The 144179-nt window shown below is 44.3% G+C and overlaps 1 protein-coding gene across 1 annotated transcript; it reads left to right on the forward strand.

Annotated features, from left to right (window-relative positions):
* The first annotated feature begins 24417 nt into the window (after positions 1-24417).
* Positions 24418-75504, forward strand: LOC140719990 (E3 ubiquitin-protein ligase TRIM39-like). Its single transcript, XM_073034900.1, has 5 exons — positions 24418-24492; positions 26848-26884; positions 41067-41144; positions 62712-62858; positions 74422-75504. Exons 1-5 carry the CDS (start codon positions 24418-24420, stop codon positions 74970-74972), a joined length of 888 nt encoding a protein of 295 aa, XP_072891001.1. The 3' UTR covers positions 74973-75504.
* Positions 75505-144179: the final 68675 nt, after the last annotated feature.

Consider the following 144179-nt stretch of genomic DNA (forward strand, 5'->3'; position numbering starts at 1 on the left):
GACCTGATAGATGTGTATAAGTTAATGAGAGACATTGATCGTACGGATAGTCAGAGGCTTTTTCCCAGGGCTGAAATGGTTGCCACAAGAGGACACAGGTTTAAGGTGCTGGGGAGTAGATACAGAGGAGGTGTCAGGGGTAAATCTTTTACTAAGTGCGTGGAATGGCCTGCGGGCAACGGTGGTGAAGGCGGATACGATAGGGTCTTTTAAAAGACTTTTGGATACGAACATGGAGCTTAGAAAAATAGAGGGATATAGGTAAGCCTAGTAATTTCTAAGGTAGGGAGGTGTTCGGCACAACTTTGTGGGCTGAAGGGTCTGTATGGTCCTCTAGGTTTTCTATGCTTCTATGAAACCTCTCTAACACCTCCTCATCAAACGCCTTCGTAGATATATAGTGCTCAGCTATTTTCATCGTAATCTCTGGCTTCTTCATACCCCGATTTATCTCAGTAGTCGTCAGCTCATTAGCAATGTCCAACAAGTCATCCTTTTTGGCTTTCCCTAATGCCTCAGGGGCTGGGAATCGCAGAAATTCCCTAAGATCCATTGCCGCTGATTTCCACACAGAAGCAAATCAAAAGGGATTGGGTATTTCCCTTTTTCCCAATCAAATCGATATTTAGTCAATCAATTGTTATGTGGTCGACAACAATGAATATAGAATTTTGTTCAAACAAATATATATATGTTTGTTCAAAAATATAGAATATATATTTTGTTTTATAAACAAACATAAACATTTATTAAACTCTCCTCAACGATAGTGAAAAGTAAATAAATCACTAACCTATCCGGAAGTTAACTGCTGTACGGCATTTGAATAAACAGCCAAACTCTGGAATAGTTCTTAAAGTGGTAAATTCGAACACAGTCTTAAAGTGGTAAATTCGAAAGTCCAAGTGATTTATACAGTCAGTAAATCAGTCTTCCCTGAAGACTGATTTCTTCGAAGACGTGACGAAACTGCTAATCCCAGCCGAGATATGTCTTGTCCAAAGGATTCACGACGAAAAAAATAAAGCAACTTAAAGGAACTGACCTTTTTGCAGGAGGGTGAACACTGCAAAAACCTTCCTGATCTTGCAGGGGTTTATGTCAGATGCAGGTCACTATTCCTGAACGAAGATTCAATAAGGTCGGTCCTTCATAAAACCGCCGAACGACACCAACTTCACTCAATCCTTCGGGTTCCCGTACTTTGGTAAGGTCTTCACTCTCCAATACTAGGCTGTAGAAGTACAGCAAAGGTGCAACAAAGGAAAACTGGCAGCGATTGGCAAAAAATGCCAGCAAAAACCTTTGCACATTAAAATAGAAAAACTCCACTTCAAAACGAAACTGCGTCATGAGACAAATACGCAGCATAACGAAGTGTTATGCTACTTCTCCAGCAACAATTGAGACAGTTTTTTTTATAAGCAAACAAACATTTATTTAAACACTGCTCCATAAAATGAAAAGTAAACAAACGACTAACTTAACAGGAAGTTAACTGCTACGGCAACTCGAACAGTTCTTAAAGCGATAAATGCGAAAGTACAAATGATTTATAAAGTCAATTAGGAGAGACTTTCCTGAAGTAACGATTCCTCGACGACGTGACGTTACCGCTGATCCCAGCCGAAATATGCTTTGCCCAATAGACTTACGACGAAGGAAATAAAAACGACTTGAAGGAACTGATTTTTTCCTTGATGAATAACGCTGCCTCAACTCTTTCTACCCTTACAAGACAGGGGTTACCTCGGATGCAGGTTACTAATTCCGGAACGAAGATCCAGTAAGGTCGATCCTGTTTTATTGCCGTCAAAACCAACTTTACTCGATCCTTCGGGTTTCCGCACTTCGGTAAATCTTCACTTTCCAACGGAATTGCAAAGGTAGAAACCAAGCCACAATTGGCAGTGTTTGTCGAAACTGCCAGCGATAACCCTTGTGACTTAAGACAGAAAGTAAAACTCCACTTTAAAACAAAACTGCGTCATGAGACGAATACACAGCTTAACGGAGCAGCTGACAAATTAACAACGAACTAAGCTGCGTCACGGCAAGGCTTCCCCGTTTGATACCTGTTGGTACAGGCCATCACATGACCTCACACTGGCGGGAAATTACATCACCCCACCATCACCAGTACATCATGCTCACCAGATACTCAATTATATCATGGTCATAAGACAGTCACAAAATACCCACGGGTTATGTAACAGAACTAACTAGATAACAAAAGCTATCAAAACCTAACCGTGACAACAGGGGTTTCCCCTTATATACCAGTTGGAACATGCCATATCGTGACCTCACACTAGCGGGAAACTAACATCATGTGACCTCACACTGTCGGGAAAATTACATCACCCCACCTTCACAAGGCAATTACATCATGCTCACAAGGTACACAATTACATAATGGTCATTTGACATTCACAAGATACCCACGGGTATATAATACAATAAGATCCAATTTGTTCATTTTCGGAATGAGCCCCCAATTTTTGTTACGTAATTGTAACGTTTTAGAAACGTACCAGCATGGTTATCATATACCATACTACAGACTAATACAACATACTGGAGAAGCGTATACATCAAAATATATTGGAGGCTTAACATCTAGAAACCCAATCCGCAATTATATTATCTTTGCCTTTAATGTGACTTATCATAATATCATATCCTTGCAGATTCAAACTTTGTTATTGAACTGGAGTTTAATAAGTTTAATAAGTTTCATCAACCCAGGCATCTGAGTGTTTTAACCATTGAATTACAGAAGTAAACATTCTCCAGAATATTCCTGAAGCATTTTTGATTTCAAACGGCAAAGCATAGTATTAATTCAACCCAGAAAGCAGTACAAATGCAGACATTTCTCTACCTTTATCCGTCGATGGAACACGCCAGTACCCTTTTTAACACATCAATCTTTGTAAGAAACTAAGCTTTTCCAACCTTGCCCATGCAATCATCCACTCTGGGGATGGGATAAGCTTCTGTTTTTGTTACAGCATTTACCTTTCTATATTCAGTGCAAAATCTAACACTACCATCGTTTAGGCACAATAACACATTCGAAGGCTGACTAATACCATTTTTCAGCACATACTCAATTACTTGTTCAGCAATTTCACACTTTTCAATAAGGAAAGGTTTTTGAATCGGTTTAGCATCCCCGACATCGACATCATGGGACGCTATTGTTTTTCGCTGTGGATAGCAGAAAATAAATCCTTAAATTTCATAATTACCTGTTTCATCTGCTGTCGCTGCTGTGGCTGTATGTGGGCCAATTTTTCATCAATCAAATTCAAAATACTCGAGTTCGATAATATAGCTGAAACAACGTTTGGTTTACGATAAACCTCAGATGGGTCGTTCCCAGGGTTTCCAGTCTCATTGCTATTTTCCACCCTGGTCACAGGTGGGTATTGTTTAACAAAATATGGTCTAAGCATGTTGATATGGCACAATTGAGTTGGCTTACGATGGTCTGGTGTTTTGACTAAATAGTCCACATTATTAATCTTAGACAGAACCTCATAAGGACCGTGGTATTTTGCCTGAAGTGGGTTCGTTAAAATCGGTATAGACATGAATACTTTATCACCCCTTTGGGATGTTCTCATCGTGGCTTGTTTATCAAAACATGTTTTCATCCTGTTCTGAGAAACTTTCAAGTTCTCCCTTACCAAGTTACAGGCTTTGTACAATATGTCCTTGAATTTCAAAACATAGTCCAACAAATTGATATGCATGTCTTCGCTTGTTCACTGTTCCTTTAACAGTGTTAAAGGTTCTCGAACCCTATAACCGAATACAAGTTAAAGACGAAAGCCTACTGAATCCTGTATTTTCTCTCTTACTGAAAATAAAAGGCAATGAACTCCCTCATTCCAATCCTCTTCATTTTAAGTACGTCTTAATTTTGGAGGAAAACGGGAAGATCGACGGCATCAGCTCATCTGAAGAACTAAACATTTCTCTCTCTCTCCATCACTACTCAATTCCATACCACGAACTGAACTGAACTTTACTCATCACCGTAAGACTGTATCTATTCACCCCTAGGCTTGAGGAAGCTTGGTTTTCATATATTTCCATATATATATATAATTGTTAACCAGTTTAAAATATCTGAATTTTTATTACCATATTGAGTAGTTACTAATAAATACACTTAGTTAGTAGCAATACTGGACTCCAAAGTGTTTTCTATTTCTGCTGGTTCTTTAACCCGTTATTTAACCCGTAATGACAAGGCAGGAACCGGGTATTGATAGTAGATGATCAGCCATGATCTCAAAATGGCGGTGCAGGCTCGAAGGGCCGAAAGGTATACCTCTGCACCTATTGTCTATTGCCTATTGTCTATAAATAAGGTGAAGCCTTATTAAGACCCTAAGATGGTACCAGTGAGTACTGTTATGAAAACAAATGAGGTTGCGGAATTTGATAATGAGGGGCAAGAACTTTTAACAAGTTGAATATCGCATCAACAAGGCTTGAGAATTCCACTATTTTGAAATACCTTACTGATAAACTCTGTCATCTAGAGCTCGCACAGAGCAATTGCAAGAACTAATCAGCAAGCATAATGATTTATTTCCTGACCTTCCGAGAAGGTGTACAGTTGCCGTACATGATGTCATTGTAAATCCAGCCCAGCCCATTAAACAGCATCCTTACAGAATGAACTTGGAGAAAAGCAAGTTGGTTGAAAAGGAAATTGGCTACCAGCTGGCAACCGGTATCATGAGGCAATCTACCTCAGACTGGGCGGCGCCCTGCGTTCTTGTGCCTAAACCGGACGGTACATGAGATTCTGTACTGACTACAGGAAAATCAATGCAATAACCAAGACAGATGCTTATTCTATCCCGAGAGTGGATGACTGTATTGATAAAGCGGGAAAGGCTAAGTAGCTCACAAACATTGACTTGCTGAAATGATATTGGTGTGTTCCTTTGACCGACAGGGCCAGAGAAATCTCAGCGTTTCTCACACCTTCTGGGCTGTATGAATATAATGTTTTAAGCTTCGGGATGAAAAATGCTCCAGGGACATTTCAAAGGATTTTTGATTCTGTGATTAGAGGTTCAGAAAACATAGTGGCTTATATCGATTAATTAGTGGTCTGGAAAGACACGTAGGAAGAGCATAATGTGGCTGTAGAAAGACTGCTTGAAAGGCTGTCCAAGGCCAGTCTTACTGTGAACCTCGCTAAAAGTGAGTTCGGCCACGCCACTGTCACGTATCTTAGCTATTTGTTAGGCTTGGGCCAACTGGTTCCTGTACAAGCCAAGGTCCAAGCTATTGTTGAGGTTGCCCTTCCGACCAGCAAAAAGCTTTAAGAAGGTTTTAAGGGATGGTAGGGTATTACCGAAAGTATTGCAAGAACTTTGCAGATATCTCTCCCCCCTCACAATACTCCTAGGGAAGAGTAAACGATTTGTATGCAATTACCTTTTCCAGGTAATTGAACGTCTGAAAAATATCCTGTATAATCATCCTGTGCTTAAAGCATTGTTACGTACTCGTGACACGTGACAATGGTACCCTTGTCACGTGACTGGGATTGAAACTATACTGAACTTGAGGTAATGGTCTTGTGATGGTGGAGTGACGTCATTTTCCCGCCAGTACAGGTCATGTGACAGTTTTTTTTACAAGGTATAAAAGGAGGACCCCTCCCTGTGAGGAGGGGCAGCTCGTGGCTGGATTTGCCATGTTGACTTCATGCCACTGCGTGATTTAATGTTATGACGCAGTTTAGTTGAAAGATGAAGTTTTATCTAATGCCTAAAATTTAAAAGGTCATTGCCAGCAGTTGCTCTACAATACTGCTAGTTGAGAATCAGTGGAGAGTGAAGATCGGAGTTCGGGAGTTAAAAGATCGAGGAAAATCGATTTCGAAGGTGAAACAGGTTCAACCTTGTTTGATCCTTATTCGGAAGGAATTCGTTGACTGTTCTCGTGTTAATCCCTGCGAAATAGCAGAAAGGATTGGGAATAGTTCTGTAAAGGAAATGTCAGTGCCATTAAACCGTTTCGTTTCGTAAATTCTTCGTGGGAAAAGTTCGATCTTGGGAACCGAAACAACACGACGTGAAAGAGAATTTAAATCGTGTTAAAAAGTCTCTCCCTTAAATGGACTGTGAGCATTCTGAACTTTTGGCAATACTACTTCGAAGAACTGTTTTTGCTGCACCGCTTTAAGAACTGTTTAAGCTGCCGCACAGCAGTAGATTTCCGGTTACGTTAGTGATTTGTTTACTTTTGGGGGTTTGTTTTCAGTGTTTAATAAACATGTTATTTGTTTTAAAAACCCCTGCCTAACTCATATATTTATTGTTGCCTGAATCCGTAACAGCATCCGATTTTTCAAAACCATTCTCTTTAACAACAGACGCTAGTGACGAACCTGCTGGGGCAGTATTGTTACTGAAAGGTGTGGATGACATTGAACACCCAGTGGCTTATTTCTCAAATAAATTTAATGTGCATCAGAAAAAAATTATTCCACTGTTGAAAAGGAGTTGCTATTACTTATTCTGGCTTTACAACGTTTTGAAGTCTATGTTTTTTCCTGCCCAGAAACCACTTGTGGACTACACAGATCATGATCCGTTAGTGTTTCTGACTAATATGAAGGATAAGAATAGAAGGTTATTAAAATGGAGTCTGATATTGCAAGAAATCTTCCTCAAAATAGAACATGTGACAGGTACTGGTAAAATTATAGCTGATTGTTTATCCAGATGTTAAGTTGGAAATGATTGAATTCTTACAGACAGAGAGAGAGAAAGCCATGAGCAACCAGTAGTGACTGAGGGCGGCGTTATTTGATGGAGAACTAGTGTTCAGCATGGTGAGATAAATAGAAGGTCAGATGATAGACTCACAGGCACACGGTTTTGGACACTGGATGAGGTTTGTTGTGGGTTTTTGAGGATCGATCAGGAGAATCGACCAGTGGCTCTCTCAGTGTGGAAAAGCTTTGACCGGTGGGGAGTTATTCGTGCGTCGAACCCTCGCCTGGGTTGATAATTCCACCACAGAAGAACAGTCACCTTTGTTGTGGTCACATTCGGTGACTTTGAAAGGATTTCGGAGGACAACGGGAAGATCGACGGCATCAGCTCACCTGAAGAACTAAACATCTCTCTCCCTCCATCACTACTCAACTCAATGCCACAAACTGAACCGAACTTTACTCATCATCTTAAGACTGTTTCCCTTTACCCCAGGTTTGAAAAAGCCTGTTTTTTTCTATTTCCACACACACACAAACACACACACGCACGCATGCACACACACACGCACGCACGCACGCGCGCACACACACGCAGATACACACACATATATATAAAATCATTGCTATATATCTGCATTTATATTACTGTATTGTGTAGTTACTAATAAGCACCATTAGTCACTAGCAATATCAGACTCATTTGAGGATGGGCAGAATTTAGGGGTGGGTTGTCGAGTATGGAGGTCGACACGGATTTGGTGATGTGCGCAGATTGAGGGGTGTTGTTGAACATGGGGTGCACACGGATTTGGAGATGTACGCAGATTGAGGGGTGTTGTTGAACATGGGGTGCACACGGGTTTGGGTTCACACTCAGATTTGTGTATCTCGGCGTGTCAAGATTTGCACACGGGTAAGACTTGGGCTGTGTGCGGATTTTTAATGACGAGGCGATCATTTTCCGAACTGTTTGAAATGATTCTTCCTTTGGGTACTGTGCTGCCTTTATGGCAGTTATTTAGTTTATAATATTTTCGCGTAGTAATTTGTTAGCATTTTTTAGTTAAAGTTAGGATTGTTTAAATCAATTGATTTGTCTGTAATACATCGCGGCTGCGATGACGTCACATCCGGGTTCGCCGCGTCTTGTGGGGAATTACCGGTTTGAGATTCACGCAAGGGCGGGGGTCACTCACATGTGCGACCATAACGCTGACTAGGGTCTCTCTATGCACCAAAGACACAGTGAAAGCAACGCTGTAAGTCATTAGATAATCGGTATTTTGAGTTAAAATGTTAACGCCGATTCTGTTAAAAGTAACGACGGTCGGTAAGGTTTACCTTTTCGTCAGTTAAAGAGTCGGGATAGTTTGTATTGAAGTGTATCTAAAGCAGCCAATGGAGCAGCTAGATTCTGACTGTATGCTGCACTTTAGTGTAATGTAGTTACTGTAGTTTTACCTTTGCAAGTATTCACAATGTAAATGTGATATTTAGAAGGGAACAAACACTGTACCAATCTTGTATTGTTTTTCAACAGTTTTCACCATGCGTTAATGTGAAGAGTGAACAGTAAATGGTTAATCTTACTGCGGTCTCGTTTGCATTGATTCTGGTTTATCTCGACGTTTACCTCGGCGTTATTTCACACCCGAGCGAGAACGTTACAGGTACATCTAATGTACATGTGGGGATGGCAGTGGGATTTGGGTGCGGACGGTTTGGGGATGCCCGCAGATTTGGGGGTATTCTCCTGAATATGGAATGTGCACAGATTTATTGGTCTGTTGTCGAATATGACAGTGCACGTGGATTTGGGATTGCGCACAGATCTGGCTGTGTCGGCGAATTCGGAAATATACAGGAATGTTACCCGTTCCTATGTCTCTGCATGTTCCGTCTGTGTCCGTGGAAAAGCCTCCCATCGGTCACCTGCGGGATTGCTTCGTCCCCGACTTGGTCGCACATCGCCCTAGATTTCGTCACCGGTCTACCCCTTCATACAGAAACACCACCGTACTCACCGTGGTAGACCGGTTCTTCAAGACGGTGCACTTTGTAGCCCTCCCTAAACTCCCTTCTGCGCTGGAAACCTTCTCGTCCGTCACGTCTTCCGCCTCCACGGAATCGCCGCTGTCATTGTCTCCGATCGAGGTCCCCAATTCATCTCGCAGGTACGGAAGGCCTTCTGTCAAGTCTTAGGTCCCTCGGTCAGCCTGTCATCCGGCTTCCACCCTCAGGCGAACGGAATCAACAAACTCATTCGTCAGGCCAGTGACGTTGTGGGGGTGGAACTGGACTCTCTGACGGTGCTGTCTGAAAAGAGGATGCTGTCCAAGTTGCATGCCATCTTGGACAATGTCTCCCATCCACACCATAATGTACATTCAGCCAGATGTAACACTGCGCGTCATAGGATGTCATTCCTACCTGTGGCCATCAAACATTTCAACTCCTCCCTCGGAGTGTCAGACACCCTGAGCCAATAGGCTGGTCCTGGACTTATTTCTACTTGGCATGATTAACTTATTATTATTTAATTATTTATGATTTTATATCGTTATATTTCTTCACTATTCTTGGTTGGTGCGGTTGTACCGAAACCCAATTTCCCCTCGGGATCAATAAAGTATGTCTGTCTGTCTGTCTGTCAAACGGAACGGGTTAAACTGGACTTGGAGTCGATCTGGAGTGACCACCTCGCGTGGGTTGAGTACGCCCACAGCTCTCTGGTTAGTGCTGCCCTCGGAAGGTCTCCCTTCGAGTGCTCCTTTGGGTACCAAACCCCCGCTGTTCCCCGCGCAAGAAGTGGAGATCGCGGTGCCGTCTGTTCAGGCCCAAATCGATCGGTGCCGCAAGCTTTGGGAGGACACACGCATGACCCAGCTCAGCTCAGCCGATCGCAATAGGAGGATTGCCGACCGACACCGGACACCTGCGCCTGAGTATCGACCTGGGCAGATGGTGTGGCTTTCATCCAAAGACATCCCTCTCAAAAACGAGCCTAAGAAACTCGCCCCTCAGTTTTTGGGATCTACTGAGGTCTAAAGTATCATCAACCCCACAGCGGTCTGACTTAAACTACCAATATCTATGCACGTTTCCCAGTTAAAACGACTTTCCGTCAGCCCCTTGTGTCCTCCGACCGAAACCCCTGCACCCAGCCGAATCACCGAGAACCATCTGGCATTCACCATACGGCGGGTACTAGATGAAAAGGATACGGCCCTGAGTTCCCCGCTCCTTCATCCTGGACACTTCATTTATCCAAGACTCCCACCCGGACCATCCGGACAAGCCTGGAGGATCTTGCCTGGAGGTTTCCGTTCAGGGGGAGGGGTACTGACATTGTCCCGTCGGGCAATTCCCCACCTTACATTTACCTCCTTAATTGGGCCTGATCCCCACGTATCCGTCTGGGGAGGCCAGAATGAGCATAACACTTTGGCCACGGTCGATGTCCTCTGATGCTTTTTATGGAAGGTTTGAGCACATCCGGTGTAGTGTTCAGTAATAACCAAGATCGCCGTGTTGCTGGAACCAGGCTGTATTGATAGGAAATCCATACACAACAGAACAAGTGGCTCCATTCACTGCAAATGTCCGCTCTCAAATATTGGGGAGCATACGTGACAGCACGTGATGGGCTGCGTCAACACATCAAGATCTCCACACAAATTTTGGACTGGTTTGGGATTTTTAATGTCAAGGCAGATTTTCAATGTGTGGCTCGATTTTTGTTCTGAGATAATCTCATGCAGGTATGGGGATGTCAGCAGGTCTGCTGTGCGCACTGATTTGGAACGACGGATATGCGTGTGATCGTGGTCCTTGGTGGCGCGCACGCGTTTAGGGATGCGCACAAATTCATGGCTGTATTCTCGAACATGTGGGGGCGCACTTATTTGGGGACCAGATTTAGCGGTTTGTCGGCAACTGTGGAGTGCACACTGCTTTGGGTGGGGGGATTTGGATTTGGGGGTGCACGTAGATTTAGGGTTGTGCTGTCGGAGTACACACGGATGTACGGTTTTTAATGTTGATACGGCCATTTTCTAAACTGCTTGAAATGATTCTTGCTCTGAGATAAGCTATTATGCATTTGGGTGTGTCAGGTGTTTGGGGTGCGCACTGATTTGGGGCTGCCACAGATTTAGTTGTGTGCTCATTTATTTAGGGCTTTATGGGGATGCGCACGGATTTCGGTGTTCTCACAGAGTTTTTGGAGACTGCGGATTTGGAGTTGTGACGTGTTTTAATTTCCGATACTTTTATAACCTCTGTACTTTGCTCTTTCAACGGGTGCACGTAGATTTGGTTACTGTGAATAGATAAGCGTGTAAAAGATGAACTGATCTCCAGAAGTCAGAAAGTTTAAGATGACGCGTTCTTTTCAACATTTTAAGAAAGATTAGTGTACTTTTCACAAGACTCCCAACAATCAGCACCATGGGCTTCTCTAAGCAGCTGCTTAGCATTCTGAAAATTAAAATAAATTATGTCCACAAAGCAGCAGAAGGCTATAAGAAGATTGCAAAGCGTTTTCAGGTAGCCGTTTCTTCAGTTCGTAATGTAATTAAGAAATGGCTGTTATCAGGAACGGTGGAGGTGAAGTTGAGGTCTGGAAGACCAAGAAAACTTTCCGAGAGAACTACTCGTAGGATTGCTAGAAAGGCAAAGCCAAACTCACGTTTGACAGCAAAATAACCTTCAGGAAGATTTAACAGACTCTGGAGTGGTGGTTCACTGTTCTACTGTGCAGCGACACCTGCACAAATATGACCTTCATGGAAGAGTCATCAGCAGAAAACATTCCCTGTGTCCTCACCACAAAACTCAGCGTCAGAAATTTGCAAAGGAACATCTAAGCAAGCCTGATGCAGTTTGCAAACAATTCCTGTGCACTGATGAAGTTAAATGTAAAACGTATTGGCCGCAATGAGCAAAGGTATGCTTGGAGAAAAAACGGTGCAGAATTTTATAAAGAGAACACCTCTCTAACTGTTAAGCACGAAAGTGGATCGATCATGCTTTGGGCTTGTATTGCAGCCTGTAGCACGGGGAACATTTCATTGTTAGAGGTAAGAATGAATTCAATTCAATACCAGCAAATTCTGGAAGGAAACATCACACAGTCTGTAAAAAAGCTGAAGGTGAAAAGAGGATGGCTCCTACAACAGGATAATGATCCTAAACACACCTCAAAATCCACAATTGACCACCTCAAGAGGCGCAAGGTGAAGGTTTTGCTATGGCCCTCAGAGTCCCACGACCTAAACATCATCCAAAATGTGTGGATAGCCCTCAAAAGAGCAGTGCATGCAAGATGGTCCAAGAATCTCACAGAACTAGAACGGTTTTTAAAGGAAGAATGGACCACAGCCCCCAAAGAAGAATTGAAAGACTATTAGCTGGCTACAGAAACCGTTTCCAAGCTGTGACTCTTGCCAAAGGGGCTGCTTCGAACCACGGAGGGTGCCTAAACCTTTGATTCGGGCCCTTTTTCTTTCTTGTTATTTTGAAACTCTAAAAGGCGGAAATTAAAAAAAAAGTAATCTTGCCGAAAATATTAAAGAAATGTGTCATCTTTAAATTTATGCCTTTTGGAAATCAGGTTATCATTTACTCGCTTAGCTATTCACAGCAACAGAAATTTTAACCGGGGTGCCCAAACTTTTACATGCACCTCAGTGGGACTTTCTTCACACAGTAGGCGGTGAGGGTGTGGGAAGACATGTCAGTGGAATTTATGGATTTCATTGAAGAGAGGTTTGGATAAGTACATGGACGGAAGGGGTATTGAGGGCTGTCTTCCAGATCCTGTTTTGGAACTCGGCAGAATGACAATTCTGTAAATACAAAATGGGAAAAGGTGCTTGTATCTTTGTTACAGTGCTCTCTGTCTCCAAATAAAGTGTAGATGAAAAGGGAATTAGTTGTGTCCATTGTCGGAAAGAGAGAAGTGTGCTTTAAGGCCTTCTGGTTGGGGATAACATTGTACAGGTACTGACATCCATGGTCTATGTGAGGCGATCACACACACACACACACACACACACACACACACACACACACACACACACACACACACACACACACACACACACACACACACACACACACACACACACACACACACACACACACACACACACACACACACACACACACACACACACACACTGCCTCCCCGGGTCTCCACCGTGTTCGATGTGCATTCGATATTCGATCAGTTTCAATATGATTTCTCCCTTTGTTTTCTTTTAAACTCAACGAATTCAAGGCCGGACAATCAAACGCTCCTCATACTCTCATTCTTTCATTTCTTATCAAATCTCCTCGAATACATTGAGTAGAGACTGTCCGAGCTCTCTCCTATTCAGAATTAAACCCATGATATTGCTGTATCCCTTACAAACAATGCAATGCTACATAGTTCCCCGAACCACTGTTCACACTCTCGTCTCTTGTCCTGAAGGATTTCTTGCGCACTATCCGGGTCTTCTCAGTAGCCACACGGTCTCGACAAACAGCTAGTGCTGTCTGCTCTGGGATAGTCTAATATGCCTGTGGTGGACTCCGTGGGTTTGTGGTGCGCACGGATCTGGGTATGTCGCTGTATTTCGGAGTGTTGGCAGGTTTGGCGTTGCGCATAGATTTGGGAATGCCCGCAGATTTGGGCGTGAACACTAAGTTGGAGGTTGCATATGGATTTGCGTGTATGCACAGATTTGGGAGTGCTCACGGTGGATTTTGAGGTATGTCGAATCTTAAAGGTTGTTTCATACAAACATATTTTAATAATATATGCAATCTGAAATTTGTTCTTGCTATTTTTTTTAAGGTGGAGACAGATACTTTCATAACTGCTTGAAATGATTCTTCCTCTGAGATAATAGATCGATAGATAGATAGATAGATAGATAGATAGATAGATAGATAGATAGATAGATAGATAGATAGATAGATAGATAGATAGATAGATAGATAGATAGATAGATACTTTATTCATCCCCATGGGGAAATTCAACTTTTTTCCAATGTCCCATACACTTGTTGTAGCAAAACTAATTACATACAATACTTAACTCAGTAAAAAATATGATATGCATCTAAATCACTATCTCAAAAAGCATTAATAATAGCTTTTAAAAAGTTCTTAAGTCCTGGCGGTAGAATTGTAAAGCCTAATGGCATTGGGGAGTATTGACCTCTTCATCCTGTCTGAGGAGCATTGCATCGATAGTAACCTGTCGCTGAAACTGCTTCTCTGTCTCTGGATGGTGCTATGTAGAGGATGTTCAGAGTTATCCATAATTGACCGTAGCCTACTCAGCGCCCTTCGCTCAGCTACCGATGTTAAACTCTCCAGTACTTTGCCCACGACAATGTGCATGTGGGAGATTCAGCGGGTCTGGGGTACACACAGATCAGGGTATGTCGGCGGATTTGAGGGAGTGGGCAGGTTCGGATGCGCAGGGATTTGTGGGTGCAAACAGATTGCAGGATTGCGCTGATTTAGGGATGTTTTGGAGAATATGGGGGTGCACAAGGATTTGCGAATCAAGGCAGACTTACGGGTTTGTCAACGAATAAGGGGGTGTTCGGGGTTTGGGGGTACACTCTGCTGCGGGGGTGAGGGTGAAGTTGGGGAGGTGCCCAGATTTGTAGCAATATCAGTTATTATTTTGCGATGTGTTTGAAATGATGCCTGCTTTAAGCTGGTCTAATATGTACATGCATGCACGGATTTAGCGCTCACACGGATTTGGGGATATGCGCAGATTTCGAGGTTACTCGGTGAATCTGTGGTGCAGACGGATTTGGTGACGGATGTTATTTTGCGGATGTTCACATATTTAGGGATATGGCAGCGACTGTGTGAGTGTACAGGGATTTTGGGGTGTAGGTTGCTTTGGGGGTGCACACTGATTTGACAGTTGAATGCGGGTTTTCCCGTGAGCATAGATTTGTGGGTGCACAACGATTTGAAGATATGTGCTGAGTTGGGTGTGTTGGCGGATTCGGGGGTAAACGCTGACTTGGGGGAGCCGGTGGATTTGGAGTTGTTCCCGTTTATACAGACTTTAATAATAAATGCAATATGAACTTTGAATATCCTTTATTGTCTCTTTCTGCCCAACGCTTCGCCTGCCTCTCGCCTTCTCCCAAATACCCCCCTCCTTCTCCCAAATACAACCTACAGACACAGATGACCTCTCCCGCTCTCAGTCGTGTTCTTTGACACATCCGGGGTGATATGATTAAAACGTACGCCCTCACTCAAGACTGCTGAGTTTGATAGTCACGTGTTAGCATTGGGGGTGGGTCCAGGACGAGCCCCTAAATGTTCTGATTGTGACAAAGTCACTGAGGACGTTTGGGGTGGGTATTGCGGATATGTAAGTGTTTATTCATCACCACAGACACTTTCTTGGGAACACCCTCGGTAGAGTCCGCAAAACACAAACTACATTAAGAGTTTATACTCTGGAGGAGAATGGCAGCAGTAGGTGATTCAATACAATTTCACAAAATACAACCACATAATTTACTTCAATAGTCTGTGTCTGACCAATGGTTCCTTTGAAGTACATATTCACATAATGAAGCACGTTTATTTGATCAGTCAACGCGGAAGGTGCAGTCACCTTTGTTGGGACAAAATAACACCCGCAAATGATCAAGTTATGAATTCATTAATTTAACCACAATCTGTCACCGCGGGGATTGTACCTGTCTGACGTAATCGGTTTGTAAATAGTGTAGAAACCTTTATTTTTAAATCTGTTGAAATATGTCCCCGTGGAGTCGCTGAATGGTATTAAAATCCCCGGGCATGTGCTGCCTCAAAATTTCATTCCAAGAGATCGTCTGTAGCACAATGGAAATGGACAGTTAAAATGTCTGCAATGTGGGATAAGTACGAGAGTGTGGAGAAAATATTGTACGTGTTCATTGCCGTCATTGGAGTTCCTGGTGAGTGAGCAGAGCAATTCATGTTTGCTATTTTTGTGTGTTAACCACGTGAATCTGTTTATGATCATTTGACAAGCTTTCAAATTGATGATCTTTGTACAAATGTCCTTCTGAGATATGGAAACTGTCAATTTAACATTCCGATTTTTTATCTTTAATGACAAACGGAACTAAACCTCTGTCTCTCCTCTAACTTATGGGATCGACTCAGACGTTTTTCTTGCCTTGAATGACACCTTGTCCAGATTTGTCCCAGTGCCGGGGACAGGCAGCTCTCCGGGAAGATGTGACTGGCAAGGGTTTACATTGTAAAGGTCACTAGATGTGAGTTATGTATCAGAGTGGACCCTTGGTCTATGTTTCAAGTCTCCCCGTGGGGTCAGTCACAGTCGAATTCCTTTGCCTGTTGATCACCAATTGTGTCTGATCACCTGAACCAGTGCCCACGGATCTCCTGCCGTGTGTTATCGAAGTGAACTGTTCTGCGGAATTAATCCATCAACGGAGCCACTCAGCCTCAGGTTACTAAGTTATCCTCGCTTTGCCCCTGAGACCCTTCGCAAATTGGGACACCTCTTCGTTCTGAAGAAGGGTCTCGGCCCAAATCGCGAGTTTTGTACAATTCCGTGGATTCTGAGCTCCTCCAGTGTTTTGTGTGTGTTGCTCACCTCTGTATCCCGTCTCGACCCCAACCGACGCCGAGTTTCCAGAGGTCTGGTCAGTCACGGTTAAATCAGTGAAATCGGCTCCATCAGCGAGTGGAATCGAGATCAGCACTGATCGTTGTTGTTCATGCAGCTCGTTTTTATTCCCGAAGATTGCCCACACATTGCCTTATCTCCACACTGAAGAAGGCAGGTCAGAGTCAGTGTGACCCATGCCTGACGTTAGATTAGTAGCCGTTCACAGATTCCAGCACACCTGAAACCCGATCCCGTGTTAATTCCTGGAGAATGTGTTCAGTAGTGCACAGTGTATTTTTCTCCTTCTATCTTTCTCCCACGCTCTTGTACTCTCTTTATCTCACCCTCTCTCTCTCCCTCTCTCATTCTCTCCAGTGAATTTAGTGGCGATTGTGATCCTGTCCCGGGGAATGTGCGGCCTCTCTACCTGCACCACTCGCTACCTGGTGGCCATGGCAGCGGCCGATCTACTGACCATTGTCACCGAGGTCATGTTGTTTCGGATCAATAGGTATTATTTCCCGTGGAGTTTTCTGAGCATCACCCCGGTGTGCACGGTTATCTATGCACTGACGTTCGCAGCTACACGCTGTTCTGTCTGGTTCACCGTCACTTTCACCTTTGATCGGTTTGTCGCCATTTGCTGCCCGAAGATGAAAACAAAATATTGCACCGGGAAAACAGCGGCTGTGGTTCTAACAATAACTGGTTTACTGTTTTGTCTGAAAAACTTTATCCGCTATTTCATAACCAAACCCGTAGTGATCATTGACAATGTACCGTGGTTCTGTGTGATCAAAGACAATATTTTCACTGACCCCGGGTGGGTTGGATATGACTGGCTTGATACGGTTTTAACTCCGTTCCTCCCTTTCGCTGTGATCCTGCTGCTCAACGCTCTGACAGTCAGACACATTTTAGCGGCCAGTCGGGTCCGTAAGGGGCTGAAGGGTCAGAGCAAGGGGGAGAACCGCAGTGACCCGGAGATGGAGAGCAGGAGGAGGTCTGTGGTTTTACTCTTCACCCTCTCCGGCAGTTTCATACTCCTGTGGATGCCGATCGCTTTAAATTTCGTATATTATCAGATCAGAGGGAAAGGGTTTAATTTCAATGATTCTGAACGGATCTTCCAACAGGTCGGGAAATTGCTAATGAATTTCAGCTGCTGCACCAACACATTTATTTACGCGGTGACTCAGTCGAAATTCAGGGAGCAGGTGATGAGCGCGGTGAAATATCCGGTCACCTCGGTGCTTCAGTTCATTAATAAAGCCGCGTCCTAAGCACAAGCCACATGCAGACGCAATGTCTCCGGCCCGGGATCTCAGTTCCTCAGATTCACTGTCTGATCTCACAGGTGTTATTCCCGGGCGGATTGTCCCATCGACAAGGCAGTCCGGAGTGTGTGTGTGTGTGTGTGTGTGTGTGTGTGTGTGTGTGTGTGTGTGTGTGTGTGTGTGTGTGTGTGTGTGTGTGTGTGTGTGTGTGTGTGTGTGTGTGTGTGTGTGTGTGTGTGTATATATGGGGGGGGGGATGCAAAGCACCGTCCTGGAGACTCAACACCTCATTGTGCTCGCCAGATGACAGTTAAAGATCTTCCACAAAATGCCGCACGTTGGTCTGTGCGTTTGTCCATCTACTCCCGTTCCCATCCAACCCACCTCAGACTCCGATATTCCCACAAGACTGAGGCGTCTACTCTGATGCTGGTTTTCTAATCCAATGTCAACCTCACCAGTCGAAGCCTTCCCCTTGAACAACTGGATAACGTGCAGAAATTCTGTGGTGTTTGGACCAATGGCTGTGGGCACTCCACATTAAATGCGTATTCACGCCATGAACTGGACTGGAGTGCGGTGCAGAGAATTAGGAAAGAAATCCCTGACGGCTTCTTCTTTTTCTAATGAAAGCTATATTACCCCAAAAGCCGGATAGATTGTATGTAATGAAACACAAGTCCGTGAATTAAATTCAAGTCATACACTCGTTTACATTGAGAACGTTTTTTAAATGAAAGCAATCAACCCACAAAGACTGCAATGAAGCCTGTATTTGATTTATTTCTACCTGATGTGCTTCACCCTGATATAGTCTGTGTTGCACTGTTTCATAACGACAAAAAACTGCACGACCCAGAATTATGTTTTCCAACACAGCATGAGGAATAATTTAGCACAGAATGGCCAATTCTAAGTCGTGTCAATATTATTCCTTCCGTTTTATGTTTTACCCCCCCTTCTCCCAAGTATTCTGTAAACGTGTCTCCCCATGTGCCCATTATCGCACCTGTCTTACCATAAGAGCCTGATTGTCAACATTACAATCCCTTAGCTTCTGATTTGCTAAGTGGAATCGCTATCTGCAGATAAACTTTGAACAGGTTTTGTAACTAAACAGTCACCCACTTCACTGATCTGCTCTGTCTACAGGGTCCTCTAAGACGACGATTATAAAATATTACCTGGAACCTGAGATAATTTGATGAGTTTCTTACAGTAAATCTGACCAACTGCTAGAATGACCTGTTTTGAGACTCACGCAAACCGAAAAATAATCTGAACAAATTAAAACTTTAAATCAACAAAAATCTTCCACCCACTCTAAGCCGAAAATAATGATAAGTAATTCTGCTGAATGTATTGATAAATGGCTGATCAGTTGTTTCTTTATCGTTACCTGTAATTCAGGCACAAAAACAGCCACACCCGCATCCCAGTTAAGTTATCCTTTAATTCCTCTGCAACACTGGTTAAACCATCATGATAATTTTACTAAATACACTAATGAACCAAGAGACTCTCAGACGTAACGGAATTCGTGGGACTTATTAGAATATTATACCTAAAGTCTACTCGTCACAGACAGAACTAGGGTGTGTTTCAGAGCATGTGATAGTGGGGCATATTGCATAATCCAACATTCCCATCTTCACAGCGTGATAAAATCCCAGCTACCTAAACCTAAACCTAAAAGCACTCTTATTGTGACGTTCCCGATACTCCTCTAACAAAACTTTCAAACGATGATCATTTCTTTGTCCCCCAAATGAATCCAATATGTCAACATAAACTGCATTCTCCGCAATTGTACTTGTCCCATTTCAACTAGTAAATTCGAAACATAGGACGACCTTACTGCAACCTTAAAGCCTGCGCTTGCATCGCATCCAAACAGATTAATGTTGAAGATAACGCTGATCTATAAGCCACACAACCATAATCAAGAACAGATCTTAATAAACAAATATAACTGGTCAACGATAAAAAAAAAAATCCTGCAGCACCCCAAAATCCACACATAGACACCTGAGAATATTTATTGCCCCTTTATATTTATTAATTATTTTACTGATATGGTGCTTCCGTGGCAGTTTATTATCCATGCACAAGCCTAGAAATCTTAGCACTGACACGTCCTCAAGAGTTTGATCATATAATTTCAATTCAAGTGCAGGTTTACTAATCATGTCTGTAAATTACATAACTTGTCTTTTAGAGACTGGAAACCTAAATCCCATCTATTTGCTGATGTTCAATCTTATTAATTGCTAATTGCATCCTGGATACAGTAAAATTGATACTGCCTTGTGAGAGTCCAATCTCAATCTGATAGAAGCCCAAATATATCTTGCCCACCCAAACCTGACACAAGACGTCTGAGTTATAAAACTCAGAAAAAAATATACAATTCCCATCCCCAATCGTCATTACATCAAAAGTCAGTTCTTCCATAAATACCATATGCCTTTTCAATTTAAAAAACAAAATGTATATTCAACTGTGTATTCCTAATATCATCTTCCAACCATAAAACAGAATCCAATGTCATTCTACACTTCCGAAATTCCCTCTGATAAAACGTGAAATCACCTCTTTTATCGAAAATATTATTCAAATACTCGATTACCAGACGTTCCTTCAGTTTACATAAATGAGACCTTAATGATATAGGCACATAACCAGGAGGATCAAGCGGGAGTTCCTAGGCTTTAGAAGAGGCACTACTACAACAGTTTTCCAAATAGAATTCAGAAATTTTAATATTATGTCAAGAGAGATGTCAGTCATATATCTGATCATACAATTACATGTCATCCTTTCCTGGAGAGGTCTGACCTGCCAATCCCTTCCAATATTATCACAATATGACCTCCAGAAAAACTCTTTTCACAATTTTCACCACTCCCCTCAGAACAGTCTGTGCCCTTTTATACATAATAAGGTCACACGAAGACTGATAGTTCTTAACGGTCCTAAACGCTTTATTTCTCTACCTAATCGCCTCTGCACGCTCCTCAATCCCCACCATAGCACAACTTTTCTCCTATTAATTCCGTTTGCAATGAGAATCACTTCCAATGCAGTTTGCTGAATAACACGACATACCCCTTTTCACCTCAATAACACACATCTCCCTCAACATTCTGTAGCTGTTCCAGAATTACTATGAGCATTAAACCTTGTGCCCATTCAGACACACAAGCTGAAAAACTCTTCCACAATCAAACCATGACCATCATTAGGCAAACAACCCCACAATGAACTATGTGCATTAAAATCCCCACACCATACAACCCTTAGTGAGCGAGAACTACATATACTTCACTCACATTCACAACTCTATACACTGTTCATTTCCTTCTAAAACTGGAAACACCACGCCTCTACCAACTAACCTGTCACACCTAATAACAATATAACCCTCCACAGAAGAAAAAAACAGATTTAAATGAGGAATTAAGAAGGTTTCCTGAATCTATATAACATCGGGGGAATCTGACAGATCAGAAATAAACTTCGTTAAGTTTTGACCATGAGAAATCAGTTTTCTCGCATTCCGCAGCATTATATTTAATCCCATTGTGTACCTTCACAAGTAGACTGTGATACAGATACCCCACCCATCAGAGGTTCATTTACAGCTTCCCACAGAACAACGGTTACACCAAGATACCCTTACTGCAGCTTTCACGATAATTTTAATTTCCTCAGTAGGATGAGATGGCTGAGCAGTACAATTCACCACATCCGTTATAAACATCACAAACATCATTTTATTCAGCAATAAAGTATCTTTACTGAGAGAACTGTGATGACAACATATATCCATTGACGTCTCTGCCTGTTCTCTGACTGGAAATCTTTATCAAGTTTACCTGCTGTACTTGCACATGAGCTAGTCAATTCATGCCTTACTGAACTACGTAATCCCTTCTACCTGCACAAGGTCCACATCCCTCCATTCTCCTCACCCTCATGTGGTATCTAATAGCCTCTATAGCATCTGCCTCCTGTTACGGTCGACCGCTAATTCGCCATTGCCTCCTAGTTCTCTTTGATTGTGTCCCTGTTCCGACCGTTAATTCCCCATTTTCTCCTAATTTCCTTTAATGGCGGCACACCTGGTTTTCATCAAGACTATAGCATAAGAACCCAGGCTTTGCAATCACCAGTTGCCAGATCGTTAGTTTTGACTGTGTGGTAATTAACGCTTCCCGGCCGCTTATGATTGCCTGTTTTAAGTTTTGCTCCAGTACCGAGATTTAAATGTGAAGTTCAGTCTCTCTGTGTCAAGATAAGTTTCCTAAGTTCTGCTTCAGTACTGAGATTTACCTGTGTAACTCCGTGTCTCCATGCTAAGAAGTTTTGTCTCCTGCTTCCCCTTCTACGCTCCATGTCACGATCAGTTCTTCCTGCTTCCCTGCACTCCCTCCTGTTTCCCGTTCAAGGCTCACGCCCTCGTCTGCATCCTAACTTAATCTCCGGGCCTGTGTCTTGCGTTTGGGTTCGCCTCATTCCTTGCAACACTATGGATCCAGCGGACACAAATACCCTTCAACAAGCCCTTGCCAGCAAGGCTTCCCTACCGGGACAGCACGACCAACTCCTCCTGGAGTTCCCTGTCTGCTCACGTCACGCAGATCGGTGACAGCCCAGACAGTCTGTAGCGGCAACCCCCTACAAGTCAGCAACACCCCCGCCAAGAGAGCATCATGTACCTCAACCGGAGCACCACGCTGGAGATTTGGGGAAGTGCCGGGGTTTCCTTCTTCAGTGCTCCTTGGTGCTTGAACAGAAGTCGTCCACGTTGCCCACAGGTAAGTCAAAGTTTGCTTATATCATGGGTTTGTTTCGGGAAAGTGCTTTAGCGTGGGCCACAGCTGTTTGGGATAACCATCCGCATCTCGGCCCTTCTTTCGCCACCTTTATCACGGAAATGAGAAAGATCTTTGACCACCCCGTCCGTGGTAAAGATGCCACCACGCGTCTACTCACTCTCCGCCAGGGCTCCCGCGGTGCTGCCGAATATTCCGTGGAGTTCCAGACGTTAGCGGCTGACTCGCGGGGGAATGATGAGCCACTCAAAGGGGTGTTTCGGAATGGCATCAGCGACCTGGTGAAAGACGAGTTGGCGGCGAGAGACGACACTGACAGCCTGGATTCTCTGTTCTCCCGAGCCACCAGGTTGGACAATCATCTCCGAGACGCCATAGAGAAAGAACAGTCGTCCACCACCGTTGGCCACTTCTCGGCACTCATTACCACCTCCCGCCTGAAAAAGCTTCCATCATCCTCCTGCTCTTAGGGCAGCTCCCAGCCCAGCCGTTTCCACCGCCCTGGGAGAGGGAAGAACCGTCTTCCTTCCACAGAACCACCCCGGAGACTGAAAGTGGGTGAGAACCGATATTGCAGCCTGTCCGGCCTCTTCCGTACTACCTGTCCCTTTCGGCCAAACGGGGAGTCTCAGCAGCAGAAAGTCGGACCCTGGAGAGACAGACAACATTCCCTTCCATCCCCCGACCCCGGATGCAGCTTCAAGCTACTTTGTGTTACAGCCAACAGTCCCTGTCTCTGTTAGCAGTAGTGGATCCGGGGCTGAGGGAAACCTTTCGGATGAAAACTTAGCTGGGCACTGGACGGCTGAATGTACTTAATTCAATGTGTTCATAAAAGGGTTTTAAACAGAGGGGAAACGCTCGGGTTGGCTTTGTGGTGCGGTTCCCAACATACACGGTGGAATATTTAATGTCTCTGGTGATGGGGATGGGTAAATGTGTAAATGTCGTTTGTATACTGGATACAGATAGATAATTCTGTTTATGCAAGAGCTCTTGTATAAAGATGAGAAGTGATTTCAGCCATTTTTTGTCGAAATGCTTAACGGGAAGGTGAGATGTGGAAACTTCACTCAGGTAGTGAGAGTGTGGAACGAGCTGCCAGCGCAAGTGGTGGAAACGGATTTGATTTCAACATTTAAGATTAATTTGGATAGGTACATGGATGAGAGGGGTTTCGGGTCGATGGGTCTAGGCACCATGGTAGTTCGGCACCAGTTAGATGGGCCGAATGGTCCGTTTCGGTTCTATGATTCTATTTTCACCACGGTCAGCAGCGGCTCTCTGACAGTGGATCCCGCATTTCTGCCCTCTCACAGTGATTTTCCCAAGGTAAAGCGGATATGAACCAGTAACCGACATGCAGCACCGATTCAGATATATTTTAATTTGATTTTTACTTTGTGTTTTTGTTATTTAAACATGTTGTCTGGCTCCTACATCACAATGGTAGGATGTCTGCTGATGATCAGCCTTCCACCCTGAGTGTGGCCAGTCTCACAGGTAACAACAATCCAGCTCATCATTCCAGAAGATTTTATCCACAGCGTAACCATTGGGGCCCGGTTTTGTACAGAATCCTCAAATGTCTTCACATTCAGAAGTGTAGTAATCTGCCGCGGGAAGAGGAGGGTTAATGTAGAGCTGGCTGGTTTACAGTGAGGGATGTTTACATTCCAGCAGCCTTTCCCCGACCGCTTCAGGTTCAAGATCCAGCTTGTCGTGATTCAGCCGGACACCAGCACACAGCAAAAACTAAGCATGCCCTGGTAAAATTCCTATGCCTCTCGAAAGACATCCACGTCTTTCCTATCAGGAGGAGACGAGACCCGACACAAAATTCTCAGTGTTGTCTAACTAGACTTTTGGAGAGCTGCAACATGGTTCTTGAGATAAATGCCACGACTGATGGCCAGCACACCATACGCATTCTGAAACACACCACCAGCTTCATGGTAAGGATGTGATGATGCAGCAGCGGGAAAATATCCCCCATGTTTGTGACCTCCTGGTGGATAAACGGTATCCCTTCATCCTGCCACTTTGAATTGGCTCACGTCCTCATTATCCAGGAATCCCACGTGTTTTTATTGGGATCTTCCACCTCGTTAACCCCATTTTAATGTTTAAAGTTACGTGTATGTTCAGTATGGGGTTATTACTCGTGGACTGGGAGAGCCCCACAGTTACAAACTGTCACGGAAATCTGCTTTTCGCCCCTCAGGTGGGCTCCGTGTAAACATGTGATTCTGTGCCACCCCCCCCCCCCCCCGAGTGTTCGGACAAACCCCCCCTCAGGTGGGCTCCGTGTAAACATATGATTCTGTGTCCCCCTCCCCCACCCGGAGTGTTCTGCCCAACCCCCCCTCAGGTGGGCTCCGTGTAAACATGAGATTCTGTGCCTCCCCTCCCCCCTCCCGGAGTGTTCTGCCCAACCCCCCCCCTCAGGTGGGCTCCGTGTAAAAATGAGCTTCTGTGGCTCCCCCACCTCCAGGAGTGTTCTGCCCAAACCCCCCCTCAGGTGGGCTCCGTGTAAACATGAGATTCTCTGTCTCCCCACCCCACCTCCCCCCCCCGCGGAATGTTCTGCCCAACCCACAACAGGTCTCGGCATTGTTTTACCAAACCTGTTTGTCTGCTTCGGCTGCAAGTCCTTACTGTTGCTGGGATACCGGCCTGTGTGTTGGTTTATTCCGCTCGAGGTATGTAAGTGGTTCGGGTTTAGAAATACAATTGGATCGGGTGCTGGTGAGGCGGAATCTTAATATTGATTTTGTTTCAGGACCCCCTGTCTCAGCAAGTGAACAGTACATTAACATTAAACACACTCCAACAGAGATTCATTATTTACAAACAAAAACAACTAAAACAATTAGCTCCAGATTCTTCGTGTCGTTTAGAAGAATGTTTCCCGATTTTACCGAGCGGTACAAAACCCCACCGGGACGTGAGTGTGAGTAGACGGAGTGATTCAGGGGCAGAATGGACACAGTGGAAGCAGACCCCTTTCCGAGTGATGGCGGCTACAGTCGATGATCCTCAAGTTCATCTTGAAGTGTAATTGCCATTCGACCGTACTCCGGTTTACGAGACGGCACGGTAGCGTAGTGGTGACAATGCTTTACAGTACCGGGTCCATACAGTACAGGGTTTCAGATAGGACGCTGCCTTTAATGGGTTTGTACATTCTCCTTGTGTCCGTGTGGGTTCCTCCGGTTGCTCCGATCTCCTCCCACAGTCCAAAGGTGTACTGGTTGTGTTACGTACCCCGTAACTGGGTGTCTTACCAGCAAAGATAGAAGAATCCGTTGGAGTCTGGTGGTACTATTTTCAAACAGTGTTTATTAGTAAAATATACAAATCAATATCAACAATGCAAATATATAGATAATACACGTTAGCAATATTAAACCTAAAAGTGTGGGTATAATAATAATCAATAATAACGTGTGTCATGTTTGACGGACCCTGAGGTTACCGATAGACCTCTCCTTATCTCTTCCCCTGAGGGCAATCTCACCTGACGGTATCCGTGGTTTTCATAGCATGGTCCCGTTATGGTCCAATGGCAGCATCCTGGGCTGACTCCCAGAAGCTCACCGAGTTCCCGAGACTGTAATCCCTGTTTCCGAGTCTGCCTCTGACATTCCCAAGTTTTTGACCTATGATGATCCCGGGAAATTTACCAGGACTATTCCAACGATTGTCACAAAACTGAACCTGAGGAACCCTTCTGACTGAATTTGCATTCATAAAGGGGATGCGTGGAAGACAGCTTTTAATACCCCGACAGGTCAGTATGAATATCTATGACTAACTATCGCAGATGGGAGGTATTGTATTCCTGGACGGCCTCCTGTCATGTTTACTAAAGCAATCTAGTGAAGGGAAAGTGTAGAGAAAGGGGTGGATACAGCCCAGTCCATCACAGACAAACCCGTCCACACCATTGTATACATTCCCACGGAACACTGACAAAAGACGCCCACTATTCAGGACATGCCCTCTTCTCGCCACTACATCTGGGAGAGGGATACTGGACCCTTATGGTCCGACGCCACCAGGTTCAGGACCAATTGTTCCCCTACAACCATCAGGGTCCTGAACCACTGTGGCTAACTTAAATCACCAACAAATCTCAACTCGTTCCACATCCTACAGACTCACATTCAAGGAATTTACAACTCAATTTCATTGTCATATATTTTGTATTTGCAAATTTATTTTCCCTGTACGTTGGTTGTTTCTCCATCTTTGACTCTCCCTGCGTAGTGTTTATTAAATTCTGTTGTGTTTATTTTTCTTCTAAGCAGCTACAAGAAATGGAATCTGCCCATGAGGTATGTGGTAATGTATGCGGGTTTTGATAATAAATTTGCGTGGAACTGTCAAGAAAGTATGTAGGTTTGATTTATTGCTATGAGGGTGTGGATGGTGATGAAGATTTCACAAGAACTGATATAATCAGCCGGATTTGCTGTATCCAGTCCCCGGGTGGAACAACATTCCGATCAACATCGAACACTGAGCAATGCAGTCCAGAAACATATCATTAAAGTATCATTTAATGCCCCACTAAACTAATGCCATTGGCTGATATAATACCCTCACTTGTCCATTCCCTGATCATTCAAACACCTATTTAAAAGGGACTTTATCGCCTCTGTCATACTTGCCTCGAGTATCAGCCCTGGAAGGGCATTTCATGCACCCACCAAACTATGTGAACAAAAACTTGCCCGGCATATTTCCGTTCAGATTAACTCCCCTCAGTGTAAATGCATGCCTGCTAGTCTGTGATATTTCAGTCCTGGGACAACTACGCCAGTTGTCTATTCTATAACTCTGTGATCGTACAAAGATTTGTTAAATCTCCCTTCAGCCTCCACAACTCCAGAGAAAACAACATGTTTGGCCAAACTCTGCTTATAATCAACGTCAGATCTCAGCAAGTGCTACAAATGCCTATTCACCTACTCACACACCAATATTCAAGGTCAGAAACAGTACCGCCAGGAGAGGTGACCCTTCAGCTGTGAGATTGTTGGGGACAGGGACTCTTTCCAGTCTCCTCTGAAGTGACCAGACCTGATACCTACTGGGGAAAATTTTGTTCAGTAACTTTGCTATATTCACCATGGCATATGATTCCGGGTTCACGGGGATGATTAAGGGATATACGTATGAGGAGCGTTTGGCAGCTGGAATTTAGAAGAATTCAGGGTATCTCACTGAAACGTACCGAATGTTGAAACGTGGTGGATGCGGAGAGATGTTTCCTGTGGTGGGGGTATCCCGAACTAGAGGTCTGAGCTTAAAAATTGAGGGGAGACCGTTTAGAACAGAGGGAAGGAAGATTTGTTTCTTTTTAGTCAAAGTAATGAATCTGTGGAATGTGGTGGAGATCAAGTCCATGGGTACATTTCAAGCGGAAATTGATATTTCCAGACTAGTCAGGACCTCGAAGGATATGACAAGCAAGCAGGCGTATTTTAGTTGATTGGGATTTGGGATCAGCCATGAAGGACTGGCGGAGCAGCCTCGATGGACTGAATGGCCTACTGCTGCTCCTATGTCAGGCGGTCTGATGGACAGCATCTCCTGTTGGCTACCTATTGTAATTCCACATCCCATTCCCATTCCAACATGCCTGTCCATGGACTATCCTTCTGCCACGATGACCCTGCTCCCCGGTTGGAGGAGCAACATCATACTCCGGCTGCCTACATTACAGCGTGAATATTGATTTCCCCAACTTACAGAAAATTCTCCCCTCCTCCAGTTTGGCTTTCCTTTCGCCTCCTGTCTTCTCCTCACATCTCCAGCACCTTCCTCAGATACCTCTCCTCCTTACGTTTCTGCAATTGTCCGCACTCCTCTCCTCTCAGATTCCTTCTTCAGATGTTTATCTCTTCTCCCTATCACCTCCCGTCTTTTTACTTCATTTCTCTTCCTTCACCCACTTACCTATTACCTGTCTGCTTGCATTCCTTCCCCTCCCAAACCATTCTCATTCGCCCTTCTGCCTCCTTCCTTTCCAGTCCGCAAGAAGGGTCTCGACCTGAACCGTAGACTTATCATTCATCTCCATAGATGCTGCCTGATCTGCTGTAATTCCCCATTGTCATTAAAACATGCCTGTTCATGGTCTCCCCAGTTGGAAGAGTAACATCACACTCCGTCTGCCAAAACTCCAACCTTCCAGCATGAACATTGTCTTCCCCAACTTCTGGGAATTTTTCCCTGTCTCCACCTTCTCCTATTCTCCACTGCGGCTCCCCTGTCACTTCCTGTCTTCTCCTCACATCTCCATCGCCTTCCTCTGGTAGCCCCCTTCCACCTTCCCATTCATCCATTCCACCCTTCTCTCCCAGATTCCTTCTTCATCTGTTTATCTCTTCTCCCTATCACCTCCCAGCTTATTACTTCATTTCCTATCACCCAACCACTCACATTTCAACTCACCTCATCCCTGACCCCTTCCGTACCCACGGCATTCTTATTTTCGCATCTGACCCCTTCATTTTCAGTCTGCAAGAAGGGTCTCGACCTCGAACCATCAACTCATTATTCATCTCCATAGATGGTGCCTGACCTGATGAGTTCCTTCAGCACTCTGTGTGCATTTGTCTGTTATAAAAATTGCAAAGAACAATGGTTCAGCGCAGATACCTGCAGAACACCACATGTCACTGACCTCTATGCAGAATACCCTCTATCTACATCCAACCTCCAATTCTGGGAGACAAGCCAATTCTGTATTCACACAGCCTTGTCTCCCTGCATCCCATGCCTCCTGACTCTCTGAATACACACATCCACTGCTCTAACTTCAATACACTTTGTCACATCCTCAAAAAATTCAATATCAGAGATGATAGTTTAAGGGTGAAGTGTGAACAATTTGAAGGAACTCCTTCACGGAGAGTGTGGTGTGTGTGGAATGTGCTGCCAGCGGAAGATCAATTTCAACATTGATGAGAGGTTTGGATGACTACATGTGTAGCAGGGGTATGGGCCAGTACAGGGCGGTGGGACAAGGCAAAATAATAGTTCAGTAATGACTAGATGGGCTGAATGGCCTTTTGCGCTGTAGCGCTCAAATAAATGGTACTAGGGTTATGTCAAAGTGCAGGTAACATTATGTTGGTACAGTGACGACCCTCAAGTTTCAGGAACTCCACTAATGACATTATAGTTACACCAGTTGTTGTCATAGAGAATTTGTTGTACTGTTAGACCTCTGCATAAACATTTCATTCAATCATCAGGACCTAGACTGTTACTTCATGAATTCTTTCTGCTATCAAAATGGAGCTTTACTGGTAATTTTGTTAAATGGGAATGTAAAAGCTGTATTAACTTCACACTTGGGTAGATCAGCTTTCACTGTTCTCCTGGTGTGCTATGGTCTGCATGAGAGACCTTTCCCATTTCCACAGTACTTCACAAACCTCCTGTTTACTGCCAACACCATTCCTTACAGTGTCTACAATTCCATTTCCCCACACCTGTGTCTCAAGTAAAGCGGGTTAGATAATTGTTTTCCAAAATCAATGAGAGCACTAAACCATAAGACACAGGAGCAGAATTAGGTCATTTGCTCCATTACTTCTGCTCAGCCGTTCCATCATGGCAAATTTATTAGCCCTCTCAACCACATCCTTCTGCCTTCTCCCCATAATTTTCACCCATTGACCAATCCAGAAACGATCAACCTTTGCCTTAATACACTGAGTGATTAGTCCTCCGCCGCCGTCTGTGAAGAGAAATTTCATAGATTCACCACACTCTTCATAAATAAATTCCTCCCCATTTCCATTCAAATGGAATGTCCCTCTATTCTGAAGCTGTGTCCTCTGGTCATAGGCTGCAATACTACAAATGTCCACTCTACATCGACTTTAGGCTTTTTTAATCTTCAGTAGGTTTCAATTAGCACCCCCTCATTCGTCTAAATTCCAGTGACTACAGGCCCACTTCAGACACACTTCGTAAAAGTCTTTCATTTCTGAATACTTATTGTGAACTTCCATTGAAGCCTCTCCATCGCTTCTTATATTATGGGCCTAAAACTACTTACAATTGTGCACCGATTCCTCAGTTTATTAATCTATCTAATTGCTTTTGCTATAACCCTGTTTCCTCAACACGACCTGCATCCCACGCCCCCCTTCCTGCCTTCGTATTGTCTGCAAACTTGGCCACCAATCCATCACTCAAATCATTGAGATGCAATATGATAATAAACAACCCCAATACAGACCCATGTGGCAGTGAACCAGGCAGGGCTCCCACTATTCCCACTCTTTGTCTGCTGCCAGTCAGCCAATACTTTATCCATGCTGGTATCATTCCTGCACTCTTACCTGTTTAACAGCCTCACCTTGTCAAATCCCTTCTGAAAATCCAAATAAACAACTTTGTCCACCTTGCTTGTTATTGGCTCAACGAATTCCAATAGATAAGTCAGGCAGGAATTTCCCTTACTCAAACTGTGCAGCTATTGGCCTATTTTATAATGGGGCACCAAGTACCCCGAAAACGTTTCCTTATTAATCGACCCCAACACCTTCCCAACCACTGAGCTCAGGCTATTGGCTCCATCGCTTCTTGAAGAGCGGAGTGACATTTGCAAATTTCGACTTTCAGACTTTTGATCAACTCCCAAGTCCCTTTGCTCATCTGATTCATCAATTTGTTCCACGTTATGATATTCAGGCACAGCCTACAGTAATGGTAACTTCAGGAACCTGGTGAAGAGAATGTGATGGATAGAGGCCAGTCCATCACAGGCAAACCTCTCCACACCATTGAATACATTCAGAATGACCACTGCCTCAAGAAAGCAGCATCTATCATCAAGGACGCCCAGCATTCAGGATATGCCCTCTTATCACCACCACATCTGGAGACCTTTTGGTCTGACACCACCAGGTTCAGGACCATTTGTTATCTTACAGCCGTCAGGCTCCTGAAGCAGTGTGGATAATTTCAATCAGCAATAAATCTCAACTGATTCCACAATCGACAGACTCACTTTCATGGAGTCCACAACTGAATCCATAACCTACAGACTCACTTTCACAGAGTCTACAACTGATTCCACAACCGACAGACTCACTTTCACGGAGTCCACAACTGAATACATAACCTACAGACTCACTTTCACAGAGTCTACAATTTTTTACACAGCCGACATACTCACATTCAGAGTCTGCAACTGATTCCACAACCTACAGACTCACTTTCACAGAGTCTACAACTGATTCCACAACCTACAGACTCACTTTCACAGAGTCTACAACTGATTCCACAACCGACAGACTCACTTTCACGGAGTCCACAACTGAATACATAACCTACAGACTCACTTTCACAGAGTCTACAATTTTTTACACAGCCGACATACTCACATTCAGAGTCTACAACTGATTCCACAACCGACAGACTCACTTTCACAGAGTCTACAACTGATTCCACAACCGACAGACTCACTTTCACAGAGTCTACAACCGATTCCACAACCGACATACTCACTTTCACAGAGTCTACAACTGATTCCACAACCGACAGACTCACTTTCACAGAGTCTACAACTGATTCCACAACCGACAGACTGACTTTCAGTCTACAACTGATTCCACAACCGACAGACTCACTTTCACAGAGTCCACAACTGATTCCACAACCGACAGACTCACTTTCACAGAGTCCACAACTGATTCCACAACCGGCAGACTCACTTTCACAGAGTCTACAACTGATTCCACAACCGGCAGACTCACTTTCACAGAGTCTACAACTGATTCCACAACCGACAGACTCACTTTCACAGAGTCCAGAACTGATTCCACAACCGATAAACTCACTTTCACAGAGTCTACAACTGATTCCACAACCGACAGACTCACTTTCACAGAGTCTACAACTGATTCCACATCCGCCAGACTCACTTTCACAGTCTAGAACAGATTCCACAACCGACAGACTCACTTTCACAGAGTCTACAACACAATGTAGCCTTCTTATTTTTATTTGCATCTTTTATTTTCCCTGCACATTGATTGTTTTGTCCGTGTCTGTCTCTTCCTGCATCGTTTTTAATACATTCCGTTGTGCTATGATTTGTTTTGTGCAGAATCCTCCAATATCTGCACATTCAGAACTGCAGGAATCTGCCGAGGGAGAAGGAGGGTTAATGTTGAACTGGCTCGTCTGCAGTGAGGGATGTTTACATTCCAGCAGCCTCTCCCCGACCGCTTCAAGCTCAAGTTCCTGTTTATTGTGTTACAGCACACAGCTAAAATTAAACAATAATTTTATATGCACCCTCTCGAAAAACTGCGTCTGTCCTATCAGGTGGAGACCCGGACTGACACAAAATTCTCGGTGCTGCCTACCTAGACTTTTAGAGACCTGCGACATAGTTCTGCAGATAAATGCCCCGACTAATGAAGGCCAAAATACCATACGCTTTCTTCAACCCCCTACCAGCTTCGTTATAAGAATGTTATGATGCGTGCAGGGGGAAAATACCACTCTAGGTTTGCCGATCTCCTAGTGGACATACCGCCTCCGTTGACCCTGCCACTTTGATTTGGACACCTCTTTATTGTCCAGATCCGCCACTTGTCTTTATTGGATTCTTCCTCCTCGTTAAATCCATTTTAAAGTTTAAAATGATCAGTGGTGGGGTTATTAGTTATTAGAAACTGCACTGTTTCGCCCTGTCCTGTCGCTTTCCCAAGGGAATCTGCTGTTCGACCCTCAGACGGGCTCCGTTTAAAGTTGGGATTCTGTGCCTGCCCCTCCCGGAGTGTTCTGCCCAACCCCCAACAGTCCTCGACGTTGTTTTGCCAAATCTGTTTGTCTGCCTCGGCTGCAAGTCCTGACTGTTGCTAGGATACCGGCCTGTGTGTTGGTTTAGCCCGTTCGAGGTATGAAATGGGTTCTGGTTTAGAAATACAATTGGACAGGGTGTTGCTGAGGCGGAATCTTAATATTGATTATGGTTCGGTACCCCCTGTGTAAGAAAGTGAACAGTACATTAAACACGCTCCAACAGAGATTCATTCTTCACAATCTAAAACAATTTGCTCCAGATTCGTTGGTCGTCTAGAAGAAGGTTTGCCGATTTTACCGAGCGATACAAAATCCCACTGGGACGTGAGTGTGAGTAGACGGAGTGATTCAGGTGCAGAGAGAGACAACGTGGAAATAACCCCCTGTCCGATTTATAGCGGGTACTGTTAATAATCATCAAGTTCATTTTGAAGTATAATTGTAATCCGACCGTACTCCTGTGTACAAGACGGGACGGTAGCGTGGTGGTTCGCACAGTGCTTTACAGTACAGGTGATCACAGAGTACAGGGTGCCGTATACGACATTGCCGGTAAAGAGTTAGTACTTTCTCCCCGAGACCGTGTGGGTTTCCTCCAGTGGCTCTGTTTTCCTCCCACAGTCCAGACGCACTGGTTGTTGGATGGAGTTCCGTGACGGTCCCTAAGATCCCACATCCCTGGCCATTTATAGACTCCAGACCGACAGGTATTTTTTTACGATCTGCGGTTGACCCGACCAGTAGGAGTACCAGTGTCTGAGTTAGACCATCACCTGAGTACCAGCGCTCTTGACGGGAGACCACTTGAGCCAGGAAATGTTTGTCACGTCTCAGAGGCCCTGTGCTTCCTGATAGATTTCACTTTATCTATTCCCTTGGGGTCCGCTTCTGCTGAGGGTTTCTGTGGTTTTCAGAGCATGGCCCCGTTATGGTCCCGGGAAACTTCCTGGGATCATCATAGTCAGAAACATGGGAATGGTTCTATCCTGGGCCGATTCCCAGAAGCTCACGAGTTCCCGAGACTGTAACCCCTGTTTCCGATCCTGCCTCTGACATTCCCGAGTTTTCGACCTATGACGATCCCAAGAGTTTTCCCAGGAGTATTCCGACCTCCTCAGGGTTTCCAGTAAACAGATTGCAAACGCACACACCGCCCCATCGGCGCTATGTTTGTGTCATGAAGTTATTTTAGGGACCCGCCCAGCGCATGGAAGACTCCTTCTCTCCCTCAGGATCCGAAATGCTGGTCAAGGACAAGTATATTCAAGAGGCTCTTTCCGCAGGGTTTTTCAGATCCTGCACTTCCCTAGCGGGAGCAGGTTTCTTTGTGTGATCAGAAAGATGGGCGTCTGACACCTTGCATCGATTATAGTGGCTTTAACAAAAATAACAGTGTGAATCACTCCCACTTGTCAATAATTAACACAGTGTTTGAATCACTGCAAGGGGCAACTATTCTCGTAAAACTGAACCTGAGGAATGCCTCTAACTTAATTCGTATTCATTAAGGGGGCGAGTGGAAGACAGCTTTTAATGCCCCGAGAGATCATTATGAATACTGATTGATAATATCCAGTTGTCTTTCAGACATTTATAAATGGCATTCTGAGGGGAATGCTTGACAAGTTCGTGTTCGTGCACCTCGATGACATTCTGATCTTTTGAAACGCTTATGGGGAACAGGTAACACATGTAAGTCCGGTTCTTCAGTACCTGTTCAGGAATCGCCTGTCTGTGAAAATAGAGAAGAGTGGGTTCCACATCCCCAGTTGGGATTTGTCATCTCCCAAGGAAATCTTCTTATGGACCCTGAAAAACCACGAGCCGTGTGGGACTGGCCTACATGACCTACAGCCAATAACACTGGAATACAAGAATTGAATTGTAAGAAAGGAGCATAAAAGCAGAAGCTTCAAGTGTGCAGGCGGGTGTAACTCTGTAGACCAACTATCGCAGATGTGAGGTTGGAAACGGGACTATGAGGAACATGCGACCTGCAGAAGGAAGTCATTGGTCTTATATTTCCTGTTCTTTGACCCTTCATTGGTCAGGAAAACTTAGTTGGTGAGCTCAAAGCCCCCACTTGTCCATTTACTTCACATGGTCCCCTTCGTTGTATTTGCCTCGAGTATCACCCCTGGAAGGGCACCACAATGTGTCAACAAAAACTGCCCCGCACACCTCCTTTCAACTTAACCACTCTTGGCGCACATGCGTACCACCTAGTCTGTGATATTGCGCTCTTGGGACAATAAAATCAATTGTTTATTCTATCTGTGACTCTGTACAAACATTCTTACAAACATTCGTTAAGTTATCCTTCAGCCTCGGCAGCCCCAGAGAAAACAACACGTTTGTCCAATCTCTGCTTGTTATTTACCTCGTGTCTCAACAAGTGTTACATCTGCCAATTCACCTCCTTACCTACCAATATTCAAGGTCCCAAAGAGTCCTTGAGTCCTTATTATTAAAGAGTACTTTGATAATAAATTTACCCGGAATTGTCACGAAAGGAATGTAGGTTTGATTTATTGCTATAACGGTGTGGATGGTGATGAAGACTCTATCCAGTCCAAGGGTCGAACAACATTCCTTTCTTTTTACAATATTTTTATTTAGAAGAAAAAAAACCGAGATTTACAGAGTGCAACACATAGATACATCTCAACATGAAGTGTGTACATTCATATATTGTAATAAAATTGATCAAAATGTTACAGCATATCACACAAAGGTATACCACTCTGTAATCAAAAATTTAAAGATAGGTTATACATCATAAAAGAATGTTTTATATAAAAAAGTCAACCCCCTACCAACTACCAAAGAAAAAAACTGTTAATCTTTATAAATTGGAAAAGTAATTTAGGAAAGGTCCCCAGATATCATGAAAAGATTGGTTCGAATTTAAGGCTGAGCAGCGGATCTTGTTCTAAATTTAAATACGACATAATATCACGAAGCCATTGAAGATGTGTAGGAGGGGTAGACTCATTCCATTTTGGGCACCTCTGGAAGGGAATTTCATTCACCCATTACAATACGTCAATAAATCTTGCCCCGCAAATCTCCTTTATATATGAGGAGAGTTTGGCAGCTCTTGGCCTGAGCTTACTGGAATTTAGAAGAATGCGGGGGAAATCTGATTGTAACCTCCAGCATGTTGAAAGGACTAGATAATTTGTATGTGAAAATAATGTTTCCTCTGAAGGGGGTATCCAGAACTGGAGGGCAAAACTAAGGCACGGCCACCTGGAGCAGAGTTAAAGAGGAATATTTTAGCCAGAGAGTAGTGAATCTGTGGAATGTGCCCGAGGCCAAGTACGAGGGTATTTTTGAAGCGGAAATTGATAGGTTCCTGATTGGTTAAGACATCAAAGGATTTATGAAGAAAGCAGGAACATGGGGTTGAGTGGAATCCGGGTCGGCCAAGCTGAAATGGTGGAGCAGACTGGATGGGCTGAATGGCCTAATCCTGCTCCTAAACCTTATGATCTTATGGACAGAATCTCCTGCTGGCCACCGATTGTAATTCCCCTTCCCTTTCTCATTCCAACATGCCTCTCCATGCCCTCCCTACTGCCTCTATGACACGACTCCCCGGTTGGAGGAATAACACCACGTAGTTGGCCTCCACCACATTCCACAGACTCCCTACTCTCCAGCTAATTGCCCCAGGTTCCGGTATTTATCCCCCCACCCTTCCCTTTCTCCCATTCTCTATTCAGGCTCCACTCTCACCTCCTCTTCTCTACTCACATCCCTTCCTGGGGTACACCTCCTCCTTACCGTTCCCCCATGGTCCACACTCCTCTCCCATCAGCTTCCTTCTTCAGCCATTTATCTCTTCTCCCTGTCACTCCCAGCTTCATACTTCATGTCCCTTCCCCCACCTACTCACCTTTCCCCTCACCTATCACCTTCCCGCTTGTTCTCCTTCCCCTCTCACGCCATTATTATTCTCCCTTCTGCTCCCTTCCTTCCCATTGCGCAAGAAGGGTCTCAGCCTGATCCGTCAACTCATTATTCATCTCCATGGATGCTGCCTGACCTGCTGAGTTCCTCCAGAATTTTGTTTTTATTATGCTGTTATAAAAATCGCAAAGATCATTGTGCCCAGCGCAGATCCTTGCAGAACACCACATGTCACTGACTTCCAGGCAGAATCCCCTCTATCTGAACCACCCTCTACCTTCCATGGAGAAGACAATTCCGTATCCACACATCCCAGCGCGGATCCCTGCAGAACACCACATGTCACTGACCTCCAGGCAGAATACCCTCTATCTGAACCACCCTCTACCTTCCATGCAGAAGACAATTCCGTATCCACACATCCCAGTGCGGATCCCTGCAGAACACCACATGTCACTGACCTCCAGGCAGAATACCCTCTATCTGAACCACCCTCTACCTTCTATGGAGAAGACAATTCTGCATCCGCAATTCCCCAAAAATTGAATGGGTTAATTTCAGTTCGAAGAAGGAGAGGTGATTTGATAGGTGTGTATAGCTTACGATAGCATAGGTAGGGTGGCTAAAATTTTCCAGTTAGCTTGGGCGAACTGCATGCGGAGATGATCGGTTAAGGGTGAAAGGTGAAAATATTAAGGGAACATCTTCACTGAGAGTGTGGTGGGTGTGTGGAACGAGATGCCAGCAGAAGGTCAACATTGACGAGAGTTTTGGATGACTACATGTGTGGGAGAGTTCAGTACAGATCGGTGGGAGCAGGCAGAGTAATAGCTCGGCAAGGTCTAGACGGGCTAAATGGCCTGTTCTGTGCTGCAGTGTTTAAAGAAAAGTTGCTAATGTAAAGGGAAACTGCTGGCAAGGTCTAGAAGTAGAGACATGGATTGGAGCAGTGACGACACCCAAGTTTCAGGAACTTCACTGATGATATTATAGTGTGTATCACTTGTTGTCATAGAGAATTGGCCTTGCTCTTAGACCTGTGCATCAGTGTTTTATTCAGTCAACAGGACCTAGTCTGTTACTTCATTAAGTATTTTTGTAATCACCAGTATTTTTGGTTGGTAGTGTCAAATGACTTTTAGTGACATGATCATTTTTGAGAGGTAAGTCTAGTGGCGGTAATATATCCATCTTGTTGGATGCGATTGACCCAGATTTATTCTTCTGCTGAGCATCCAATATTTGGTCCACGTGACGTCCACATGACTGGTCTCCATCATCCACTGGTCCTCTCGGTAATCACCTGCTAGGACTTTTTCCTCAAATCTCAAAGTTCCATGCTGATCTGCTGGAAACCGGCTCAAATGCACTTTCTCCATAGATCTGGTTTCAGGATGTCTCGGCAAGATCTCAGACACCTGTTCATGAACATCATTGCAGGTGTTTGATTTGTCGTCGCATGGACTGAGTTCCAATACACTAAAAGGAAAATTGTTCACCTTGTGCTTTACAGAAATGTCCTCCTTGTCCATAGTTTTGTTCGAATGCTTGAAGGTTTGGATAAAACTTTCAACTGACTCATTCGTTTCCGTGTGGTGGTGAGCTGATTTGAAATATTTGATGCCATTTTTCTGCATGAATACTCTAAACTCCCCTGACGTCTATTCTGGTCGCTTGTCACACATAATTTGTTCACCATCAGCAACTTGTGGAGAAGGAAGTTGTCAGAGTGGAGGAAGAGCAGAGTGATCGACTTCACTGGTATGACCTTCTGCCACTTCGAATGAGCATCCACAGCAGCCAGAAACACAGAATCCATGTATATCCCAGCAAAGTCAATATCCAGAGATATCCATGATGAAGACGGCCATTCCCACGGGTGTAACGGTGCCTGTAGGGGTTCATTGGTTTATATTCCCGGCCAGCACACTTAACTTTCATCTTCACTGTATCCAGGTGTCTTTCATGCAGAGTTTCTAACGCCCTGATGCACAGTTTACAGGGAAATACATCACGAGGTCAACACATCAGCGTTCTTTGACATACCAACAGTTGGTCTCATCTCACTGAGAGCGCTGGAAACATAGGGCTGCCTATGAGCTGGCCATCCTTGCATGGTAATTTCATAGACTTCCGACAATGTTGGGTCAATCCTTGTTTCTCTTTCTGTTACTGAATGTGTTACTGGAGTTGATCCACCAATGAAGTCTAAAAAGTCGACTGTGCTCTTTTCCGTAGATGCTGCCTGGCCTGATGAGTTCCCCCACCATTTTGTGACTGCTGCTTGGACTTCCAGCATCTGCAGATTCTTTCATTTTCCCTTACAAAGGGAGCAGGCCATATAAGAATAGGGTTGAGTGATCATGGCCTTTTTCCTTGGAGAGATGGAGGATGAGAGGTGACCTCATAGTGGTGTACAAGACAATGAGAGTCATTGATCGTGTGGATAGTCAGAGGCTTTTTCCCCAGGGCTGAAATGGCTAGCACGAGAGGGTATTGTCTTAAGCTGCTTGGAAGTTGGTACAGAGGAGATGTCAAGTGTAAGTTTGTTTACCCAGATTGTGGTGAGTGCTTGGAATGGGCTGCCGGCGGCAGTGGTGGAGGCGGAAACAATAGGGTATTTTAAGAGATTCCTGGATGGGTATATGGAGCTTAGGAAAATAAAGCGCTATGGGTAAGCCTAGGTTGTTCTAAGGCAGGGACTTACTCGGCACAGCTTTGTGGGCCGAAGGGCTTGTATTGAGCTGTAGGTTTTCTGTGTTTCTATGTTACATACCTCGAGCAGACTGAGCAAACACACAGGCCCGTATCCTAGCAACAGTCAGGACTCGCAGCCGAAGCAGACAAACAGGTTTGGTAAAACAATGCCGAGGACTGTTGGGGGTTGGGCAGAACACTCCGGGAGGGGGAGGCACAGAATCCCAACTTTAAATGAAGCCTGTCTGAGGGGCGAACAGCAGATTTCCTTCAGAAAGCCTCAAAACAGGGCAAAACTGTGTTGCCTCTCCCAGTCCATCAGTAATAACCCCACTGGCTGAATATACAGGTAACTTAAAACCTTAAAATGGGTTTAACGAGGAGAAAGATTCCAATGAAGACACTTGGGGGACGTGGATAATGAAGACGTGGGCCATCTCAAAGTTGGGTAGTGAAGGGATACTGCGTATCCACTAGGAGGCTGACAAATCTAGAGGGATATCTTCCCAGCTGCCCACATCATCACATCCTTACAATGAAGCTGGTCGGGTGTTTAAGAATGCATATGGTGTGTTGGACTTCATTAGTCGGGACATTAATCTCAAGGGCCATGTTGAGCTCTCTAAAAGTCTAGTTAGACGACACTGAGAGTTTTGTGTCAGTTCTGGTCTCCTCCTGAAAGGAAAGTCGTGGAGGTTTTAGAGAGGGAGAGTAGGAAATTTACCCAGGGCATTGTTTTACCCAGTTCAGCCAGTATGCGGGTGTACGGCTGAATCACAGCAAACTGGAACTTGAACCTGAAGCGGTCGGGGAAAGGCTGCTGGAATGTAAACATCCCTCACCATAGACGAGCCAGTTCTACATTAACCCTCCATCTCCCTCGGCAGATTCCAACACTTCTGAATGTGAGGACGTTGGAGGATTCCCTCAAAGCAGCTGCACAAGTTGATAGACCGAAAGGCCATGATAGAAAGGATCACAATGGGAACATTAGGCCCATCGAGTCTGCCTGCCATCCCACCATGACTGATTTCTTCTTCTGTGCAAACTCTGTTTGATTTCTGATCCTCAGGGTTCTTCCGGGCCCGTGCCCGTATAGTGACGCAGTGGGCAGAAGCTTCTGAAATGATGAGCTCGATTGTTGTTACCCGTGAGAATGGCCACACTCAGTGGGGAGGACTGACCATCAGCAGACACCCTCCCATCGTGATGTAGGAACCACGAGTCATATTTAAATGACAAAAAAGCAAATTTTTAAAAAACAAATAAAAATAGCCGAATCACAACGAATCGTTGGTCACTGATTCCTACCCTGGCCAAAGCAGCGTGAGGGGAGAGAAATGCGGGACACACTGTTAAAGAGTCGCTTCTGACCCTGAACATAGAATTATAGAACCAAAAACAGGCCACTCATCCCACCTATCAGACGCCAAACTACCGTGCTGCCTCGACCCATCAACCGGATGCGTCGCTCCCCAAATCCCAGCCCTCATTACCTGTGCAGATCACTCTGAAATGTGGAAACCGAAGCCGCATCCACCACTTGCGCTGGCAGCCCGTTCCACACTCTCACCCCCGAGTGAATGTTCCCCACCTCACCTTCCCCTTCGGCACTTCAATGAAAAAATATCTGAAATAGCCTCTCACATTTTTGCAAAAGCGACCAGCCCCTATTTTTGGGAACCAGGACACACCATCTTTAATTACCCACAGAGTTTATTGAAGACTGCACCCAAACTAGACCATGATGCACCCCATGATGTAGTTACAATCCTGTTACAAAATAAACATAATTATCTATCTGTCTTCGGTATACAAACAACATATACACATTTACACATCCCCATCACCAGAGACATTGATGCCCTGTATGTTCGGAAAGGGACCACTAAGCCAACCCGAGCGTATCAACCCAGTTTAAAACACTTTATTAAAAATAACGTTAACAACTTTGAAGTGCGTACAGTCAGCTGAATGACAACAGAACGACAAGACAATATTTGTGTGTGCAATGAGTGTGTTTATCGAGCGCTGCCTGTCACAAGCCGAATGGCCGAATCCTGCTCCTGTATCTTATGGTCTCCCATCGTCGTGGAGCCTCAAATGCAGCCGCACAAGTTCATAGACCAAAGGGCCATGAGATAAAGGAGCAAAATTAGAACATTAGGCCCTTCCAGTCTGTCTGCCATCCCATCATGACTGATTTCTTCTCCTGTGGAAACTCTGTTTAATTTCTGACGCTTAGAGATCTTCCAGGAGTTAAAAATAACTAGTGACCTTAATTTCAAAATTTCGGTTTATCTTAGAGTACAAACAAACATACAAATCCTCAGCAAACTAAGCAAAGAGCTGAGAATGATGGCAAGAAGTGTAAGGCAAAAAAACCCAGCGCTTCTGAAAAATCTATCACTTCTATAATAAGATAAAGGAACTCACTTCGATGATGACGAAATAATTAACAGGATAATAAATTCTTCTCCTGCTTCCAGCCGGGTACAAGTATCAATTTTAACCGATGTTTCCATTACAAACTCTGCCATCTTCATATGGGATGATGCAGTGGTATATATATTTCCATTAACCACCCCGAACAGACATGCCCAGGTGTCGTCCCTGACGAAGATGCAGAGTTTGGTATTGGCATGCTGATTGAAATAGACACCTGTACCCGATTGGAAGCCTGAGAAGAGTTTAAACGTCATCTACGCCGGGAAAGCACTGGGTCCTTTATTTTAAATTAATACGCTGCATAATTTCAGTAAATGCAGCACATGTGTAATGTGCTCATCCTTAAACAACGAAAAGTGAGAAAGGTGATATATCGGTATGGACTGGCCACTGCATAGGATCGCCTTCTGCAACTGGATCCTCACCAGGAGACCCCAGTCTGTGTGGATCAGAAATAACATCTCCTCCTTGCTGACAATCAACACCGGCACACGTCAACGATGCGTGCTCAGCCCACTGCTCTACTCTCTCTACACCCACGTCTGTGTGTCTCGGCTCATCTATAAACTTGCCGATGACACAACTATTGTTGGTGGAATTTCAGATGGTGACGAGGAGGAGTACAGGAGTCAGATAGATCAGCAAGTTGAGTGGTGTCGCAGCAACAACCTTGCACTCAACATCATTAAGACAAAGGAGTTGATTGTGGATTCAGGAAGGGGAAGTCGAGGGAACACACACCAGTCCTCATCGAGGGATCAGAAGTGAAAAGGGTGAGCAGTTTCCATTTCCTGCCTGTCAACATCTCTGAGGAACTATCCTGGGCCCACCATATTGATGCAGTTACAATGAAGGCACAACATCGGCTATATTTCATTTGGAGATTGAGGGGAATCGGTCTGTCACTAAAGACACTTGCAAATTTCTACAGATGTACTGTGGAGAGCATTCTAACTGGTTGCATCACTGCCTGGTGTGGAGAGGCCACTGCACAGGACTGGAAAATGCTGCAGAAAGTTATAAACTCAGCCAGCTCCTTCATGGGCACTGGACTCCACAGCATCCAGCACACATTCAAAAGATGATGCCACAAAAAGGGGGCATCCATCATTGAGGACCCCCATCACCCAGGACATGACCTCTTCTCATTGCTACCATCAAGGAGGATGTACAGGATCCTGAAGACACACTCAATATTTCAGAAACAACTTCTTCCCCTCCACCGTCAGATTTCTGAATGGACAATGATCCCATGAACACTTCCTCAGGATTTTCCCTCCCGTTTTGTACTAACGTTTAAATTTAATTTATAAATACTTACTGTAATTTATACTTTTTATTACTATGTATTGCAATGTACTGCTGTCACAAAACAACACATTTCACAACATATGCCGGTGATATTAAACCTGATTCTAATACACAAACAGACACAGCTGGGCTCGGACATACAACACTCTCACATTCCTCGCTTTGTGACACCCTGCTTGCTCCGTGGCCCCCGGTATGAAGCTCAAACTGTTGCAACACCTGCCCTTTAAATTCATGGCTGAGGCTGTGTTGTGTCTGTTCACTGTTTGAGTTCAATATTAAATGAAGAGCATTGAATGGGAAGGAAGGTTTGAATAGAAGAATAAAGATCTCCTCTGAAGGTATATGGGGTCCTGGTGAGAGCGTACATGGAACACTGTGCGCAGGTCTGGTCTCCCACCCGGAGTCAGCCTGTGGGATGAAGGGTATGAAGAGATTTCCCAGATTGATTTAGGAGGTGAGGTACTGTCCTCGGAGAGATTATACTGACCGGGCCTGTCTCAAAATTAGAGAAATAAAAGGTCGTCTAACTGAGACAGACACAATCTCACAGCATATTGACAGGGTAGAGGCAGGAATGATGTTTCCTTTGGCTGTGGTGAGGAATGGGGGTCACAGAATCCGAGTTCACCTCAGCAGAACTGAGATGAGGAGAAATTTCCTCACCAGGAGGGCAGCGAATCTTTGGAATTTTCTCTACAAGGTTTCTAAATTCGAAGGACAAATTTTGGGGCTCTGCGATGCTGGGAACGTTGCGCGAAAGTGGCGATGAAGTCAAAGTTCAGGCATGTTCTGTGTGAAAGGCAGAACAGACACAAAGGGCCGAATGGCCTGCTGCTGTTTCCTTTTTCTAAAGTCCGAGTTTACCTTTGCGCCTGTTCTCCCTTGACCTTCAGCCTGTCGTTTTGCACAGGGGAGCGCTCACAGCACCGGAGTTCCATCGGCAGCCGCTGCGGGCCAGCTCCCGTATCCCAGCAGCAGGGGACAGGACTGGGAGGAAACTCCGGACAACAGGCCCCGATCCACGGCGGGGAAAGACCGGGCACCCTCTGTGTGGCTGAAACATCTCACGGAATCTCCGCCCGAATCTTCACCTCCGCCATCAGAAGGATTCAAAACTCCGGCCGCTGTTGCAGCCTTTACCCAGGGAGCTGCTCCCAATCTCGGGTCTCTCACCGGGTCCACTCGTTCCCGATTCCAAACTTCGGTCCGGTCCGAGCGCTCAGCATCCCGCCCACTAACACACCACAGCCAATGGAGGCAAGATACTCCCAGCGGTGGTCGCTGATTGGCTGTGAGTGTGTCTGAGGACGGGCTGCTACCGGGAGCTGGAGCTGTCAGTCATAGTTTGCTCTCAGAATCAAAGCAAGTTCCCCGAGGCTCAAAGTTCAAAGTAAATTTTATTATCAGAGTACATATAAGTCACCACATACAACTCCTACAAACATACAGAGACAAAGCTACAGAATGGGACTATATCTGGATCACTGAAAGATCAACCAGAGTGCAGAAGACAACAAACTTCGCCAATGCAAATAAACAACGAGAAGATGAAATAACCGCAGCGGCTGCCGATAGATGTCCGGTGCTCTCAGCGCTCCCTGTTCAATCTGACAGGACAAGAAACAGTAAGGCGCAAAGGTAAACTCGTGTTTCAGAAAATAAGAAATAGAGAAGGCGTGGCCATTCGGCTCCTTGCACCTCTTCTGCCCTTCACTCAGAACATGCTTAACTTTTGACCTCAGCACCACTTTCCTGCAACTTTCCATCAACGCTGAGCCCCAGGATATGTCTGTTCAATTTAGAAACCTTGTGGAGATAATTGCAATGATTCACTGCACTCTGGGTGAGGAAATTTCTCCTCATCTCAGTCCTGCTGAGTTGTCCTCGGATTTAGAGTCTGTGAGCGCTGGTTCCACACCTTATGGGAAACATCATTCCAGCCTTTCCGCTGTAAATATCCTGTGAGATTGTACTTCTCTAATTCTGACACAGGAATGTGATCTGTCTCAGTCAAACCACCTCTTATTTCACTCATTTTGAGACAGTCCCAGTACGATGATTTGTTGTGGGAGCATCTCTATGGACAGCAGGTGAGTGCAGTTATCCTGTGTTGTTCCACAGCCTGATGGCTGAGGGGTAGTAATTGTTCCTGACCCTGGAGGGGCGAGTCCAGAGGCTCTCGTACCTTCTACCTGATTACAGCAGTGAGAAAAGAGCCTGCCTGTGTGGTGAGCCTGATCACAGCCGCTTGTATCGCCGTCCCCTCTGGCCTGCCCTATCCGAGACCAAAGGGATTGGGGAGAGTAAATGTGGTACTCTGTCGAGTATCACTGTGATCCTTCCCCTCTGGCATGCCCTATCCTGGACCAAAGGGATTGTGGAGAGTAAATGCGGTACTCTTGTCGATTATTACTGTGATCCGTCCCCTCTGGCCTGCCCTATCTATGACCAAAGGGACTGTCGAGAGTAAATGTTTTACTCTGTCGATTATCACCGTGATCGGTCCCCTCTGGCCTGCCCTATTCGGGACCAAACGGATTGTGGAGAGTAAATGTGGTACTCTATCGATTATCACCGTGATCCGTCCCCTTTGGCCTGCCCTATCCGGGACCAAAGGGATTGTGGAGAGTAAATGTGGTACTCTGTCGAGTATCACTGTGATCCGTCCCCTCTGGCCTGCCCTATCCGGGAACAAAGGGATTGTGGAGAGTAAATGTGGTACTCTGTCGAGTATCACTGTGATCCGTCCCCTCTGGCCTGCCCTATGCGGGACCAATGGGATTGTGGAGAGTAAATTTGTTACTCTGTCGAGCATTACTGTGATCTGGGCTCTCTTCCTGCCTCTTATTATTCTTGTCTGTGATTGCAGTGCGAATCTCTGGCCCAATGTCCCCTCTTTCTACAAACCCCGTTTCTGTCTTTAGCCAAGTGTCCTCTTCATCTGCACCGTCCGCACGATCCTGCCACCCGTTCTGGGTTCTTCGTCAGGACCCGAACTACATCTCCTCACTACCAGTTCTCTGTGCACACTCCCGCTTTTCCGCAGTCCTTTTAAAGAGTCAATAGCGCTCCATATTCATCAGAATTTATTTCACCCGGGGCCAGGTCTGGCACAGCGAATTGAGATTAGTTAACTTAAAGGAGTGGGCAGGCTTGGGTCTGAGACAGTTTAGAAAAGTCTGCACTGCCAGCTGGACATACTGATCTGTCCAGGGGGTTGCCGGCATTGGACTCTCACGTATCCTTAAAACGGATAAAGTACGCAAGGGATTCTCCTTTTTTCTGTAGTTATCGGGTAAATTCACCAAAATCCGCGTGCAGTCGGGCTGTCATTCAAATGGGTTCCCTTACCTCAGCGAACCACCGTGCCATGGCTTGTATTACATCAGCCCCTCTGGTGGCTCCTGGTTACCTTCGGGTATCTGCCTGGGAAAGGGGAACCCACTCCCTGTCCCTGCCCGAGAGGTTCCATATATAACCCAGAGGAGTGGCACAAGTCCCCGGGCAGGGTCTGGACAGGGGAACCCACTCCCTGTCCCTGTCCGAGAGGTTCCATATATAACACTGAGGAGTGGCACAAGTCCCCGGGCAGGGTCTGGAAAGGGGAACCCACTCACTGTCCCTGCCCGAGAGGTTCCATATATAACCCTGAGGAGTGGAACAAGTCCCCCGGCAGGGTCTGGAAAGGGGAACCCACTCCCAGTCCCGGTCCGAGAGGTTCCATATATAACACTGAGGAGTGGCACAAGTCCCCGGGCAGGGTCTGGAAAGGGGAACCCACTCCCTGTCCCTGCCCGAGAGGTTCCATATATAACCCTGAGGAGTGGCACAAGTCCCCGGGCAGGGTCTGGAAAGGGGAACCCACTCCCTGTCCCGGTCCGAGAGGTTCCATATATAACCCTGAGGAGTGGCCAAGTCCCCGGGCAGGGTCTGGAAAGGGGAACCCACTCCCTGTCCCTGTCCGAGAGTTTCCATATATAACCCTGAGGAGTGACACAAGTCCCCGGACAGGGTCTGGAAAGGGGAACCCACTCCCTGTCCCTGTCCGAGAGGTTCCATATATAACCCTGAGGAGTGGCACAAGTCCCCGGGCAGGGTCTGGAAAGGGGAACGCACTCCCTGTCCCTGTCCGAGAGGTTCCATATATAACCCTGAGGAGTGGCACAAGTCCCCGGGCAGGGTCTGGAAAGGGGAACCCACTCCCTGTCCCTGTCCGAGAGGTTCCATAAATAACCCTGAGGAGTGGCACGTCCCCAGGCAGGGTCTGGAAACGGGAACCCATTCCCTGTCCCTGTCCGAGAGGTTCCATATATAACCCTGAGGAGTGGCACAAGTCCCCGGGCAGGGTCTGGAAAGGGGAACCCACTCCCTGTCCCTGTCCGAGAGGTTCCATATATAACCCTGAGGAGTGCAGGCAAGTCCCCGGGCAGGGTCTGGAAAGGGGAACCCTCTACCTGTCCCTGTCCGAGGGGTTCCATATATAACCCTGAGGAGTGGCACGTCCCCGGGCAGGGCCTGGAAATGTGAACCCACTCCCTTTTTCAATAAATTCCGGTAAAGCCCCTGGTCTGGACGGTTATACTGTTGAATGTTTAAAATCCTTTTCTTCTATACTCGCTCCTTGGCTTTGTAAAATTTTTAAAGATGCGTTAACTGTAGTAAATAAGCACAATCTTTTTATGATGCCTCCATTTCTCCCTTTCTTTAAAAAGATAAAGACCCCACTGAATGTGCATCCTATCGGCCAATATCCTTGCTGAATACGGATTCTAAGATTTTTACCGAAATTTTGGCCACTAGTTTAGAAAATGTATTACCTCAAATTATCTCTGAAGATCAGACTGGATTTATTAAAACCTGTTATTCATCTTTTAACATTAGAAAATTAATTAATATAATTAATAATTCTTCATCTAAAATACCAGAATGTCATTTCCTTAGATGCTGAAAAAGCGTTCGATAGAGTTGAATGGCTATATTTATTTAATACGTTGCAGAATTTTTATATTAGGTGGGTAAGGGACTTATAAGTTATCATTATATGCTGACGATTTGTTACTATACATATCTGACCGTGGGTAAGGGACTTACAAGTTGTCATTATATGCTGATGATTTGTTACTATACATATCTGACCCTGAGAGATCTATTCCTGCTATTTCATCCTTGCTTGCTCAGTTTAGTAGCTTTTCTGGCTACAAGCTGAATTTTAATAAGAGTGAATTATTTCCATTAAATATGCAAGTTCCAATTTATAAACACTTACCATTTAAAGTTGTCACAGATCATTTTACTTATTTGGGTATTAAAATTACCAAGAAACATAAGGGTTTATTTAAAGTTAATTTTTTACCTTTAATTGAACAAATCAAGCAACTTGTTACCAGGTGGTCCCCATTATCTCTGTCATTGGTTGGTCGAATTAATGCTATCAAGATGATAGTATTACCTAAATTTTTATATTTATTCCAAGCATTACCAGTTTTTATTCCTAAATCTTTTTTTGATATTATTGATACAAAATATACTCGTATGTGTGGCAGAATAAAAATCCTAGATTAAGTAAAAAATATTTACAGAAGCCTAAGAAGGAAGGTAGTTTTGCTTTGCCAAACCTGAGATTTTACTATTGGACAGTTAATATTCAATATTTAATATTTTGGACACAAGAATCGGTCATAGTACCGTGCCCACAATGGGTTAATTTGGAGTGTAAATCTGTACAAGACTTCTCATTGTTTTCTATTTTAGGATCTTCGCTTCCTTTTGCTTAATCTAAACCGAATAAACAAATAACTAATCCTATAGTTAAACATACATTATATCTAACTTCTTTTTCCAGCCCTCTTTTATGGACCAAGCCTTTGTGTTATGGAAAACAAAAGGTATAACATGTTTTCGTCATCTATTTTTAGATAACAGTTTTATGTCCTTTGAACAGCTATCCAACATAAAACTCATATTTTTTTAGATACTTGCAAGTTAGAAATTTCTTGAATGTTAGTATTTTCTGAAATTATGTCCAATGGACATTACAGAAAAAATTCTAGCTCTGAATCCTTGCCAGAAGGGTTAAGTAGCCATCATTTATCATATGATCATGAAAATACAGCCAGGAGTATCAGAAATAATTAAGAAGGAATGGGGAAAAGAACTTCACTGCCTTATACCCACAGAGCAGTGGGAGAAAATTTTACAATTAGTCAATTCTTCTTCCATTTGTGCTAAACATGCCTAATACAATTTAAGGTTGTTCATAGGGCTCACATGTCCAAGGATAAACTCGCTCAATTTTATTCTTATGTTAATCCAAACAGTGACAGTTGTCATTCTGAAGTCGCTTCATTGAACCACATGTTCTGGTCCTGCTCCTGTTTGCAAAATTATTGGAAAAATCTTTTTGGTATTATTTCAACAGTTCTGAATATCAAATTGCTACCGCATCCTATTACTGCAATTTCCGGTTTACCAATGGAGGATGATAGTCGTTTATCCCCCCTCAGCCCGGCGGATGATTGCATTTGTTACATTAATGGCTAGAAGATCTATCCTATTGAATTGGAAAGAAATTAATCCTCCAACTATATTTCAGTGGTTTTCTCAAACTATTTCTTGTTCGAGTTTAGAAAAAATTACAAGTGTTGTCTTTGTCCCTTCAGTTAAATTTGAAGAAACTTGGAGACCATTTATTCAACATTTTCATATAAGCTAAACTGACTTTTCCTAAACCTTACTTTTATTGTCCTTAATTATTTGGATGGAGGTGCTGAGTTATTGACGCTACTGTGTATAATTGATACAATGCAATGGCCCTTGTCGGTTAGGATTTTTTTCATTTTTTTGGGAGGAGGGTTTCTTATTTTCTCCATTTTTTGTAACCACTATGAGTTTGGGAGGTTATTATCATCTATTTATATTTATACCTTAACCTATTAATTATGTACTCTCAAGCTCTTTGTATTCATGTTTCATTTATGTTTGTTTAAAATCAATAAAAAGATTTTAAAAAGGACTATTCTGAGGAAAGGGTGGAATAGGCGCAAAGGGCCGAGTGGCCAGGCCTGCTCCTGTTACTTATTTTCTAAAGCACGAGTTTACCTTTGCGCCTGGTTCTCCCTTGACCCTTTTGCACAGGGGAGCGCTCACAGCACCGGAGTTCCGTCGGCAGCCGCTGCGGGCCAGCTCCCGTATCCCAGCAGCAGGAGAAAGGACTGGGAGGAAACTCCGGACAATAGTCCCCGATCCACGGCGGGGAAAGACCGGGCACCCTCTGTGTGGCTGAAACATCTCACGGAATCTCCACCCGAATCTTCACCTCCGCCATCGGAAGGATTCAAAACACCGGCCGCTGTTGCAACCTTTACCCGGGGAGCTGCTCCCAATCTCGTGTCTCTCACCGGGTCCACTCGTTCCCGGTTCCAAACTTCGGTCCGCTCTGCGTCCCGCCCACTGACACTCCTCAGCCAATGGAGGCAAGAGTCTCCCAGCGGTGTTCTCTGATTGGCTGTGAATGTATCCGAGGGCGGGCTGCTGCCGGGAGCTGGAGATGTCAGTCACAGTTTGTTCCCAGAATCAAAGCAAGTAACCTGAGGCTCAAAGATCAAAGTAAATTTTATTATTATTTATAAATTTTTTAAATTTTTATTAAACACAATCAAAAACAGAAACACTAAACATATGCTAACAAAGCCAGGGAGTCACACAAAAGCAGCAACAAATATATAACTATTAACTTTAAATATACAAATAAACGAAGAAATCCGCTCTAAATATTGTTGGACAGAAGGAACTATATCTAAGAGGAGTCACAAAACAGGAACATTTACAGAGATAACCCAAAACGTTGACAGATTTGTACAGTCTTTACAGCCTTCTGGCTATGGGAAGTTCTCAGAGGATAAAAGTATAGTTTGAAGTCTGACATCAAAATATAAATGAAGGTTTCTTATTGCTGTGATTGAATTTATGGATATAAAATTTGCTGTAAATAACAAAAGATTTATGATAAAGAAATTATCCCTATGAGATTTGGTGTTATTAGTTAACCCAAATAAGACATTTTGAAAACCAAAAGTAAAATCCACATTAATATATTGATCTACAAATTGACCAACATCAACCCAAAAAGTTTTAACATATTCACAATCCCAAAACAGATGAAATAAATTCTCTGGATATAAACCACAAAAAGAACAGTTAGTTTCAATATCAGAATTAACCCTTGTCAAATAAACATTGGTTGGATAATATCTATGTATAATTTTAAATAAGCCCCAAATACTCCTCCACCTCAGATTCCCCAAGTGACTATTCCAAAAACTAACAGAGTACATATAAGTCGCCACATACAACTCCTACAAACATACAGAGCAAAGCTACAGAATGGTAACTATATCTGAATCACTGAAAGATCAACCAGAGTGCAGAAGACAACAAACTTCTCCAATGCAAATAAACAACGGGAACATGAAATAACAGCTGCGGCTGCCAATGGTTGTCCGGTGCTCTCAGCGCTCCCTGTTCAATCTGACAGGACAAGAAACAGTGAGGCGCAAAGGTAAACTCGTGTTTCAGAAAATCAGAAATAGAGAAGGCGTGGCCATTCGGCCCCTTGCACCTCTTCTGCCCTTCACTCAGAACATGCTTGACTTTTGACCTCAGCACCACTTTCCTGCAACTTCCCATCACCGCTGAGCCCCAGGATATGTCTATTCAATTTAGAAACCTTGTGGAGATAATTGCAATGATTCACTGCACTCTGGGTAGGGAAATGTCTCCTCATCTCAGTCCTGCTGAGTTGTCCTCGGATTTTGAGTCTGTAACCGCTGGATCCACACCTTATGGGAAACATCATTCCAGCCCTTCCGCTGTAAATATCCTGTGAGATTCTATTTCTCCTATACTGAGACAGGAATGTGATCTGTCTCTGTCTAACCACCTCTTATTTCACTCATTTTGAGACAGTCCCAGTACGATGATTTGTTGTGGGAGCATCTCTATGGACAGCAAGTGAGTGCAGTTATCCTGTGTTGTTCCACAGACTGATGGTTGAGGGGTAGTAACTGTTCCTGACCCTGGTGGGGTGAGTCCTGAGGCTCTTGTACCTTCTAACTGATTACAACAGTGAGAAAGGAGCCTGCCTGTGTGGTGAGCCTGATCACAGCCGCCTGTATCACCGTCCCCTCTGGCCTGCCCTATCCGGAACCAAAGGGATTGTGGAGAGTAAATGTGGTACTCTGTCAAGTATCACTGTGATCCGTCCCCTCTGGCCTGCCCTATCCGGGACCAAAGGGATTGTGGACAGTAAATATGGTACTCTGTCGAATATCACTGTGATCCGTCCCCTCTGGCCTGCCCTATCCAGGACCAAAGCGAATCTGGAGAGTAAATGTGGTACTCTGTCGTGTATCACTGTGATTTGTCCCCTCTGACCTGCCCTCTCCAGGACCAAAGGGATTGCGGAGAGTAAAACTGGTACTCTGTCGAGTATCACTGGGATCCGTCCCCTCTGGCCGGCCCTATCCAGGACCAAAGAGATTATGGACAGTAAATGTGGTACTCTGTCGAGTATCATTGTGATCCGTCCCCTCTGGCCTGCCCTATCCGTGACCAAAGAGATGATGGACAGTAAATGTGGTACTCTGTCGAGTATCACTGTGATCCGTCCCCTCTGGCTTGCCCTATCCGGGACCAAAGGGATTGTGGACAGTAAATGTGGTACACTGTCGAGTATTACTGTGATCCGGGCTTTCTTCCTGCCTCTTATTATTCTTGTCTGTGATTGCAGTGCGACAATTGCACTCCATATTCATCAGAATTTATGTCACCCGGGGCCGGGTCTGACACATCAAATTGAGATCAGTTAACTTAAAGGAGTGGGCAGGCTTGGGTCTGGGACAGTTTAGAAAAGTCTGCACTGCCAGCTGGACATACTGATCTGTCCAGGGGTTTGCCGGCATTGGACTCTCACGTATCCTTACAACGAGCTATAAAATATGCAAGGGATTCTCCTTTTTTCTATAGTTATCGGGTAAATTCACCAAAATCCGCATGCACTCGGGCTGTCATTCAAATAGGTTCCCTTACCTCAGTGACCCACCGTGTCATGGCTTGTATTACATCAGCCCCTCTGGTGGCTCCCGGTCACCTTCAGGAATCTTCCTGGGAAAGGGGAACCCACTCCCTGTCCCTGCCCGAGAGGTTCCATATATAACCCCGAGGAGTGGCACAAGTCCCCAGGCAGGGTCTGGAAAGGGGAACCCACTCCCTATCCCTGTCCGAGAGGTTCCATATATAACCCTGAGGAGTGGCACAAGTCCCCGGGCAGGGTCTGGAAAGGGGAACCCACTCCCTATCCCTGTCCGAGAGGTTCCATATATAACCCTGAGGAGTGGCACAAGACCCCGGGCAGGGTCTGGAACGGGGAACCCACTCCCTTTTTCAATGAATTCAGGTAAAGCCCCTGGTCCGGACGGTTATATGCTGAATTTTTTAAATCCTTTTCTTCTATACTCGCTCCTTGGTTTGTAAAATTTTTAAAGCTGCTTTTACCGTAGGTAAATACCTACAATCTTTTTATGATGCCTCCATTTCTCCAATTCTTAAAAAAGAGAAAGACCCCACTGAATGTGCATCCTATCGGCCAATATCCTTGCTGAATACGGATTCTAAGATTTTTAGCAAAATATTGGCCACTAGATTAGAAAATGTATTACCTCAAATTATCTCTGAAGATCAGACCGGATTTATTAAAAACTGTTATTCATCTTTTAACATTAGAAAATTAATTAATATAATTTATACTTCTTCATCTAAAATACCAGAATGTCATTTCATTGGATGCTGAAAAAGCGTTCGATAGAGTTGAATGGCTATATTTATTTAATATGTTGCAGAATTTTTATTTTAGCTTGAAATTTATATCATGGATTAAATTAATGTATTATAAACCTTTGGCTTCGGTTCTTACCAGTAATCAAAGATCTCCTTTTTTTCAGTTGTCCCGTGGTACGACGCAAGGCTGCCCTTTAAGTCCTCTATTATTTGACATTGCTTTGGAACCTTTAGCCGTTGCTATTCGTGAATCACCTAATATTTTTGGTATTACCCGTGGGTAAGGGACTTATCAGTTATCGTTATATGCTGATGATGTTACTATACATATCTGACCCTGAGAGATCTATTCCTACTATTTTATCCTTGCTTGCTCAGTTTAGTAGCTTTTCTGGCTACAAACTTAATTTTAATAAGAGGTAATTAATTCCGTTAAATATGCAAGTTCCAATTTATGAACACATACCATTTAAAGTTGTCACAGATCATTTTACTTATTTGGGTATTAAAATTACCAGGAAACATAAGGGTTTATTTAGTTAATTTTTTACCTTTAATTGACCAAATCAAGCAACTTGTTAAAAGGTGATCCCCATTATCTCTGTCATTGGTTGGTCGAATTAATACTATCAAGATGATAGTGTTACCCAAATTTTTATATTTATTCCAAACATTACCAATTTTTATTCCTAAATCTTTTTTTTTTTGATATTATTGACTCCAAAATATCCTCAGATGTGTGGCAGAATAAAAATCCTAGATTAAGTAAAAAATATTTACAGAAGCCTAAGAAGGAAGGTGGTTTTGCTTTGCCAAACCTGAGATTTTACTACGGGGTAGTTAATGTTCAATATTTAATAATTTGGACACAAGGATCGGTCATAGTACCTTGCACACAATGGGTAAATTTGGAGTGTAAATCTGTACAAGACTTCTCATTGTTTTCTATTTTAGGAACTTCATTTCCTTTTGCTTTATCTAAACTGAATAAACAAATAACTAATCAAATAATCAAATAAAAAACAAATAAACATACATTAAGAATATGGTTTCAATTTTGTAAATTCTTTGGCTTGAATAATCAAGCCCTATTATATCTAACTTCCTTTTCCAGCCCACTTTTATGGACCAAGCCTTTGTGTTATGGAAAACAAAAGGTATAACATGTTTTCATGATCTATTTTTAGATAACAGTTTTATGTCCTCTGAACAGCTATCCAGCCTAAAACTCATTTTTTTTAGATTCTTGCAAGTTAGAAATTTATTGAATGTTATATTTTCTGAAATTATGTCCAATGGACATTACAGAAAAAATTCTATCTCTGAATCCTTGCCGGAAGGGTTAAGTAGCCATCATTTATCATAAGATCATGAAAATACAGCCAGGAGTATCAGAAATAATTAAGAAGGAATGGGAAATAGAACTTCATTGTCTTATACCCACAGAGCAGTGGGAGAAAATTTTACAATTAGTCAATTCTTCTTCTATTTGTGCTAAACATGCCTAATACAATTTAAGGTTGTTCATAGGGCTCACATGTCCAAGGATAAACTCGCTCGATTTTATTCTTATGTTAGTTCAACCAGTGACAGATGTCATTCTGAAGTCGCTTCATTGACCCAAAAGTTCTGGTCTTGCCCCTGTTTGCAAAATTATTGGAAAGATATTTTTGGTATTATTTCAACAGTTATGAATATCAAATTTTAACTGCATCCTATTACTGCAACTTTTGGTTTACCAATTGTGGATAATAGTCCTTTATCCCCCCCCCCCCCCAGCCCGGCGGATGATTGCATTTGTTACATTAATGGCTAGAAGATCTATCCTATTGAATTGGAAAGAAATTAATCCTCCAACTATATTTCAGTGGTGTTCTCAAACTATTTCGTGTTCGAGTTTAGAAAAAATTAGAAGTGTTGTCTTTGACCCTCCAGTTAAATATGAAGAAACTTGGAGACCATTTATTCAACATTTTCATATGAGCTAAACTGACTTTTCCTAAACCTTACTTTTATTGTCCTTAATTATTTGGATGGAGGTGCGGAGTTATTGACGCTACTGTGTATAATTGATATAATGCAATGGCCCATGTCGGTTAGGTATTTTTTTCATTTTTTTGGTGGGGAGGGTTTCTTATTTTCTCCATTTTTTGTAACCACTATGAGTTTGGGAGGTTATTATCATCTATTTGTATTTATACCTTAACCTATTAATTATGTACTCTCAAGCTCTTTTATTCATGTTTCATTTATGTTTGTTTAAAATCAATAAAAAGATTTAAAAAGAAAGGACTATTCTGAGGAAAGGGTGGAATAGGCGCAACAAGCCGAGTGGTCAGGAATGCTCCTGTTTCTTATTTTCTAAAGCACGAGTTTACCTTTGCGTCTTGTTCTCCGTTGGTTTTCAGCCATTCGGATTGCACAGGGGAGCGGTGAGAGCTCCGGAGATCCATCAGCAGCCGCTGCGGGGCAGCTCCCGTCTCCCAGCAGGAAGGGACGAGTCTGGGAGACAACAGGCCCCGATCCTCGGCGGGGAAAGGCCGGGCGCCCTTCGTGTAGCTGAAACATCTCACGGAATCTCCGCCAGTCTCTTCAGCTCTGCCTTCGAAGGGATTCACGACCCGCCGGTGGTGCAGCCGAAATCCGAGGCGCAGCTCCCGGTCTCCGGCCTCACTCGGTCCCGGTTCCAAACACCGGCCCGGCCACTGACAGCTCGCAGACAGTGAGAGCATCTCTCTCCCAGCGGTGATCGCTGATTGGCTGTTTGTGTGTGAGGACGGGCTGCTACTAGGAGCTGGAGATGTCAGTCACAGTTTGTTCTCAGAATTAAAGGAAATCCCCGAAACTCTAATTTAAAAATAAATTTTATTATCGGAGTACAGATAAGTCAGCACATACAACCCCGAGAAGCATTTTTATGCGGACATATTTAGAAAAAGTATAGAATAGTAACGATAACAGAAGCAGGCAGTGAAAGATCAGCCAGAGTGCTGAAGGTAACAAACAGTGCAAATGCAAATATGGAGAAACAGCGATAAACAGAATAAATAACAAGAGCATGAAATAACCGCAGCGGCTGCTGATGGATCTCCGGAGCTCTCACCGCTCCCCTGTGCAATCCGACAGGCTGAAGGCCAAGGGAAAACAAGGCGCAAAGGTAAACTCGTGATTTAGAAAATAAGAAACAGGAGCATTCCTGGCCACTCGGCTTGTTGCGCCTATTCCACCCTTTCCTCAGAATAGTCCTTTCTTTTTAAAACATTTTATTGATTTTAAACAGGAGCAGGCGTTGCCATTCGGCCCATTGCACTGTTCTGCCCCTCACTCAGAACATGGCTGATCTTTGACCCCAGCACCACCTCCCAACATCGCCGAACCCCTAAATATTAATCCACCGGCAGCCGCTGCAGGGCAGCTCCGTTCTCCCAGCAGGAAGTGACGGGTCTTGGAGACAACTCCAGACAACAGACCCCGATCCTCGGCGGGGAAAGGCCGGACGCCCTCCGTGTAGCTGAAACATCTCACGGAATCTCCGCCAATCTCCTTCAGCTCTGCCTTCGAAAGGATTCACGACCCGCCGGTGGTGCAGCCGAAACCCGAGGCGCAGCTCCCAGTCTTCGACCTCACTCGGTCCCGGTTCCAAACTCCGGCTCGGCCGGGCGCTCAGCGTCCCGCCCTCTGACACCCCTCAGCCAATGAGATCATCCTTCTCCCAGCAATGATCGCTGATTGGCTGTGAGTGTGTGGGGACGGGCTGCTGCTGGAAGCTGGAGATGTCAATCACAGTTTGTTCTCAGGATCAAAGGAAGTTCCCCGAAACACAAATTTCAAAGTAAATTTTATTATCAGAGTACAGATAAGTCAGCACATACAACGCCGAGAAGCATTTTCCTGCGGACACACATAGAAAAAGTATAGAATAGTAACCATAACAGAAGCAGGTAGTGAAAGATCAGCCAGAGTGCTGAAGGTATCAAACTGTGCGAATGCAAATATGGAGAAACAGCGATAAATAACAAGAGCATGAAATAACCGCGGCGGCTGCTGATGGATCTCCGGAGCTCTCACCGCTCCCCTGTGCAATCCGACAGGCTGAAGGCCAAGGGAGAACACGGCGCAAAGGTAAACTCGTGATTTAGAAAATAAGAAACAGGAGCGGGCGTTGCCATTCGGCCCGTTGCGCTGTTCTGCCCCTCACTCAGAACATGGCTGATCTTTGACCTCAGCGCCACTTTCCTGCAACGTTCCCAACATCGCCGAGCCCCTAAATATGTCTGTTTAATTAAGAAAACTTGTGGAGAAAACTCCAAATATTCACTGCATTGTGTTGGGGAAATTTCTCCTCATCTCAGTCCTGCTGAGGTGATCTCGGATTTTGAGTCTGTGATCCCTGGTTCCACTGCCCAGCCAGGGGAAACATCATTCCTGCCCCTACCCTGTAAATACCCTGTGAGACTGTGTCTGTCTCAGTCAGGAAGCTTCTCCATGTGAACTTTGAGTTAATGAAATTGGTGACATTTCTTTCAGACCAGCAGCTTTGACCACAAGAACACCAGGCAGTGGTCAGCACGGAATGTCCTGCAGTGACTGCAGGAGAAGGACTGGATGGACACAGTGGAGTGGTTCCCTGAGCAGACAGCCCAGACCATCTGGCAGAATGCCTCATCACCAGATCTCACCAACAGGCAGCAAGACCTCGCCTGTCTGGCGGCGAGAGGGACCTCCCAGTCTGATCCTTGCTGCATGCCCGGAGATCACTCCCACAGCGCGCTGCCCCGAGATTACTGCAGTGGAGACGAGAGGGCCCCTCCCAGTCTGATCCTTGCTGCATGCCCGGAGATCACTCCCACAGCACGCTGCCCCGAGATTACTGCAGTGGAGACGAGAGGGGCCCTCCCAGTCTGATCCTTGCTGAATGCCCGGAGATCACTCCCACAGCGCGCTGCCCTGAGATTACTGCAGTGGAGACGAGAGGGGCCCTCCCAGTCTGATCCTTGCTGCATGCCCGGAGATCACTCCCACAGCGCGCTGCCCCGAGATTACTGCAGTGGAGACGAGACGGCCACTCACCTCTTTGCGGACTGTGAGCTGGCGAAGATCTGTGGACAAAGATGCAAGGGCCTGTGCCACAGCGGCTGCGTGACAGAAGGCTCACTGATCCTCGGGCTGTTCCCAGGACGCGTACGAAAACGGACAGCGAGTGCTGCTGGAAGATCGTCAACTCGGGGAAAGACGCTCGAAACTTGTTGCCCTGTCATCAAATCGAAATGTCCGGAGGGCAGGGGTTCCCAACCTGGGGTCCACGGTTACTGGTATTGGTCTTTGGCATTAAAAAAATGTTTGGGAACCCCTGTCGTACAGGAATACTGCCTACTGGCACATTCCAGATTACAGGGACACCATTGGAACCACAGGGATCTTCTACACTGGATAGGGAGAGGCCGGGTTGGCTGAGGAAGCCTCACTGTTATTGTAGTAGTGAACCACCCCAGGGGGGGACATGGCTTCTCCTTTCAGCGCAGGACTTCCAGGGGACTGTCCTTCCGACCGCAGGGATGGGGCCTTTGGGGCGTTTGGAGATTTAGCTGACGTTTTTGTCTCTCTAGGTTTTTAAGAGATGGGGTTGCAAGCCATATGGCCAACCCTCCTCCGCTCGTAGCCGGGCTTAGACAGTCCATGGCCGCATTTTCTTATCTGTTGCCAGTTTAATGTGTTTTTGATCCCACGCTGACCAAAATTTCCAGTGAACACATCCAGCAGCAGAATGTTCATTCCCTGAGACTGCAGCGCGCGTAGTGGACAATCGCGGTACTGCAGGGGATCAGCAACTCCCCGAAAGTGAAAGCATTCTGAATCAGGAAGTGCTGGGAGTTAACATGGCTTCGAAAGGACCGGTCGAGAGTTTGAGCGAGGAGGTAATTTGTCCCATCTGCCTGGATTTCTTCAACGATCCGGTGTCACTGGAGTGTGGACACAACTTCTGTCGCTCTTGTATCACACAGTATTGGGAAAGGGAGGAGAGAAACTCCTGCCCGGAATGTAGAGAGGTGATTGCTGACCACACCCTCAGGGTGAATCGGGCCTTAGCAAATCTGGCTGAAAAAGTTCGAAACCTAAACCTGAATCCGAAAGGGAAGGAAAGTAAACGTCACTGCGAGGAACATGAGGAAGAACTGAAGCTGTTTTGTGAAACGGACAAGACACTGATCTGTCTGGTCTGTAGAGACGCGCAGGAACACAGAGAGCACCGCTTCATGCCGATTAAAGAAGCTGTTAAAATCTACATGGTAAAAACTAACGTTAATTTAATACTTAACACATTTCCTTTGTCCTACATACCATCACACGAGCCTACATAACTAACACTTCATTCTTTGCAACTTCCGCCATCTCCAACGGGATTCTAGCATCTATCTGTCCCACAGCCCACCTCCGCACCCCGCAACTCTCCGATCTTTATACGGATCGCTCCCCGTACTGTATCGCCCTGATCCACTCGCTCCTCCACACTGATCTCCCTCCTGACACTGACAACTGCAAGCGGGACAAGTGCTACACCTGACTCCTAACTCCTCCCTCGTCACCATTCAGGGCCGCATACAGCCCAGTTCCTCCCGTGTCTTCGATGGTCGATTGTCCTCTCCTATTAGATTCCTTCTTCTCCAGCCCTTTACCTCTTCCACCTGTCCCCTCCTAGCTTCTCACTTCATCACCCTCCCCCACGTTCCCCCTCACGTTGTCTCACCCGTCACCTGTCAGCTGGTTCTCATCCCCAACCTTTTTATTCTGGCTTCTGCCGCATTCCTTCCCAGTCCTGATGAAGGGTCTCATCCCGAAACACCGACTGTTTATTTCCCCTGAAAAGATGCTGCCTGACTCACTGAGTTCCTCCGGCATTTTGTGAGATAATCGGGTTTGATCACCTGTTTCTTTTGATGCATCTTAGTTTCTATTTCCTTCGCTCTCTGACTTCCAGGATCAGCTAAAATCTTCCTTAGACTCTCTCACAAAAAAGAAATCAGACTTCCAGGAAAAGGAGCAGCAACAGAAAGAGAAGATTTCCGGAGTTCGGGTGAGGCTTCCTGAGTGGAATTTCTGATATTACTGTTGAGTTTTGCTCCATTTAATGCAGAATAGCCGGGTATCGCAGCTCCAGTGACCTGGGTTCGATCCTGATCTCTGGTGCTGTCTGTGTGGAGTTTGCATGTTCTCCCTGTGGCCAGACACATCCCAAGGACATGCTGGATGAATGGCTAATTACAATTAACCCTGTGAAGGTGGGGGAGGGTGTATGTGAATCACGTGGGAGTTAATGGATCATTGAGGGAGAATAGGTTTCAGGGAAGCGTGAGGAAATGGGGTTGACGGGAATGTCTCAGAAGTAGTATGGACCTGAATGGACCGAATGGTCACTTTTATGTCATAACGAAATACAACACAGCAATGCAGTAAACTAATCTTCACCTTCCATTTGACAGAAACAGTCACACAGCGTTCAGTCCCACATCACATCCCAGTTTGCTGAACTGCGCCGGATTATCACTGAGAAAGAGCAGAGCTCACTCCGGGATCTCAGGGAAGAAGAGAAGAGGATTCTTAATCCAATGGAGAAAAACCTTCGAGAGATTCAAGAGAATATCAGGTTTATTCAGGAGGAAATCTTGAAGTTAAAGGAGCAGATAGATCAAAAAGATTGTGTGATATTTCTCAAGGTGAGTGATTAAATTTTAATTTGTTTCTGTCAAATTGAAGTAAATGAACAGTGGTATATTTGAAATAAACACAGCACAGCGGCCAATTCTACCAAATCAATTGCCGCTGCTGGTGTCCTCACACAGAGTGTTCTCCTTGCATGACGAACCTCCAATCACTCCACTAATGACATTCGGAGACAGATAATCGATCATTTATCAGCAACATACAATCTTTACGCGATGAATTTTCAGCATAATTAATCGTAAATTAAACTGCAATGAATCGGTCAACGATGTGGAGAGTAAGTCCAAGTCTAATCAGATTTGTGTTTTTATTTATTTCAGGAGGAAGCTCGTCGGAAGAGGAGGTAGGACATGCTCTTTACTGAAACCCTGCACAGATTTGTAAAATAGTTCAAAAATTCCAGTTTATCACCAGCAGTTTAATATTTACAGGATTAATGACGATATCCAGGAATTGTCAGTGACAGATGAGGCCCTGCCGGTTGGAAAATTCGTTCACCCCTATTTGTTGAACACAGTGCTGAGAGAAAAACTTGATACCATTAAGCGAGGTAACATTTACAAAGATTCATTTTTCCTTGTTCACGAAACACAATTATGTTATAAGTTGAAGCAAGGATTGGCTGCGATAATGGACTGAAGGGGAACTAAAGTTTATTCCACATGAACCCCACCGACTGGGAGGCATCACTGTCACATGGTCAGCTGGAGATGTCAGACCCCTGAACACACCAGCACAGGGTCACAATACAACCAATACATGGGACTGGCAGATGAACCACTGTGTCCTGATTCCAGACACACTGCACTAACACACCAGGACTTGAATTTGAATCTTACCTCAGATGCTGGGAATTTAATGCTGACTAAAAACGGGTATCAGTGTGGTGACGGGGATTGTCAGGAAAATACACAAGTCCTGCGTGCCCTGTGAGTGCAGACTCTGACTGACGCAGGTCTTCCCCCTTCCGGATCAGCATCTCTCACTGTTGTTAGAGGGAGCAGAGGGGAGCGGTAGTGATCGGGGACTCAATCGTTCGGGGAACAGACAGGAGAATCTTTGGACAAGAATCAGACACCGGAATGCTATGTTGTCTCCTAGGTGCCAAGGTCAGGGACGTCTCAGATCGAGTCTGCAGCATTTTGGAGAGGGAGAGTCAAGAGCCAGCTATCATTTTGCAACTTGGGACCAATTACATAGGAAGTAAAAACAAAGAGGTCCTGAAAAGAATCTGGCTAGCTTGGTAGAAAGCTCAGAAGCAGCACCTCCAGGGTTGTAATTTCTGGATTGCTGCCTGTGCCACGTGCTGGTGAGGGTAGAAACAGGATAACTTGGCAGATAAACCATGGCTGAGAAGATGGTGCTGGGGACAGGGCCTCAGGTTCTTGGATCATTGGGAACTGTTCTGGTGGAGGAATTACCTGCTCAGAAGGGATGCATTGCACCTCGACCCGACAGAGAACAATATTCTTGATGAGAGAGGTTTCATAGAGCTGTTGGGTAGGATTTAAACTAATTTGGTGGTGGGGGGTGGTTGGAACTGGAGTGAAGGGATAGGACTGATGGTAAAAATGCAAAGATAGCATGCAGTCAGACTGCCAGATACAGCGGACAGATGCGAGGACAAAATTGCGGCCAGCAGGGTGAGTATCAGTGCATTAGGGATGCAGAATTAAAAAGGGTAGCAGATACAGTACACAAAGTGTTATATCTCAATGCATGGAGTATGCGAAATAAGGTGGATGATCTTGTTGCACTATTACCAATTGTCAGGTATGATGTTGTGGCCATCATGGAATCGTGGCTGAAGGATGGTTGTAGTTGGGATCTGAATGTCCAAGGTTACACAATGTATCGGAGGAAGGAAGGAAGGCTGATGGGGTGGTGTGGCTCTGCTGGTAAATCAGCAGCTAGATGTGACATAGGATTGGAAGATGTTGAATCCTTGTGGGTTGAGGTAAGGAACTGCAAAAGTAAAAATGACACTGACACCAGTCATATACAGGCCTCCCAACAGTCAGTGGGTTGAGGCCCACAGATTACAACTGGAAATAGAAAAGGCTGATGAAAAGGACAATGTTATGATAATCATGGGAGATTTCAACATGCAGGTCAATTGGGAAAATCAGGTTGGTAAAGGATCTCAAGAGAGTGAGTTTGTTGAATGCAATGTGATGGCTTTCTAGAGCAGTTTGTCGTTGAGCCTACTCGGGGAACAGCTCTACTGGATTGGGTGTTATGTATTGAACCAGGGGTGAGTAGTTAAAAGAATCCTTAGGAGGCAGTGCTCACAACATGCTGAGTTCAACTTGAAATTTGATGAGGAGAAAGTAAAGTCTTACATTGTAGTATTTCAGAGAAGTAAAATAAATTACAGTGGTCTGAGAGAGAAGTTGGCCAAAGCAAATTGGAAGGAGATGCTGGCAGGGATGAGAGCAGAGCAGAAATGGTGTCAGTTTCTGGGAAAATGAGGAAGGTGAAGGATAGATGTATTCCAAAAATAAATAAATACTCAAATGGTAAAATAGTAAAACCGTGGCTGACAAGGGAAGTCAAGTTCATTTAAAGGCAAAAGAGAGGGGATACAACAAAACAAAAATTAGTAGGAAGACAGAGGATTGGGAAGCTTTTAAATATCTACAGAGAGGAACTGAAAGAATGATTAGGATGAATAAAATAAACAAGAAATTGATTTGAATTCAATTGACTTTATTACTTACATCCTTCATATACATGAGGATTAAAAATCTTTACGGTACATCTCCGCCTAAATGTGCAATGTGCAATTTATAGTAATTTATGATGAATAATATGTACAACAGGCTGGTTAATATAACATAGAAATTCAGTTGTGTCAACACGAGTTAATCAGTCTGATGGCCTGGTTGAAGAAGCTGTCCCGGAGTCTGTTGCTCCTGGCTGTTAATCTGTGGTTCAGAATAGCATTCAATTCAAGAGCAGGGATGTGATGCTGAGGCTTTATAAGGGACTGGTGAGGCCTCACCTTGAGTATTGTGCACAATTTTTCTAAGAAAAGATGTGCTGGCATTGCAGAAGGTTCATTTCATAAGGATGTTTCCAGGAATGAAAGGGTTATCATACAAGGAATGTTTGATAGCACTGTGTCTGTACTCGCTGGAATTTAGAAAGATGAGGGGGGATCTCATTGAAACCTTTCGAATGTTGAAAGGCCTAGACAGAGTAGATGTGGAAACGATGTTTCCCATGGCGGTGGAGTTTAGGACAAGAGGGCACAGCCTCAAGATAGAGGGGAGTCGATTTAAAACAGATGCGGAGAAATTTGAGCCAGCGGCTGGTGAATTTGTGGAACTTGTTCTGTGTATTTAAGGCAGAGCTTGATAGGTTCTAGATTGGACACAGCATCAAATGTTATGGGGAGAAGACCAGGTACTGGGGCTGAGGAGGGAAAAAAAGGATCAGCCATGATTGAATGGTGGAGCAGACACGGTAGGCAAATGGCCTAATTCTGCTCCTATGTCTTATGGTGATCAGACCACTACATTGAAGCATTGTGAGAATTAGCTCGGACACACCAACAAGCATTGACATGGGTCAAGATTTCATCTCGGGAGAAGCACATACAGCATAACCAGCCTGGCAAAGCTCACTCACACACATACACAGGAAGGACTGGCAGATTGTAGTCAGAGCCTCAGCAATGTACGTTGTTATTTCCCTCAGTAACCTGGAAACTAATCTCTTCAGAGACAGTCATTTATTCATTTAAACAACTCAATCAAGTGTGACACACGGCCACAGAAATAGGCACAAATTCCCATTTAGGATTGAAATCTGCCGTCCTTACCCAGTCTGTCTGTTCTGTGGCACTGAGCTGCCCTCTGACGTGACGTCACATCAACACTTCACAGACAGACTCCGGGGTGAGATTCCTCAGGAGGATGATCTGGGAGGGTTTGATGGATGTTGAACTCACGGCCCGCTTCATCAATCTGCAAGACTAAGATGTCTTCTTGAGCACGGCCCATTTGTGTGTGTGTTCCCCCCCCCCCATCCCTCTAACCATTTCCCATCTGTTTACCTGCCCAAATTTATTTTAAGATATTTTATTTTTACCTGTTTCTACAGCGTCTGAGGGCAAATTCCATTTACAAACCTCCCTCTCTATGAGAATGTTACCCAATAGACCACTCAGAAAAATTTGCCGTCTCACTTTCAATCTGAGGCCTCTGGATCTGTACCCCCATTTCTTGGAAAAAGAAACTTTATTTAAGCTCCTTATGAATTATTTACCTCGATAAGGGGTCATACCTGAACATCCTACTCTCTGCTTTTAACCCAAGCCCCCAGTCCTGGTAACATCCTCCTGAAGCCTCCTGTCCAGTGTAATGACATCCTCCCCATATTCGGGAACCGGAAAAGCAGACAATGCTCCAAGTGTGGTCTATCATCGACATCAAAGGCCTTGCTGAATTTCATGTGGACAGTGTGGAATAGGCTGATGAATACAGGACTGAAGGTGTTTTTTAGATTGGGACAAGAAGGGTGGCGTGGGAGCTAAATTCTGAAGGAAGGCAGATTTTTTAAAAGACTTTGCGTACAAGAACGGCGAGATTGCGTAGGACAGCGCGGAGAGTTTAAAAAGATGACCACCCTATACAGTGGGCAGCGGAGTGGGTGGCAGCAGAGTGTAGGGCTTTGGCTCAACGGGCTTAGGCGGTAACGGGAAGAGGCGAGAGTGAGAAACCGACTCTTTTTCTCCCCTTGGCAAATCGTGCTGGACGGACGGGGGAACAGCAGGGCACATTAGCTAACGGTTTAAAAAGTTTGTGTACTTGGCGAAGTAAGTGGGTGAGTTGACCTATCTTTCTTTGTTTCATTCCTGTAGAATTAGGTAGCATGTCTGCAGGGTTAGTGCTTTGTTCAGGGTGTCAGATGTGGGAATCCTGGGAGACCTCCAGCCTCCCTGATAGCCACATCTGCACCAGGTGAACCGAGATTCAGCTCCTCGGAGACCGTGTTAGGGATCTGGAGCTGCAGCTTGATGACCTACTGCTTATTAGAGAAAATGAAGAGGTGATAGACAGGAGCTACAGGGAGGTAGTCATCCCTAGGCTACAGGGATCAGAAAACTGGGTGACTGTCAGGAGAGGGAAGGGAAATGCCCGGATAGTGGAGAGCACCCCTGTGGCTGCCCCCCTCAGCAACAAGTATATCGTTTTGGATGCTGTTGAGGGGGATGACCTGACAGGGGACGGCCACGATGACCGGGTCTCTGGCACTCAGCCTGGCGCTGTTGTGCAGGAGGGAAGGAGGGAGAAGAGGAATGCGGTAGTCAGAGGGGATTCCATAGTCAGGGGAACAGACAGGAGAATCTGTGAGCCTGGTAGAGATACCCGCATGGTGTGCTGCCTCCCAGGTGCCAGGGTACGGGATGTCTCGGATCGGGTCCAGAATATCCTGAAGGGAGAGGGCGAGCAGCCAGCTGTCTTGGTACATGTTGGTACCAATGACATAGAGAGGAAAAGGGAGGAGGTCCTGAAGAGAGATTTCCGGGAGTTAGGAAGGAAGCTGAGAAGCAGGACCTCCAGGGTAGTAATCTCAGGATTGCTACCTGTGCCACGTGCTAGCGAGGGCAAGAATAGTAGGATCAGGCTGATGAATGCGTGGCTGACAGACTAGTGTAGGGGGCAGGGCTTCAGATTCTTGGATCATTGGGATCTCTTCTGGGGGAAGTATTACCTGTTCAAAAAGGACGGGTTACACCCGAACCATAGCGGGAATGTTTAATAGAGCTGTTAGGGAGGGTTTAAACTAATTTGGCAGGGGGATGGTAAACCGGAATGGTAAAGTGGAAGAGGGGGAAAACAGAAATAAATCTAAGATAGTGAGTAGGAAAGATGTCAGGAAGGACAGGCAGGTGATGGGGCAAATTTGCAGCCAATGGGATGAGTTGAAGTGCAATCAAATCAAAAAGTATCAAATACTGGACTTAAGGTGTTATACTTAAATACACACAGCATAAGGAATAAGGTGGATGATCTTGTCGTACAGCTACAGATTGGCAGGTATAATTTTGTGGCCATCACTGAGACGTGGCTAAAGGATGCATGTCTCTGAGAGCTGAACGTCCAAGGATACACGGTGTATCGGAAGTATAGGCAGGTAGGCAGAGGGGGTGGCATGGAAATGATATTAAATCATTAGAAAGAGGTGACATAGTATCGGAAGGTGCAGAATCTTTCTGGGTTGAGCTAAGAAATCGCAGGGGTAAAAGGACCCTGATGGCAGTTATCTACAGGCCTCCTAACAGCTGCAGTGAGGTGGACTACAAATTACAACAGGAAATAGAAAAGGCTTGCCAGAAGGGCAGTGTTATGATAATTGTGGGGGATTTTAACATGCGAGTGGATTGGGAAAATCAGGTCAACACTGGATCTCAAGAGAGAGAATTTGTAGAATGTCTACGAGATGGCTTTTCAGAACAGCTTGTTGTTGAGCCCACTAGGGGATCAGAGGTACTGGATTGGATATTGTGTAATGACCCAGAGGTGATTAGAGAGATTGAGGTGAAGGAGCTGTTAGGAGGCAGTGATTGTAACATGATTGAGTTCACTGTGAAATTTGAGAAAGAGAAGCCGAAATCCGATGTGTCGGTATTTCAGTGGAGTAAAGGAAATTACAGTGGCATGAGAGAGGAACTGGCCAAATTTGACTGGAAAGGGACACTAGCGGGAGGACAGCAGAGCAGCAGTGGCTGGAGTTTATGCGAGAAGTGAGTAAGGTGCAAGACAGATATATTCCAAAAAAGAAGAAATTTTCGAATGGAAAAAGGATGCGACCGTAGCTAACAAGAGAAGTGAAAGCCAAAGTAAAAGCAACGGAGAGGGCATTCAAGGAAACAAAAATTAGTGTGAAGACAGAGGATTGGGAAGTTTTTAAAAGCTTACAAAAGGAAACTACGATGGCCATTAAGAGGGAAAAGATGATCTGTAAAAGGAAGCTGGCAAATAATATCAAAGAAGATACTTAAAGCTTTTTCAAGTATATAAAGAGTAAAAAACGGGTGAGAGTGGAGAAAGCACCGATAGAAAATGATGCTGGAGAAATTGTAATGGGAGATAAGGAGATGGCTGAGGAACTGAACGAGTATTTGCATCAGTCCTCACTGAGGAAGATATCAGCAGTATAGCGGACACTCAAGGGTGTCAGGGAAGAGAAGCGTGCGCAGTCACAATTACGACAGAGAAAGTACTGAGGAAGCTGAATAGTCTAAGGGTAGATAAATCTCCAGGACCAGATGGAATGCACCCTTGTGTTTTGAAGGAAGTAGCTGTGGAGATCGCGGAGGCATTAGCAATGATCTTTCAAAAGTCAATAGATTCTGGCATGGTTCCGGAGGAGTGGAAGATTGTAAATGCCACTCTGGTATTTAAGAAAGGGGCAAGGAAGCAAAATGTAAATTATAGACCTGTTAGCTTGAGAAATGGTTGGGAGGTTTCTGGAGTCAATTGTCAAGGATGAGGTTACGGAGTCATGTGACAAGATAGGCCAAACTCAGCATGGTTTCCTTAAAGGAAAATCCTGCCTGACAAACAAGATAAGAGCCCATGGAATTACGGGAAATTTACATATGTGGATAGATCGTTGGCGGATTGGCAGGAAACAGAGAGTGGGAATAAAGGATCCCATTCTGGTTGTCTGCCGGTTACCAGTGGTGTTCCACAGGGGTCCTTGTTGGGGCCGTTTCTTTTTACGTTGTATATCAACGATTTGGATTATGGAATAGATGGCTTTGTGGCTAAGTTTGTTGATGATACGAAGATAGGTGGAGGGAACGGTAGTGCTGAGGAAACAGAGTCTGCAGAGAGACTTGGATAGATTAGGAGAATGGTCAAAGAAGTGGCAAATGAAATACAATGTTGAAAAGTGTATGGTCATGCACGTTGGTAGAAGAAGTAAACGGGCTGACTATTATTTAAATGGAGAGAGAATTCAAAATTCTGAGATGTGTTACGAACCCCGTAACTGGGTCACTTACCAGCAAAGATAGAGAGGTCGGTTGAAGTCTGATGGTACTATTTTTAACAGTATTTATTGGTAAAAATACACAAAAATAATATCAATGCAAACATACAGATAATATACGTCGTCAATACTAAATCTAAAAGTGCGGGTATAATAATAATCAATAAGAAATAACTATCGTTGTCTAGGGGATAATGTATTGTCCGATGGAAATATAAAAGTCACTCAGTTCATGCAGGCTTCAGCATTTGGTTGGAGTCAAGAGAGAGTTTTTAGAAACTTGCCAGCTTTTCCTTTTTATGATGCCGATCCTTCGAAATTTCGTTGGTGGCCTCTTCTTTAGCGAAGCCGTTCTTCCATGGTAAGGCCCCAATCCCAGGCAACGGGAAAGGATGCACGCGAGCCCTCCACCGGCTGTCGCTATTAAACGCTGTCACGGGATTTCTAAAATTTCTCCTGGAGCGTCTCAAGGGGTTGTTTCCCAGACCCGCTTTTATCCTTACTCACGGGGTCTTAGATGTCAATCAGGTTGGGATGATGCAATCCCTCAACCAGCCCACTCCGGTCATTCCCTGAGGGCTTCAATGAATAGTACAGTACTCAATACACAATTCCGTCTCCAAGAGACAATGGCCGTTATCCGTGGCTTAGTCTTGCTGAGGGGCCAGGACACATTGCAAAAACCTTGAGGATTCTCTCTCATTTCCTGGGTCCCAGACACGAATTAAAAGCCATCTTGCGATTCTCAAGAAGGAGGGGACGAATTTGTACCCTTCGGCCCGTGAGAGTTGTTGCACATTCGGAACAGATGCAATGGGACTGGGGAGTGCTCATGCAGGATACCCTTAAGGTTAACCTCCAGGTTGAGTCGGTGGTGAAGAAGGCGAATGGAATGTTGGCATTCATTTCTAGAGGAATAGAGTATAGGAGCAGGGATGTGATGTTGAGGCACTGGTAAGACCTCACTTGGAATACTGTGTACAGTTTTGGGCTCCTTATTTAAGAAAGGATGTTCTGACATTGGAGAGGGTTCAGAGAAGATTCACTAGAATGATTCCGGGAATGAGAGGGTTAACATATGAAAAACATTTGACCGCTCTTGGACTGTACTCCTTGGAGTTTAGAAGAATGAGGGGGAACTTCACAGAAATATTTCGAATGTTAAAATGCATGGACAGAGTGGTTGTGGCAAAGTTGTTTCCCATGGTGGAGGAGTTTAGTACGAGAGGACATGACTTAAGGATTGAAGGGCGACTATTCAGAACGGAGATGTGAAGAAATTTTTTTAGCCAGAGGGTGGTGAATCTGTGAGTTTCTTGCGGCAGTGGAAGCCAAGTCATTGGGTGTATTTAAGTCAGGGATTGATAGGTATGTGAGTAGCCAGGGCATCAAAGGTCATGGTGAGAAGGTGGGGGAATGGGACAAAATGGGAGAATGGATCAGCTCATGATAAAATGTCGGAGCAGATTCGAAGGGCCGAATGGCCGGCTTCTGCTGCTTTGTCTTATGGTCTTATTTGAATGCACCAGTATACGGAATGAGGATCTTGTAGCACAGGTAGAGTTTGGCAGGTACAAACTTAGGCAGCTACGACTTTGGTCGAAGGAATAAAAGCAGAGACAATTCTGTAAACCGGGTGAAAACTGAAAAATCAGAGGTGCAAAGGGACATGGGTGTCCTTGTGCAGGATTCCCTGAAGGTTAACTTGCAGTTTGTGTCAGTGGTAAGATTGGCAAACTCAATGTTTGCTTTCACTTCAAGAGGATTAGAGTACAAGAGCAAGGATGTAATTCTGAGGTCTTAATAAGGCATTGGTCGGACCACACTTGGAGTATTGTGAGCAGTTTTGGGTCCCTTCTATCGGAAAACATGTACTGGCATTGGAGAGGGTGCAGAAGATTCACAAGAATGATTCCGGGAATGAAATAATTAACATGTGAGGACTGTCTGATGGTTCTGGGCCTGTACTCACGGGAGTTTAGAGGAATGTCTGATTTATTATCTCCATCAATCCTATTCTCCCGCCTCCTCCCCATAACATTGGAGACACTGACCAATCAAGAAGTTTACTTATTAACTTCTGCTTTAAAAATCAAACATGAGAAACTCTGCAGATGCTGGTAATGCAAGTTACACAGGTCCTGATGAATGGTCTCGCCAGATCTCTCTGACACCTGTCGGGAGAGAGTTGATGTTGGGAGGATGTGGGTGGGTCGAGAACAGTAAGCACAGCCTCCGACTATAGGGATGTCCATTTAGGACAGAGATGAGGAGGAAGTCCTTTATCCACAGGATAGTGAATCTGCCACAGGCAGCTGTGGAGGCCAAATAATTGAGTATATTTAAAGCAGAGTAACACACACAAATTGTTGCGGGAATAGCAGGCCGGGAAGTTTCTGTGGAAAAGAGTAAACAGTCGACAGTTCAGACTGAAACACTTCATCAGGACCTGTGTTGCTTAAGGGTTCCTGCAAATTCATCCCCTGTCCTAATGAGGGGCTGCGGGGGATGGGGTTCTGGGAAAGGGGACAAAGTCATCCTCATCTGCCATCTTTGCCCCCTCTAGCTTCTCATTACGTCTACACACACAGTTCACCCACGGGGTTTCCACCCCTCCCCCCACCTGGTTCAATCTGCCATTCATCTCTCCCCTACTGGTTCCCATTATCACCTCCTTTACTGTCTCAAACCATCACACTCCCCCACTTCACACTCACAAATGAATGTGAACATTGAATGACGGGCCTGTTCCTGTGCTGTACTGCTCTATGTTCTCTGTTCCCAGTTTCGAAGAATGAGAGGAGATCTCATGGAAACACAAAATTCTTTCAGGGGTCAACAGGCAGGAGTGAGGGAGGATGTTTCCCCTGTCTGAGGAGTCAAGGGTCAGGGGTCTCTCTGCTCACCGTCCAGCATAAAACCCCTGGGGAGACATTAATTGTCCATCCGCTTTCGTCGGGTCAAACAACGGGAATGGTTCGAGTCGGCCACCCGACCGCGCCTGAGGCCCAGCGGACTTTCCGTCGGTCCCGGGGCCGCGCTGTCCGAGTCTCCCCCCGCTCCCCGGGATCGCGCTGCCCGAGTCTCCCCCCGATCCCCGGGGACGTGCTGCCCGAGTCTCCCCCCGATCCCCGGGGCCGTGCTGCCCGAGTCTCCCCCGATCCCCGGGGCCGTGCTGCCCGAGCCTCCCCCCGATCCCCGGGGGCGCGCTGCCCGAGTCTCCCCCCGATCCCCGGGGCCGCGCTGCCCGAGTCTCCCCCCGACCCCCGGGACCGCGCTGCCCGAGTCTCCCCCCGATCCCCGATCCCCGCTGTCCGAGTCTCCCCCGATCCCCGGGGCCGCGCTGTCCGAGTCTCCCCCCGATCCCCGATCCCCGCTGTCCGAGTCTCGCCCCGATCCCCGGGGGCGCGCTGCCCGAGTCTCCCCCCGATCCCCGGGGCCGCGCTGCCCGAGTCTCCCCCCGATCCCCGGGGGCGCGCTGCCCGAGTCTCCCCCCGATCCCCGGGGCCCCGCTGCCCGAGTCTCCCCCCGATCCCCGGGGCCGCGCTGCCGGAGTCTCCCCCCGATCCCCGGGGCCGCGCTGCCCGAGTCTCCCCCCGACCCCCGGGGCCGCGCTGCCCGAGTCTCCCCCCGATCCCCGATCCCCGCTGTCCGAGTCTCCCCGGATCCCCGGGGCCGCGCTGTCCGAGTCTCCCCCCGATCCCCGATCCCCGCTGTCCGAGTCTCGCCCAGATCCCCGGGGCCGCGCTGCCCGAGTCTCCCCCCGATCCCCGGGGCCGCGCTGCCCGAGTCTCCCCCCGATCCCCGGGGCCGCGCTGCCCGAGACTCCCCCCGACCCCCGGGGCCGCGCTGTCCGAGTCTCCCCCCGTTCCCCGGGGCCGCGCTGTCCGAGTCTCCCCCGATCCCCGGGGCCGCGCTGTCCGAGTCTCCCCCCGATCCCCGATGTCCGAGTCTCGCCCCGATCCCCGGGGCCGCGCTGTCCGAGTCACCCCCCGATCCCCGGGGACTCTCTAATTCTCTGCTTCTCCCCCCGATCCCCGGGGCCGCGCTGCCTGAGTCACCCCCCGATCCCCGGAGACTCTCTAATTCTCTGCTTTTCCCCCCAGTCTCTGTCACCCTGGATGTGGAAACGGCGAATCAGCGGCTCGAGGTGTCTGAGGATCGGAAGAGTGTGAGACGGACCGGGATCCGGAGGGATCTCCCTGACACCGGGAAGAGATTCACATACTGGGAATGTGTGCTGGGATCGGAGGGATTCACATCGGGGAGACATTACTGGGAGGTGGAGGTGACGGGGAATCGGCTCTGGTGTCTGGGAGTCGCCGCAGAGTCTGTGGAGAGGAAGGGATTGGTCAGTCTGAGTCCGGAGACCGGATTCTGGGTCATCAGGCGGTATTATGACGTGTTACATCGGGATTGTGACGTGTTCGGTATCCCCTCCCCCGAGTCCCGTCTCGCTGCCGGTCCCATCCCCAGGAGGGTGGGAGTTTATCTCAGTTACGAGTCCGGGACAGTTTCATTTTACAACGCGGAGACCAAGTCCCATCTCCACACCTTCACTGGGAATAAATTCACGGGGAAACTTTATCCTTTCTTCATGACCTGGGATGTAAACCAGTGGCTGAGAATCTGCTCCGGTTCCGCTCCGGGTCTGTAAACGAGTCGGGTCCAGGGACCGGCGTCAGGAGTAAAGTCCCTGTAAATATAAATGTGCGGAGAGTGCAGCTAAATACGTGGCTAAGGAGATGGTGCAGGAGGGAGGGCTTCATGTTTCTGGACAATTGGGCTTTGTTCCCGGGAAGGTGGGGCCTGTTCCGACGGGACGGTTTGCCCCTGAACTGGAGGGGGACTAACATTCTTGCGGGTAGATTTGCTAGTGCTGCTCGGGGAGGGGAGGGGGTTAAACTACATTTGCAGTGGGAGGGGAACCAGAGTGTCAGAGCAGATAGTGAGGTGGAGGAGGATAAAGGTCATGCGAGGACTGCATGTATAGACAGAAATCAAAGGTTTGTACATTAGGTTGTAAATTAATTTTCAGAACTTTAGAAATTGTAGAAAACAAAGATTTCTAAAAAAGATTTTAATGAAGAACATGACCAGAACTTATGTGAAAAAGTGGCTACTTCAGTCTTACACCTATCGCAATAATTGTCTATGTTAGGAAATATTATGGATAGTCTCTCCTTTGTTAAATAGTAACAGTGAACAATTTTAAATTGAATTAAGCACTGACTGGCACATATTAAATAAGAATTGACCATCTTCGTTAACAAAGGTTAACAAAGAACAAAGTTCTCCCAAACTTGTTTAGTTTTTAGTGATTAAGGGGATCTGTTTTTCTTTGTGCAGATTTATTTATTTTTATTTTCGTTTATTTTGTGATGGTCGATTTATGACTTTTGAAGTGTTAATTAGCAAATATTCTCTCTCTCATACACACTTTCTGCAATATCTTCAGGTTAGACATTTTTTACAAAAATAATTATCTAAATTTCCATATATGCAAGAATCTGATTTGTTGGATACTATTTTGAATAAGTATCCTTTAGTAAGAGGTTGCATTGGTAGAATTTATAATTTATTTTTAATACATTAATACAAAAAGATAACCTCCCACCTAAGGTTTATACACGATAGAAATATTCGTTGTTTCAGACGTGATAGAGGGGGAGGGATGAAAGGGGGTGGAGTGGCATTACTAGTCAGGGAAAATATCACAGCTGTGCGTAGACAGGACAGCCCGGAGGGCTTGTCTACAGAGGTCATATGGGTGGAGCTGAGGAACGGGAAAGGTGTAACCACACTAATAGGGTTGTAATAGCCAGAGGGAATGTAAGAAACAGGAAGCTGTAATAGCAGGGGTTTTAACTTTCCACATATTGACTGGGACTCCCACACTGTAAAATGGCTAGATGGCTTGGAGTTTGTCAAATGTTTTCAGGAAAGTCTTCTAAATCAATATACAGAGGTACCTACGAGAGAGGATGCAATACTTGATCTCCTATTAGGAAACCAGACAGTCAGGTGACAGAAGTATGTGTAGGCGAACATTTTGGGTCCAGTGACCATAATGTCATCAGTTTCAAGTTAATTACGGATAAGGATGGGTCTGGACCTCGAGTTGAGTTTCTAAATAACAGAAGGGCCAATTTTGTGGAAAAGAAAAAAGATCTCGGAAGAGTGGATTGGGATAAGTTTTTTTTCCTGACAAGGATGTGTTCAGTAAGTGGAAGGCCTCCAAATGTGAAATTTTGAGAGGGCAGAGTTTGCATGTTCCTGCCAGGATTAAAGACAAAGTTAACAGGCAAAGGGAACCTTGGTTTTCAAGGGATATTGGCGATCTGGTTAAGAAAAAGAGAGAAGTGTATAGCAGGTAGAGACAACAAAGAGCAAACGTGTTACTTCAAGAGTATAGAAAACGTAAGAAAATACTAAAGAAGGAAATCAGGAAGGAAAAAAGACATGAGGTGGCTTTGGCAGATAATGTGAAGGAAAACCCGAAGGGTTTTTACAAGTATATTAAGAGTAAAAGGATAGTAAGGGACAAAATTGGTCCCCGAGAAGATCAGAGTGGTCGTCTATGTGTGGAGCCTTACCAGATGGGGGAGATCTTAAACAGTTTTTTTGCATCAGTATTTACTCAGGAAACTGGCATAGTGTATATGGAAGGAAGGGAAACAAGCAGTAGTGTCATGGAACATTTAGAGATTAAAGAGGAGGAGATGCTTGCTGCCTTACAGTGCATAAAGGTAGATAAATCCCCCGGGCCTGACTTGATATTTTCTCAGACCTTGAGTGAGACTAGAGTAGAAATTGCAGGGGCCCTGACAGAAATATTTAAAATGTCCTCAGCCATGGGTGCACTGCCAGAGGATTGGACGGTAGCTCATATTATTCCGTTGTTTAAAAAAGACTCCAATAGTAAACCAGATAACTACAGGCCGGTGATCCTGAAATCAGTAGTATGTAAATTATTTTAATATGTTCTGAGAGATCGGATTTACAAGTATTTGGACAGCCGAGGGTTGATTAAGGATTGTCAGTATGGCTTTGTGCGTGGTAGATCGTGTTTAATGAATCTTGAAGAGTTTTTCGAGGAGGTTACCAGCAAAGTAGGTGAAGGAAAGGCTGTAGATGTTGTCTACGTGAACGTTAGTAAGGCCTTTGACAAGGTCCCACATGGGACGTTAGTTCAGAAGGTTCAGACATGAGGTATCCATGGAGAGGTTGGAGAGATTGAAAGAGTGCAGAGATTTACTAGGATGTTGCCAGGTCTTCAGGCGTTGAGTTACAGGGAAAGATTGAACAGGTTAGGACTTTATTCCTTGAAGCGTAGAAGAATGAGGGGGATTTGATAGAGGTTTACAAAATTATGTGGGGTAAAGACAGTAAATGCGAGTAGGTTCTTTCCATTTAGATTAGGAACGATAAATACGAGAGGACATGGTTTTAGGGTGAAAGGGTAAGCTTTAGGGGGAACATTAGGAGGAACTTCTTCACTCAGAGAGTGGTGGAAGTGTGGAACGAGCTGCCATCTGATGTGGTAAATGCCGGCTCACTGTTAGGTTCTAAGAATAAATTGGATAGATACATGGATGGGAGAGGTCTGGAGGGTTACGGACTGGGTGCAGGTCAATGGGACGAGCGGAATAAAGTTTCTGCACAGACTAGAAGCACCAAATGGCCTGTTTTCTGTGCTGTAGTGTTCTATGGTTCTATGGAGTGAAATAAACACGACATGAGAATTGTCGATCGATTAATTTTAACTCGTTCACCACATCCGTCAACCGAACAGAAACACCGGGGATTCAGCAGCAGCTGCGGGCGGCGGGTCTTGAGTTCCCCCGGGTCCTGAAGTTCACCCGTATGAGACAGGGTAAGTGGGACAAGTGGGGGCGGTGCTGACCGGAAAAGATTGTTCATTCAGTTCATCTGCCATTCCTTTGTCCCCCATTACTACTTCACCAGCATCATTTTCCAGTGGTCCAGTATGAACTCTCATCTCCCTTTCACTCTTCATGGAACTGAAAACTAAACTTAGTATCCTGATTTATATTATTGGCCAGTTTGCCCTCATATTTCGTCTTGACCATTCTTATGGCTTTTTTCGTTGCCTTTTGTTGGATTTTAAGAGCATCCCAATAATCAAAAATCCCACTCACCTTTGCTACCCTATATGTCATTTCCTTCGGTTTAACACAATTATTACACGCCTTTTCCAGCTCAAACTCTGAATTGATTTAAATTCAGTCCCATAATTTAATAGTTTTTAATCTGAAAACTATCTACCCTCGCAAAGATTGTGCTGAAGACTGCATTTGATTTTTCTTCAGCCTTGTACGCTTCACATTGAAATAGTATGTGTTTCGACAGTTTCATAATGACAAAATGTACACGACACAGAATGAAGTTTTTCAATTAGTTACAAGGCATAATTAAGCATAGTGTGGACATTTCTATGTCATGTCAATATCATTCCTTCCCTTGTTTTAAGCCCTTCTTCTATAAACCCAACAGGTTTATGTATTCTGTAAAGGTGTCTGTCCTTATGTCCATTATCCTACGTCTTGCCATAAGCCCCTAATTCTTAACACTACCAACCCTTTAGCTTCTAATTTGCTAAGTGGAAGGTCAAAATCCACAGCTTAACATTTAACAGCTTTTGGTGCTAAACAGTCAACATCATCATTTCCCTCAACAGTGTGATGTGCAGGGCCCATAATGTGCAGACATATAAATCAAACTTTATATATGAAATACCGTTTGACAAGTTTCTAACAGTCAATCTGACCTACTGCCAGAATGACCTGTTTAAGAATCATCAAAACCGAAATGTATTCTAAGCAAATTATAAGGACCAATTGCCTGCACCCACTGTAAGCCTATACTGTTGGGAAAGAATTCTGCTTCCGATGCTGATAAATGGCTATAAGTCATTTCTTTATCATTATCTGCAATTCAGGCACACAAAAACAGCCACACCAACATCCCCAGTTAACTTATCTTCTGATATATCTGTAAAAATGGTTACTGTATGATAATAACTTTCATTAATATACTGATGAATCAACAAACTCTCAGGCAGAACCGAATCCAATCGTGTAACCTAAAATCAACTGAAGTCATTGGAAAAAACAAGGTGGGGCTACAGAGAAAGCTACAGTGGGACATATTGTATCATCAAATACACCCATATCCCAGTGTGATAAGAACCCAGCCACCCAAAACAAAAAACACTCTTCTTGCGATGTCCCCAACCGTCCTCCTGCACACCTTTAACAGGATGATCATTTCTTTGCCCCCGCAAATGAATCCAGTATGTTGACATCAACTTGAACCTCCGGTACTTTGAGGGCAATTGTCCCATTGCAATCAGTAAAGCCAAAACAGGAGACAACATTACCGCACCAGAACACAATCTTAAAGTCTGTAATTGTATCACATACAAACATTTTAAATTTGAAGATGAAGCTGATCCATAAGCCACACAGACATAATCAAGAACAGATCAAATTAAACAAATATAATTGGTCAACAAAGATTTTCAATGTTGCACCCAAGAATACCCACATGGATGTCTGAGGAGATTTAAAGCTCCTTTACATTTATCAATTATTTTACCGATAGGTACTTCCACGTCAGCTTATTATCCATCCACATACTGAGAAATCTTACCACTGATACTTCCTCAAGACATTAATCATGTAAGTTAAAATCAAGTGCAAGTCTATTAATGCTGTTTGCAAACCACGTAATGTGTTTTAACGACGGAAAGCTTAAAATCCTCATCAATCTGCCCACAGTTTTACCTATTAATTGTAAATTGCAATTAATACCTCTAATCTATAAAGCTACATCATCTGTATATTGTGATTTACCCAGGTATCCCATTTTCCCATCTCAGAGAAAATATAATTAATCATAATATTAAATAATGAAGGGCTACAAATACTGCCTTGTGGGATCCCATTCTCTATCTCATAGAAACACAAACATAACATGCCGACAGGTACTTGGACAGTCCATCCAAAAAAAACTCAGAAAAATTATACAATGTCCCCCTCATTCCTAATTTAATCAAAAGTCCTTTCTTCCATATCATTTCCCTTTTCAGCATCAAGAAATACTGCTATTACAACATCTTTATTTAATTGTGTTTTCCAAATATAATCTTCCAAACCTAAAACTCAATCTAATGTCATTTCACCCTTCCAAAATCCACTCTAATAAAACACTTTATCACCACTCTTTCCAAAATATAACTCAAGCGCTTGATTACCATACATTCCATAAGTTTACATAAATGAGACATTCACGATATAGGCCCTGAACTAGAAGGATCAAATGGGGATCTGCCAGGTTTTAGAATAGGCACTACTATTTCCATTTTCCATGAGGAAAGTAGATGCTCAATTCAAACATTTAATATTTTCACAAAAGCGAATTATATACAATTACAATTTCAAATATCACTCTTTCCTGGGGACACCTGACCTGCATTATTAATAGACTTCTTAAATCCATACAAAGAAATCTCTCCATCAGTGATACTATCATTGCTACAGCTGACTTCCAGCACATCATTCCACCACTGAAAAACATATCCCTTAACATATTGCTTAACTTATTCACTTAAATTATACTGATTATGAATCTCAACAAATGATCCAGCCAGTAACACAACCTTCCCGGTTTCAGTAACAATCATTTTGCCCTCACTAATCAACACTAGAATATTATGATCCCCACAAATCCCCCCATTTTCTAAATCATATCCCAAACAATTCCAAGTTTGATATCCCTTCCAATATTATCTCCATATAACCCCCAGTAAATAACCTCCTTCCTCACCACGGCCTTTGCCCTTTTATTGTTAATAATGTAACTCGGAGACTGATGCACCATCACATAAAAACTCACATTTCTTCCAATTTGCTTCCTGTCCCGTTATAAATCCAAATCCAAACTCATAAAGACAAGAAGGCTGACTGACGTTCACATAGACTAATCAACCTCTGAGTTCCCATTTGAGCGACAGGCACCACAGCCAATGACAGCAGGGGTCAGTGTTACGTCTGAGCCACGATAGGCTGGTGAAAATCGGCCCACGTCCAGCCCCTCCTCTTCCGCTCCATCGCCATGGCGGAGATCAGCGATTCGCTTCTGTCGCTGTCGCCGGCCTCGGCGCCCACAAGGACGGGTGTGATTCCCCTTCGCGCCTCGCTGGGTCTGTTTCGGTGACGTCTGTGGTGGCTGACGAAACATGCTTGGACAGGGAGCGAGCGAGGACAAATGACTACAACTCCCAGAAGGCCCCACTGATGACGTTGTGGTGTTTAGGAGTAAGGTATAAAAGCAAAATGGAGGAAAATGTAATGCATTACGTTTTCTGTACTGTGTCGTGCCTTCAATAAAAAATTAAATTAAAAGAGAGATTCCAGCGAGGAATAGATAGAACATAGAACCATACACAACACTACAGGCCCTTCGGCCCACAATGTTGTGCCGACCCTTAAACGCTGCCTCCCTAAGCTTAAATTCCTCCATCTACCTTTCCAGTAGTCTCTTAAACTTCACTAGTGTATCTGCCTCCACCACTGACTCGGGCAGTGCATTCCACACACCAACCACTCTCTTGAGTATAAAATCTTCCTCTAATATCCCCCTTGAACTTCCCTCCCCTTACCTTAAAGCCATGTCCTCTTGTATTGAGCAGTGGTGCCCTGGGGAAGAGGCGCTGGCTGTCCACTCTATCTATTCCCCTTAATATCAACTATACTGCTATCATTTCTCCTCTCATCCTCCTTCTCTCCAGAGAGTAAAGCCCTAGCTCCCTTAATCTCTGATCATAATCCATACTCTAAACCAGGCAGCATTCTGGTAAATCTCCTCTATACCCTTTCCAATGCTTCAACATCCTTCTTATAGTGAGGTGACCAGAACTGGACAGAGTACTCCTTGTGTGGCCCAACCAGAGTTTTATCAAGCTGCAACATTACATCGCGACTCTTAAACTCTATCCCTCGACTTATAAAAGCTAACACCCCATAAGCTTTCTTAAATATTCTGTCTACCTGTGAGGTAACTTTCATGGATCTGTGGACATGTAGCCCCAGATCCCTCTGCTCCTCCACACTTCCAAGTATCCTGCCATTTACTTTGTACTCTGCCTTGGAGTTTGTCCTTCTAAAGTGTACCAGCTCACACTTCTGCAGGTTGAACGCTATCTGCCACTTCTCAGCCCTCTCCTGCATCCTATCAATGTCTCTCTGCATTCTTTGACAATCCTCTTCACTGTCCACAACACCACCAACCTTTGTGTCTTCAACAAACTTGCCAATCCATCCTTCTACCCCGACATCCAGGTCATTAATAAAAATCACGAAAGGCAGTGGTCCCAGAACTGATCCTTGTGGGACACGACTAGTCACAACCCTCCAATCCGAATGTACTCCCTCCACCACAACTCTCTGCTTTCTGCAGGCAAGCAAACTCTGAATCCACCTGGTCAAACATCCTTGGATCCCATGACTTTCTGAATAAGCCTACAGTGTGGAACCTTATCAAATGCATTACTAAAATCCATGTAGATCACATCCACTGCAATACCCTCATCTATATGCCTGGTCACCTCCTAAAAGAACTCCATCAGGCTTGTTAGACACGATCTGCCCTTCAGAAAGCCATGCTGACTGTCACTGATCAGACCATGATTCTCTAAATGCAAATAAATCCTATCTTTGTGAATCTTTTCCAACAGCTTTCCCATCACAGATGTAAGGCTCAATGGTCTATAATTATCCGGACTGACCCTACTACCCTTTTGGAACAAGGCGACAACATTCGCCTCCCCCCAATCCTCCGGTACCATTCCCATGGACAATGAGGACATAATGATCCTAGCCAGAGGCTCAGCAATCTATTTCCTCACCTCGGATACAGAACTGGGAAGTGGCAGAGGGAGTTCAACACAGATGATGAGGTTCATTTCTGCAGGTCAAATTTGAACACAGAATATCATATTAATGGTGAGACTCGTGGCAGTGTGGAGGGTCAGAGAGATCTTGGGGTCCATGTCCATACGACATTCAAAGCTGCTGTGGAAGTTGGCAGTGTTGTTAGGAAGGCGTCTGGTGTGATGGCCTTCATCAACCGTGAGATTGAGTTCAAGAGCTGTGAGGTGATGTTGAAGCTATATTTCTCCTAACCTATACATAATAAGATGATGAGAGGCTTTGACCATGTGGATAACCAGAGGCATTTTCCCAGGCTTGAAGTGACTAACACGAGGGGACGTAGTTTTAAGCTACTTGGAAGTCGGTACCGAGGGAATGTCAGGGGTAAGTTTCTTACACAGAGAGTGGTGGGGTGCATGGAATGCACTGCCTGCAGCGATGGTGGAGGTGGATACAATAGGATATTTTAAGAGACTCTTAGATAGGTTCATGGAGCTTAGAAACATAGAGGGATATACGATCAGGAAATCCTAGGCAGTCTCTAGAGTAGGTTACATGGTCGGTACAACATTGTGGGCTGAAGAGCCTGTAAAGTGCTGTAGATTTCTATGTTCTGTGTGAAAGACAGGCAGAGGGATTAGTTTAAATGTACAGGAGGACAGCATGGAAAGGTTGGGCCGAAGGGCCTGCGTTAGTGCCGTAAGGGAGGGGTTCTGTCCCAACCATCGACTCTATTCCCCTCAACAGATGCTGCCTGACTTGACAACGTTCTTGAAAAGTTGCATTCGGTTCCGCTTACATTCTGTACAAAGGATGTTTTGTGCTGGAAGAGTGCAGAGGAGATTCATCATGATTGAGGGGGCTTGTGTTCATAAGTCCATAAGACATAGGAACATAATTAGGCCATTCAGCCCATTGAGTCAGGCACCTTTCCATCATGGCTGATCCCAGATCGCACTCAATTCCAGATATCTGACCTCCTGCCATATCCTTTGATGCCCTGACTGATCAGGAAACGATCAACTTCCGCCTTGAATATACCCACACACTCGGCCTCCACCGCAGTCTGTGGCAGAGCATTCCACAGATCCAATACACCTTGGCTAATAAAAAAAATAAGCTGCTTACCTCTGTTTGAAAAGGTGGCCCCTCAACTTTGTGGCTGTGCCCCACCACAGGAAATACCTTCTCCACATCCACCTTATCCAGTCCTTTCAACATTCGGTAGGTTTCAATGAGATGCCCCCGCATTTTTCTGAGTTCCAGTGAGCACAGGGTCAAAGCTGCCAAGTGCTGCTCATATTTTAACCCCTTCATTCCCGAAATCATCTTTCTGAACCTCCTCTGGACTCTCTCCAATGACAACACATCCTGTCTGAGATGTGGGGCCCAACACTGTTGACAATACTCCAAGTGTGGCCTGACTCGTGTCTTATAAAGCCTCAGCATTATCTCTTTGCTGTTATATTCATGGGGCGAGATTGGACTGTGTTGATCGACAGGGGGATCTTGGAATCCGAGTTCATAACTCCCAGATAGTGGTTCCATTGTCAGGCAGTTATGTTGCAGTTGTATAAATCTCTAGTTTAACCACATCTGGAGAATTGCATTCGAATACAGGAATAATGCGGAGGTTTTGGATGGTGAGTGGAAGAGGCTTAACAGGATGCTGCCTGGATAAAGTGAGACCGGACAATCTCGGGTAATTTTCTCCGGAGTGGCAGAGGCTGAGGGAGGTCTGACAGACGTTTACAGGAATGTGAGAGACACAGCAGAGTGGACAGCCGGGATTTTATCTCTAAGGAGGAAATGTCCAATGCCAGTGGGCATGCACTTCAGGAGAAAGGGGGAACACATCCTCATTGGTCCTTTTTGAACTATTGAAGTATTTTGTAATTTAGTGTAATTTTGTATCTTTTCTCTGCATAGCTGCTGTTGAAAAAAAAATTACAAAAGACAAGAATGTTAAAAACCTGACTCAGAATGTTTAAAGGAGATTTGCGTTTCAAGTTTTGTTTTTCATTCCCATAGTGGTGGGTGTCTGGAGTGAATATCGGGTGGTGATGGAGGCAGATGTGAAAGAGGCTATTAGATACCACGTGAATGTGAGGAGGATGGAGGGATGTGTTCCTTGTGTAGGCAGAAGGGATTGGTTTAGTAAGGCATGAAGTGACCAGTTCAATTGGTTCAGAACAACACAGTGAGCAGAAGGGCCTGTTCAAGGACAAGTGCAGCAAGCAGAGCAGGTAAACTGGATAAAGTGATCCCACTCAGAGAACAGACTGTGACGACAGTGGATATATGCCGGCATCACAGTTCTCTCACCAAAGATACTTCACTGCTGGATAAAATGAAGTTTGTGATGTTTATAACCGATGAGGTGAATTGTACTGCTCAGACATCTCTTCCTACTGAGGACATTAAAATTATTGTGAAAGCTGCAGAAAGGTATCTTGGTGTAACTGGTGTTTTGTGGGAAGCTGTAAATGAAGCTCTGATTTGTGGGGGTTTCTGCATCCCAGTCTACTTGTGAAGATATGTAATGGGATTGAAATATGGAAGTGAAATGCAAGAAGCCTGATGTTACATGGTCAACACTTTTAGCAGTTTATTTCTGATTTGTCAGATTCTTCCAATGTTATATCTGTTCAGGAAACCTGCACATTTTAAGTTTTATTCCTGTGCAGGATTATATTGTTGTTTGGCTTGACAGGTTAGTTGGTAGAGGGGTGGTGTTGTCAGTTTTATAAGGAAAGGGGCAGAGTATAGTGTTGTGAATGGGAATAAAATGTATCATGAACTTGTAGAAAATCTTGATTCAACAGGTATGTGTAATTTTCTTTTGTGAAAATATTAACTTTCTGAATCGTATTTGGAGGTTTGGCCATCTACTTTTCTCATGGAAAATGGTTGTAGTAGTTCCCATTCTAAAAACTGGATCTCCCCGTCTGATCCTCCTTCTTGTAGGCCAATATCATTAAAGTCTCATTTATGTAAACTTGTGGAATGTATGGTAATCGAGTGTTTGAATTATATTTTCGATAAAAGAGGTAATTTCATGTTTTATCAGAGGGGAATTTGGAACGGTAGAATAAGGCCATGAGACAAAGGAGCAGAAGTCGGTCATTCGGCCCATCGTGTCAGCTCCGCCATTTTATCATTAGCTGATCCATTTTCCCATTTAGTCCCACTCCCCCGCCTTCTCACCATAACATTTGATACCCTGGCTACTCAGATACCTGGCAATCTCTGCCTTAAATAACATTGGAATCAGTTTTGGTTTGGAAGATCATATTAGGAAAGTACAGTTAAATAAAGATGTTGTAATAGCAATATTTTTGATATTGAAAAGGCAAATAATATTTATTGAAGGATGGACTTTTGATTAATTTTTGGAAATGCAATTGAGAGGGCTATTGTACAATTTTTTCTGATTGTTTCTATTTGTACGTCTTGTAAAGGTATGGGTGGGCAAGTATGACATTGAATTCATTTTTATATTTGGAAGATGGTATTAGGAAAGCCAGTTAAATACAGATGTTGTAACAGCAGTACTTTTACTATTCAAAAGGCAGATGGTATTTATTGAAGGAAAGAATTTTTATGAAATTGTGGAAATGAGGATGGAGGATCTATTATCTAACTTTGAGTTGTTTTAATTGAACGTTTTGTGTCAGGTATGGGTGGGAAAGTTATATTCAGGTTGTTATGAGATAGAGACTGGAATCCCACAGGCAGTATTTATTATTTTATATTATAATTAATAATATTTTCTCTGAGATAGGGTTTGGAGTGTGTAAATCACTATATGCAGATGATGGAGGTTTATGGATTAGAGGTAGAAATTTCACTTTTACTGTATATAGGATGCTTTAGCAATTAGTAAGGTCGAACAGTCGGCGAATAGATGGGATTTGAGCTTTCAGTAGCAAAAACACAAGTTATGTGTTTTACAAATAGGATTAGCAGACCTGCACTTGATTGGAAATGATATGGTCAAACTCCTTAAAAGGTGTCAGTGGTGAGATTTCCAGGCATGTGGACAGATAATAAAAGCTGACATGGAAGAACCGGATCAGAAAATAATTGATAAATGTAAAGAAACATTAAATACTCTTTGTTATCTCTGTGAGTATTCTGGGGTGTTACATGAAAATATTCGTTGACCAATCTCGTTTGTTTAAACGATCTGTTGTTGATTATGTTTGTGGTTTATAGATCACCTTCTTCTTCAACTTGATGATGTTTGGGTGTGATACATTTCGTGCTTTAAGATTGTGTTGTGGTTAAGTCAGGTCCTCCCCTGTTTCGGCTTTACTGGTTGAAATGGGACAATTGCCCTTCCAGGGACAGAGGTGGAAGTTGATGTTAACAAATTGGATTGAACATCCTGTGCTAAAGGGTGGTTGGGAACATCACAAGAAGAATGCTTTTAGTTTTGGGTGGCTGGGTTCTTATCACGCTGGGAAGATGGGTGTATTGGATGATACAGTATGTTCCACTGTAGCTTTCTCGGTAACCTCACTTTGTTGTTTTTTTCCAATGACTGTAGTTAATTTTAGGTTACACAACTGGATTCTGTTCTGCCTGAGAGTCTGTTGGTTCATGAGTATATTAATGAAAGTTATTATCATACGGTCAGCATTTTTACAGATGGATTAAAACATAATTTAACTGGGAATGTTGGTGTGTCTGTTCTCATTTTTTGTGTGTGCCTGAGTTGCAGGTAATGATAAAGAAATCACTTACCAGCCATTTGTGGGTATGTAAAGCAGAATTCTTTGCTTTGATTTTAGGGTTACAGTGGGTGGAGGAAATTGGTCCTTGCAAACTTGTAATTTATAACCATATAACCATATAACAATCACAGCACGGAAACAGGCCATTCCGGCCCTCCTAGTCCGTGCCGAACTCTTAATCTCACCTAGTCCCACCTACCCGCACTCAGCCCATAACCCTCCACTCCTTTCCTATCCATATACCTATCCAATTTTACCTTAAATGACACAACTGAACTGGCCTCTACTACTTCTACAGGAAGCTCATTCCACACAGCTATCACTCTCTGAGTAAAGAAATACCCCCTCGTGTTTCCCTTAAACTTTTGCCCCCTAACTCTCAAATCATGTCCTCTCGTTTGAATCTCCCCTACTCTCAATGGAAACAGCCTATTCACGTCAACTCTATCTATCCCTCTCAACATTTTAAATACCTCGATCAAATCCCCTCTCAACCTTCTACGCTCCAATGAATAGAGACCTAACTTGTTCAACCTTTCTCTGTAACTTAAGTGCTGAAACCCAGGTAACATCCTAGTAAATCGTCTCTGCACTCTCTCTAATTTATTGATATCTTTCCTATAATTCGGTGACCAGAACTGTACACAATATTCCAAATTTGGCCTTACCAATGCCTTGTACAATTTTAACATTACATCCCAACTTCTGTACTCAATGCCCTGATTTATAAAGGCCAGCGTTCCAAAAGCCTTCTTCACCACCCTATCTACATGAGACTCCACCTTCAGGGAACTATGCACTGTTATTCCTAGATCTCTCTGTTCCACTGCATTCCTCAATGCCCTACCATTTACCCTGTATGTTCTATTTGGATTATTCCTGCCAAAATGTAGAACCTCACACTTCTCAGCATTAAACTCCATCTGCCAACGTTCAGCCCATTCTTCTAACCGGCATAAATCTCCCTGCAAGCTTTGAAAACCCACCTCATTATCCACAACACCTCCTACCTTAGTATCATCAGCATACTTACTAATCCAATTTACCACCCCATCATCCAGATCATTTATGTATATTACAAACAACACTGGGCCCAAAACAGATCCCTGAGGCACCCCGCTAGTCACCGGCCTCCATCCCGATAAACAATTATCCACCACTACTCTCTGGCATCTCCCATCTAGCCACTGTTGAATCCATTTTATTACTCCAGCATTAATACCTAACGACTGAACCTTCTTAACTAACCTTCCATGTGGAATTTGTTTAGATTCTTTTTCTGTTTTGATGAGCCTTAAAACAGGACATTCTGGAGTAGGTCAGATTGACTGTTGGAAACTCATCAAGCATTATTTCATATACAGAGTTCGGTTCATATGTCTGCACCTTATGGGCCCTGCACATCGCACTGTTGAGGGAAATGATGGGGTTGACTGTTCAGCAACAAAACCTGTTAGAAGTTCAACTGTGGATATAGACATTCCACTTCGCAAATCAGAAGCTAAGGGGATGGTAGGGTTAAGAATTCAGGACTTATGGCAAGATCTGTAGGAAAATTGTAGGAATACATAAACAAGTTGGGTTTATGGAAGAAGGGTTTAAAACAGGAAGGGAAGGAATGATATTGACACGACTTAGAATTGCCAACACTATGCTTAATTATGCCTTGTATCTAATTAGAAAACTTCATTCTGTGTCACAGGACCATAGAACCATAGAACACGACAGCACAGAACAGGCCCTTCAGCCCTCCATGTTGTGCCGACCCATATAATCCTTTAAAAAAGTACTAAATCCACTCTACCCCATAACCCTCTAATTTTCTTTCATCCATGTGCCTCTCCAAGAGGTTCTTAAATACCCCTAATGTTTTAGCCTCCACCACCATCCCTGGCAAGTCATTTCAGGCACTCACAACCCTCTGTGTAAAAATCTTACCCCTGAGGTTCCCCCTAAACCTCCATGCCTTAATCTTGTACCTAGGCCCTCTGGTGTTTGCTATTGGTGCCCTGGGAAACAGGTACTGACTATCCACCCTATCTATGCCTCTTATGATCTTGTAGACCTCTACCAAGTCCCCTCTCATTCTTCTACGCTCCAAAGTCAAAAGTCCCAGCTCTGCTAACCTTGCTTCATATCACTGTTGTGTACATTTTGTCATTATGAAACTTTTAAACACATACTATTTCAGTGTGAAGCAGATATGGGTGAAAAAAATCAAATGCAGCCTTCAGTACAATCTTTGAGGGGTTGATAGTTTTCAGATAAAAACTTTATTAAGTTATAGGACTGACTTTAAATTAATTCACAGTATTGAACAGGCAAAGGCATATAATAATGGAAACGTCCCAATTGTATCGGGACGTTACTCTGGGGATGACGGCTTCACAGAGGTGGCTGACGGATGTGGGAATAGCAGGAGAGACATGTCCCACCAAAGAAGTTCTCAAATGGCAGGGGTAGGAATCCGTCACTGACAAGGGAAGTTAAGGACTGTGTTAAGCCTAAGGAAATGGCATATAAGGTAGCAAAGGTGAATGGGATGTTGGATTATTGGGATGCTCTTAAAATCCAACAAAAGGCAATGAAAAAAGCCACAAGAATGGTCAAGACGAAATATGAGGGCAAACTGGCCAATAATATAAATCAGGATACTAAAAGTTTAGTTTTCAGTTACATGAAGAGTGAAAGGGAGATGAGAGTTGATACTGGACCAATGGAAAATGATGCTGGTGAAGTAGTAATGGGGGACAAAGAAATGGCAGATGAACTTAATGAACAATCTTCACTGTCTTTTCCAGTCAGTACCGCCCCCACTTGTCCCATTTAACCTGTCTCAGTTCGGGTGGACTGTAGGACCCGGGGGAGCTGAGGACCCTATTCTATCCTGTTGTTGGACGCGGTGAACGAGTTAAAATTAATGGATCAACAATTCTCATCTCATGATTATTTCACTCTCCGCATATTTACATTTACAGTGATCTTACTCCTGACGCCGGTCCCGGGACCCGACCCATTTACAGACCCGGAGCGGAACCGGAGCAGATTCTCAGTCACTGGTTTTCATCCCCAGTCACAAAGTAAGGATAAAGTTTCCCCGTGAATTTATTCCCAGTGAAGGTGTGGAGATGGGACTTGGTCTCCGCGTTGTAAAATGAAACTGTCCCGGACTCGTAACTGAGATAAACTCCCACCCTCCCGGGGATGGGTCCGGTACAGAGACAGGACTCGGGTGAGGGGAATAAACGGAACACGTCATAATCCCGATGTAACACGTCACAATACCGCCCTATGACCCAGAATCCGGTCTCCGGACTCAGTCCGACCCCTCTCTTCCTCTCCACAGACTCTGCGGCGACTCCCAGACCCCAGCTCCGAATCCCCGTCACCTCCACCTCCCAGTAATGTCTCCCCGATGTGAATCCCTCCGATCCCAGCACACAAGGCCAGTCTGTGAATCTCTTCCCGGTGTCAGGGAGATTTCTCCGGGTCCCGGTTCGTCTCACACTCTTCAGATCCTCAGACACCTCGAGACACGGACTCTCCGTTTCCACATCCAGGGTGACAGAGACTGGGGGGAGAAGCAGAGAATTAGAGAGTCCCCGGGGATCGGGGGGAGACTTGGGCAGCGCTGCCCCAGAGATTGGGGGAACACTTGGGCAAAGCGTCCCCAGGACCAGTGGAAAGCCCGTTGGCCTTCAGCGCAGTCGGGTTGCCGACAGGCAACCTTTCCCAGGGAAGCGGGTGGGCAACTAATATCTCTCCAATATCTTTCCGCTGGACGGAGAGCAGAGATTTCCCGATCAAACAGACACAAAATGCTGGAGGAACCGAGCGGGTCAGGCAGCGTGTGTGGAGAGAGATGGACAGTCTACGTTTCAGGTTGTCATCTTCCCTCAAGAACAAAAATGAATAGGGGAGAGAGACAGCAGAAACGAGTGCAGGAAAGGGGTGGATTCAGATGGGAAGGGGGTGAGTGAATGGATTTAAACAGGAGGTCACAGAGGCTGTTCGGCCCAACTTGTTCGTGCCGACCAGCTTGCTTTAATGAGCTAATTCCATTTGCCCATTATTCCTTTCCCCTTTGTTATCCACGTCCCTGGCACGATGTATTTTAAAACATTATCACTGTACCCAACTCTACAGTTGATCAAGAGCCCGGTGTACTATACCATGAATTTTAGTGTCACCCACAAACCTACTAATTGTGTCATCCATGTTCTCATACAAATCATTAATATGAATGACAAACAACCGTGTCCCCAGCACCGACCTCTGCAGGTCACAGGACTCCAGTCCTCTGTGTTTGAGAGACACTTGGACAGACACTTCAACAGGCAAGGCACAGAGGGAGACTGACCTAATGCCGGCCAATCGCATGAATGTAGATGGGTAAATAGATCAGCACAGAGGTGATGGGTCAAAGGGAACATTTCTATGCTGTATGCACCCCCGTGCTGATCATTCCAAACGGACAGTGACCCCTGACCTTTGACTCCTCAGACAGGGGAAACATCCTCCCTGTATCCTGCCTGTTGATCCCTGAAAGACTTTCGTGTTTCCCTGAGATCTGCTCCCATTCTTCTAAACAGGGAACAGAGAACATAGAACAGTACAGCACAGGAACAGGCCCTTCATTCAATGTTCACAAGCATTGAGTGTGAAGTGGGAAGTAGAAGGTTCGAGATAGTAAAGAAGGTGATAATGGGAACCAGTATGGGAAAGATGAACGGGCGATTGAACCAGAACCAGGTGGGGGAGTGGTGGAAAGCCTGTGGGTGAACTGTGTGTGTGGACGTAATGAGAAGTTGGAGGGGAACAAAGATGGGGGATGAGTATTCCTTTGTCCCCTTTCCCACAACCCAATCGCCCACAACCCCTCATTAGGACACAGGATGGAAATGCACAGATCCTTAAGCAATTCAGGTTCTGATGAAGGGTTTCAGCCCAAGCTGTCGACTGTCTACTCTTATCCATAGATGCTTCCTGGCCTGCTGAGTTCCTCCAGCATTTTGTGTGTGTTAATCTACTTTAAATATACTCAATTATTTGTCCTCCGCAGCTGCCTGCTGCAGATTCACTATTCTCTGGCGAAAGGAATTCCTCCTCATCTCTGTTCTAAATGAGCATCCTCCAGTCGGAGGCTGTGCCATCTGGTCCTCGACCCACCCACATCCTCCAGACATCAACTCTCTCCAGACAGGAGACCAGGCAAGACCTTCATCAGGACCTGTGTAGCTTGGATTACCAGCATCCGCAGATTTTCATCCTCCAGTCGGAGGCTGTGCCATCTGGTCCTCGACCCACCCACATCCTCCAGACATCAACTCTCTCCAGACAGGAGATCAGGCAAGACCTTCATCAGGACCTGTGTAGTTTGGATTACCAGCATCCGCAGATTTTCATCCTCCAGTCGGAGGCTGTGCCATCTGGTCCACCCACATCCTCCAGACATCAACTCTCTCCAGACAGGAGACCAGGCAAGACCTTCATCAGGACCTGTGTAGCTTGGATTACCAGCATCCGCAGATTTTCATCCTCCAGTCGGAGGCTGTGCCATCTGGTCCTCGACCCACCCACATCCTCCAGACATCAACTCTCTCCAGACAGGAGACCAGGCAAGACCTTCATCAGGACCTGTGTAGCTTGGATTACCAGCATCCGCAGATTTTCATCCTCCAGTCGGAGGCTGTGCCATCTGGTCCTCGACCCACCCACAGCCTCCAGACATCAACTCTCTCCAGACAGGAGACCAGGCAAGACCTTCATCAGGACCTGTGTAGCTTGGATTACCAGCATCCGCAGATTTTCTCATGTGTGATCTTTAAAGCACAAGTTGATAGGTAAACTTCTTGATTAGTCAGAGTCTCAAAAGTTATGGGGAGGAGGCGGGAGAATAGGGTTAAGGGGGATAATAAATCAGCCATTCTTCTAAACTCCAGTGAGTACAGGCCCAGAACCAACAAATATGTCTCATATGTTAACTCTTTCATTCCCAGAATCATTCTTGTGAACCTCCTGGACCCTTTCCAATGCCAGCGCATTTTTTCCGATATAAGGGACCCAAAACTGCTGACAATGCTCTAGGTGTGGTCTGAACAATGCCTTATAAAACCTCAGCATTACATCCTTGCTTGTGTATTCTAATCCTCTCGAAATGAAAGCAAACATTGAGTTTGCCGATCTTACAACTGACACAAACTGCAAGTTAACCTTTAGGGAATCCCGCACAAGGACACCCAAGTCCCTTTGCACTTCTGATTTTTGAATTTTCTCCCTGTTTACAAAATTGTCTTTGCCTTTATTCCTTCTACCAAAGTGCATGCACGACTTCCCCACCCGATAATCCATCTATCACTTATTTGCCCATTTCCTGATCTGTCTCTGTCTTTCCCCAGATTCCGAGCTTCTGCAGCTCTACTTGCCCCTTCACCTATCTTCATATCGTCTGCAAGCTTGGCCACAAAGGCAACAATTCTGTCATCCAAATCATTCTTTGTCTATCTTGGCTTTGTGTTCCTCAAAGAATTCCAACAGATTTGTCAGGCAAGATTTCCCCTTAAGGGAAGGCATGCTGTCTTTGCCCTATTTTATCATGTGTCTCCATGTACCCGAAAGCTCGTCCTTTACACTGGACTCTAACATCTTCCCAAGCACACCACAACCAGACTAACTCACCTATAATTTTCTTTCCCCAGCTGCTCTGCCTTCTTAAAGAGTGAAGTGACCGTTGCAATTTCCAGTCATCTTGAATGATCTAGTGATTCTTGAAAGATCATTACTAATGTCCCCATATTCTCTTCAGCTAACTCTTTCCGAACACTGGGGTGTGGTCCACCTGGTCCAGGTACCTTCAGACCTTCGATCTTCCCACGCACTCTCTCCTTAGTATTAGCAACAGCACTCATTTCTCTCCCCTGACACTCTCACATTTCTGACGCACAGCTGTTATCAGTCACAGTGAGGATTGACACACAATATTGAATAAGTACCTCTGCCATGTCCTTTGTCACATTTCTCCTCTCCAGTGTCATTTTCTAGGGTAGTGGTCACCAACCTTTAAAAGCCCAACATCTACTACCTCGGCCTCAGTAAAAGGCGAGATCGACTCCAAATTGATTAGTCACACGCATGCGCACTGGGGCAGAAAAGACCGGAAGTAAAATCCCGCAACCCGGAAGTAGAAATAATGCATAAGCACCAGGGGTACCCAGTCTTTTTTGTACCGTGGACCGGTTTAATATTGAGAATATTCTTGCGGACCGGCCGACGGGGGTGGGGGGTGTTAAACACGACCTTTGCGACTCTTGGCACCAAAAGTAATATTGGACACGGCCTGTCCTACCACACTGAAGTCTACTGGTTGAACAGAGGTGTTGCGCTCAAACATTTTCTTTCAATTACGTGCGGAAATTTGACTATTCATCAATGAGAAAGGGAAGCCAGTGGCAGAGTTCGATGACCCAGACTGGCTTCACGAACTTGCATTTTGGGTGGATATAGCAGAACACTTAAATGTGCTTAATGTTAACATGCAAAGCCCAAACAAACTTGTTACAGAATATTACGACAGCATTTGTGCCTTTCAAATTAAATTAGGCCTGTGGGAGATGCAACTATCCCGGAGCAACCCAGCTCATTTCCCCTCTTTGCAGTCTGTGTGTGTCGCTCATGGTAATAATGACAACATGGACAGCTATAAGGACAAAATATCACGGCTGGAAAGTAAGTTTCAGAATCATTTTCAAGTCTTCAGTCAGCTCGAGAAGGAATTCTCACTATTTTGCCCGTGACCTAAAATGAGTTTGACACCCCTGATCTACTACATCCCCTTTATACTACTTGTAACTCCTCAAGGAATTCCAACAGGTTTGTCAGACAAGATTTTCCCTTGAGGAAACCATACTGACTTTGTCCTACCTTGTCCTGTGTCACGAAGTATTCCATATCGGCATACTTAACAATTGACTCCAACATCTTTGAAACCACAGAGGTGAAGCTAAGTGGTCTATAATTTCCTTTCTGCTGCCTTCCTCCTTACTAAAAGAGAGCAGCGACAGTTGAAATTTTCAGGTCCTCTGACACGATGCCAGAGTCAAATGATTTTTGAAAGATCATTTCAAATGCCTCCAGAATGCCTATTGCTACCTCTTTCAGAACACTAGGGTGCAGTTCATCTGGTCCAGGTGACTTATGTACCTTCAGGTCTTTCAGATTTTTGAGCACCTTCTCCCTTGTAACAGTAACTGCACTCACTTCTCTTCCCTCGAACCCTTCAACACCGGGCACAGTGCTAGTGTTTTGCACGGTGAAGACTGGTGCAAAGTACTCATTTAGCTCATCTGCCATCTCTTTGTCCCCCGTTAATGTATATCCAGCCTCATTTTCTAGCCATCCTGTTACCACTCTCATCTCTTTTATTTTATTTACCTACTTGGGAAAAAAAACCTCTGATATCCACTTTGATATTGTTTGCTAGCTTGGTTTCAAATTTCATTCTTCTCCTCCCAATGATTATTTTAGTTCCTCTCTGTAGGTATTTAAAGCTTCTGAATCCTCTGTCTTCCTACTAAATTTTGATTTGTTGCAGCCCCTCTCGTTTGCCTTTACAATAGCTTGTCTTCCCTTGTCTGCCACAGTTGTACTATTTTGCCATTTGATTATTTATTCATTTTTGGAATACATCGATCCTGCACCTTCCTCATTTTCCCAGAAACTGACACCATTTCTGCTCTGTTGTCATCATTGCCAGCATCTTCTTCCAGTTTGCTTTGGCCAATTCCTCTTTCAGACCACTGTAATTTCCTTTACTCCAGTGAAATACTACAACATCAGACTTTACTTTCTCCTTATCAAATTTCAAGTTGAGCTCAGTCATGTTGTGAGCACTGTCTCCTAAGGGTTATTTTACCTAATCACCTCTGGTTCAATACACAACAGCAGCAGGAGACAGGTTGGAGACAGGTGTAGCACTTGTCCCGCTTGCAGGTGTCAGTGCCAGGAGGGAGAGGAGCGAGTGGATAAAGGAGTGATGTAGACAGCGATTCTGAGTGGGCTGGGTGTAGGGAGAGATGTGTTTGGTGGTAGAATCCGGCTGGAGATGGTGAAAGATGTCAGGATAAGTTGCATATAGAAGCTCGTGTTGCGGTAGGTAGGACTTTGGAGATACACTTGACGATGGGGTCAGTATCGAATTCAGGTTGATTTTACCTTGTAGATTTTAACAGCTTCTTTAATCTGTGTTCCTGCGCATCTCTACAGATCAGACAGATCAGTGTCTTGTCCGTTTTACAGAACAGCTTCAGTTCTTCCTCATGTTCCTCACAGTGACGTTTACTTTCCTTCCCTTTCGGGTTCAGGTTTAGATTTCGAGCTTTTTCAGTCAGATTTGCTAAGGCCCAACTGACTCTGAGGGTGCGGTCAGCAAACTCCTCTCTACATTCGGGGCAGGAGTTTCTCTCCTCCCTTTCCCAACACCGTGTGATACAAGAGCGACAGAAGTTGTGTCCACACTCCAGTGACACTGGATCGGTGAAGAAATCCAGACAGACAGGGCAAATCACCTCCTCGTTCCAACTGTCGACCTGTCCTTTCGAAGCCATGTTAACTCCAGCACTTTCCTGATTCAGAATGCTCTCACTTTCGGGGAGCTGCTGATCCCCTGCACGCTGCAGTGTCGGGCACTAACCGTGGTTTTGCTGGATGTGTTCATTAGGGAAAAATGTGGCTATTTCCATATCAGGGTGGGATCAGCAAAATGTTAAACAGGTGGGAACAGTAAAGAAAACGAGGCCCTCGACTGCCTAAGCCCGGCTGTGAAAGGAGGAGGGTTGGGCTTGTGAAAAAAAAACAGTGGGACAGAAACGTCAACTGAATCTCCAAAGGCCTCACCCCTGGGATCAGAAGGACCATCCCTGGGATCAGAAGGACCACCCCTGGGATCAGAAGGACCATCCCCGGGATCAGAAGGACCACCCTCGGGATCAGAAGGACCACCCTCGGGATCAGAAGGACCATCCCCGGGATCAGAACGACCATCCCCGGGATCAGAAGGTCCATCCCTGGGATCAGAAGGACCATCCCCTTGGAAGACGATTGAAGTCGTGTGGTGAAAAAAGAAGCCACAGGGCCCATCAGCCCAGGCCCTGGATTGGGGTCTCTGGCGAGCTGCTGTTGGCGACCCGTAGGCGTGATGGGCTGAAGAAGAAGCCGAACAGAAATGAAGCCGGAGAGAAGAGCCTGTTCAGTCTGAGGCCGGACTGAAAGGGAGAAGTTCTGAAAAGAGAGGCCCAAGAGACTGTACATGCTGGAACCTGCAGTAAGAAACATGATCCTGGAAGAATTGTGGTGAGAAATCTACAGTCGCCCTTCCTGGTCGAGATCCTTCATCTGGAATGTCTCAACCCAAAATGTCGATAGTCCACTTCCCTCCACAGATCGCTGCAGTTGCTGCCTGACCCGTTGAGTTCCTCCAGCGGTTTGTTTTTTTTTATCTTTCTCGGGAAATAAATAACGAGAACATGAAATAACCGCAGCGGCTGCTGATGGATCTGAGCTGCTCTCACCGCAAAGGCAAACTTGTGCTTTAGAAAATAAGAAACAGGAGGATGCATCGCCATTCGGAACATGCCTGACCTTTCACCTCAGCGCCACTTTCATGCAAAGTTCCCAACATCGCCGAGACACCAAATTTGCCTTTTCAATTCAGAAAACTTGTGGGGAAAATACAAAAATATTTACCGCACTCTGGGTGAGAAACTTTCTCCTCATCTCCATCCTGCTGAGCTGACCTCTGATTTTGAGTCTGGATCCCTGGTTCCAAACCACAGCCGGGAAACATCATACCTACCGCTACCCTGTCCGTATAATCTCTCTAAGGACACATCCTCATCCTTCCCTCCCCCCAAATCAATCTGGGAAACCTTCTCTTCATTCCCTTCATCCCACAGGCTGACTCTGGGAGGGAGACCAGACCTGTGCACAGTGTTCCATGTACGCTCTCACCAGGACCCCGTATACCTTCAGAGGAGATCTTTATTCGTGTATTCAAACCTTCCTTCCCATTCAATGCTCTTCATTTAATATCGAACTCAAACAGTGAGCAGACACAACACAGTCTCAGCCATGAATTTAAAGGGCAGGTGTTGCAACAGTTTGAGCTTCATACCGGGGGCCACGGAGCAAGCAGGGTGTCACAAAGGGAGGAATGTGGGAGTGTTGTATGTCTGAGCCCAGCTGTGTGTGTTTGTGTATCGGAATCAGGTTTAATATCACCAACACATGTGTGAAATTTGTTGTTTTGTGACCGCAGTATATTGCAATACATAGTAATAAAAAGTATAAATTACAAGAAGTATGTACAACATTATATTTAAGAAGTAGTGCAAAAGAGAGGGAAAATACTGAGCAAGTGTTCATGGGCTCGTTGTCCATTCAGAAATCTTATAGCAGAGGGGAAAAGAGCTGTACCTGAAACAGTGAGTGGCTCTTCAGGCCCGTGTACGTCCTCCTTGATGGTAGCAATTAGAGGAAGGCATGTCCTGGGTGATGGGGGTCCTTAATGATGGATGCCACCTTTTTGAGGCATCATCTTTTGAATGTGTACTGGATGCTGTGGAGTCCAGTGCCCATGAAGGAGCTGGCTGAGTTTACAACCTTCTGCAGCATTTTCCAATCCTGTGCAGTGGCCTCTCCATACCGATATATCACCTTTCTCACTTTTCGTTGTTTAAGGATGAGCACATTACACATGTGCTACATTTACTGAAATTATGCAGCGTATTAATTTAAAATAAAGGACCCAGTGCTTTCCCGGCATAGATGACGTTTAAACTCTTCTCAGGCTTCCAACCGGGTACAGGTGTCTATTTCAATCAGCATGCCAATACCAAACTCTGCATCTTCGTCAGGGATGATGCCTGGGCATGTCTAATCGGGGCGGCTGACGGAAATATATATACCACTGGAATAGACATGCCCAGGCATCATCCCCGATGAAGATGGCAAAGTTTGTAATGGAAACATCGGTTAAAGTTGACACCTGTACCCGGCTGGAAGCAGGAGAAGGATTTATTATCCTGTTAATTATTTCATCATCATCGAAGTGAGTTCCTTTATCTTATTATAGAAGTGATAGATTTTTCAGAAGTGTTGACGTTTTTGCCTTACACTTCTTGCCATCGTTCTCAGCTCTTTGTTTAGTTTGATGAGGATTTGTATGTTTGTTTGTACTCTAAGATAAACCGAAATTTTGAAATTAAGGTCACTTGTTATTTTTAACTCCCGGGAGAACTCCAAGCATCAGAAATTAAACAGTTTCCACAGGAGAAGAAATCAGTCATGATGGGATGGCAGGCAGACTGGAAGGGCTGAATGTTCTAATTTTGCTCCTTTATCTCATCGCCCTTCAGTCTCTGAACTTGTGCAGCCGCATTTGAGGCTCCACGACGATGGGAGACCATAAGATACAGGAGCAGGATTCAGCCATTCGGCTTGTGACGGGCAGCGCTCGATAAACACACTCCTTACACACGCAAATATTGTCTTGTCGTTCTGTTGTCATTCAGCTGTCTGTACGCACTTCAATGTCTTCCCCGTTATATTTAATAAAGTGTTTTAAACCGGTTTGATATGCCCGGGTTGGCTTTGTGGTGCTTTTCCGAACATACACAGTGGAATATTCAATGTCTCTCGTGATGGGGATGTGTAAATGTGTATATGTTGTTTGTATACAGATAGATAATTATGTTTATTTTGTAACATGATTGTAACTACATTGTGATGGTCTGATTTAGGTGCAGTCTTCAATAAACTTTGTGGGTAATTAAAGATGGTGTGTCCTGGTGCCCAATAAATGGGGCTGGTCGCTCTTGCAAAAATGTGAGAGGCTATTTCAGACGTTTTTTCATTGAAGTGCTGAAGGGGAAGGTGAGGTGGGAACATTCGCTCAGGGGGTGAGAGTGTGGAACGGGCTGCCAGCGCAAGTGGTGGATGCGGCTTCGGTTTCCACATTTAAGAGTGATCTGCACAGGTAATGAGGGCTGGGATTTGGGGAGCGACGCATCCGGTCGATGGGTCGAGGCAGCACGGTAGTTTGGCGTCTGATAGGTGGGATGAGTGGCCTGTTTTTGGTTCTATAATTCTATGTTCACGGTCAGAAGCGACTCTTTAACGGTGTGTCCCGCATTTCTCTCCCTCACGCTGCTTTGGCCAGGGTAAAGCGGGTAGGAATCAGTGACCACCGATTCGGTGTGATTCGGCTATTTTTATTTGTTTAAAATTTGTGTTTCTGTCATTTAAATATGACTCGTGGTTCCTACATCACGATGGGAGGGTGTCTGCTGATGATCAGTCCTCCCCACTGAGTGTGGCCTGTCTCACAGGTAACAACAATCGAGCTCATCATTCCAGAAGCTTCTGTCCACTGCGTCACTATACGGACACGGCCCCGGAAGAACCCTGAGGATCAGAAATCAAACAGAATGTGCACAGAAGAAATCAGTCATGGTGGGACGGCAGGCAGACTCGATGGGCCTAATGTTCCCATTGTGATCCTTTCTATCATGGCCTTTCGGTCTATCAACTTGTGCAGCTGCTTTGAGGGAATCCTCCAACGTCCTCACATTCAGAAGTGTTGGAATCTGCCGAGGGAGATGGAGGGTTAATGTAGAACTGGCTCGTCTACGGTGAGGGATGTTTACAGCCTTTCCCCGACCGCTTCAAGTTCAAGTTTGCCGTGATTCAGCCGTACACCCGCATACTGGCTGAAACAAAACAATGCCCTGGGTAAATTTCCTACTCTCCCTCTCTAAAACCTCCACGACTTTCCTATCAGGAGGAGACCAGAACTGACACAAAACTCTCAGTGTCGTCTAACTAGACTTTTAGAGAGCTCAACATGGCCCTTGAGATTAATGTTTCGACTAATGAAGTCCAACACACCATATGCATTCTTAAACACCCGACCAGCTTCATTGTAAGGATGTGATGATGTGGGCAGCTGGGAAGATATCCCTCTAGATTTGTCAGCCTCCTAGTGGATACGCCGTATCCCTTCACTATCCCAACTTTGAGATGGCCCACGTCTTCATTATCCACGTCCCCCAAGTGTCTTCATTGGAATCTTTCTCCTTGTCATTCAATGTCTGTAGTGAGATGCTGAAGGTGTCCCTACCTTAGAACAACCTAGGCTTACCCATAGCGCTCTATTTTTCTAGGCTAGATATACCCATCCAGGAGTCTCTTAAAATACCCTATTGTTTCCGCCTCCACCACTGCCGCCGGCAGCCCATTCCAAGCACTCCCCACAATCTGGGTAAACAAACTTACCCCTGACATCTCCTCTGTATCTACTTCCAAGCAGCTTAAAACTATGTCCTCTCGTGCTAGCCATTTCAGCCCTGGGGAAAAAGCCTCCGACTATCCCCACGATCAATGACTCTCATTATCTTGTTACCTACCCCGTAACTGGGTGTCTAACCAGCAGAGAAAGAAGAATTCGTTGGAGTCTGGTGGTAACAAACTAAAGGTGTTTATTAATAAAAATAAGCAAAGACCATATCAATAATGCAAATATACATATAAAACAAGTTAGCAGTAACAAACCTAAAAGTGTAGGAATAATAATAATCAATAATAAACAAGCTCTATCGATGTCTAGGGGTAAATAAATTGTCATAGACAAGTATAAAGTTCAGTTCAGTTCACGAGTGCTGATGTAATTATGGTTGTTGTATTGTCATCGTTGGAGAGAGAGAGAGAGAGCGAGAGCGAGCGAGATGTAACAGCTACAGTCAGGCAAACCTTCCTTTGCTTTCTTAATCCGTCGTATCGATGTGGTCATTCAGTTATGACCTCTCCGTCCTTCTGCTAGACCGTTCTTCTGTGGTGGACTCGTCACTCTGGCATGAGTGGACACACACACACAAGTCCCCACCGGCCCTGTTTTAACACTGTGAGCTTTACTGACCGACCTCCGAAGCCCCCACCTTTCTTGTGGGTTACAACACTCAATCAGTGTCCACTGGCGTGTCTGGAGGGTGTCTCTCCAGACCTGTCTTTTATCGCTACTCACGGGGACTCAGCTATCCATCACTCCTGAATGACTGTGTCCATCAAATAAGGCCACTCCTTCAGTCCGCAGAGGAATGTTTATGAGCAAACTATTGTCCTTGCAGCGAAACAGTAAATAATTCAAAAAGAGGTCACAATACGGTTAATCAGCAATTTCCCCCTCTCTCTTACCTGTCGCCGATGTTCTTGCTTGTTTTTCCATCTCTCTTTCTCATGGTCAGCATAGCAACAGTAATAGTTCGTGTTTCTCGGGGGGGGGGGGGATGGTTAACTCTTCACCCCATTGTCCATCAGGTCTGTTCATCACCCATAACAATCTTGTACACCTCCATCAGGTCACCTCTCATCCTCTGTCGCTCCAAGGAGGAAAGGCCGTGTTCACTCAACCCTATTCTCATATGCAAAGCTCCCTTTTCATAAGGCATGCTCCCTTTTTAAAGGAGAACGAGAGAATCTGCAGATGCTGGAAGTCCAAGCGACATACACAAAATGCTGGGGGAACTCATCAGTCCAAGCAGCATCTATGGAAAAGAGTGCAGTCGATGTTTTGGGACTTCATTGGTGGATCAACTCCAGTAATATATTCAGTAACAGAAAGAGAAACAAGGAATGACCCAACATTGTGGGAAGTCTATGAAATCACCATGCGAGAATGGCCAGCTCACAGGCAGCCCTATGTTTCCAGCGCTCTCAGTGAGATGAGACCAACTGTTGGTAAGTAAAAGAACGCTGATGTGCCTCGTGCCGTGTTTCCCTCTAAACTGTGCACCAGGGTGTTAGAAACTCTGCACGAAAGACAGCTGGATACAGTGAAGATGAAGAGTCTCGTCCGGAGTTACGTGTGTTGGCCAGGAATAGGAGATAGATTGCAGACTTGGACAAAAGCTGTTTGGGATGCCACGAAGTTCAAAATGAACCCCTACAGGCACCGTTACGCCTGTGGGAATGGCTGTCTTCATTGTGGATAGATGTGCATATTGACTTTGCTGGGCTTTTCATGGATTCTGTGTTTCTGGCTGCTGTGGATGCTCATTTGAAGTGGCAGAAGGTCATACCAGTGAACTCGATCACTCTGCTCTTCCTCCACTCTGACAACTGACTTCTCCACAAGTTGCTGATGGTGAACAAATTATGTGTGACAATGGACCAGAATAGACGTCAGAAGAGTTTAGACTATTCATGCAGGGAAATGGCATCAGATATTTCAAATCAGCTCACCACCACACTGAAATGAATGGGTCAGTTGAAAGTTTTATCCAAACCTCCAAGCATTCGAACAAAACTATGGACAAGGAGGACATTTCTCTGAAACACAAGGTGAACAGCTTTTTTCTTTTTAGTGCATTGGAACTCAGTCCATGCGATGACAAATCAAACGCCTGCAATGATGTTCATGAACAGGAGTCTGAGATCTTGCCGAGATATCCTGAAACCAGATCTATGGAGGAAGAGCAGTTGAGCCGGTTTCCAGCAGATCGGCACGGAACTTCGAGATTGGAGAAAAGGTCCAAGCAGGTGATTACCGAGAGGACAAGTGGATGCTGGAGACTCTGTATGGAGACGGCACGTGGACCAGATATTGGATGCTCAGCTGAAGAACAAATCTGGGTCAATTGCATCCAACAAAATGGACACATTACAGCCACTAGACTTACCTCACAATGACGATCATGTCACTAACAGCAACTTGACACCAGCAACTGAGAATGTCGGTGGTTACAGAAAGACTTAACGAAGTAACAGACTAGGTCCTGTTGGCTGAATAAAATGCTGATGCACAGGTCTAATAGCAAAGCCAGTTCTCTATGACAACAAGTGATACACAGTATAATATCATCAGTGAAATTCCTGAAACTTGGGTGTTGTCACTGCTCCAATCCATGTCTCTACTTCTAGACCTTGCCAGCAGTTTCCCTTCATATTAGCATTTTTTATTTAAACACTGCGGCACAGACCAGGGCATTTAGCCCATCTAGACCTTGCCGAGCTATTACTCTGCCTGCTCCCACCGATCTGTACTGAACTCTCCCACACATGTAGTCATCCAAAACTGTCATCAATGTTGAAATTCTGCTGACAGCTCGTTTCACACACCCACCATACTCTCAGTGAGGATGTTCCCTTAAAATTTTCACCTTTCGCCCTTAACCGATCATCTCTGCATGTAGTTCGCCCAAGCGAACTGGAAAATTTTAGCCATGCTATCTGTACCCTCATAAACTATACACACCTATCAAATCACCTCTCCTTCGAACTGAAATTTACCCATTCAATTTTTCCCTATAACCAAGGTCTTCTGGTATCAGTAACATCTTTGTAAACATCATATTGAATTCCTTGAGGGTGTGACAAAGTGTACTGATGAAGTTAGAGCAGTGGATGTGGTGTATATGGATACTGGTAAGGCATCGGTTCCTCATGGTAAGCTCAGTCAGAGAGTCAGGAGGCACGGGATGTGCGGATACAGAATTGTCTTCTCCATAGAAGGTAGAGGGTGGTTCAGATAGAGGGTATTCTGCCTGGAAGTCAGTGACATGTGGTGTTCTGCAGGGATCCGCTCTGGGATGTGTGGATACGGAATTGTCTTCTCCATGGAAGGTAGAGGGTGGTTCAGATAGAGGGGATTCTGCCTGGAGGTCAGTGACGTGGTGTCCTGCAGATATCCGCTCTGGGCACATTGATCTTTGCGATTTTTATAACAGCATAATAAAAACAAAATCCTGGAGGAACTCAGCAGATCATGCAGCATCTATGGAGATGAATAATGAGTTGACGGATCAGGCTGAGACCCTTCATGCGCAATGGAAAGGAAGGGAGCAGAAGGGAGAATAATAGTGCCGTGAGAGGGGAAGGGGAACAAGCGGGCAGGTGAGGGGAAAGGTGAGTAGGTGGGGGAAGGAACATGAAGTATGAAGCTGGGAGATGACAGGGAGAAAAGGTAAACGGCTGAAGAAGGAATCTGATAGGACAGTAGTGTGGACCATGGGGGAACGGTATTGGGGAGGGGTACCCGAGGAAGGGATGTGAGGAGAAAAGGGGATGTGAGAGTGGAGCCAGAATAGAGAATGGGAGAAATGGGAGGGGGGATAAATACCAGAACCTGGGGCAATCCTTGTTCATGCCGTCAGACTAGAGGCTCGGCAGCCGGACGACCACTCAGAGCAGAGTTAAGGAGGAATACCTTAGCTGGAGAGTAGGGACTCTGGAATGCGGTGGAGGCCGAGTACGTGGTGTTACTCCTCCAACCGGGGAGTTGGAATGAGAAAGGGAAGGGGAATTACAATCGGTGGCCAGCAGGAGATTCTGTCCATAAGACATAGGAGCAGGATTAGGCCATTCGGCCCATCCAGTCTGCTCCACCATTTCAGCTTGGCCGACCCGGATTCCACTCGACCCCATGTTCCTGCTTTCTCGACATATCCTTTGATGTCTTAACCATTCATGAACCTATCAATTTCCACTTCAAAAATACCATCGTACTTGGCCTCAGACACATTCCACAGATTCACTACTCTCTGGCTAAAATATTCCTCTTGAACTCTGCTCTAGGTGGCCATGCCTTAGTTTTGCCCTCCAGTTCTGGATACCCCCTTCAGAGGAAACATTATTTTCACATACAAATTATCTAGTCCTTTCAACATGCTGGAGGTTACAATCAGATCTCCCCCGCATTCTTCTAAATTCCAGTAAGCTCAGGCCAAACGCTGCCAAACTCTCCTCATATATAAACCCCATCATCCCTGAAATCATACTTGTAAAACCAGAATCATCCATTGTTTTCGATAGAGCAAACGTACTGAACAACACAGGTCCCCAACAGGTGTCAGGTTTCGCGACTGAAGAGCAGACTGGACGCCATCGGAGACCCTGACAAACTCACAGGCGAAGTGTCACTTCATCAGGTGGGGTCTGTTAGGATTCTTCAATGTTGGTGATTGAGGAGATGAACGGGAAAGTGTAGCAATTGCTGAGACACAATGGAGGTTAGAAGCAGAGATTGGAAAAACCTGTGTCCAACCTGAAGGGGCAATTAACAATTAGTGTCCAGGCTGAAGGGAGATTTAACAAGTGTTTGTAAGAATTACAGAGTCACAGATAGAATAGACAATGGGTTTTGTTGTTCAGTGATTGAAATATCTCTGACTAGGTGGCATGTATTAATGCTGAGAGGGGCTATGTTGAAATGAGATTTGCGGGGCAAGATTTATTGACGTATTGTGATGGGTGAATGAAATTCCCTTCCAGAGGTGCCCAAAATGGAAGGAGTCTAACCCTCCTACACATCTTCAATGGCTTCGTGATATTATGTCTTATTTAAATTTAGAAAAAGTTCCGCTGCTCAGTCTTAAATTCGAAACAATCTTTTTATGATATCTGGGGACCTTTCCTAAATTACTTCTCCAATTTATAAAGTATAACATTTTTTTTTCTTTGGTATTTGGTAGGGGTTTGACTTTTTTTATATAAAAAAAATATTTTATGATGTATGAACGATCTTTAAATTTTTGATTACAGAGTGGTATAATATTTTGATCAATTTTATTACAATATATGAATGTACACAAGTTATTTTGAGATGTATTATTGTGTTGCGCTTTGTAAATCTTGTTTTTTTCTCTTCTGAATAAAAAATATTGTAAAAAGAAAGGAATGTTGTTCCACCCTTGGACTGGATAGAGCAAATCCAGCTGATAATATCAGTTATTGTGAAATCTTCATCACCATCCACACCTTTATAGCAATAAATCAAACCTACATTCCTTTCGTGACAATTCCAGGTAAATTTATTATCAAAATACGTATACGTTATCACATACTTTGCGGAGAATCAGAACCTTTCAGCCGTTCAGAAGAAAAAAACTGAAAAAAAAGACGGAGAAACAACCAATGGTCTGGGAAAATAAATAGCAAGCAAGAGCACATGTCGAAAGCTGCCAAATGTTTATCATATGTTAACCCTTTCATATCCGCAATCATCCTTGTGAACCTGGAATCAACCAGAAAGGACAAAAGTACCCAACAAAGCAGTGCCCCAATAGCTGTCAGGTCTGGTCACTGTGGAAGAGACCAGATACAGTTGGTGACCTCGACAGACTCACAGGCGAATTGTCATCTCCCCTGGGGGACTCTTTGGGACCTTGAATATTGGTAGGTAAGGAGGTGAATTGTCATCTCCCCTGCGGGGACTCTTTGGGACCTTGAATATTGGGAGGTAAGGAGGTGAATTGTCATCTCCCCTGGGGGGACCCTTTGGGACCTTGAATATTGGGAGGTAAGGAGGTGAATTGTCATCTCCCCTGGGGGGACCCTTTGGGACCTTGAATATTGGTAGGTAAGGAGGTGAATTGTCATCTCCCCTGGGGGACCCTTTGGGACCTTGAATATTGGTAGGTAAGGAGGTGAATTGTCATCTCCCCTGGGGGGGCTCTTTGGGACCTTGAATATTGGTAGGTAAGGAGGTGAATTGTCATCTCCCCTGGGGGACTCTTTGGGACCTTGAATATTGGTAGGTAACGAGGTGAATTGTCATCTCACCTGGGGGGACTCTTTGGGACCTTGAATATTGGTAGGTAAGGAGGCGAATTATCATCTCCCCTGGGGGGACTCTTTGGGACCTTGAATATTGGTAGGTAAGGAGGCAAATTGTCATCTCCCCTGGGGGACTCTTTGGGACCTTGAATATTGGTAGGTAAGGAGGTGAATTGTCATCTCCCCTGGGGGGACTCTTTGGGCCCTTGAATATTGGTAGGTAAGGAGGTGAATTGTCATCTCCCCTGGGGGGACTCTTTGGGACCTTGAATATTGGTAGGTAAGGAGGTGAATTGGCAGGTGTAACACTTGTTGAGACACGAGGTAGATAACAAGCAGAGATTGGACAAACGTGTTGTTTTCTCTGGAGCTGTGGAGGCTGAAGGATAACTTAATGAACTTTTGTAAGATTACAGAGTCACAGATAGAATAAGCAATTGGTTTTATTGTCCCAAGAGTGCAATATCACAGACTAGGTGGTATGCATGTATGCCAAGAGTGGTTAAGTTGAAAGGAGGTGTGCGGGGCAATTTTTGTTGACACATTGTGTTGCCCTTCCAGGGCTGATACTCGAAACAAATACAACGAAGAATACTCGAGAACAAATAGGAAGAGAATGTGAAGAAAATTGACAAGTGGGGGCTTTGAGCTCACCAACTAAGTTTTCCTGACCTATGAAGGGTCAAAGAACAGGAAATACAAGACCAGTGAAAAAGGACTTTCTTCTGCAGGCCGCATAATCCTCGTAGTCCCGTTTCCAACCTCACATCTGCGATAGTTGGTCTCCTACAGAGTTACACCCGCCTGCACACTTGAAGCGTCTGCTTTTATGCTCCTTTCTTACAATTCAATTCTTGTATTCCAGTGTTATTGGCTGTTGGTCATGTAGGCCACTCACACACGGCACGTGGTTTTTCAGGGTCCATAAGAAGATTTCCTTGGGAGATGACAAATCCTAACTGGGGATGTGGAACCCACACTTCTCTATTTTCACAGACAGGCGATTCCTGAACAGGCACTGAAGAACCGGACTTACATCTGTTACCTGCTCCCCAGAAGAGTTTCAAAAGATCAGAATGTCATCGAGGTGCACGAACACGAACTTGTCAAGCATTCCCCTCAGAATGTCATTAATAAATGTCTGAAAGACAACTGGATATTATCAATCAGCATTCATAATGATATCATTGATATTCATTAAAAGCTATCTTCCACTCGCCCCCTTAATGAATACGAATTAAGTTAGAGGCATTCCTCAGGTTCAGTTTTACGAGAATAGTTGCCCCTTGCAGTGATTCAAACACTGTGTTAGTTATTGACAAGTGGGAGTGATTCACACTGTTATTTTTGTTAAAGCCACTTTAATTAATGCAACCTGTCAGACGCCCATCTTTCTGATCACACAAAGAACCCTGTTCCCGCTAGGGAAGTGCAGGATCTGAAAAACCCTGCGGAAAGAGCCTCTTGAATATACTTGTCCTTGACCAGTATTTCGGGTCCTGAGGGAGAGAAGGAGTCTTCCATGCGCTGGGAAAATCCCTAAAATAGACAGTGGAGTATTTCCACGTTGTCTCTTTCTGCACCTGAATCATTCCGTCTACTCACACTCACGTCCCAGTGGGATTTTGTACCGCTCGGTAAAATCGGAAGACATTCTTCCTAAAGACAGGAATAATTTGGAGCTAATTGTTTTAGTTGTTTTTGTTTGTGAAGAATGGATCTCTGTTGCACCTTATTCAATGTTAATATACTGTTCACTTTCTCACACAGGGGGTCCTGAACAATATTCAATATTAAAATTCCGGCTCAACAACACCCTGTCCAATTGTATTTCTAAACCAGAACCCCTTACACACTAAACCAACACACAGGCCGGTATCCTAGCAACAGTAAGGACTTGCAGCCGAGGCAGACAAACAGGTTTGGTAAAACAATGCCGAGAACTGTTGGGAGTTGGGCAGAGCACTCCGGGGTGGGGTGGGGTGGGGTGGGGGAGGCACAGAATCCCAACTTTAAACGGAGCCCGTCTGAGGGGCGAACAGCAGATTCTCTTGAGAAAGCGGCAGGACAGGGCGACACTGTGTTGTCTCTCCCAGTCCATAACAAATAACCCCACCACTGATAATTTTAAACTTTAAAATGGATTTAACGAGGAGGAAGAATCGAATATAGACAAGTGACGGATCTGGACAATAAAGTGGTGTCGAAATCAAAGTGGCAGGGTCAAGGAAGGCGGTATCGGTAAACATAGAGTGTATTTTCCCCCTACACACATCATAACATTCTTATAACGAAGCTGGTAGGGGGTTGAAGAAAGCGGATGGTATTCTGGCCTTCATTAGTCGGGGCATTTATCTCAGAACTATGTCGTGGGTCTCGAAAAGTCCACACTTCTTCATGAGCCTGATGGCTGTAGATAACGACTGGTCGTGGAGACCAAGAAGTCTCCAGATGTAGTGGTGAGAAGAGGGCATATCCTGAATGCTGGGCGTCCTTGATGATGGATGCTGCTTTCTTGAGGCAGTGGTCCATCTGAATGTATTCAATGGTGTGGAGAGGTTTGCCTGTGATGGACTAGACTCTGTCCTGAAGGAAATGGGGAGGAATTTCTTTATGAAGAGTGTGGTGAATCTGTGAAATTTCTCTTCACAGACGGCGGCGGAGGCCTTATCACTCAGTGTATTAAGGCAAAGGTTGATCGTTTCTGGATTGGTCAATGGGTGAAAATTATGGGGAGACAGCAGGAGGATGTGGCTGAGAGGGCTAATAAATCAGCCATGATGGAACGGCCGAGCGAAGGTGATGGAGCAAATGACCTAATTCTGCTCCTGTGTCTTATGGTTTAGTGCTCTCATTGATTTTGGAAAACAATTATCTAACCCACTTTACTTGAGACACAGGTGTGGGGAAATGGAATTGTAGACACTGTAAGGAATGGTGTTGGTAGTAAACAGGAGGTTTACTACCAACAGGAGGAGAACAGTGAAAGCTGATCTACCCGAGCATGAAGTTAGTACAGCTTTTACATTCCCATTTAACAAAATTACCAGTAAAGCTCAATTTTGATAGCAGAAAGAATTCATGAAGTAACAGTCTAGGTCCTGAAGATTGAATAAAATGTTTATGCACAGGTCTAACAGTACAACAAATTCTCTATGACAACCAACTGGTGTGACTATAATGTCATTAATGGAGTTCCTGAAACTTGGGGGTCGTCACTGTTCCAACATAATGTTACCTGCACATTGACATCACTCTAGTATCATTTATTTGAGCACGACAGCACAAAAGGCCATTCAGCCCGTCTAGTCCTTACTGAACTATTATTCCGCCTGGTCCCACTGACCTGTACTGGCCCATACCCCTGCTACACATGTAGTCATCCAAACCTCTCATCAATGTTCAAATTGATCTTCCGCTGGCAGCACATTCCACACACACCACACTCTCAGTGACGGAGTGCCTTTAAATTGTTCACATTCCGCACACACCACACTCTCGGTGAAGGAGTGCCTTTAAGTTGTTCACATTTCAACCTTAAACTACCATCTCTAATATTGAATTTTTTGAGGATGTGACAAAGTGTATTGAAGTTAGAGCAGTGGATGGGTGTATTCAGAGAGTCAGGAGGCATGGGATGCAGGGAGACAAGGCTGTGTGGATGCAGAATTGGCTTGTCTCCCAGAATTGGAGGTTGGATGTAGATAGAGGGTATTCTGCATAGAGGTCAGTGACATGTGGTGTTCTGCAGGGATCTGCACTGGACCATTGTTCTTTGCGATTTTTATTAACAGTCAAATGCACACAAAATGCTGAAGGAACTCATCAGATCAGGCACCATCTATGGAGATGAATAATTAGTTAATGGTTCACGGTCGAGACCCTTCTTGCAGACTGAAAAGGAAGGGGTCAGATGTGAAAATAAGAATGGCGTGGGTATGGAAGGTGCACAAGTGGGCAGGGATTAGGTGAGTTGAAATGTGAGTGGTTGGGTGAAGGGAAATGAAGTAAGAAGTTGGGAGGTGATAGGGAGAAGAGATAAACAGATGAAGAAGGAATCTGTTCGGGAGAGAATCGTGGAATAGATGAATGAGAAGGTGGGGGGGGGGGGTGTACCAGAGGAAGGTGATGGAGATGTGAAGAGAAGACAGGAAGAGACAGGGGAGCTGCAATGGAGAATAAGAGAAGGCAGAGGCAGGGAAAATTTCCCAGAAGTTGGGGAAGACAATGTTCATGCTGGAAGGTTGGAGTTTTGGCAGCCGGAGTGTGATGTTACTCTTCCAACTGGGGAGACCATGAACAGGCATGTTTTAATGACAATGGGGAATTACAGCAGATCAGGCAGCATCTATGGAGATGAATGATAAGTCTACGGTTCAGGTCGAGACCCTTCTTGCGGACTGGAAAGGAAGGAGGCAGAAGGGAGAATGAGAATGGTTTGGGAGGGGATGGAATACAAGCAGACAGGTAATAGATAAGTGGGTGAAGGAAGAGAAATGAAGTAAGAAGATGGGAGGTGATAGGGAGAAGAGATAAACATCTGAAGAAGGAATCTGAGGGGAGAGGAGTGCGGACAATTGCAGAAACGTAAGGAGGAGAGGTATCTGAGGAAGGTGCTGGAGATGTGAGGAGAAGACAGGAGGCGAAAGGAAAGCCAAACTGGAGGAGGGGAGAATTTTCTGTAAGTTGGGGAAATCAATATTCACGCTGTAATGTAGGCAGCCGGAGTATGATGTTGCTCCTCCAACCGGGGAGTAGGGTCATCGGGGCAGAAGGGTCGGCCATGGACAGGCATGTTGGAATGGGAATGGGATGTGGAATTACAATGGGTAGCCAACAGGAGATGCTGTCCATCAGACTGCATGACATAGGAGCAGCGTTAGGCCATTCAGTCCATCGAGGCTGCTCCGCCAGTCCTTCATGGCTGATCCCAAATCCCAATCAACTAAAATACGCCTGCTTGCTTGTCATATCCTTCGAGGTCCTGACTAGTCTGGAAATATCAATTTCCGCTTGAAATGTGCCCATGGACTTGGTCTCCACCACATTCCACAGATTCGTTACTTTGACTAAAAAGAAAAAAATCTTCCTTCCCTCTGTTCTAAACGGTCTCCCCTCAATTTGGAAGCTCAGCCATTTAGTTCGGGATACCCCCACCACAGGAAACATCTCTCCGCATCCACCACGTTTCAGCATTCGGTGCGTTTCAGTGAGGTACCCTGAATTCTTCTAAATTCCAGTGGGCACAAGCCCAAAGCTGCCAAACACTCCCTCATGCGTATATCCCGTAATCATCCCCGTGAACCCGGAATCATATGCCATGGTGAATATAGCAAAGTTACTGAACAAACTTCCCCAGTAGGTATCAGGTCTGGTCACTGCAGAGGAGACTGGAAAGAGTCCCTGTCCCCATCAATCTCACAGGTGAAGGGTCACCTCTCCTGGGGGTACTGTTTCTGATCTTGAATATTGGTATGTGAGTAGGAGAATAGACATTTGTAGCACTTGCTGAGATCTGACGTTGATTATAAGCAGAGTTTGACCAAACACGTTGTTTTCTCTGGAGTTGTGGAGGCTGAAGGGAGATTTAACAAATCTTTGTACGATCACAGAGTTATAGAATAGACAACTGGTGTAGTTGTCCCAGGACTGAAATATCACAGACTAGCAGGCATGCATTTACACTGAGGGGAGTTAATTTGAATGGAAATATGCCGGGCAAGTTTTTGTTCACATATTTTGGTGGGTGCATGAAATGCCCTTCCAGGGCTGATACTCGAGGCAAGTATGACAGAGGCGATAAAGTCCCTTTTAAATAGGTGTTTGAATGAGCAGGGAATGGACAAGTGAGGGTATTATATCAGCCGATGGCATTAGTTTAGTGGGGCATTAAATGATACTTTAATGATATGATTCTGGTCTGTATTGTTCAGTGTTCAATGTTGATCGGAATGTTGTTCCACCCTGGGACTGGATACAGCAAATCCGGCTGATTATATCAGTTCTTGTGAAATCTTCATCACCATCCACACCCTCATAGCAATAAATCAAACCTACATACTTTCTTGACAGTTCCACACAAATTTATTATCAAAACCCACATACATTACCACATAACTCATGGGCAGATTCCATTTCTTGTAGCTGCTTAGAAGAAAAATAAACACAACAGAATTTAATAAACACTTTGCAGGGAGGGTCAAAGATGGAGAAACAACCAACGTACAGGGAAAATAAATTTGCAAGTAAAAAAATATGACGATGAAATTGAGTTGTAAATTCCTTGAATGTGAGTCTGTAGGATGTGGAACGAGTTGAGATTTGTTGGTGATTTAAGTTTGCCACAGTGGTTCAGGACCCTGATGGTTGTAGGGGAACAACTGGTCCTGAACCTGGTGGCGTCGGACCATAAGGGTCCAGTATCCCTCTCCCAGATGTACTGACGAGAAGAGGGCATGTCCTGAATAGTGGGCGTCTTTTGTCAGTGTTCCATGGGAATGTATACAATGGTGTGGACGGGTTTGTCTGTAATGGACTGGGCTGTATCCACCCCTTTCTCTACACTTTCTCTTCACTAGATTGCTTTAGTAAACATGACAGGATTCCGTCCAGGAATACGATACCTCACATCTGCGATAGTTTGTCATAAATATTCATTCTGACCTGTTGGGGTATTAAAAGCTGTCTTCCACTCATCCCCTTTATGAATGCGAATTGTCAGAAGGGTTCCTCAGGTTCAGTTTTGTGACAATCGTTGGAATAGTCCTGGTAAATTTCCTGGGATCATCATAGGTCAAAAACTTGGGAATGTCAGAGGCAGACTCGGAAACAGGGATTACAGTCTCGGGAACTCGGTGAGCTTCTGGGAGTCAGCCCAGGATGCTGCTATTGAACCATAACAGGACCATGCTATGAAAACCACGGATACCGTCAGGTAAGATTGTCCTCAGGGGAAGAGATAAGGAGAGGTCTATCGGTAACCTCAGGGTCCATCAAACATGACACACGTTTCCTGGCTCAAGATGTTGCTTGTCAGGAGCAGAGGCTCTCAAAGGGTAGCCGAACTTAAAGGTTGGTAATCCTACTGGTCGGGTCACCCGCAGATCTAAAAAAATACCTGTGGAAACAAAGTCTATAAACTGCCGGAAGGGCCAGTTCCTTGGTTCCAAGGCCAGGTACCCCAAAGACTGAGAGATGAGGAGGTATCTTCGAGACTGTCACGGAACTCCCTGTACCAACCAGTACACCTTTGGACTGTGGGAGGAGATCGGAGCAACCCACACCGGCACAAGGAGAATGTACAAACCCATTAAAGGCAGCGTCCTGTCTGAAACCCTGTACTGTATGGAGCCGGTACTGTAAAGCATTGTCACCACTACGCTACCGTGCTGTCTCGTAAACCGGAGTACGGTTGAATGACAATTATACTTCAAAATGAACTTGAGGATCATCGACTGCAGCGCTATCGGAAGGGGGTGTGCTTTCACTGTGTGATGCACCATCAATAACTCTCCGAGACGTGAGGTGAGATATTGGCTTTTATTGACTGGAAGAAAGAACAAGCAGTAATTAACCACCATACTATATCCAGGAGACTGAGGGCCGGGCTCAGGCCTCAATCGCCTTTATACCGGGGTCTGTGGGAGGAGCCACAGGAGCAGTCAGCAGTGGGACGTGTCCAGACAGGTATATGTAGTTCACCACACTGTGTCTATTCTGCCCCTGAATCTCTCCGTCTACTCACACTCACGTACCAGTGGGATTTTGCTCGGAAAACATTCTTCTAAATGACCAACGAATCTGGAGCAGATTGTTTTACTTTTTTTTGTTTGTAAAGAATGAATCTCTGTTGGAGTGTGTTTAATGTTTATGTACTGTTCACTTTCTGACACAGGGGGTCCTGAAACAAAATCAATATCAAGATTCCGCCTCACAAACACCCGATCCAATGGTATTTCTAAACCAGAACCCCTTACATACCTCGAGCGGAATAAACCAACACTTGCAGCCGAAGCAGACAAACAGGTTTGGTAAAACAATGCTGAGGACTGTTGGGGGTTGGGCAGAACACTCCGGGAGGGGTGGGGGTGGGGGGGACAGAAGCTCATGTTTACACGGAGCCCACCTGAGGGCGAAAAGCAGATTTCCTTGACAGTGTGTAACTGTGGGGGCTCTCCCAGTCTGCGAGTAATAACCCCATACTGAGCATACACGTAACTTTAAACATTAAATTGGGTTTAACGAGGTGGAAGATCCCAATAAAGACATGTGCGGTGCCTGGATAATGAAGACGTGCGCCAATTCAAAGTGGCAGGGTGAAGGGATACGGTTGATCCACCAGCAGGTCACAAACAAGGGGGATATTTCCCCGCTGCTGCATCATCATATCCTTACCATGAAGCTGGTGGTGTGTTTCAGAATGCGTATGTTGTGTTGGCCATCAGTCGTGGCATTTATCTCAAGAACCATGTTGCAGCTCTCCAAAAGTCTAGTTAGACAACACTGAGAATTTTGTGTCGGGTCTCGTCTCCTCCTGATAGGAAAGACCTGGATGTCTTTCGAGAGGCATAGGAAATTTACCAGGGCATGTTTAGTTTTCTCTGTGTGCTAGTGTACGGCTGAATCACGACAAGCTGGAACTTGAACCTGAAGCGGTCGGGGAAAGGCTGCTGGAATGTAAACATCCCTCACTGTAAACCAGCCAGCTCTACATTAACCCTCCTTCTGTCGCGGCAGATTCCTACACTTTTGAATGTGAAGACATTTGAGGATTCTGTAGAAAACTGGGCCCCAATGGTGACGCTCTGGATAAAATCTTCTGGAATGATGAGCTGGATTGTTGTTACCTGTGAGACTGGCCACACTCAGGGTGGAAGGCTGATCATCAGTAGACATCCTACCATCGTGATGTAGGAGCCACTCAACATGTTTAAATGACAAAAACACAAAGTAAAAAACAAATAAAAAATAAATCTGAATCGCTGCTGCATGTCGGTTACTGGTTCATATCCGCTTTACCTTGGGTAAATCACCGTGAGAGGGCAGAAATGCGGGATCCACTGTTAGAGAGCCGCTGCTGACCGTGGTGAACATAGAATCATAGAACCGAAACAGATCATTCAGCTCTTGTATAAACAGAATTATCTGTCTGTATCCAGAATACAAACGACTTGTACACATTTACCCATCCCCATCATCAGAGACATTAAATATTCCACCGTGTGTGTTGGGAAACGCACCACAAAGCCAACCCGAGCGTATCCCCTCTGTTTAAAACCCTTTTATGAACACATTGAATTGAATACATTCAGCCGAACGACAGCAGAACGGCAGGTGTGTAAGGAGTGTGTTTACCGAACGCTCTCTGTCACAGACCGAGTGCCCAAATTCTGGTCCTATATACTATGGTCTATGGTCAGAGATCCCGTAAAGTAGCTGGTGAAGTTGGTAGACAAAAGACCATGTTACAAAGGATTAGGCCATTTGGCCCATCGAATCTGTCCTGCCGTTCCGTCATGATTGATTTCTTCTCCTGTTGGATCTCTCTTCGATTTCTCATCCCACTGTTCTATAGGGAGTCAGACATGATGTGTGACCTTAATTCAAAGATATTAGCTTGTCTCAGAGGACAAGCTCAGAAATACGAAGGAAACCATATACAGAGCTGAGAAACAATGCTAATTCTAAGATCTGTATGGCAAAGACATAAAAGATGGTGCTTCTTAGGTCTATTACTTTGATAATAAGATAAAAAGACTATTTAAAATATACTAATGAATGAATTAATAAATAGGCTAATGAACTCTTCCCGGGCTGCCACCCAAGTACAGATATCGATTTTAACCGGTATTCGATGAGAACTCTGCCGGCTTCATCGGGGATGATGCAGGGGCAAATCTGGTCCAATGGACATGCCCAGGCATCATCATCTGGAGTCATTTCAGCTCGCTTGCAGTGGCTGGCGTCTATCCACATACTTTTAACTTCTACCTGAACTGCTGAATGGCTAATCAACCGTACTTGGTAAGGACCTTCCCACCGAGCTTCCAGGGATTCCTTATGCAGTTTCCTGACCAGGTCCCAGTCGCCATGGATCAAGGTATGTTCTCCCGCTAATGGACCACTTCAAGCAGCAGAAACCGGCTGAGAATCAGACTGAACAGATTTATCAGTTTTGCAAAATTATCCACAAATTATCTGACATAAAATGTCTATCAGCCTCTCTGAGATCGAGAGCTTCCTGTAGTGACAGAGGTCGTCCCGTCACCACTTCTAATTGCCTACATTTCGTTCTCATTGTTGGGGCTGCCCTGATACTCCATTTCATCAAGCGGGGCCATGGTACGTCTTCCTTGTGAGAGTTGGTCAGCCGTTGTTTGATGATGCCCATTTATTCCATCAACTTGTCTTGATCTCTCTGGTGGATGTGAACAATGAAAAGCCAGTCAATATTCATCATTCAGAATTATTGACAAATATTTCCAGTGAGATATGTCTCTGGTTTAAAGTCAATGGGCCACCTCCATCCCATCGAGGAATATAGTCCTGAATGGGGGTTCTGACTGTGTGTGTGACAGTAGGTTTTCTTGCTGGGATGGCTTCTACCCATCCTGTAAATGTGTCCACTGCTGATAGATATGAATATCCTTGGCTCGTTGGTGAAGTGACGTCATCCACTTGCAGATGTAAAAATGCATCAGGTGGGCAGCAGAGCTTGTTTCAGGTAGCTTCCCCGGTGATCCAGGTCTGTTTTCTGTTTCATACATCTCTCAACTGTCAGTGGGGCTTGCATCATGAACTATGGATTTCACCTCCATTGGAAATATCTGTCAATTACCTTCTGCACTCGAGTGTGTCCTCAGGAGTGGATTAGCCGTGCGAGATAAGGAAGCAGTTCAGCTGGCACTACCAGACCATGAGTATTACCCCAAACTCAAACCCCATCGTCATTTAATAACCCACCTTTTCCCATCCAGTACCGCTGTTTTTGAATATCTCACACGGTTGTCACTTACCGGGTTTTCTTCCATTTCTACGATTTTCTTTAATCCTTCTCTTGCAGCCCTTTTTTGCAGTTTTGTCTGCAAATGCATTTCCACAGCTTTCCTCAGTGGTTATTTTAGAGTGACCTTTACTTTTTAACACTCAGACTTCTGACGATAGTTGCATGACTTCTATAAGTTATCGTGTTCGTTCACCATTCTTGATTGGAATTCCTACGGCTGTAAGAAATCCTCTTTATCTCCATGAATTTCCAAAGTCATGAATCACTCGGAAAGCATATCGAGAATCCGTGTAAATATTTGCTTATTTCCTTCTGCTAGCTTACAGGCTTCAACTAAAGCTTTCAGCTCTGCCTGTTGTGCCAAGGTACCAGGAGCCATGTGTCCTGATGCCATTACTTTTCTGTGACAACAGACCGACCAGCCATTCGAATTCCTCTCTCAATGGTAGAGGCGCTATTAGTGTAGAAAACCTGATCTGGATTCAAGAAAGGCACTTCCTTTTCATAACTTGCGCCTTCCTGGCATGTTATTGTTCTTACACAGTCATGATCTTCATTTTTTCCAATATCCACTTACCACAGGGTATATATTCTAAATTCCCTTCAGCCCAAGTCTTTAAGCTTCTTGTTTTACGATGTGACACTTGCTTGGATCACTTGTCATTTTTCCCAAGGTCTGATGGTTGATGAAAAAAAAATCTCCTGTTTCCTTTCATAATCTCTATCATCAGTCTCGTGTGTCTTCACTCTCAGCTCTGCCAGACCAATTACTTCATTACTGTCATCACCGCCTCAGCCACTAGGGGTCTCTGTTCCATCAGTATCACTTCGTGAGGTACCAGAGGAAGGCGATGGAGATGTGAAGAGAAGACAGTCGGTGAGACGGGAGCCAAATTTGCGGAAGATGGGGAAGTCAGTGGTCATGCTGTGAGTTTGGAGGCGAAGCAGCCGGATAATGATGTTACTCCCCCAACCAGGGAGTAGTATTACAATGCGTAGCCAACTGGAAATCCTGTCCATAAGACGACAAGCCATTGGAGCAGAATTAGGCCATTCAGCCCATTGAGGCTTCTCCGTGATTCCTGCATGGTTGATCCCACTCAACTCCGTACACCGCTTTCTCGCCATACCCTTTGATGCCCTGACCAGTCAAGAGACTATCAATTTCCCCTTTGAATCTACCCATGGACTGCCGCAGATTCACTACTCTGGGCTAAAAAAAATCCTCCTTACCTCTGTTCTAAAAGAATACCCCTCAATTTTGAGACTCTGCCCTTTAGTTCTGGATACTACCTACCACAGGAAACAGCCTCTCCACATGAACCTTATTTAGGCTTTCAACATTTGGTAGGTTTCAATGAGATCCCCCGCATTCTTCTAAATTCCAGTGAGCACAGGCCCAAAGCTGCCAAACGTTCCCATTATGTTAACCCCTTCATTCCCAGAATTACCTGTTGTAATGGATAGAGCAAAACTACCTGACAAATCAGCTCCCCAATGGGTGTCAGGCCTGGTCACTGCATAGGAGACTGGAAACAGTCGGTGACCCCGAAACACGCACAGGCGAAGTGTCACTTCCCCTGGGGGTGACTGTTCGGGACCTTGAATATTGCTGTGTGAGTACATGAATAACCAGGTGTAGCACCTGTTGAGATCAGACGTAGATTGAAAGCAGAGATTGGACAAACTTGTGCTGTTTTCTTTCCAGCTGCGGCACCTGAAGGGAGATCTAACCAATGTTTGCAAGATTACAGAGTCACAGATAGACTGGACACAGGACTGAACAATCACAGACTAGGTGGCATGCAATTACACTGAGTGAGGTGAAGGTGGAAGTAGATGTGTGGGGCAAGTTTTTGTTGGCACATTGTTGTGGGTGCATGAAATGCCCTTCCAGGGTTGATACTCGAGGTAAATACGACAGAGGGAATCAAAAGTCTCTTAAATAGATACATGAATATGCAGGGAATGGATAAGTGGGGACATTATATTGGCTGATGGCGTTAGTATAGTGGGGCATTAAATGATGAATTAATGGCATGTTTCTCGACAGTTTTTTAAAGAGTTCGATGTTGAAAAGAATGTTGTTCCACCCTTGGACTGGATGCAGTAAATCCGGCTGATTACAACAGTTCTTCTGCAATCTCCATCACTATTCTCACCCTTATAGCAATAAATCAAACCTACAATCCTTGCTTGACAGTTCCATGTAAATTTATTGTCAATTCCCGCATGTTACCACACACTTCATGTAGATCAAATTTCTTGTTGCTGCTTAGATGAAAACAGGCTCTACAGAATTTATTGAAAACTACTCAGGAAGAGATAAAGACGGAGAAACAACTAATGTTCAGGAAAAATAAAGTTTGAAAAGAAAAAAAAACACGACATCATTGAGTTGTAGACTCCTTGAAAGTAAATCTGTAAGTTGTGGAATCAGCTGAGATTTTTTGGAGATTTAGGTTATCCACACTGGTTTGGGAGCCTGATGGATGGTTGTAGGGTAACAGCCTCTACCATAAGATCCCTAAATGGACATTGAATCTTTGGACACCACCTCACTTATTTTAACCCAGGCAATCTGTTCATATTCTATATCTTCACAGTATGATCCGGGTCAATTTTGACCAGGCCCAATAATCGCCTCATAAAAGTGTCTATACCAAATTTTGAACCAAAAATCTCTTTAGAATGTATAAATGGCCTATCTGACAGTAATAAATTGGTGATTAATCCTTAATTAATGTGTCAGAAATCTAAATTCCATTTCAAAAAATAAGGGTCAAATTTGACCAGGAACAGCCTCAGTATACAAAAAATTGTAACACGTGTACAAAAGTATAACATTTTAAATAGTTCCATTTGGCGCATTTCCGGTCACTTTAGGAAAAGTCATAAAATTTCGGCTGGAAATAGCATTTAGGGTGTTTTTTTTTCCTGTTGTGAAATGTCAAAACGGGTCAAATTTGATCCGAATGGTATGTAAGGGTTAATATACAGCGTTTCTGTCTTTTTTTTTATCAATCCAGTATATGTATACCATAATTGTCTTACTTATTTATTATTATCATTTCAAATGTTATCTGTTATTATTAATATTCAAATTTTTATTGTTATTATTATTATTACTATTATTAGCTCTGCTACATTATATATTAAATTCAACTGCTGCTACTAAGTTAACAAATTTCAGGTCACAGACCGGTGATAATAAACCTGATTCTGATTCCAGTGTCCCCCGCTCAGCTGAAGAGGACATATCGAGAAGAGGGCATATCCTGAATGGTGGTTGTTTTGATGAAGTTGCTATTTCTTGTGTCAGTGGTCGATGTGAATGTGCTCAGTGGTGTGGAGATGAAGAGGACATATCGAGAAGAGGGCATATCCTGAATGGTGGTTGTTTTGATGAAGTTGCTATTTCTTGTGGCAGTGGTCCATATGAATGTGCTCAGTGGTGTGGAGATGAAGACGACATATCGAGAAGAGGGCATATCCTGAATGGTGGTTGTTTTGATGACGGTTGCTATTTCCTGTGTCAGTGGTCCATGTGAATGTGCTCAGTGGTGTGGAGATGAAGACGACATATCGAGAGGAGGGCATATCCTGAATGGTGGTTGTTTTGATGACGGTTGCTATTTCCTGTGTCAGTGGTCCATGTGAATGTGCTCAGTGGTGTGGAGATGAAGAGGACATATCGAGAAGAGGGCATATCCTGAATGGTGGTTGTTTTGATGAAGTTGCTATTTCCTGTGGCAGTGGTCCATGTGAATGTGCTCAGTGGTGTGGAGATGAAGAGGACATATCGAGAAGAGGGCATATCCTGAATGATGGTTGTTTTGTTGACGGTTGCTATTTCCTGTGGCAGTGGTCCATGTGAATGTGCTCAGTGGTGTGGAGATGTTTTCTTGTGACGGACTGGGCTGTATCAACCCCTTTCTCTGCACTGTCTCTTCACTCGGTTATTTAAGGAAACATGACAGGAAGTTGTCCAGGAATGAATAACGTGGAGCAAATTGAACAATTAGATATGCAAAGGCAGTTGGTGGTTGATTTGTCTGAACATCTAAAATTGCAAATGTCATACACACTTCCGGAGCTCTGTGGTTGGGAAGATGTTGGAGACCATTAGTAAGGATGAGCTTTCGGGGTACTCGGAGGCACATGAGGAAATATGGAAAAGTTTCCTTCAGGAAAAATCTTGCCTGACAAATCTATTGGAATTCGTTGAGCAAATAGAAATAGCAAGATAGACAATGTAGTATTGGTATATGTTGTGTATTTGTGTATCAGAAGGCCTTTGACAAGGTGAGGTTGCTAAACAAGATAAGGGTGCAGGATATGACAGGAAAAATATTAGAACGGATAAAGCATTGGCTGATGGGCAGCAGGCAAAGATTCGGAGTAACGGAGCCTTTTCTGCCAGTGTCTAGTGAGGTATCACGCTGGTCAGTGTTGGGACAGTCGCCTTTATTTATCTATGTCTATGGCTATGTCTATGTTTATTTATCTATATCATTTGTCTATGATTTCAGCGATGGGTTTAATACTTTAGTGGCCCAGATTGTGGACACCACGAGGTAGGTGGAGGGACTTGTAGTGCTGTGGAGCAGGGCAGCTACGGTTGGTATTGGATAGATTAGGAGAACAGCCAAAGCAGTCACAGATGGAATACAATGTCGGAAAGTGTATGGTCATGCATTTTGGTAGGAGGAATAATAGTGTACACTATTCTTCTAATCAGTGACAACATTCAGGTATCCATGGTGCGAAAAGACCTGTGTGTCCTTGTGACAGATTCCCGAAATGTTAATTTGTAGTTTGAATCATTCGTGAGGAAGTTGTTTGAGGCATTGTCAGCATTCAATTCGAGAGAACGAGAAGATAAAAGCAAGGATGTAGTACTGAAGGTTTATCAGCCGATGGTGAGGCCTCACTTGGAGTGTTATATGTAGTTTTGTGTCCGTTATATTGGAAAGGATGTGCTGACATTGGGGAGGGTTCATAAAGAAGGTTGACAAAACTGATTCAGGAAAGCGATTGACGGCGCTGGGCCTGGATTCACTGGAATTTAGAAAAAGGAGGGAGTACTAATTGAATCCTACTGAATAGTAAAAGGCCTAAAGTGGGTGTAAAGACGATACTTGCAGTGTGGCAGCCTACGACCAACCTCAGAATACAGGGCCATTCCTTTCGATCGGAAATGAGGAGGAATTTCTTTACCAAATCTGGTGAATCTATGGAATTCTTTCACACAGTGGGCTGTGGCGGCCTCGTCATTGGATGTATTTAATGTAAACCTGTGAAGAAGGAATTTGATAGGAGAGGAGAACGGGAAGGAGAAGGGGTAACAGAGAAAGGTGATGGAGATGTGCTGACAAGACAGGAGGTCTCCTAAACGGGGATTATTAAATTTGATTTATGAACATATAGGATTGCATTGGCCCTTCAGGCTCTTCCAGCTGCGCTGCCCAGCTAACCCCCAATTTAATCCGAGTGCAATCAGGGGACAATTTACAATGGCCAATTAACCAACTAACCTGCGCAGTCACGGGAAATCAGTGGATATTGCATTTTCCAGAAGGCCTTAGACAAGGTGTCGCATGTGAGGCTGCCTGGCAAGACAACATCCCGTTGTATTACAGGAAAGATACCTGTCTGGATAGGGCGTCAACAGATCAGTAGGAGGCAAAAAGTGGGAGTAAAAGGAATCTTTGCTGATTGGCTGCCGGTGGGTGACCAGTGCTGTTCTCCAGGGGTAGGTGTTGCGACTGGTCTTTTTATATTATTTGTCAATGATTTTGATGCTTGAATTGGTGGCTTTGTGACCAGGTTTGCAGATGATATGAAAATGGACGGAAGGGCACACAGACCCGAGGAATCAGGATTCAGCCCCTGTAATAATGATCAGGGAGGCCGAGAGAGAATCTGTAATTACCGACCGGTACCTTTATTGACTCAATGAAAGAACCCGTGAATTTACATAACCAAATAGCTTTGAGCTCACCAACTAAGTTTTCTGCTGTTCCATGAACAGTTAAAGAGCAGAACATATAATACCAGTGAAAAATGAGTTTCTGGTGCTGGCTGCATGTTCCCCGTCGTCCCGATTGGAATATCCTCGTGTCCGTCGGGCACCTCGCATTCACCACGGTTGCTCTCCCTGTCTCCACACTTGCAGCGTCAGCTTTTATATTAATTTCTTACCAATTCAAACGTTCCATTAAAGTGACATTGACCGTAGGTCGTGGAGACCAGTCCCACATGGCACGCAGCTTTTCAGGGTCCATAAGAAGATTTCCAATTGTATTTCTAAACCCGAACCCCTTACAGTACCTCGGGCGGACTAAACAAACACACAGGTCCGTATCCTAGCAACAGTCAGGACTTGCACTCGATGCAGACAAACAGGTTTGGTAAAATAATGCCGAGGACTGTTGGGGGTTGGGCAGAACACTCCGGTAGGGGGAGGCACAGAATCCCAACTTTAAACGGAGTCCGTCTTGAGGGGCGAACAGCATATTCCCTTGAGAAAGCCTCAGGACAGGGCAAAACTGCGGTCTCTCCCAGTCCATAAGTGATACCCCCACCCACCTGAACATACAGATAACTTTTAACTTTAAAATGGGTTTAACGAGGAGGCAGATCCCAATAAATGCAAGTGGGCGGCCTGGATAATGAGGACGTGTGCCAAATCAAAGTGACAGGCTGAAGGGTTACGGTATATCCACTAGGTGGTCGACAAACCTAGAGGGTTATTTTCCTCGCCTCCCGCCCGCATCATCACATCCTTACAATGAAGCTGATGGTGTTTAAGAACACTTGTGTTGATTTGCCTCCATTAGCCGGGGTTTTATTTCAAGAACCATATTGCGGGTCTCTGAAAGTCTAATTCGATGGCACTGAGAATGTTGTTCCCTTCTGGTCTCCTCCTGATAGGGAAGACGTGAACGTTTTCCGAGAGGGTGCATGGGAAATTTACCCAGGACATTGTTTTATTTTATCTGTGTGCTGGTGTACGGCTGAATCACGATAAGCTGGAACTTGAACTTGAAGCGATCGGGGAAAGGCTGCTGGAATGTAAACATCTCTCACCCTAGACAGGCCAGCTCTATATTAACCCTCCTCATCCCTCGGCAGATTCCGACATTTCTGAATGTGAAGACATTGGAGGATTCTGTACCGTGGCGCCCTGTCCGGATAGTGACGCTTTGGACAAAAGCTTCTGGGATAACGAGCTCGATTGTAGTTACCTGTGAGACTGGCCACACTCACGTTGGAGGACTGATCATCAGTAGACACCCTCCCATCCTGATATAGGAGTCACACGCCATGTTCAAATGACAAAGTAAAAAGCAAGTTTAAAAATAACGCTATCCGAAGTGCTGCTGCATGTCAGTTACTGACTCAAACCCGCTTTGCATTCAGTAAATCACCGTGAGAGGACAGAATTCCGGAAACACACTGACAGAGAGCCGCTGATGACAGTGGTGAGCATAGAATCACAGAACCAAAACAGATCATTCGGCCCATCTAGCCGCTGCTGAACTACCATGCTGACTGGACCCATCGACCCGATACGTAACTGTCTGAATTCCTCTCATCCATGTTCCTGTCCAAATTACTCAGAAATGTCCAAATCAAATCCGCTTCCAGTACTTGCGTCGGCAGCTCGTCCCACACTCTCACTACCCGAGTGAAGGATTCCCCTCTCACCTTCCTGTTAAAGAGTTCAACGAAAAAAAAAGGCTGAAGTCGCATCTCACTTTTATGCATTAGGGCACAGCATCTGTAATTACCCGCAAAGTTAACTGAAGACTACACATGAATTAGAATATGGTCCTGGAACTTTTTTATTTGGTACAGGTGGGCAAGTTATATTTGGGTTTCTATAAGATAGAAATTGGGACCCTGCAAGACACTGATTATTAATTCATATTACCATTAATAATATTTTCTCCGAGATAGGTTCTGGGGTGTGTAAACTACAATATGTAGATGGAGGTTTATGGATTAGAGGGAGAAATTTCAATTTTACCCTATATGGGATACAATTAGCGATTAATAAGGTTGAACAGTTGGAAACTAGATGAGACTTAAGCTTTCAGTTGCAAAAACACACAAGTCAAGTGTTTTATAAACAGGTTTAATAGACCTGCACTTGATTTGAAATCATCCGATCAAACTCTTGAAGACGTGTCAGTGCTAAGATTCCCAGTCATGTGGATGGACAATATCAGTAAAGGAATACTATATCTCTATCTATAACACTGTATCTATAAAGGAGCAATTAATATGATCAGCTGTCTGTGTGGGTATTCCTGGGTACTACATGTATGTACATGTATTTAGATGCATATCATATTTTTTACTGAGTTAAGTATTGTATGTAGATAGATAGATAGATAGATAGATAGACTTTTTCCAATGTCCCATACACTTCTTGTAGCAAAACTAATTACATACAATACTTAACTCAGTAAAAAATATGATATGCATCTAAATCACTATCTCAAAAAGCATTAATAATAGCTTTTAAAAAGTTCTTAAGTCCTGGCGGTAGAATTGTAAAGCCTAATGGCATTGGGGAGTATTGACCTCTTCATCCTGTCTGAGGAGCATTGCATCGATAGTAACCTGTCGCTGAAACTGCTTCTCTGTCTCTGGATGGTGCTATGTAGAGGATGTTCAGAGTTATCCATAATTGACCGTAGCCTACTCAGCGCCCTTCGCTCAGCTACCGATGTTAAACTCTCCAGTACTTTGCCCACGACAGAGCCCGCCTTCCTTACCAGCTTATTAAGACGTGAGGCGTCCCTCTTCTTAATGCTTCCTCCCCAACACGCCACCACAAAGAAGAGGGCGCTCTCCACAACTGACCTATAGAACATCTTCAGCATCTCACTACAGACATTGAATGACGCCAACCTTTAGTTTTGCTACAATAAGTGTATGGGACATTGGAAAAAAAATGTTGAATTTTCCCATGGGGATGAATAAAGTATCTATCTATCTACACGAAAATTTCTGTCAGCCATTTATATCTGTTTAAATAGATCTGTTCTTGATTCTGTTTTTGTGGCTTATAGATCAGCTTCATCTTCAGCTTTAGACTGTTTGAATGTGGAGATTGAATTTAATGTTAACAGACTGGATTAATTTGAGGGGGCGATGAAATGATCATGCTGTTAAAGGTGTGTTGGAGGACGGTTGGGAACTTGACAAGAGAGTGTTTTTAGTTTTGGGTGTCTGGGTTCTTATCACGCTGGGCATATGGGTTCTTTGGATTTGCAATATATCCCACTGTCGCTTTCTCGGTAATCCTACTTTGCTTTTTTCCAATGTTTTTAGTTGATTTGAGATACACGATTTAATAAAGTGAGGATTCTGTTATGCCAGCGAATCTGTTGATTTATCAGTATATTGAGTAAAATTATTATGCTACGTTAAACATTGCTGCAGAAGATTCTGACAATAACTTAACTGGTATGTTAATGTGGCTGTTTTTTTGTGCATGAATTATAGGTGACAATGAAGAAACAACTTACAAACAATTTATTATTACATACAGCAGAATTTGTGCCATTATTTTGGACTTAATTGGGTGGTGGAAATTCGTTCAAGTAAAGTTGTCATTTGTTCTTTTCAGTTTTGAAGAGTCTTAAAATAGGTAATTCTCGCAGTAGGACAGATTTACTGTTGAAAACTCACCAAAGATTATTTCCTACTCAAAGTGGAACTACAGAAATTTCAACTGTGAATAAAGACCTTCCAGCGAGCAATTCAGAAGCAAAGGGGTTTGTGGGTTAAGAATCATAGCAAGACTGTTGGGATAATGGGCCTCAAAGGAGACACCTTTACAGAATATATAACTGTCAGGTTTATGGGGGAAAGGGGTAAAACAAGAAGGTGAGGAATTACAGTGACAAGACTTAGAATTTGGCGCACTGTGCCACTATTTCTTCGTTCGTGTTGGAAAACATTACTCTGGATCGTGTTGTTTTCATTTAAAAGCTTTCTTAAGTAATGGCAAACACGAGGAAATCTGCAGATGCTGGAAATTCAAACAACTCACACGTAGAGTGATGGGCAGAGAGAGAGAGAAAAAAACTAAATCAGTCAGGGATGGGGTACGAAAGTGAGGAGGGACATTAATGGAAGTTAGAGAAGTTAATGTTCATGCCATCAGGTTGGAGGCTACCCAGCCGGTATATAAGGTGTTGTTCCTCCAACCTGAGCATGGCTTCATTTTGACAGTACAGGAGGCCATGTATAGACATATCAGAATGGGAATGGGACGTGGAATTAAAATGTGTGGCCACTGGGAGATCCTGCTTTCTCTGGCGTACTGAGCGTAGGTGTTCAGCGAAATGGTCTCCAGGTCTGCGTTGGGTCTCACCAATATATAAAAGGCCACACCGGGAGCACCGGGCGCAGTATACCACACCAGCCGACTCACAGGTGAAGTGTCGCCTCACCTGGAAGGACTGTCTGGGGCCCTGAATGGTGGTGAGGGAGGAAGTGTAAGGGCAGGTGTAGCACTTGTTCCGCTTACAAGGATAAGTGCCGGGAGGGAGATCAGTGAGAAGGGATGGGGGCGGGGGGCGAGTGGACAAGGGAGTTGCGTAGAGAGGGATCCCTGCGGAAAGCAGAAAGGCGGGGAGGGAAAGATGTGCTTGGTAGTGGGATCCTGTTGTAGGTGGCGGAAGTTACGAAAATTATACGTTGAACCAGGAGGCTGGTGGGTTGGTAGGTGAGGACAACGGAACCCTATCCCGAGTGGGGTGGCGGGCGGATGGGGTGAGGACAGATGTGCGGGATCTCTCCCATTAAAGTACACCGCCAGAGTCAAAGAGCACTATGACAAACAAACAAACCCTTTTGCCCATTTGGTCCGTACCGAATTGTTATTCTGCCGAGTCCCATAACCGCAGCTGGACCATGGCCCTCAATACCCCTCCCGTCCATGTACTGATCCAAACTTCTCTGCAATGAAATCCATAGCTTCCACTGACAGCTCTTCCCACACCCTCACCACCCTCTGAGTGAAGGAATTCCCACTCAGGTTCCTCTGAAATATTTCACCTTTCACCCTTAAATTACGACCTCCAGTTCCCATCTCACCCAAACTCAGAGGAAAAATCCTGCCTGCATTTACCCTGTCAACAACACTCATAATTTTGTATACATCAGCGAAATTTCTTTTCGTTTCCCAACACTAAAGGCAATAAAATCCTTACGTTTTTCTCAAGCTCGAGTTCTCAAGTCCCAGAAAACGTATTGTAAATTTTCTCTGCACACTTTCAATGTTGTTGATAATTTTCCTTCAGGCCGGTAACAAAAACTACACACAATACTCCAGATTAGGCCTGACCAACGTCTTATACAACTTCAACATAACATCCCATCTCCTGTACTCAATACTTTGATTTATGAAGTCCAATGTGCCAAAAGCTCTCATTTCGACACTATCTACCTGTGACGCCACTTTCAAGTAATTATGAATCTGTATTCCCAGATCCCTCTGGTCCACCGACTCCTCAGAACCCGACTGCTCACCGTGTCTTCATGCACCCCAAATCAGTGCACACCCCGAATCCAATCCTTTGAATATGAAACAATGTTTGATGAGTTTCCAGCAGTAAATCTGACCTGCTGCGAGAATGACCTGTTTTAAGACTCTTCAAAACCAAAAGGGAATTTGAGCGAATTACAACTTTGCAGGGAAAGAAATTCCTCCACCCCCTGTAAGCACGAAATGATGACAAGCGATTCTGTTGTAAATGCTGATAAATAGCTGGTAGGTCGTTTCTTTATCGTTACCAATAATTCACGCATAACACAGCAACATCAAAAATCCCAGTTAAATTATATTTTGATCCTCTGGAAAATGGTTAAACTTTCTCAATAATTTCCTTAATATACACTGAACCAACAAATTTTCAGGCAGAACAGAATTGTTAGACTTCATTAAATCATGTATCCTATAATCAACTAAAGGCATTGAAAGAAACAAGGTGGGGTTACCAAGAACACGACTGTGGGACATTTTGCATAACCCAACGAACCCATATTTCAAATGTGATAAGAACCCAGGCACCCAAAACTAAAAACACTCTTCTTGTGAAGTTCCCTACAGTCCTCCAACACACCTTTAACAGGATGCTCATTTCTTCCCCCTTAAATTAATCCAGTATGTTAACATTAAATTCAAACTCCATCATTTCAACCAGTAAAGCCAAAACAGGGGACGACCTGACTGCCCCACAACACAATCTCAAAGCCTGTGCTTGTATCACACCCAAACAAAATAAAGTTGAAGCTGAAGCTGATCTATAAACCACAACTATAATCAAGAACAGATCCAATTAAACAAATGAGATTGGTCAACAAATACTTTCATGTAGCACCCTAGAATACCGGCAGGGATAACTGAGAATATTTAATGTTTCTTTATATTTATCAATTATTTTCTTATCCGGTGCTTCCATGTCAGCTTATTATCCGTCCACATTCCTGAAAATCTTACCACTGACACCTTTTAAGGAGTTTGACAATATCAGTTCCTATCATTTCCAATCAAGTGCAGGTTCATTAATCCCGTCTGTAAAACACATAACTTGTCCCATCTATTTGCCGACTGTTTGACCTTATTAATAGCGAATGCATCCTATATACAGTAAAATTGAAATTTCTACCTCTAATCCATAAACCTCCATCATCTGCATACAGTGATTTACACAGTCCAAAACCTATCTCAGAGAAAAATATTATTAATAATAATATAAAATAATAAATACTGCCTGTGCGATCCCAGTTTCTATCTCATAACAACCTGAATATAACTTTCCCACCCATACCTGACACAAAACGTTCAATTAAAACAACTCAAAGTTAGATAACAGCCCCTCCATCCTCGTTTCCACAATTTCATAAAAATTCTTTCCTTCCATAAATACCATCTGCCTTTTGAATAGTAAAAGTACTGTTGTTACAACATCTGTATTTAACTGGCTTTACTAATACCATCTTCCAAATATAAAAATGAATTCAATGTCATACTTGCCCATCCAGACCTTTACAAGACGTACAAATAGAAACAATCAGAAAAAATTGTACAATAGCCCTCTCAATTGCATTTCCAAAAATTAATCAAAAGTCCATCAATAAATATTATTTGCCTTTTCAATATCAAAAATATTGCTATTACAACATCTTTATTTAACTGTACTTTCCTAATATGATCATCCAAACCCAAACTGATTCCAATGTTATTTAAGGCAGAGATTGCCAGGTATCTGAGTAGCCAGGGTATCAAAGGTCATGGTGAGAAGGCGGGGGAGTGGGACTAAATGGGAGGATGGATCAGCTCATGATAAAATGGTAGAGCAGACTCGATGGGCCGAATGACCGACTTATGCTCCTTTGTCTTATGGTCTTATTCTACCGTTCCAAATTCCCCTCGAATAAAACGTGGAATTATCTCTTTTATCGACAATATAATTCAAACACACGATTACCATATCCTTTGATACCCTGACCGATCAGGAAACGATCAACTTCCGCCTTGAATATACCCACACACTTGGCCTCCACCGCAGTCTGTGGCAGAGCATTCCACAGATTCAATACTCTCTGGCTAATAAAAAAATAAGCTGCTTACCTCTGTTTGAAAAGGTGGCCCCTCGACTTTGTGGCTGTGCCCCACCACAGGAAATACCTTCTCCACATCCACCTTATCCAGTCCTTTCAACATTCGGTAGGTTTCAATGAGATGCCCCCGCATGTTTCTGAGTTCCAGTGAACACGGGGTCAAAGCTGCCAAGTGCTCCTCATATTTTAACCCCTTCATTCCCGAAATAATCCTTCTGAACCTCCTCTGGACTCTCCAATGACAACACATCCTGTCTGAGATATGGAGCCTAACGCGGCCTGACTGGTGTCTTATAAAGCCTCAGCATTATCTCGTTGCTGTTGTATTCATGGGGCGAGATTGGACTGTGTTGATCTACAGGGGGATCTTGGAATCCGAGTTCATAACTCCCAGATAGTGGTTCCATTGTCAGGCAGTTATATAAATCTCTAGTTTAATCACATCTGGAGAATTGCATTCAAAGACAGGAATAAGATGAAGGGTTTGGATGGTGAGTGGAAGAGGCTTAACAGGATGCTGCCTGGGTAAAGTGAGACTGGACAATGTCGGGGAATTTTCTCCGGAGTGGCAGAGGCTGAGGGAGGTCTGACAGATGTTTACAGGAATGTGAGAGTCACAGACAGATTGGACTGCCGGGATTTTTTCTCTAAGGAGGAAATGTCCAATGCCAGTGGGCATGCACTTCAGGAGAAAGGGGAATCACATCCTCATTGGTCCTTTTTGCACTATCGCAGTATTTTGTAATTTAGTGCATTTTGTATCTTTTCTCTGCATAGCTGCTGTTGAAAGAAAACAATGAGAAAAGACAATGATGTTAAAAACCTGACTCAGAATGTTTAAAGGAGATTTGCGTTTCAAGTTTTGTTTTTCATTCCCATCGTGGTGGGTGTCTGAAGTGAATATCGGGTGGTGATGGAGGCAGATGTGATAGAGGCTATTAGATACCACGTGAATGTGAGGAGAATGGAGGGATGTGTCGCTTGTGTCGGCAGAAGGGATTGGTTTAGTCAGGCATGAAGTGACCAGTTCAATTGGTTCAGAACAACACAGTGAGCAGAAGGGCCTGTTCAAGGACAAGTACAGCAAGCAGAGCAGGTAAACTGGATAAAGTGATCCCACTCAGAGAACAGACTGTGACGTCAGTGGATATATGCCGGCATCACAGTTCTCTCAACAAAGATACTTCACTGCTGGATAAAATGAAGTTTGTGATGTTTATAACCAATGTGGTGAATTGTACTGCTCAGACATCTCATCCTACTGAGGAAATTAAAATTATTGTGAAAGCTGCAGAAAGGTATCTTGGTGTAACTGGTGTTTTGTGGGAAGCTGTAAATGAAGCTCTGATTTGTGGGGGTTTCTGCATCCCAGTCTACTTGTGAAGATATGTAATGGGATTGAAATATTGAAGTGAAATGCAAGAAGCCTGATTCTACATGGTCAACGCTTTAAGCAGTTTATTTCTGATTTGTCAGATTCTTCCGATGTTATATCTGTTGAGGAAACCTGCACATTTTAAGTTTTATTCCTGTGCAGGATTATATTGTCGTTTGGCTTGACGGGTTTGTTGGTAGAGGGATGGTGTTGTCAGTTTTATAAGGAAAGGGGCAGAGTATTGCGTTGTGAATGGGAATAAAATATATCATGGTCTTGTGGAAAATCTTGATTCAACAGGTATGTGTGTAATTTATTGATTGATGGACTTTTGATTAATTTTTGGAAATGCAATTCAGAGGGCTATTGTACAATTTTTTCTGATTGTTTCTATTTGTACGTCTTGTAAAGGTATGGATGGGCAAGTATGACATTGAATTCATTTTTATATTTGGAAGATGGTATTAGTAAAGCCAGTTAAATACAGATGTTGTAACAACAGTACTTTTACTATTCAAAAGGCAGATGGTATTTATGGAAGGAAAGAATTTTTATGAAATTGTGGAAACGAGGATGGAGGGGCTGTTATCTAACTTTGAGTTGTTTTAATTGAACGTTTTGTGTCAGGTATGGGTGGGAAAGTTATATTCAGGTTGTTATGAGATAGAAACTGGGATCGCACAGGCAGTATTTATTATTTTATATTAATAATAATAATAATAATAATAATAATAATAATAATAATAATAATAATAATAATAATAATAATAATAATAATAATAATAATAATATTATTATTATTATTATTATTATTATTATTATTCCTTCCTGTAGTGAGGCCACCAGAACTGAACACAGGACTCCCAAGTGGGGTCCAACTAAGCCCACAGCCCTTCCGTGTTGGGGTACAATTACTTATGTACAGGTTAGGAGAACCTGTAGGAGGTTGGCGTCATTCAATGTCTGTAGTGAGATGCTGAAGATGTTCTATAGGTCAGTTGTGGAGAGCGCCCTCTTCTTTGTGGTGGCGTGTTGGGGAGGAAGCATTAAGAAGAGGGACGCCTCACGTCTTAATAAGCTGGTAAGGAAGGCGGGCTCTGTCGTGGGCAAAGTACTGGAGAGTTTAACATCGGTAGCTGAGCGAAGTGCGCTGAGTAGGCTACGGTCAATTATGGATAACTCTGAACATCCTCTACATAGCACCATCCAGAGACAGAGAAGCAGTTTCAGCGACAGGTTACTATCGATGCAATGCTCCTCAGACAGGATGAAGAGGTCAATACTCCCCAATGCCATTAGCCTTTACAATTCTACCGCCAGGACTTAAGAACTTTTTAAAAGCTATTATTAATGCTTTTTGAGATAGTGATTTAGATGCATATCATATTTTTTACTGAGTTAAGTATTGTATGTAATTAGTTTTGCTACAACAAGTGTATGGGACATTGGAAAAAAAGTTGAATTTCCCCATGGGGATGAATAAAGTATCTATCTATCTATCTATCTAGCTTCAACATCACCTCACAGCTCTTGAACTCAATCCCACGGTTGATGAAGGCCATCGCACCAGACGCCTTCCTAACAACACTGCCAACCTCCACAGCAGCTTTGAGTATCGTATGGACATGGACCCCAAGATCTCTCTAACTCTCCACACTGCCAAGAGTCTTACCATTAATATTATATTCTGTGTTCAGATTTGACCTGCAGAAATGAATCTCTTCATCTGTGTTGAACTCCATCTGCCACTTCCCAGTTCTGCATCCAAGGCGAGGAAATAGATTGCTGAGCCTCTGGCTAGGATCATTATGTCCTCATTGTCCACGGGAATGGACCCGGAGGATTGGAGGGAGGCGAATGTTGTCCCCTTGTTCAAAAAGGGTAGTAGGGTTAGTCCAGATAATTATAGACCATTGAGCCTTACATCTGTGGTGGGAAAGCTGTTGGAAAAGATTCACAAAGATAAGATCTATTGGCATTTAGAGAATCATGGTCTGATCAGTGACAGTCAGCATGGCTTTCTGAAGGGCAGATCGTGTCTAGCAAGCCTCTTTTCAGAAGTGACCAGGCATATAGATGAGGGTAATGCAGTGGATGTGATCTACATGGATTTTAGTAATGCATTTGATAAGGTTACACAGTAGGCTTATTCAGAAAGTCAGAAGGCATGGGATCCAGGGATGTTTGACCAGGTGGATTCAGAATTGGCTTGCCTGCAGAAAGCAGAGAGTTGTGGTGGAGGGAGTACATTCGGATTGGAAGGTTGTGACTAGTGGTGTCCCACAAGGATCAGTTCTGGGACCCCTACCTTTTATGATTTTTATTAATGACCTGGATGTGGGGGTAGAAGGACGGGTTGGCAAGTTTGCAGAAGACACAAGGGTTGGTGGTGTTGTGGATATTGCAGAGGATTGTCAAAGATTGCAGAGAGACATTGGTAGGATGCAGGAGTGGGATACTTGGAAGTGTGGAGGAGCAGAGGGATCTGGGGCTACATGTCCACAGATCCCTGAAAGTTGCCTCACAGGTAGACAGAGTATTTAAGAAAGCTTATGGGGTGTTAGCTTTCAAAAGTCGAAGGATAGAGTTTAAGAGTCGCGATGTAATGATGCAGCTCTATAACACTCTGGTTGGGCCACACTTGGAGTACTCTGTCCAGTTCTGGTCACCTCACCATAAGAAGGATGTGGAAGCATTGGAAAGGGTACAGAGGAGATTTACCAGAATGCTGCCTGGTTTAGAGTGTGTGGTTTATGATCAGAGATTAAGGGAGCTAGGGCTTTACTCTCTGGGGAGAAGGAGGATGAGAGGAGAAATGATAGAGGTATAGTTGATATTAAGGGGAATGGATAGAGTGGACATCCAGCGTCTCTTCCCCAGGGCACCACTGCTCAATACAAGAGGACATGGCTTTAAGGTAAGGGGAGGGAAGTTCAAGGGGGATATTAGAGGAAGATTTTATACTCAGAGAGAGTGGTTGGTGCGTGGAATGCACTGCCCGAGTCAGTGGTGGAGGCCGATACACTAGTGAAGTTTAAGAGACTATTAGACAGGAATATGGAGGAATTTAAATTTAGGGAGGCAGAGTTTAAGGGTCGGCACAACATTGTGGGCCGAAGGGGCTGTATGGTTCTATGTTCTATCTATTTCTCGCTGGAATCTCTCTTTTAATTTAATTTTTTATTGAAGGCACGACACAGTACAGAAAACGTAATGCATTACATTTTCCTCCAGCACAATGTCATCAATGGGGCCTTCTAGGAGTTGTAGTCATTTGTCCTCGCTCGCTCCCTGTCAAAGCATGTTTCGTCAGCCACCACAGACGTCACCGAAACAGACCCACCGAGGCGCGAAGGGGAATCACACCCGTCCTTGTGGGCGCCGAGGCCGGCACACCGACAGAAGCGATGCGCTGATCTCCGCCATGGCGATGGAGCGGAAGAAGAGGGGCTGATCATGGGCCGATTTCCTCCAACCTATCGTAGCTCAGACTTAACACTTACCCCTGCTGTCATTGGCTGCCGTGCCTGTCGCTCAAATGGGAACTCAGAGGGTGATTAGTTTATGTGAACGTCAGTCAGTCTTCCTGTCTTTATGAGTTTGGATTTGGATTGAAAACGGGACAGGAAGCAAATTGGGAGACATGTGAGTTTTTATGTGATGGTGCATCAGTCTCCGAGTTACATTATTAACAATAAAAGGGCAAAGGCCGTGGTGAGAAAGTAGGTGATTTACTGGAGGTTATATGGAGATAATATTGGATGGGATATCAAACTTGGAATTGTTTGGGATATGATTTAGAAAATGGGGGGATTTGTGGGGATCATAATATTCCAGTGATGATTAATGAGGGCAAAATGATTGTTACTGAAACAGGGAAGGTTGTGTTACTGGCTGGGTCATTTGCTGAGATTCACAATCAGGATAATTAAATTGAAGAAGTTAAACAATGTAAGGATATGTTTTTTCAGTGAATACCCTGATGTGCTGGAAGTCAGCTGTAGCAATGATAGCATCACTGATGGAGAGATTTCTTTGTATGAATTTAAGAAGTCTATTAATAATGCAGGTCTGGTGTCCCCAGGAAAGAGTGATATTTGAAATTGTAATTGTATATAATTCTCTTTTGTGAAAACATTAAATGTTTGAATTGTGCAACTACTTTCCTCATGGAAAATGGAAATAGTAGTGCCTATTCTAAAACCTGGCAGATCCCCATTTGGTCAAGGGCCTGCATGGTGAATGTCTCATTTATGTAAACTTATGGAATGTATGGTAATCAAGCGCTTGAGTTAAATTTTGGAAAGAGTAGTGATAAAGTGTTTTATTAGAGTGGATTTTGGAAGGGTGAAATTACATTAGATTCAGTTTTAGGTTTGGAAGATGATATTCGGAAAGCACAATTAAATAAAGATGTTGTAATAGCAGTATTTCTCGATACTGAAAAGGGAAATGATATGGAAGAAAGGACTTTTGATTAAATTAGGAATGAGGGGGACATTGTATAATTTTTCTGAGTTTTTTTTTGGATGGACTGTCCAAGTACCGGTCGGCATGTTATGTTTGTGTTTCTAAGAGATAGAGAATGAGATCCCACAAGGCAGTATTTGTAGCCCTTCGCTATTTAATATTATGATTAATGATATTTTCTCTGAGATGGAAAAGTGGGATACCCTGGGTAAATCACAATATACAGATGATGTAGCTTTATAGATTAGAGGTATTAATTGCAATTTATAATTAATAGGTCAAACAGTGGGCAGATTGATGAGGATTTTAAGCTTTCAGTCGTTAAAACACATTACGTGGTTTACAAACAACATTAATAGGCTTGCACTTGATTTTAAATTATATGATTAATATCTTGAGAAAGTGTCAGTGGTAAGATTTCTCAGTATGTTGATGGATAATAAGCTTACGTGGAAGCACCTATCAGTAAAATAATTGATAAATGTAAAGGAGCTTTAATTCTCCTCAGATATCTATGTGGGTATTCTTGGGTGCAACTTGAAAATCTTTGTTGACCAATTATATTTGTTTAATTGGATCTGTTCTTGATTATGTCTGTGTGGCTTATGGATCAGCTTCATCTTCAAATTAAAAAATGTTTGTATGTGATACAATTACAGACTTTAAGATTGTTTTCTAGTGCAGTAATGTTGTCTCCTGTTTTGGCTTTACTGATTGCAATGGGACAATTGCCCTCAAAGTAACAGAGTTTCAAGTTGATGTCAACATACTAGATTAATTTGCAGGGGGAAAGAAATGATCATCTTGTTAAAGCTGTGCTGGAGGACGGTTGGAGACATCACAAGGAGAGTGTTTTAAGTTTTGGGTGGCTGGTACAATATGTCCCACTGTAGCTTTCTCTGTAACCCCACCTTGTTTTTTCCAATGACTTCAGTTGATTTTAGGTTACACGATCGGATTCGGTTCCGCCTGAGAGTCTGTTGGTTCATCAGTATATTAATGAAATTTATTATCATACAGTAACCATTTTTACAGATGAATCAAAAGGTAAGTTAACTGGGGATGTTGGTGTGGCTGTTCTTGTGTGCCTGAATTGCAGGTAATGATAAAGAAATGACTTATGTCATTTAACAACATAGAAAGAAGAATTCTTTGCCAACAGTTTAGGCTTACAGTGGGTGGAGGAAATTGGTCCTTATAATTTGCTCAGAATACATTTCGGTTTTGATGAGTTTTAAACAGGTCATTCTGGCAGTAGGTCAGATTGACTGTTGAAAAGTTTGATTTATATGTCTGCACATTATGGGACCTGTACATCACACTGTTGAGGGAAATGATGGGGTTGACTGTTTAGCACCAAAAGCTGTTAAATGTTAAGCTGTGGATATAGACCTTCCACTTAGCAAATTAGAAGCTAAAGGGTTGGTAGTGTTAAGAATTAGGGGCTTATGGCAAGACGTAGGATAATGGACATAAGGACAGACACCTTTATAGAATACATAAACCTGTTGAGTTTATAGAAGAAGATCTTAAAACAAGGGAAGGAATGATATTGACATGACATAGAAATGTCCACACTATGCTTAATTATGCATTGTAACTAATTGGAAAACTTCATTCTGTGTCGTGTACATTTTGTCATTATGATACTGTCGAAACACATACTATTTCAATGTGAAGCGTACAAGGCTGAAGAAAAATCAAATGCAGCCTTCAGTACAATCTTTGCGAGGGTAGATAGTTTTCAGATAAAAACTTTATTAAATTATGGGGCTGACTTTAAATTAATTCAGTTTGAGCTGGAAAAGGAATGTAATAATTGTGTTAAACCTAAGGAAATGGCATATAAAGTAGCAATGGTGGGTGGGATGTTGGATTATTGGGATGCTCTTAAAATCCAACAAAAGTCAACAAAAAAAGCCATAAGAATGGTAAAGACGAAATATGAGGGCAAACTGGCCAATAATATAAATCAGGATACTAAAAGTTTAGATTTCAGTTACATGAAGAGTGAAAGGGAGAAGAGAGTTGATACTGGACCACTGGAAAATGATGCTGGTGAAGTAGTAATGGGGGACAATGAAATGGCAGATGAACTTAATGGACAATCTTCACTGTCTTTTCCGGTCAGCACCGCTCCCACTTTGCCCATTTAACCTGTCTCATTACGGGTGGACTTTAGGACCCGGGGGGGCTCAGGATCCGCTGCCCGTGGCTGCTGCTGAATCCCCAATGTTTCTGTTCGGTTGACGGATTCGGTGAACGAGTTAAAATTAATCGATCGATAATTCTCATCTCGTGTTTATTTCACTCCATAGAACCATAGAACACTACAGCACAGAAAACAGGCCATTTGGCGCTTCTAGTCTGTGTGGAAACTTTATTCCGCTCGTCCCATTGACCTGCACCCAGTCCGTAATCCTCCAGACCTCTCCCATCCAGGTATCTATCCAATTTATTCTTAAAACTTAAGAGTGAGCCTGCATTTACTACATCAGATGGCAGCTCGTTCCACACTCCCACCACTCTCTGAGTGAAGAAGTTCCTCCTAATGTTCCCCCTAAAGCTTTCCCCTTTCACCCTAGAACCATGTCCTCTCGTATTTATCATTCCTAATCTAAGTGGAAAGAACCTACTCGCATTTACTGTCTATATCCCCCATAATTTTGTAAACCGCTATCAAATCTCCCCTCATTTTTCTATGCTCCAAGGAATAAAGTCCCAACCTGTTCAATCTTTCCCTGTAACTCAACTCCTGAAGACCTGGCAGCATCCTAGTAAATCTCTGCACTCTTTCAATCTCTCCAACCTCTCCATGGATACCTCATGTCTGAACTAACCTCCCATGTGGGACCTTGTCAAAAGCCATACTGACTATCCTTAATCAGCCCTCGGCTGTCCAAATACTTGTAAATCCGATCTCTCAGAACATCTTACAATAATTTACATACTACTGATGTCAGGCTCACTGGCTTGTAATTACCTGGTTTACTATTGGAGCCTTTTTTAAACAATGGAATAACATGAACTACCCTCCAATCCTCCAGCACTGCACCCGTGGCTGAGGACATTTTAAATATTTCTGTCAGGGCCCCTGCAATTTCTACTCTAGTCTCTCTCAAGGTCCGAGGAAATATCAAGTCAGGCCCGGGGGATTTATCTACCTTTATGCGCTGTAAAGCAGCAAGCACCTCCTCCTCTTTAATCTACAAATGTTCCATGACACTACTGCTTGTTTCCCTTCCTTCCATATACACTATGCCAGTTTCCTGAGTAAATACTGATGCAAAAAAAACTGTTTAAGATCTCCCCCATCTCGTGAGGCTCCACACATAGACGACCACTCTGATCTTCTAGGGGACCAATTTTGTCCCTTATTATCCTTTTACTCTTAATATACTTGTAGAAACCCTTCAGGTTTTCCTTCACATTATCTGCCAAAGCCACCTCATGTCTTTTTTTCCTTCCTGATTTCCTTTAGTATTTTCTTATGTTTTCTATACTCTTTAAGTAACTCATTTGCTCTTTGTTGCCTCTACCTGCTATACACCTCTCTCTTTTTCTTAACGAGATCACCAAAATTCCTTGAAAACCAAGGTTCCCTATGCCTGTTAACTTTGCCTTTAATCCTGGCAGGAACATGCAAACTCTGCACTCTCAAAATTTCGCCTTTGAAGGCCTTCCACTTACTGAACACATCCTCGCCAGAAAAAAAATTATCCCAATCCACTCTTCCTAGATCCTTTGTCATTTCCACAAAATTGGCCCTTCTCCAATTTAGAACCTCAACTCGAGGACCAGATCTATCCTTATCCATAATTAACGTGAAACTAATGATATTATGGTCACTGGACCCAAAATGTTCGCCTACACATACTTCTGTCACCTGACTGTCTGGTTTCCTAATAGGAGATCAAATATTGCATCCTCTCTCGTAGCTACCTCTATATATTGATTTAGAAAACTTTCCTGAAAACATTTCACAAACTCCAAGCCATCTAGCCCTTTTACAGTTTGGGAGTCCCAGTCAATATGAGGGAAGTTAAAATCCCCTACTATTACAACTTCCTGTTTCTTACACATCTTTATACATGTTTGCTCCTCCAATTCTCTCTGACTATTGGGCGGTCTATAATACACCCCTATTAGTGTGGTCACACCTTTCCCGTTCCTCAGCTCCACCCATATGTGCTCTGTAGATAAGTCCTCCGGGCTGCCCTGTCTACGCACAGCTATGACATTTTCCCTGACTAGTAATGCCACTCCTCCCCCTCTATCACATCTGAAACAACAAATATTTCTATCATGTATAAACCTTAGGTTGGAGGTTATCTTTTCGTATTAATGTATTAAAAATTATAAATTCTACCAATGAGAATTACAAATTCTCTTACTAAAGGATTCATATTCAAAATAGTATCCAACAAATCAGATTAATATATGTAAACTTAGATAATTATTTTTGTAAAAAATGTCTAACCTGAAGATATTGCAGAAAGTGTGTATGAGAGAGAATATTTGCTAATTAACTCTTCAAAATTCATCAATCGACCATCACAAAATAAATGAAAATAAAAATAAATAAATCTTCAAAAAGAAAAACAGATCCCCTTAATCACTAAAAATTAAACAAGATTCGGAGAGAGAACCTTTGTTAATGAAGATGGTCAATTCTTCTTTGATATGTGCCAATCAGTGTTTAAATCAATTTAAAATTGATCACTGTAACTATTTAACAAAGGAGAGACTATCCAAAATATTTCCTAACATAGACAATTATTGCGATAGGTGTAAAACTGAAGTAGCCACTTTTTCACATACGTTCTGGTTAAAGATCTTTGTTTTCCACAATTTCTAAAGTTCTGAAAATTAATTTACAACCTAATGTACAAACCTTTGATTTCTGTCTATACATGCAGTCCTCGTATGACCTTTATCCTCCTCCACCTCACTATCTGCTCTAACACTCTGGTTCCCCTCCCTCTGCAAATCTTTTTAAACATCCCCCCCCCCCCCGGAGCAGCACTGGCAAATCTACCCACAAGGATGTTAGTCCCCCTCCAGTTCA

The sequence above is a fragment of the Hemitrygon akajei genome, unplaced genomic scaffold, assembly GCF_048418815.1.
Source record: "Hemitrygon akajei unplaced genomic scaffold, sHemAka1.3 Scf000034, whole genome shotgun sequence".
Taxonomy (NCBI): Eukaryota; Metazoa; Chordata; class Chondrichthyes; order Myliobatiformes; family Dasyatidae; genus Hemitrygon; species Hemitrygon akajei.

Bases quoted from the DNA above. Each gene is read 5' to 3' on its own strand.
- LOC140719990 (XM_073034900.1), top strand. From the start codon at position 24,418: ATGGTTCTTGAGATAAATGCCACGACTGATGGCCAGCACACCATACGC. The intron at 24,493-26,847 runs GTAAGGATGTGA...TTTTCTTCTAAG, and splicing joins AACACACCACCAGCTTCATG to CAGCTACAAGAAATGGAATC. The intron at 62,859-74,421 runs GTAACATTTACA...TTTTCCCCCCAG, and splicing joins ACTTGATACCATTAAGCGAG to TCTCTGTCACCCTGGATGTG.